The sequence below is a fragment of the Eulemur rufifrons genome, chromosome 3 (genome assembly GCF_041146395.1).
Source record: "Eulemur rufifrons isolate Redbay chromosome 3, OSU_ERuf_1, whole genome shotgun sequence".
NCBI classification, from domain to species: Eukaryota; Metazoa; Chordata; class Mammalia; order Primates; family Lemuridae; genus Eulemur; species Eulemur rufifrons.
The window spans coordinates 92819115-92963293 of record NC_090985.1 but is presented as its reverse complement, the minus strand read 5'-3'; the positions used below and the strand labels follow the sequence as shown (position 1 = coordinate 92963293).

The 144179-nt window shown below is 38.6% G+C and overlaps 1 protein-coding gene across 2 annotated transcripts; it reads right to left on the bottom strand.

Moving 5' to 3' along the window:
• Nucleotides 1-61715: 61715 nt before the first annotated feature.
• On the bottom strand, nucleotides 61716-132090 carry CA8 (carbonic anhydrase 8). Of its 2 annotated transcripts, XM_069466466.1 has the most exons (8): nucleotides 131768-132090; nucleotides 130396-130587; nucleotides 112405-112529; nucleotides 80653-80748; nucleotides 73352-73414; nucleotides 71166-71214; nucleotides 69743-69855; nucleotides 61716-62075 (listed from the first exon to the last, which is right to left on the bottom strand). In XM_069466466.1, exons 1-8 carry the CDS (start codon nucleotides 131865-131867, stop codon nucleotides 61941-61943), a joined length of 873 nt encoding a protein of 290 aa, XP_069322567.1. In that variant the 5' UTR covers nucleotides 131868-132090; the 3' UTR covers nucleotides 61716-61940. The 2 variants fall into 2 exon arrangements, with proteins under 2 accessions (XP_069322567.1, XP_069322568.1); XM_069466467.1 differs by lacking the exon at nucleotides 80653-80748.
• Between the last annotated feature and the right edge of the window lie 12089 nt (nucleotides 132091-144179).

Here is a 144179-nt window from a genome sequence, read left to right as displayed (position 1 = left end):
GGATAGTTCATCATGATAAAATAGACAATTCATCAGAAAAACCTAATAATCATAAATGTGTGACCCTCAAAATACATGTAACAAAAATTAGCAGACACAAAGGAAGAAATACATAATTCCACAAGCACTATAGGAGATTTTAACATTGGTAGAACAACTAAACTAAATTCAGTAAAGACATGGTGGATCTGAATAACACTATTAAGCACCTTAATTCATATTTATAGAACCCTCTAGTGAGCAAGTACATAACACATATTCTTAAAACATATTAACTTATAGATCAATGGAACAAATAGAGTCCAGAATAAGCCTATACATGTATGGTCAATGCAAACGTGTCAAGGAAATTCAATGGAGAAAGGAAAGTCTTCTCAATAAATGGTGACAGAACAAATGGATGTCCAGATTTTGAGGTGGGGGTGGGAATTAATATCTACCCTTATACTACATTATACACAAATGGTTTTCTAAAAATTGATCATAGACTTAAATGTAAAATCTAAAACTACAAAATTCTTACATTTCAATAAGACAACCCAATAAAATTATTATCAAAAATATTTGAACAAATGCTTCACAAAAGAATATGTACAGGTAGCCAATAAGCATGAAGACAGGCTAAACATCATCAGTCAGCAGGTAAATGCTAATTAAAACTATGATATACCACCAAACACCAGTTCAAATGGCTAAAAGTTAAAAGACTAACAGTATCAAGTGGTAGCACAAATATGGAGCAACTCAACTCATACACCTACAGGAATGTAAAATGATGCAACCTCTCTGGAAAACCGTTTGGCATTATTTTTAAAAGTTAAAAATAATCTTCCATACCACCTAGCCATTCCTCTTTTAAACATTTACCCAAGAGAAATGAAAACCTACATTTATACAAAGACTTATACATAGTTGTTCACAGCAGTTTAATTCACAATAGCCTCAAACTGGAAACAACCCAAATGTCTATCAATAGGTTAATGGATAAGCAACTCGTGATACTGACTCAGCAATTCATAAGTAAAATAAGACAAAAATGGAAAGTGTCATATTGTGAGATTCTATTTATATAAAATGTAAACTAATATGATGATGAAAAACAGATCTGTAGTTGTCTGAGATCAAGGGTGGTCAGAAAGATGGACTGCAAAGGAGCCTAGAGAACATACTGGGGGTGATACTCTATAGCTTCTTCACTGTGGGTTTTAAGGTCTATACAGCTGTCAAGGTTTGCCTAATTTTATACTTAAATGGATGTAGTTTATTGCATATAATCATTTCTCAAGAGAGTTGACAGGAGAAATACTCAATAAAAGTGTTGGCAGACAAATTGTAGAAATTTCCTAGGAAGTAGGAAAAAAAAAGACAAAGAGATGAACAATTAGAAGGAAAAACGGTAAGAAAAATAGAAGATTGGTCTAGGAACTTGAGCATCTGACTCAGAAATTTCACAAAGACAGACTGTAGGAAACAAAGGAAGGCGTTATCCAGAACATCCCTCAACATGAAAGACAAGGATGTCTAGCAGAAAGGGTCCACCAACGCCTAGCACAAGGGATGAAAAGAAATTCACACCAAATCACATCAACATGAAATTTCAAACCCAAGGCTTAAGGACAAGATCTTATAAGCTTCCAGAGAAAGAGAAAAAAAAGTCATGGGGGTGTGGGGAGGCATGGGCAATATACATAACCTAAACTTTTGTACCCCCATAATAAGCTGAAATTAAAAAAAAAAAAATCAGAATGGCATTAGACTTCTCAAAAGCAACACTGGAGGCTGCAAAACATGGAACATTGTCTTCAAATTTCTTCTTTTTAGAATATAATTATTTTTTACCTAGAATTTGACATATAGCCCGAAGTACTGATCAGATTCGAAGGTATAATACAGATGTTTTCAGATAAGCAAGGCTTAAGCATTATACTTCTCATAAAGCCTTTCTCAGGACAGTCCTGGTGAATATGGTCCTCCAAAAAGGGGAAGTAAAGCAAGAGAAAGATAAACGTGGAGTGCAAGAAACAGGGGATCTAACATAGCAACGGGGTCAAGGGAAAGTCTAGGATGACCAGCAAGAGGGGCGGTCAGACCTGATGAGAGTATAGCAGAAGGTTTCTGAAGATTCTTCTTGAGGAAGATGACAATAATAAAGTTCTTGTTGAGTAAAGGTTAAGGTTTTTGGATAACTTATAAAGAATTTGAGGTTGAATTAGTGATAAGCACATAGAAAATTAAGCAAACAAAACAAAAGCCAACAATTCTCTCCTTGAGGTGAGGGGATTGCACAGGAAGGGATAGTAATATTGGTACAATATAAGACTCGATTGCTATTAGCCTTGACATATTTGAAGTACTAGAAACAGTGAACATTGACATAACTGAAATTACAATATAGCAGTACTGGGAGGATGAGAAGAGTATTGCTGGCTGGTGGCAAATTGTGGAAACAGAGAGCTAAATCCTTATCAATTAGAGGGGGCAACTGATTCCTATTAATTATTTTTTAATTTAATTAATTTTTTTAAGCATCAACACACAGACAGACATAGAGGTAAATACCAAATGAAAGTGGCAGCGACCTCAGAAATGGATGAGAAATGATGTAGGAGACCAGTATTACTAGATGCTTATATAACTTTTTTAGTAGTAAAAAACAAAATAGTGTTTTTTACCATATCACAATATATTACTTAATCACAATAAAAATGATTAAGCCATAAATAATTATAAAGTTTCTGAACCATAACTTGTAAGCTTTTGAATATGTCCTTACCCTAATTTTTAAAATTAAGATAATTATTTTATTTAACATTTTTAAAACATGCAGGTGAAAATATTAATATATTGTCATTATATATGCATAGCTGGTACAAGTAAATGAAGTTATTGAGATTTGTTCCTACGGCTACCTTTTGTTAAGGTAGACATTCGGTGGTGAAAGATAAATGACAGAAATTGAAAGATTTAATTAAAATATATTCAGCTCCTCTTATTACTTTTTCAGCACTTTTAGGTAGTACTAAAAATGCAAATAATAATTTATCTGTATATACGGGACACTTGACCTATTCATTCTTCTACTGTCTTGTATGTCCTGCTCCCTAATATGTAGCGATGGTATAAATAAATGGCAAATAATGGTTTAAAACAAAAAACAACGAGAGTCTGAGAACATGTCTCCATTGAGGGGAGCCTAAGGAGACTTAGTGCCTAAATGTAATGTGATCAAAAGTTCTCCAAAAAGGAATTTGGAGGAAAATTTTATTCTCTTTGTCCTGTGGACAAATTACAAACTGTGGAGACTCAGCAGTGAAAGGAAGAACGTTCATTCTGGAGACCAAAGGAAGGGTTCGAGTGAAAGTTCCCACCCAGATTCCCAATCAGGTCCATTTATGCAAATGAAGGATTCAAACTCTCTTAGTTTGGATTGATACAGCGGAGCCCTATTGGCCAAGGCAGGTGAGCCTTGGTTGGTTCATGTGTGCTCTGAAAGTCCCAAACTTGAGCAGAGGTGTGGGCTTTTGGGGATCTCAGAGTACATATGTGACCCCCTAGGGGGTAAATGGCTGCTTGGCCCTATTTTTTTATATTAATTTATTTTATTTTAACATATTTTGATAGGTTTAGGGGTATAAGTTTTTGTTACATTAATGAATTGTGTAGTGATGATGCCTGGGTTTTTAGTGTATCCATCACCCAAATACTCTACATTGCACCCAGTAAGTAGTTTTACTTCCCTCACTCCCACCCCACCACTTTCTGAAGCGCCAATGTCCAATGTACCAGTCTGTGTGCCCCTGCGTACCCATAGCTTTGCTCCCAATTATAAATGGGAACCAAACCAAAACATGCAGTTGGTTTTCCATTCCACTTGGCTCTATTTTAAATTTAGGGCCAGTTAGCTACTCAGGATGCATCTTGAAGGATTGACTCTTTCAGGTTCACATTTGTACACAGTAACTTGATATCTTGAGTAGAATCTTGGAACAAAAAAGGATGCTAGGAAAAAATAATAAAATATGAATTAAGTGTTGGCTTTCATTAATAATAATGTAGCACCAAAATTGGTTCATTCATTGTGATAAATGTACCACAGTAATATACAATGTTAACAGTAGGAAAAACTGGGTGAAGTGTGCATAGGAACTCTCTGTACTACTTTTGCAACTTTTCTGTAAATGGAACACTATTCTAAAATAAAGGCTTGGCATGGTGGCTCACACCTGTAATTCCAGTACTTTGGGAAGCCAAGTGGGGGGTTCATTCAAGGCCAGGAACTCAAGACCAGCCTGGGCAACATAGTGAGACCCTGTCTCTACAAAAAATTTTCAAAAGTAGCCAGGCATGGTGACACACACCTGCAGTCTTAGCTACCCAAGAGGCTGAGGCAGAAAGATCGCTTGAGCTCAGGAGTTCGAGGTTACAGTGAGCTATGATCTTGCCACTGCTTTCCAGCTTGGGCAACAGAGTGAGACCTGTCTCTAAAAATATTAATAATAATAGTATAATAAAATAAAATAAAAAGATTATTTCAAGTTGGGGAAAGGAAAACAATATGAAGAGATAATCTGGGAGAAAATATTTACAACATAATAGGCAAATGATTAGAATTCAGAAAGTAGCCTACAAATTGATTAGAAAAAAAAAACAAAAATAGAAAACTGGGGAAAGCACCAGGACGAGCTGAAACATATACAAATATCCAATAAACATGAAGTTATGTTAAGCTTCAGTAGTGGTCAAAGAAAAACAATTAAAATGACTACTTTTTATCCATCATGTCAGCAAATACAAATTGACTACATTGAGGTCAAAATTAGAGAAACTGTATTGCCATGCACTGCTGGTAGAGTTGTGAATTATTAAATATTACAACCTCTTCAGAAAGCAATTTGACAGTATATATGAAAATTATAAATGCTTACACCCTTAGACCCAGAAATTCAAAATATCATTATTTACCCATGATGCACAGTGGCCAGAAAGCAAGTACAAGGACATCCACTGCTGCATTGTTCAAAGTGGCAAAAAATTTAAAATTATGCACATATCCATAAACATAGCAAATGCCACACAATTAAATATGTGATCATATATGTATACTACATATTTATGATATATGGAATATTACAGCTTGAAATTATTATAGTTCATTATAGTTTTAAAAACGAGGCAGATCCATATGAGCTAACATGGACAGATCTCCAAGATTTTGCTGATAAAAAAAAAGTAAGCTATAGAATGATAAGTTTATCATGACATTTAAAAAATAAAGGGAAAAAATGCTAAGAAAACTGTATGTTTTATCTGGGAACCCAGAAATATATGTAAATCCATAGAAAGTAATCTGGGAGATGCACACCACCTGGATAGTGTGGGGAAATCTTGGGGGTGGGGGTGAGACAAGCGTTCTTGTCCAAGAGGCCCCTAGCTGGAGTGTGCTGATAAAGCTTAGCAACTGCTCTCCCTTTGTTGTGTCTGCTGATTTCTGGGAAGTAAATATATCCACTGTGGATGATTTCATGGCTCATAAAATGCCTAAAATTTTAACAGCTGTCTCTTCAAGCCAGCACAAGAAGATTCTGGCACCTCACAGACTCTAGTCTTACCTCTGTTTTTTAAACATGTGTAGTTAAAAATTACTTTTTTTTTTTTTTGAAAGCTAGTCAACAAGTAAAAAATTTTTATTACATAAATATTAAATTACAGTTTGTGTTGGTAAGAAACACTTTTTTTTTAAACATGGCAGATATTAGAATATATATATTTTTTTGTTTTGTTTTGTTTTGTTTTTTTATTTCTGCTCATTATGGGGGTACAAAAGTTCAGGTTATATATATTGCCCATCCCCCCCATCCCCCCGAGTCTGAGCTTCAAGCGTGTCCATTCCCTAGACAGTGCACATTGCATTCATCATGAGTGCATACCTACTTGAAAAATTACTTTTAAATAAAAAAAAAATACTATGTCTGAATGATTGTGGGACACTTCAGAGGCAGAACTTTCCTGAATTGTATTAAAACCTGTAATTGCCACAAAGTGCTCCTGATGTCACTTAAAATGTCTATGTCAGCAATTGCAGTTTCAGGATGCTGGATGGTAGATGCTGTCTTTCTGATCACAGGTATAAATGAACACAAAATAATTTTAAACAAATGCCATATTGGCATTTGTCATCCTTGGTTTCATGATCCAGCTGAATGAAGGGTGAGATAATTTAAAATGTTGTTTGCATTAGTTTTCTATTCCTACTGCAACAAATTGCCACAAACTTTTATCTTATAGTTCTATAATTTACAGGTCTGGAATCGGTCCCACTGGGCTAAAACCAAGGTGCCAGCTGGGCTGTATTCCTTTCTGGAAGCACAAGGGCATAATCTGCTACCTTACCTCTTCCAGCTGCTAGATGCCACCCACATTCCTTGGTTGTGGCCCCTTCCCCCATCCTCAAAGTGGGGGCAGCAAATGGAGCACAATGGCCCTTTGCATCTCTGTTGTGCTGACTCGAACTAGGATTGGTCAATGGAAGTCTTGAACCAACAAAGTATTGAAACCTGTTCATCCCCTGCTTATTAACTATTCTCTAACAAAATAAAGGGAAGAAATGTTTTGTTCAAATGTAAGTACCAAAGGCAATACAAAGACATTAACAATGGACTCTGCAAAGATAAAAATTATACAACAAAAGCTCTAACAACACTAAATGAGAAATTAGTGTTGTATTTTTGAAAGAACTAAGGGAACAAGATATAATTAAAGATTTCCAAATTCTTTCAGTACCAATATGATGAATACAACATTGATTTGTATAGATAATATGTAGGATACAGTAAGCTTAATCAAGTAAAAAGAAAAAAAGGACTAATATTATTCCTTCCACATAGAGAAAGAATTGGGCCCTTTAAAAATACTAAATTGTGTTATTAATAGTTTACTGATATATACATCGTAATAAAATCCAAGCTTATTGATGAGTGTCTTTTGTAGCTAATTTAGTCCTATAATAGTTTGGTTAAAGTGCTCATAGAGTTTCAGGTTTGTTAGTTATTGAATCTGCAGTGATGACCAGATCACAAACTCAAGAATTAGGTCTCACCCTGGCATCTGGGCTCCTGACCTAAGGCTGCAGGTCAGGCTCTACTTCAAACCTTCAATTGTTCCAAAGAATGAACAGGCACACCAAAAGCAAGGAAAGCATGAAATGAATTTTATTGAGGAAGGACAAGATGGATTTACAGAGCAAGAGCAAGATACAGATTCACAGAGTAAGAGCAAGATAAGTTCACCACAGACAACGAATAGACCCTCTGTGGTAACAAAAAGGACTTGGTTATGGTCTGGGGTCTTGTTTTGTAGTGTCTGGATTGGGCCCTCCTCAAGGTTGAGATGTCACTATGGACCCACTTTGATGGACAATTGGAAGTTATATGACCTGAGTCTTACTGCATATGTGGATCTCTCACGAGCCTCTCTGAAAGCCCATTTTGGGGGGTGAACCACAATGTAGACTCAAGTTAATGACATAATAATTAGCCCTAGGTTGTTCTAGGTCACCTTTCAGACCTATTGTACCTCAGCATTCTTTTGCAGTTGGCCCCCTAAATTCTGACTGGCAGACTGGTAGTGTTTCCTCCTCCCCTAGGGGTGGCAGTGGCTCAGAATGTCTGACTTTCCCCAGGAGGGGCCAGAGGTCCTCAATGTCTACCTAACACTTACAGAAGACAAAAAGCTCTTTAAATTTTTGAGAACACTAATAAGAAAATGACTATCTCTTTTTTCAAAAAAAGACCAAAAACACTCAAGTGAGAAATTACTACTCTAGTCTATCAAGAAGACTATACAAAGAAAAGCTAAATTTCTTTCTCCCCAATGTAGGCCAAAATACAGGGTTTTTTGATGTATGAATAAAGAAAAAACCCATTTCTGCATCTACTATATTTATTTTGTTTTGTTTCATTTTGTTCCAATATAGAGTCTCTATGAAGAGAAGATAATATGATGAAGAGGTATGGGGTAGAAAGGAAAATAGTAGATTCAAAACAATTTTAATTCTTTCATGTGTATTTTGCTCTTATATTTAAAGCTTGTGTATGATTTTTTTCCCTTTAGAAGAAGAGAAATATATGCGATGATCCAGTTATAAAGACACAATATTTATTCCTGTGTTTCAAAATAAATAAATTTTATGTAAAACTTATTTGAATAAAACTATATTTCAAATTCTGGAAGCACTTGGAAAAATAGTATAATTCAAAGCCACATTTTCCCCAAAGGAATAATGTTATAATAAGAAGGATAACTGTAAAATGTTCATGGTTTGATGAAATAAAGCTGAAAAAAAGACTTAGAATAAAATAGGGTGATAGTCTGGCAAGAAATGGGAGTGAGCTCATATACAAAAATTAACTCAAGATGGATTAAAGACTTAAACGTAAGACCTGAAACCATAAAAATTCTAGAAGAAAATGTATGAAAAACTCTTTGGACATTGGCCTAGGTAAAAAATTTATGACTGAGACCTGAAAAGCAAATACAGCAACAACAAAAATAAGTAAATGAGACTTAATTAAGCTATAAATTTCTTTACAGCAAAGGAAATAATCAATGGAGTAAATAGACAACTTGCAAAATGGGAGAAAATATTCACAAACTATACATCTGACAAAGGACTCATATCCAGAATCTACAAAGAACTCAAACAAATCAGCAAGAAAAAATCAAATAACCCTATCACAAAGTGGGCAAAAGACATGAGCAGATTTTTTTCAAAAGAAGATGGACAAATGGCCAAAAAATATAGAAAAATATGCTCAACATTACGAATCATCAGGGAAATGCAAATTAAAACCACAATAAGATACCACCTTATACCTGTCAGAATGACCATTACTAAAAAGTCAAAAAACAATAGACATTGGCACAGATGCAGTGAAAAGGGAATGCTTATACACTTTTGGTGGAAATGTAAACTAGAACAACCACTATGGAAAACAGTATGGAGAGTCCTCAAAGCACTAAAAGTAGACCTATCATTTGATCCAGCAATCCTGCTACTGGTTATCTACCCAAAGGAAAATAAGTTATTTCATGAAAAAGACACCAGCACTCAAATACTTATTGCAGCACAATTCACAACTTAACTACCATCAACTGATGAGTAGATAAAGCAAATGTGACATCTATATACCACGGAGTACTACTCAGCCGTAAAAAGGAATAAAATAGTGTCTTATGCAGCAATGTGGATGGAATAGGAGACCATTATCCTAAGTGCAGTATCTCAGGAATGGAAAAACAAATACCACATGTTCCCACTTACAAGTGGAAGCTAAATGAGGGGTATATATGGTCATAAAGTGGTGTGATAGACATTGAAAACTAAGAATTGGGGTGGTTGAAAAGGGATAAAAATCTACTTATCAAATACAGTGTGTATTTTTTTGGTGATGGGTACATTGAAGGTTCTGACTTCAGCATTATACAATTCATTCTTGTAACGAAAAACAGTTTTACTCCCTAAATCTACTGAAATTTAAAAGAGAAAGAAATTAAGAGAGAGAAGAAAAAAAGAATTAATATGACTTACTGCCACTTGGCTTTATCTTTTTATTGAAATGAATATTGAATTCAAAAAGGCATAATTATCAGCAGCTCTTAGAAAAGATATGAGTTCAATGCTTGATGACTAATAAACTTAAATATTTCAAAGTAACTTCTAAAACTTATTTCTTTTATCTATAGCATTCTATGGTATCAAGCAGGCAGTTATTGTAGAGGTTATCTAGAGGACCATGTTCAAAATCTCTCTGATTCTATAAGATACCATCAGGATTATCAGGACCAATTACAGGGTAATATCTGTATGGCTGTGCTTTTGCAAAAGTATTATCACTGTCCCATTAATTTCACTCCCAATTATCTTCTCAAATAATAGGAACAAATCATTTATACAAATTTTTTAAAAAGTCATAGTTTTAAAACTCAGGCATATAGATACATTTATTAATTAATTAAGATTCTCAAAGTCATGTGACTCCAAATGTTAAGTCTAGAATTTTTTAAAAATGTTTGCATTGTATAGCAAGTAGCTTAGAAGAGAAATTGGAACATCAATTAAATTAGTTTTAATCAAATAGGCAAAAAAGGAATATGAATATCTGGTCCTAAGTTAGCTTCCCCAAATTAAGGGATTTAATAATATGAATAGATATAATAAAACATATCTACATATACATTACTCAATGATAGTACAATGGGATCTCATTAATTTGTAGCTCGTTAATCAACTCAGACAGATTCTACAGTATTTTATAGTTTATAGAGGACATAAAGCTATTCAATGTCCAACAGGGTCAGAAATAACCAAGCATACAAGGAAACAAGATCCTATGAACAAGGATCAGGAGAAATATTAGAAAACAGAAATAAATATGCAAGAACCCTAAATGGTAAAATTATCAGACAATAGAGTATGGAATAACTATTATTATTATGGTGAGGGAAAAAAGCAAGTTTAAAATTATGAGCAGTGGGATGGAAACTATTAAAAAGTGATATAGATGATTTGAAGATCCAAATGGAAGTTAGAAAACTAAAAACTACCATAACTAAAATTAAGAACTCATTGGAAAGGTTTAGCAGATTACATCCAGCTGAAGAGCAAATTAGTGAACCAGAAGATAGGTTAGAAGAAATTAGATGAATAAACCACGGAGAACCAAAAAGACAGAAAATATGACAGAAAAAGTATAGGACATATAACATAAACAGTAAGAAAGTCTATCATATGCTTAATTGGAAACCCAGAAGGAGAAAACAAAGAGAATGAAACAGAAGCAATATTAGAATAAACCATGACTAAACATTTTCCAGAAATGATGAAGGATATCAATCCATATATTTGTGAAATGTAATGAATACCAAGCAGGAAAATATAAAAACAGATACACACCTATACTTATTATAGTGAAACTGCAGACAATCAAAACCAAATGTACAATTTTAAAAAGAATCCAGAGAATAAAGTATAGATTTACTTTAAATGAGACAATGAAATGACACATACAAAGAAACAAAGAATGACTCTCAGCTTTTGTTAGTCTGAAAAAGTTTTTATTTTGCCATTATTTTTGAAAAATATGCTGAAAATTTGCTGAATACAGGATTTCAGCACCAGCTCTCAAGGGGAAAATGTCCCCATCAGGGGACACAGCAATGGTGTCACTGAAATTTCTACCTAGCCATTCAGGACTCCTTATGCCACGGAAGCAATAAATTAAAAAAAAAAAAAAAAAGTCTTAGTCTACTGGTTAGAATGATTGATCCCAATTTCCAAAGAAAATTGGGTTGCTAGTATAAAATGGAGATGAAGAAGACTCTAGAACCCAGGCAATTCATGAGAATGCCCTTTAGCACTTCCATGTCCAAAAGTGAAAGTTATTTAAAAATTACAGTAAAAAGCAGAATGATTGAGCTCTCACACCATTCAGAAATGAATGTTTCTGTTACTTTCCTAGGTGAAAAGTCTAGAGTAACTAAAGTTTTGACTGAGATTAAGAAAAATATAAAGAATGGGCAGTTGGAGAAGGAAGATATAGATATTAACTACAACCTTATTATAAATTACAGAAATGAAGACTGTAATAGCTTTGCATGTTGTCTCTTTGTTATGTGTGCATATGTTTGTTTGTATACTCTAGCTGCTTTCTTCTTCTCATTTTATTTCATATGCTAATGATTAGAAGTTAGCTTTAAATTATGGTCTTTGGTAACAAAATATGCGATGGGTCTGTGCCTAGATTTGAGGAGGAATTAATATGGTCAACTGTTTTGTTCCTTTTGGGGAAAGCGTGAGAACTTTTACTTGTCAGATAGGTGTATCTTATTAGGTGCAAATGTAGAGTTGTCTTGTTGCTGTCTGCACAGAAGCTCAACCGTGTTTAACAGAATGCATTGAGAAGCTGAGTAACAGATAGGTGGACTGTGCCAGTTATCAATTTATTGCCTCTCAGTTCCAAATTCATACTTCGGTGTCTGCTTTGCAAAAATGGATCTTGGCCTTTTAACTATTTTTTCCTCTGCCAGCTGGCTACAATGTTGTCAATACAGGGTACTGAAGGGACACTGAAGAAGGAAGATTTCCATCCCGATTCTGGTGTGCTGACTTGTCAGGATCATGCAGCGCATGGAGCTTCTCAGTGCCCAGCTCCTGCAGCACACAGAGGACAGCAGTACTCCATGCCAGCAGCCTCCCCTGGCACCACCACCTCCTCAGGTGGTTTTGTAGCAGAGTGCCTTCAATGAAACACCTCCCTGGGAGCAGCTTTCTCCATGCCCTAGAGTATGAATTTTAGCAAGTTCCAGAGGGCACATTTTCCAGTAGGTTCCACTGGCACCACAGTGACTTCTCTGCCATCAGTGAGCCACAGTTGTGCCCTCTCCAATGAGTTCTCTTGCTCTATCTCAGCCCTAGGGGTAGTGACTGCTCCTTACAGTTGCCATTCCTGTCTTCTTTAGAGGTCTCCTTGTCCTTTGCCAGCCAATTCTCACATTACAGTTAATAATTCCTTATATTAAACTTTCCTGTTCAAATTACTGTGGGGTTTCTCTCTTCTAGATGGACCCTGACTGAAATTTTATGTTTTTCTTTCTTTCTTTTTTTTAACTTCTTTTGAGGTTTGTTGGTTTTCTTGGATTTTAAAATATTTTTTTCTGTACCATACACTCTTCTCTTATTTTGAAACTCTAATGAAACATATATAAAACTGCTTAATATTGTACCATAGGTCAGAGAAATTTTGTATATTTTTTTCTGTCTTTTTTTCTCTCTGCACGTCATTTGGAATCATTTCTATTGTTTTGTCTTCAAGTTCATTGCTCTTTTCTTCTGCAGTATCTAATCTGCTGCTAATCAATTTTTCTTTGGGGATGCTTTATTTTTTATCTCTCAATGTTTTATTTGTTTCTTTATCAGGACTAGCATTTCTCTCTTCCTCTTGTTCATATTTTCTTTTATGCCATTGAGCATATTTAATTGTTGTTTTAAGATCCTTGTCTCCTAATTTTTTCATCTCTGACATTTCTGGTTCTTTTGTAATGATTGATTTTCACCCTGGTTATCTGACATATTTTCCTGCTTATTTGCAAGCAGAGTTCTTTTTTATCACTTATTGGCCATTTCATGTCATTGAGTGTTAAATTTTGTTTTCCTTTAATGGGAATTCAGCTTTGTTATAGCATTTTTACTAGCACAGCCTATTGACACTTTCAAGGCTTGCTGTCAAGATTTATTAGGGTGGGTCCAGAGCAGACTTCATTCTAGGGCTAATTTAGTCCTGCAACTGTCCCTCACGACACAAGATTTCTTCACTCAGGCTGGTGAGAATGTGAACTATGCCCAGTCCTATCTGAGTTCTGGGAACTGTTTAGTCCACTGCTTTCTGGCAGCTCTTCTCCTGGCTTATGAAGGTTTACCCCCTGCACTGCAGATTAGTATTAGCCAAAGACTCAAAGGGGACCATCTGCAGATCTCTACAGCTCTCTGTATGTCCCTTCTCTCTGGTACTCTGCCCACAAATTGTGACTTATTTCTGCCTCTCCAAACTACAAACTCTGTCTACTCAAGTTGTTAAACCACTGACTCCATTTGGGTTCTCCCTGCCTATGCAGCAGCCTGAAAAATGCCTCTTGACAGTAAACTGAAGCTACTGTAAGGCCTGCTCCATTGTTTCCCTTCTCTCAGGGACCACAGTCCAGTTTTCCAGGTTTTACAGAAGGAAAGCAATTCCTAAAGCATTTTAGCCTTAATGGGCAGAAGCGGAAGTCCTCCAATGTCTTTGTTTTTTACTGCTGTCTTAGTAATTAATAGTGCAAATACACTTTATGTTTAAACCTATTTAAACAGCATACACTAACAGGTATTTATTTCCAAGATTAATAACCACAAATGATTATTTTCATCTTAGCAAACCATCTCTAAAAGAGATATTAGCAGTACTTTATTATTTGTGCAAATGTATTCTTTGGATTTAATATGTCTGATTTTCTTTTGAAATAGCCTCTAAGGCTTTTTGTTCATTCACCAGCACACTGCCTTTCTAAATAGCATGAATTTTTATGTCTGAAACTTCCATCAGTATATTTGCTATTTGTTGGAGTTCTGAAAGGAAAAAAAGATAAAAGAAAGGAAATGGATATTTGACTATAGTGAAATGTGAGGATTCCCCTATAGATTTCATGTGTGTATAATAATAGCTAACTTTACTGATAGGGATGGAGGGGCACTTGCCCAAGTTTCCACAGCTAATGGGAGGCCATTGTGATTCTGATCTCAAATTCAAATTCCTTCAAGCTGTTGCACTGTCTATACTGGCCTCCCTGCTCACTGCAATGACATTTAGCACTTACAGCATGTATAGATAAGTGAAGTATTTATTTTCATTGCTTCAGCTGCTTCATTGACTGATGACCAACCTTCAAAGTCACACAATGGAGAGTGCACTGAAATCAGAGCAGCTGACATGCACTCAAATACCACTTTGCACTGGTAAGGTCTGTGTGTCCTCATGCAAATCTTGGTTTCCTTTTCATACATCATACATAAACAGAGTGGTGAGATTTAAAAGTTTTGTCTGTGTAAAAATACAAATACTTTGTCTATTTGTGTCTGCGAGTTTTTAATCCAATCAAATTCGTTGACAAAAACTGTGTCATCCAAGTCTTCTTCCTCCCTACCCTGTTACTTGTCCCTATCACCCCTTTTGGCTTCTTCAAATATTTGCTTAATTATCTGACTACCATCATAAAATATTCGATGATGAGGTCTGACACACGGTGGAATGGATGTGCATTGTATGCAGTAGGCTGCCTGCTGCCCCCACTTAGAAAGTAATTAGGAAATCTTATCTGCACGTCTGGATGGATGGTCAGGGGTTAAAGATTAGCAATCTCTGTTTCCAAATGACAATACATTACTTGTCACTTCCTGAATCTAAGTCATTCACATCAGCCTGATAGTTGGCATTTTAAAGAATGGATCTGTCTCTGTGATTTTTTTCCATCAGATTTATTTTTGCTATTTCTGAAGAAAGTGTCATAGGAAAGCAATACGTATGTACATCCTCTGAGTAACCATTCTGGTTAAGGCATTCATGGAATGTGATGTTGGCTCTTAATAGACCCATGGGTGGGTCGGGGGCACATGGAAGGGTGGGGATAATTGAGGGGAAAGATGGAGAAAGAAACTTTGAAAACTTAGCAAAACAAACACCATCCATGCTACTATTAGCAATAAAAAAGAAGAAAATTTTAGCATCAACATAACCCTACCACAGAAGGAATTCTAAGGTTTTAACATTATATCATAATCTTTCCTAGGTGAATATCTATGTGGAAAAGTTCTGGCACAGAGACAAAGATGACATCTTGGGATGGAGGCAATCTAAATGACCAGCAAGTAGGGAATAAATAAACAAAATGTAGCCATAAAATAAAAATTGTATTACATAAATAGATATCAAAAAAATTGAGTGTCAAAAGCAAGATCAAATGATACTTACATAATAATAAATGAGTAAAAACATGCAAAGCAATAACATGTAGTCACATGTATGCATTTAAATGAATTTGGAAAGCTGCATACTATTTACAGGGGTTGCCTCTGAAAAATGGGTTGGGGAATGCAATTGGTAATGGTGGTTAAAAGGAACTTTAGATTTTTGGTACATTTTATACCTTTAATAAGTAGGTTAAGCAAATATGACAATTTTTTTTACAGTTGTTAACTCTTGGTGGTTAGAAAATAGGTGTTCTTAATTTTATTATCTTAGCTTTCTGTAAATTTTAAATTTACAAAATGTAATGTTCAAAATTAAGATGAAATAAAAACATACTCACAGACTGAGAGCTTAGCATCAACTTTCAGTAGTTTGTTTGGAGCGGTGACAGAGAGAGGGTATCGGGATCATGATTGGATTAGAATTGAGTAAATGTGCCTTTATATGATCTACCTCTCAAGCTGTGGCCAGGAGGATTTCAGTGTGTTAGGTACCCTGGAACTTGTGCAGGTGAAGCTGTTATACATCCAGATATATGCATAACAAAACTAGAATGCTGAGATGTACACTGTGAACCCCCAAGGCAAACCTTAGCTGAGGGGATAAAAAAACATTTAAAAAAAGATATTTCTGTAGCATGGCATGGCCATGTTCATACAATTTATATGTCTGAACAGGACTCTGAAAGGAAGAAGCAATGGCTAACTTTTCTTTCCAGTCTTTTTTTTAGTATTAACTAACAGAGACTTTGGACACAGAAAATAGGGAACTTTTCTTAGAAAGAAAGTAGGAAGGAAAAGAGAAGAGAAACTAGGAACTTAGAAGGAGGTCAAAATAATCAGAGCAAAATAAATAGGGAAAAAATCTTTTAAAAATGTTAATAGCTTTTTAGAGATCTCTTTTTGAAGTTTAAAGAAAATCCAATAAGTCACACATGATATTATTTATACATGTATCACCTGTTGATTAATAAATAAATAATTACAAAAACAATGAGATATATTTCAAAATGAGTTTCATTTTATTATTCAAGATTATCTTTACATATTTGAAAAATAGTAGCATACAAGGTAAATATATGAGGCATTATTTATTTGGCTTATAGGCAATATTTGAAGTATCTCAATCTTAAAATTTGAAGAACCTAGGGTTCTGTGGACCCCATATAATAGTTTGTGGGCTCTCATCCCCTTCCCATCAGATTACAGCAAAAGGTAGAACTTTTGACTTTGAGTATAAGATGACTAGAAATTGGAAAACAATAACTCTACAGAAATCTGTCACATAAGATCAGGAGAGCCTTCAGTAGACCTAGAAATAGATAAAGCCTATTTTCCAAATGCTAATTGGCAGAGCCAGGACTCAAACTAATCTGTTTGATTCCGAAGTGTGTACTCGTTCCACTGAACATGCCATATTGCTTTTTGAACAGTACATTTTCTCCACAATGCTAAAATGAGTAAAACACAGTTAAAGCCAAACAACACAAGCTCTAAAATGAAGACATAAACTTTGAATAAATCAGTTGATGTATTATATTGGTAGAGAGTTATATTTTTATTATTCCAAGCAAGATCATATCTGGTAGTTTGAGGGTAATCAAATAAACCTGGTACATTTAATGTGGCATTCTAGCAGTGTGGGTGGGCAATGCTGAATGGGCAATATTCATATCTGTCTTACTGCATTGGTAGATGCCTCATTCATGTATCCTGAGACCATCTGTCAATCTGCCTTTCCATCATGCCAAATTTATTTCGATGTTTTAACCACTCCTAGCCAATAATTCACCTAGTTTTCATGCCTACCTTCTATGAAGTGTTTATTTCTTAATAACATATTAAATTGACTCATACATTTTTAGAGGAGTGTTCAATTGAGGTACACAATATTTTTACAGCTCCCATCATTTTGAAGAATGTACATCCAGGAAGGGAAAGATACAGAAATAGAAAACCAGGAAACAGTAGTTTCCCTACAGTTTTAGGAATTTCCTTCTCACTCTTAGTATTCTTCAATTCTTGCCAACTATACAGTTTGTTAAAGTCCTGAAGATATAAATTCTTTCAGATACAGCCATAACTTTGAATGCATACGTGTTACTGAGAAGATCATTTATGTTTGTATATGTATATATGTATGTATTATATTTGTTCTTGCTCCCCTTTTGTATTATTCTATTTTCTCAAAACATAATATAAAATTGGAGATCCCATTCATATTCAAATATGCACAGTTTAAAATGTGCGATGCAGTAAATTATGATACTCATGGATTTTATTTTCCTAGGGACAAGTGAACTAATGGAACTGGGTTGAGTTAAATATATGTGGACGTGACCACCGTAACAGAAGAAAAAACTGGAGATATAGATATAAGTTGATATATTATACTGGTAGAGGGTTGTTTATCACTATTCCAAGAAAGATCCTTCCTGATAGTATGAGAATAAGCAAATATATAAATTTGGCAAAATGGAAAGATGTATATACACTTACATATATATATATGTAAATTTAATGAAAAGAAGGATTAGGACAGTTCTGAATCAAACGTACATGTATGTAATTGAAGAAACAAATCAAATAACCTGGTTCTTAACCTCCCAGTGTCCCCTACCATGAACATAAGCTGCTAAGCAAATAAACTGAAATTCTTATTCATATTTCCAGGACAATAAATGCTGACCCAAAATCCACTTGGAGTATGTTTCTGCAGAAGGCGTTGCATTTATATCAAAATGTAAGCAGCACGAGAGCAGAAGTCAATCCACCATATTCACAGCTGTATCTCCAGCACCTTGAACAGTGCCTGATACATAGAGGTACTCATAGATATTTGTTGAATGAATTAATACTGGGGTTTGTGGGGGTTTATCCATTGCCTGGTGGTATAAACTATAAACATAATTCACTTGGAATATTGATACTTTAGAGCAGATGGCCAAGTTTAATCTTAAAAACTTAGAACCACCCTAGAGCATATGAGACCTTTAGCACAGTGCTCACTCTTCAACTCAAGGTCAGTGGGACCATTCCCAGTCCCTCAACTGTACTCAACAATGCATACCACAGGTAATGTGTGTATTTCACTTTCAACCTCTTATCTCGATCAACCATTGCAAAAAATCTTCAAGGTAAAAGCCATTATTATTCCAACTTTATCAATGAGGACCCAAAGTACTATTGCCAGGACTCAAACTAGTCTAAACATCAATCTACCAGACTTCAAGCTATACTGCAAGGATATAGAGACCAAAACAGCATGGTACTGGCACAAGAACAGAAACATAGACCAATGGAATAGGACTGAGAACCCAGATATAAAACCATCCTCATATAGCCATCTAATCTTTGACAAAGCAGAAAAAATATACACTGGGGAAAAGAATCCCTACTCAATAAATGGTGCTGGGAAAACTGGATAGCCACATGTAGAAGACTGAAACAGAATCTGTACCTTTCACCTCTCACAAAAATCAACTCACAGCAGATAACAGACTTAAACCTAAGGCATGAAACTATAAGAATTCTAGAAGAAAATATTGGGAAAACTCTTACAGACATTGGTCTAGGCAAAGAATTTATTAAGAGGACCCCAAAGCAATCACAGCAACAACAAAAATAAATAAATGGACCTGATCAAATTAAAAATCTTCTGCACAGCCAAGGAAATTATCATTAGAACAAGGAGACAACCTACAGAATGGGAGAAAATATTCACATGTTATACAGCCCATAAAGGGCTAATAACTAGAATCTACATAGAACTCAGGAAAATCAGCAAGAAAAAATCAAACTCCATTAAAAAGTGGGCAAAGGACATAAACAGAAACTTTTCAAAAGAAGATAGACTAATAGCCAACAAACGTGAAAAAAAAATGCTCAACATCTCTAATCATCAGGGAAACGCAAATCAAAACCACTATGAGATATCACTTAACTTCAGTGAGATTGACTTTAACAAAAAGTGCCAAAAGAACAAATGTTGGCATGGATGCAGAAAGATAGAAGCACTCATACACTGCTGGTAGTACCGCAAATTAGTATAACATCTATGGAAAGTAATATGGAGATATCTCAAACAACTAAAAGTATAACTACCATTTGATCCAGCAATCCCACTGCTGGGTATTTACTCAAAGGAAAAAAAGACATTCTATAAAAAAGATATCTCCACTAAAAGTTTATAGCAGTACAATTCACAACTGCAAAGATGTGGAAACAATCCAAGTGCCCATCAATACATGAGTGGATTAATAAAATGTGGTATATGTGTACCATGGAGTACTACTATTCAGCCACAAAATACAATGGTGAACTACCTGTTGTATCATCCTGGATGGAGCTGGAGCCAATTCTTCAAAGTGAAGTATCACAAGAACAGAAAAACAAGCACCACATGTACTCACCATTAAATTGGTACTAGTTGATCGACATTTATGTGCACATATGGGACGTAACATCCACAGGGTGTTGGGCAGATGGGAGGGGAAGGAGGGGATGGGTAAATTCACACCTAATGGGTGCAATGCACACTGTCTGGGGGATGGGAACATTTGTAGCTCTGACACGGGCAGTGCAAAGGCAATATATGTAACCAAAGTGTTTGTACCCACAAAATATTCTGATATTAAAAAAAGAAACAAAAAATGTAAAAAAGAAAAAAGTTTGATTCCATACAGCTAAAATATTCAGTGCTGAATCCAAGTAAGTTTAGATGCAGTGACTCAAAACATGTTATCAGAGCTCTCTTGTGGGTTTCCTTTTCTGTGGGTTGAAACTTACTTTTAGGGAAACTCATACCTGGAAACTCTAAGTTAATACCAGGATTACAATACAGCTTGTAATCCTGGAAAACATCCCACTAACTCCTCATTCCAGTAAGCCTCAGCAAAATTCACAGATTGGCCCAGTTCGGGCCATGTGTCCATCCCAAATTAATCACTGAGGTCATGAGGGTTGAATATTTTAATTGCTTTGTCTGAGTCATATTATGATGGAGGTATGTTATGGTTTGAATATCCTCTCCAAAACTCATGTTGAAATTTAACTGCCATTGTGATGGTATTAGAGGTGGGACTGTAAGAGGTGATTAGGCCATAAAGTCTTTGCCTTCATGACTGGATTAATGTGTTTTTCTTGGGAGTACATTAGTTATCTCAAAAGTGGGCTTGTCATTAATATAAAAGTGAGTTTGGCCCCCTCTCTGGCTCTCCTGCTCTCTTGCCCTTCTGCCTTCTGCTATGGGATAACACAGCACAAATGCCCTTGCCAGATGCTGGCACCTTGATACTGGACTTCCAAGTCTCCAGAACTGTGAGAAATAAATTTCTCTTCTTTAAAAATTACTCAGATTGTGGCATTCTGTTATAGCAACACAACGCAGACTAAGACAAGGTAAGATATTGACAATCTTGTTAGATAGAAGAGGTTGTTCCTAAAAGAAGATTATTGGGCAGACTGAATCTGATAGATGTATACAGTACCAACACTCATAAAAACTAAGTTTCATATGCAAAATTCCACAGCCACTAGGAGGCTGAGCACTTGAGTGCATAGCACATAAATATTTGCTGCCTAAATGAACTTGAGCTTGTGTTCTAAAGCCCAAAACCCATGTCCTTTACACTACATGTGTAGTCTCCCCATTTTTTTAGCAAAATGCTTAACTACCCCCAAATTCTCAAAATAAATAGGATTCACCATGTGGACTGACATAAAAAATTAAAACATAAAAAAAGGTAATTCTTGCAAGAACAATGCTCCATGATACTGCCCTATTGTCAGACGTTTTCTATTAGTCTTGGTTGTAAGAATTTGGTAATTGATCTTGCTAATTCTTTGAAAATGAAGCACTTTCAGTGCACTCAGCCCACCAACATCAGAGGCAGTTTAACTCAATAAAAATGATGGAATATGCTCCCTTAAGAGATGAGGAACAGGACCATTATGCTGCTGCTATTTCTATCTGTGTCTTTCATCTATTGTGTTTCATCTCCTCTCCTTTTCTCAGGTTCCATCCTGTAAGGACTCTTGAATTAGTGAGAAAATAAGTGGCTAGTGTATATAAAAATTTTCATGTGTTTTATCTTTTAAAAATCAAAGTGATATTTACTTTCCCTTCAATGTGAAAAAGAGAGAGACAAATCTGAAAAGTATCAAGCACAGATGAAGACATTTGCATTATGCTTCGACACTAAGGCATTTTTCTAGTGTCAACAAACAGAGAGCTTTATTTTAAATGTTGCCAGGTTCTCCGCAGCACCATTATTCCAGCCCACTCTACCACAAAAGGAAAAGAAGGACAGACTTTTTTTTTTAATAATGTAGGATTCCTGGGGAAAGACTGAGGCATTCTTTCTGGCTATGTGGTAAGTGTGTCACTTTCATTAACATTAATGGGAGTGCTTCCCACTGAAAGAACAGACTCCATGTTTTTAAATGCTTGAGTGAAGATTCACACAAAGCTGAAAAAAGCATTTTTGTTTTATGCAGCTAAGCCCACTATTGCAGTATTAGGATTACGAATCACAGTAGGCTGTCCTTTTAAGACAGTTCATCCATCCAGTCATTTCAGAATGCTTGTGCAAAAGAAGATGTCATGGCAAAGCGTGCAATACACCAGGCATGGTTTATCACTCCAGCGTGAACGGTAAAGGCTTTCAGGCAACCCTCTTGTTACAACCTTAATTGTAAAAAGACTAAGCTAATTGAAAAACTACTTGGGGCTCTATCTTTTCCCTGGTAGGTTCAAAGGAAAAGAAAAATAATAGTATTGCTATTGTATTTACAAAGGCTTAAGAAAACCTACTGAACCGTGTGGACATAACAAACTAATCCTGTTTTATTTTATTTTATTTTATTTTATGATATGTAACAGAATGACACTTGTTTTTATGTTCACTTCTAAATAACAAAAAATATAACTTCATAATTTTAAATAAAATAATTATGAAGTAGGAAGAAATATTAATGGTTTTTTAAAGATCCAGTGAATCATGTAAAACTAGTCTTTCGAAGTTATGTTTGAGTTGCTAAAGATATCAAGAGAAGAAATGACTGAAATTAATTCTGAAGACAAATCCCCTTCAAAATGAGAAATAGTGCACTAGTCCACATTAAATGAAAAATCACTCGTGTGGCATGAAGCAGACAGAATAGACCAATATTTTTAAAAAAGGAATACAAATATTCCAAAGGAGAGCTGTTTAAAACAAAAGGAAAAAGAACATTTGAAGACAGCCTACGAGGCAGGAGGAGGGCGGGGCTGGCGCACTAGGCTGGCTTGCCAGCTCTCGCAGGCTTGTCTGAGTCTCGCGAGAGGGAGCATCTGTCAGAGCGGGGACAGGCTCCTGTTTTCCCAGCGTCTTGTTACCTGGCTGTTCAACCAGCTGCTGCTACAGGCTCATCCCAGGCGGCAGAGTGACACCCAGCATCCACCTCCTCACCTTTGCCATATAGATCCCCATCTCCGAAGCCCTTTCAGATTTGTCTCATACTGCACAGATAAGCCTTTGTGGGCCTGGAGAAAATGGCGACCCACAGGGTTGCAGGATGCTCAGGAAGAGCTGAGGAGGGCACCAGCTGGGCTAGAGCTGACCCACGTGTCCCCTTAGAGAACACTTAGAGACTAGAAACGAGGTCAGAAGCTAACAGGACAACCACATATCCATTAGTCGTTATCAAGAAGACACTCCCATCCTGAGTGTGTGACCCCAAACAACTGTGTTGTCAGCAAGTTGAAAAAGGGGGTAATACGGCTTTAGGATAATATTAAAGGCCATAAAGCTGCTGGGTATTTTCCAGATTGCAACTATTTTTACCATGAAATCATAGATTCTGCAGTGATTGCTGAGGAAAGATGGGAAAATGTATACACACACACACACACACACACACGTCGTATTTTATATTTTCAAAAGATAAGTAAATTTGTGTTTAGTTGTCCCTGGGGTTTGTTTGTGTCTGGTAATAAGCTCAGTATCTTTTATCTCATTGGGAAATCTGTCAGACAGCAAAGGTGTATGGGGAAACAATATGCTGTGGAAACTAAAAGATTAGAAACACAGTCCTTGCTTACCTTTGAGGTCCTTAAACACTACCTGGGAGAATCAGACATGGACATAGAGTATTTTAAGGACAATTTACAAGCAAGATATTTAAAGATAGAAAGAAAGATATGTTTTACTTATTGGAGCCTGCGGAGAAATGTAAAAAAAATTGCAAATAACTACCCCCAAAAAGTAAGCTGAGAGTGAGAAGCTCACTCACATCTGACTCCTGTATTTGTTAGAAGAATGACTTACAAAGAGGAAAGCCTCAGGTGTGGGAAGGGAGGCAGCCTCAGACACCAGCTCTGAGGCCTGGAGGTGGACCAGGCACCTGTCCTACCTTGTCTTTTTCTCCATTTTGCCTCCTAGCCCTGATATCTTTCCACCTGCCCACAACTCTGAAAGACAGGATTCCGCCCCCAGTTTTTCTCCATTCCAGTACACCATGAATAATGTGTGGGGCTAATCTCCAGAAAACATCAATCCCATGTTCAAAATTCTTCCAGGCCTTGGAAGAGGTTACGTGCCTGTGTCTTACTTATTCTCCAATATCTCCAGTGTCTATTACAGTGTCTGCTACTTGAGTGCTCAATAAATTAACTTGTAAAACAGATCCATTATCTCCTATAAATAGGCAAAGTTCTGATTCATAGTCTAGTTCTCAAAGTATTCGGTCTGATTTCTTCGTTCTGCCTTTTATTGTAACCTCTTTCCACTTTCTTCTATATATTTAGAGTTGGCTAAAATGGTCCATTCATCAGCTCTGTAGTAGTTCTGTCTCAACTTTCCTCCTGCTAATCTACACAACTGGACCCTTCTCCTCACCTGCTTCTCCAACTTTCCTCGCCAACTTTCAAGTCATATGTCACCTCCTCCATGAAACCTTCCCTGATCACCTCAGAATATTCTTTCTCATATTTTGAACCTATAATTTATGCCATCCACAGGGATTTTTAAAAATACTCTGATTATAATTAGATGTGTTCAGGGCAAGGATTGCATTTTCCTCAGCACCAGCACAGTAATTACACACAGTAAGAATTCAGTAAGCATTTGTTGAATAAATAAATGCATTACATCTTGTCCCCCTCACTGCCAAGGAAAAAATGTCAAAATGTTAGCAATCATATTTAACTGACAGCAACAGAAGAGGAAGAAAAGAAGCAACTCATACAGGGGAGCTTAATGACTACACTTGGCTTTGCCCACCTTTCTCCCACCAAGCACAGCCATCCTCCATACAGCCTTCCTCCAGCCCAACAGCCCCTGCACTGGTGGATACAGACAAAACAAAATGTGTATCAGGATGCGCATCATATTAAAGACAACAACAAAGTACACGGCAAGTGCTAGGTAAAATCATCCTAGTGGGCTTTTCTGATCCCAAGCAACATGCAAATACAATTTGATTCTATTTTCTGTTCCAAAGTGAGCCCATTGTCCAGGAAGCATCTCAGTAAGCAACAATGCTTACCCCCTTTCACTTAGGGACCCCTGTTAGCGACACTATTCTTCAGAAACCTCTACCTCTCTAAAAAAGAACAGTGCATCAAGTACATGGATTGATAAAGATACTTTCTTCAAGAATAGTTTTGATTATTATACAAGGACATTTGTCAAGTATTTCTTATGGGTTGAAATTGAAAGGTATATAATAATATATTGCTACAAAAAAAATTCACTGATCCTTACTGGAGTGTGAGTGTGGAAATAAATGGGAAGATGTCCATTGAGAAAACACATCAATGGTGACTAAACTGGAGCTTTGTAGTATAAATTTATAAAGGAATATAAAGTAAACCAGTGGTTGAATAGGGTGGGATTCATTAGGAATATGGGGGAATAGAATTAAAGGGACTACTGTTAAGTCACGCTTACGTTCTGGATCACGTTCTGGATCACCTCCCACAGACCGACATCCTTTCCAAAAAAAGACTTGTCCATTGTGTAAGTGAATGAGAGTTTTAGTCCCTGAGTGACCCTCAAGTCTCCTTGTCACTTAATTCTGTACTCAATGTGCTGCTACAAAAAGAAAAACCCTACCCATTTCCTAATTATGTAATTAAATCATTCAGTAATTGTTGGGATATTTTTAAAAGCAGTGAAAGAACCTTGTTTAAAATCCAGTTTAAACAAAGCTATTACAATTTTAATGTCCTAGAACTAGATCAAATTTAGTAGACTACAGTTCAAGTCAATCAAAAGAACATCTATTTATCTGCGGTAGATTCTCTAACGAGCACATTAAGTAGCTTTGAAATGATCCCAAACACTAACATAGTTTGCTAAGTGAATGATGGATGTTTTGCTATAATAAGAACTTGAAATGTATTCTCTCCTCCTTTTGAGAATGTGACGTCTTCTCAGACACCATATGTGACAACTTGGAGTGAACTTCCTCCTTTGTTTAGGAATACAACTTCAGATCTTAGTTCCCACATGTGAGTTATTGACCTTTAATCTTTAATTTGACTTTACTTTCCACAGAGACCTGCTTCCATCCTAATCAAGCAACTAGGCTTTAATAATTTTGGAACTATGTGTTAATGTACCTCATCTATTGCGTGCATTTCCTATGAGGTTTGCTCACATTACTCCCTCTTATTTTAGCATTGTGAACCTAAGGAAAGAGGTTATCTTAGTATGGCAATAAACCATGTGATTAATGAAATCATACATTGATCATATCCTTATTTTCGTCACACAGAACAAGAATTTTGGAAAGTTCTGTTAGTGTTGTATGTTTGCTTGATGGCTGAAGGGCAAATAAAAATCCACCCATGTGTTTAAGAGGCTTTTTGCACACACCAACAGAAGCAAATAGTCCATGCATTGCCTTGGTTTGCCTTCGCAGCTCTGTTATTGTGAAACAGTCTGATCTATCAAGGTAAATGGGCAATTGAAGAGCTTGTCCTCATTCACCCATCTGTCCCTAAGACATGCCTCATTGCACAGTAGGCAATGGATAAGCCACAGAGGAGGTCAAAAGCTGACTCTCCACTGGAAGCAAAAGCAACAAGTGTTGCTATTTGGAGAACATAGGAAATCCTCAATAGCAACAAGTCCACTTACCTTCACTGTTTTCAATTCTTTCTTACCTAAGTGTCTCCTGGAAACTAAATATTCTTTCTAGTCCTATTAAAGATAAGAAAAGCTGGGAATTCTTTTTTTATTTTTTTAAATTTATTTTTTTTATATTTCAGAATATTACAGGGGTACAAATGTTTTATTTACATGAATTACTTTTGTACCGTTGGAATCAAAGTTGTAAGTCTGTCCATTATGCAGATAGTGGTCATTGTACCCATTAGGTGTGAGTTTACCCATCCCCTCCTCCAACCTCCCACCTGCTTGATTTCCGCTGAATTTTACAACCATATGTACACATGAGTGTTGATCATTTAGTTTCAATTTAATAGTGAGTACATGTGGTGGTTGTATTTCCATTCTTGTGATACTTCACTTAGGAGGATGGCCTCTAGTTCCATCCAGGTTGTTACAAAAAGTATTTGTGAACCATTTTTTTTATAGCTTGAGTAGTACTGCATTATATACATACACCACATTTTATTAATCCACTCATGTATTGATGGGCCCTTGGATTGTTTCCACATCTTTGCAATTGTGAATTGTATTGCTATAAACATTTGAGTGCAGATGTCTTTTTTATAAAATGTCTTTTTTTCCTTTGGGTAAACACCCAGTAGTGGAATTGCTGGATCAAATGGTAGGTCTACTTTTAATTCTTTGAGGTATCTCCATACCACTTTCCATGGAAGTTGAACTAGTTTACAATACCTCCAAAAGTGTATAAGTGTTCCTTTCTCTCTGCATCCATGCCAACATCTGTTGTTTGGGGACTTCTTGATAAAAGCCATTCTCACTGGAGTTAAATGGTATCTCATTGTGGTTTTGATTTGCATTTCCCTGATGATTAGAGATGTGGAGCATTTTTTATATGTTTATTGGCCATTAGTCTATCTTCTTTTGAAAACCTTCTGTTCATGTCTTTTGCCTACTTTTAATGGGGTTGTTTGATGTTTACTTGCTGATTTTCTTGAGTTCTTGGTAGATTCTGGTTATTAGAGTTTTTATCAGATATTTAGCATGCAAATATTTTCTCCCATTCTGTGGGTTGTCTGTTCTCTCAGTTGATTGTTTCTTTGGCTGTGCAGAAGCTTTTTAATTTAATCAACTCCTGTTTGTTTGTTTGTTTATTTTTGTTGGTGCTGGATTGCTTTTGGGGTCATCTTCATAAATTCTTTGCCTAGGCCAATGTCTACAAGAGTTTTTTCAAACTCTTTTTCTAAAATTCTTATAGTTTCATGCCTTAGGTTTAAGTCTGTTATGCATCATGAATTAATTTTGTGAGTAATTTTGAAACAGTTACAGATCTTGTTTCAATCTTCTACATGGCTATCCAATTTTCAAAGGATCATTTGTTGAATGATTCTTTTCCCCATTGTATGTTTTCGTCTGCTTTGTCAAAGATCAGATGACAAAATAAGGATGGTGTTTTTATCTGGGTTCTTAGTTCTGTTCCATTGGTCTATGTCTCTGTTCTTGTGCCAGTACCATGCTGTTTGGTTATGATAGCCTTATACTATAGCTTGAAGTCTGGTAAAGTGATGCTTCTCAATTTGTTCTTTTTGCTTAAGGTTGCTTTGGCTATTCAGGATCTTTTCTGATTCCATACAAAGTGTAGAATTATTTTTTGTAGATGTGCAAAAAAATGATATTGGTTAGTGGGGATTGCATTGACTCTGTAAATCACTTTGGGTAATATGGACACTTTAACAATGTTGATTCTGCCCATCCAAGAGCATGATATGTTTTCCATTCATTTACATCCTCTGTGATTTCCTTCCTCAGTGTTTCATAGTTCTCCTTGTAGAGGTCCTTCTCCTCCTTGGTTAAATATATTCCTAGGTATTTTATTTTCTTCATTGCTGTTGTGAAACGTATTGAGTCATTAATTTGATTCTAAGCTTGACTGTTGTTGGTGTATAGGAATGCTACTGATTTGTGCACATTGATTTTGTAACTTGAGACTTTGCTGAATTTATTTATCAATTCCAGGAGTCTCTTGGCAGAAACTTTGGCATTTTCCAGATATAAGGTTGTATTGTCAGCAAAGAACTATAGTTTGACTTCTTGTTTCCTCATTTGGATACCCTTGATTTCCTTCTCTTGCCTAATTGCTTTGGCTAGGACTTCTAGCATTATGTTAAACAGAGTGCTGACAGTGGGCAACCTTGTCTGGTTCCAGTTCTAAGCAGGAATACTTTCAATTTTTCCCCATTCAGTATGATGTTGGCTGTTGGTTTGTCATATATGGCTTCTATAATATAGAGTTATGTTCTGTCTATGCCTATTTTGTTAAGAGTTCTTATCACAAAAAGGTGCTGAATTTTGTCAAATGCTTTCTCTGCATCTATTGAGAGGATCATATGGTCTTTATTTTTGCTTCTACTTATATGTTGAATCACATTTATAGATTTGCATATGTTGAACCATCCTTGCATCTCTGGGATGAAGCCCACTTGATCATGGTGGATTATTTTTTTGATGTGCAGCTGAATATGGTTTGCTAGGATTTTATTGAGAATTTTTACATCTATAATCATAAGGGATATTGGCCTGTAGTTTTCTTTTTTTGTTATGTCCTTTCCTGGCTTTGACATCAAAGTGATGTTGGCTTTGTAGAATGAGTTGGGGAGGATTCCTTCCTTCTCTATGTTACTAAATAATTTCTGCAGTATAGGTGCAGTTCCTCTTTGTAGGTCTGGTAAATTGGGCTGTGAAACTATCTAGTCCGGGACTTTTTTGGTTGGGGGATTTTTTATTGCTGCTTCAATTTTGTTACTTGTTATTGGTCTGTTTGGGAGTTCTATTTCTTTCTGATTGAACCTAGGGAGGTTGTGTGTTTCCAAGAATTTGTCCATTTCCTCAACGTTTTCAAGTTTATGGGCATAGAGACTTTTATAGTATTCAGAAATTATGTTTTGTATTTCTGTGGCATCAATTGTAATATCTCCTTTTTCATTTCTGATTTAGCTTATTAGAGTCCTTTCTTTTCTGTATCTGGTTAACCTAGCAAGAGGCCTGTTTATTTTGTTCACCTTTCAAAGAACCAACTTTTGGTTTCATTAATCTTCTGTATAATTCTTTTGTCATTGATTTCATTTAGTTCTTCTCTGACCTTAGTTATTTCTTTTCTTCTGTTGGGTTTGGGGTTGGTTTGCTCTTCCTGTTCCAATTCCTTGAGATGATGCATTAGACTGTGGATTTATGATCTTTCTTTCTTTTGAATGTAGGCATTTATAGCTGTGGATTTTCCTCTTAGGACTTATTTTGCTGTATCCCACATATCTTGATAACTTGTGTCCCCTTTGTGAGTTAATTCAAAGAATCTTTTCATTTCCATCTTAATTTCCTCCTTGATCTAGTAATTATTCAGCAATAGGTTGTTTAATTTCCATGACTTTGTGTAGAGTTGAGTGTTTCTGTTAGAATTGAATTCTAATTTTATTCCACTGTGGTATGAGAGGAAGCATGGTATAATTTCTATTTTTTAAAATTTGTTGACACATGTTTTTTGGCCTAGAATGTGATCAATCTTAGAGAATGTTCCATGAGCTGATGAGAAGAACATATATTCAGTGGTTTTTGATAGAATGTTCTACAAATGTCTATTAGGCCCATATGTTCTAGAGTTCCATTTAAGTCCATTGATTCTTTGTTTATTTTCTGCTTGGAAGATCTGTCCCATTCTGGGGGTGGAGTGTTGAAATCCCCAGCTATTATCATGCTGGTGTTTATCATTTTGTTTAGATCAAGTAGGGTTTGCTTTATGAATCTGAGGGTACCTGTGTTAGGTGCATAAATGTTTAGTATTGTTATGTCTTCTTGTTGAATTGTTCCCTTTATCATTATATAATGACTATCTTTGTCTTTCTTAATTTTTGATGATTTGAGGTCTATGTTATCTGATATGAGAATGGCTATATCAGCTTTTTTTTGGTTTCCATTTTCATGGAATATTGCTTTCCATCCCCTCACCTTGCATCTGAATGGGTCTTTGTGGGTTAGATGTGTTTCTTGGAGACAGTAGATATTTGGCTTATATTTTTTTATCCATTCAGCCAGCCTATGTCTCTTGAGTGGGAAGTTCAAGCCATTCACATTCACTGAAATAATTGATAAGTGGGGCAGATTTCTGCTCATCCTATTGAGTTGAAATTTGTTGCTTTATTTTCTCTCTTGAGCCATCATGGTATCTGGCCTTTGACCTTTAGCTTTTTGGTGATTTTATGCTGGTTGGTTTCTATTGTGCTGATCTGTGTATAATGCAGTTCTGAGTACTTCCTGCAGGGCAGGTCTGGTCTTGACAAATTCCCACAGTGTTTGCTTGTCTGAAAAAGTATTTGTCCCTCATATAAAAAGCTTAGTTTTTCTGGATACAAAATAGAAAACCTAGGAATTCTTAACCTAATAATTACTGAGCACACATAAAATTGGTAATTAATTATTGATTAAAAGATAATACCCAGATTTCCTATATTCCATGTTACTGCACAGGAAGTCTGGCGTGTTGAGAGGGAATGTGGGGGATTGTTCCAGTCAGATCCATGCAGAAAGTGACTCTGACCAGATACATGATAAGCGTGCCATCATCCATCATTAAATTGTGGAGAATGCTGATGTCCCCTGAGTGAAGGAAGCTGCTATCAAGAACACCAATGCAGCCTGCAGGACAGGGAGAGGCAGAGAGCTGGGGCCTGCTGAAACCACTTTCATTAACAAGTCTGTGAGGCACCATCATCTCACAGAACATTGTGGAGGAAAGATGTCTCTGGAAAAATCTGTTGAAAAAGACTCAGGATTTCAGCACTGTACTTTGAGCAATCACATGAGCAAAACACTAAGAATTATCTGTGATGAGGAAAAACATATCATTAGGTAAAAAGTAGAAGTGCCAGAACAGTTGGCTTTGGAGGAGAACAATGTACAGTACAGGGAAGGGATACAGAGGGAACCATGTGTGTTCTGTTTGCCATGTCGCTGAAGGGCTAATGACACTTCCTTAGCATGAAAGAGCTACAGATTTGTATGCAAGTCCACATTATCTTCTCTGTAGTTTGTTGTATATAAATAATGAGTAAGACTTCCTTTACTAGCTTGTGCGTCAAAAATAGTCACACAGCTCTGATTTTTTCAAATGAAGCACTTGTACATCCACATATCCTTATTAGTAGGAAGTCTAAGCACCCTCTATGGGGAGCGGGGACAGGGGAGGTCTCTCTCCCTGGAGCCAGCTGTCCAAGCCTCTATGGGTTTAGCTCAAAGGGAACCAGGCCAGTCACTCCAGCAATATTGCTCCCAGAGCCTTCAGCATTCATACTCAGCACTGTCATCCAAAGTGGTAAGGGGTGAGAAACCCTGACAAGCCCCCAAAATATTGGATCCAGTCCTACACCACAGGGTCTCTAAACCCCTTCCTGTTCTGTAAGGTCTGACCCCAACCCCATGTGGTATATGGTGAACTCCAACAGGTTTTCCTAACTTTAAAACTTGGTTAAGACTCTTCTTAGCTCCCTCTTCACAGAAGGACTCTAGCTTCTTATACAAACAGTGTCAACTCTTCCCCAGCCTTTCCTTACCAGAGAAGAGGTAGCCTTTTGTTCTGCTGAGCTCTCCCCCCAAGCAATGAGTGCCTAGTTGCCTACATTTGCATCATTCAGAGAAGGTCCCTCAGTGACTCTGAAGCACAAGAAAGTTTTACCCTTGAATGACTGTTTCTGCCTCATATGGAAAAATCAGGCATAGCTAACTTTTAAAATTATTTGTCTGCATCAACAGACAATAGCATACAAAATTACATATAATGAGTTGTATTTATTCCTCATTTCAAAGTATGGTTTCACTCCTCCTCTATGAATCATTTCACCATCTTCCTTCAAGAATTCTGATATTCAAGCACCTATTCTAGGTTGACCCTTCTAAGCAATACAGCTGCTTTTGGTGCCTGGTATGTGGGAAGAAAAAAGAGTGAGAAGCACCTTAGGTGATTCCACCCTGGGAGTGACAATACTCTCTTGGGACCTGGGATATACTAATACAGGCAGAAACTGCAGAGTGACCCATGACTGACTGCAGAGGGCTCTCGGTGGAGCAGATGGGCCCTGGAATGGTCATCTTAACAAAAAGAAAAAGTGAGTGAGAAAGAAAAGAAGCAAGATAACAGGTGTGTCCGTGGGACCTTGGACAGTCCTGCTCCAGCAGCCCCAGGCTCTTGGCCACTGCCCCATGGGAGCACCTCCTTCATCCATGAACACACAGGCCTGCTGCCCTTCATAAGGAGGGCACAGAACCACAAGGCTGGTCCTACCTATTCTCATGACAGAATTAATACAGGTCATATAAGGTGAGGCAATGAAATCACCACACAGTTCTTCAGTCTTTATTATCTCAGTAATGTCATGAGAGTTTTTCACGTTTGCTATTTTACCATATTGCCATTGCAGGTTCAGGAAACCCTCCTCTCAGTGACCTAAGGAATGAGAAGCTATGGCAGGATGTCATCCCTGTCAGTCACCTTGGACAAGAAATGAGACCTGGGAAGATAAAAGGGATCAGGGCCTTTTGTGCAGTGGAGCCTGGGATGCTGAGAGGCGGAACGCAGAAGTGCTTACACTGTCAAGTCTCCAGGAAGAGAGGGGAAGGGAGTGGCCAGCTGAGGTCACCCAGGGAGCCAACCCACTACCCACTCAGTGTCCGCCGACCCCACAAGCGCAGGGATTTTGTCTGCCTTATTCACCCCTATGTTACTATCAGCTAGCACAGTGCCTGGAACTTTCAATCGTGCTCAGTAACCAGTTGTTGAATAAGTGCTTTTGAAAACTATTAAGTATAACTGTATGGGAAAAGGGCTTCTCTAGTAGTTTAGATATTCCTATGAGTGATGGAGTAATAATAGTAAACACTTATTCAGATATTCCTATGAGTACTAAAATAAAAACAAACATCTTAGGAGTCACACCTTGAGGTTAAAGATAAAGAAACTGAGGCCCAATGAGATTAAGCACATTGCCTAAAGTCACACATCACCAGTAGGACTCAGAGCCAAGATTCAAATCAAGGAGTCTGGCTCTAGTCTATGCCTTGACTCTCTATATTGCCCACCCATCTGACTGTATGACAGGATGTGACCGTATTACCTGGAGTTAGTCACAAAATTGTGTCCAGAGAACAGTATTACGAATACCACCTTGATTCATCTAAGGTACTAACCCCTATCTTCCCCAGTCATTTCTCCACTGGGGGCTGCCTGCACAGAAATCCGCTGCTCCCCTTGTGAAGCTTCCACGGCTCCTTGATTTTCTGTACCTACGCTGGGAGCATCCTCTTGTTATATACACCACCTTCTGCTTAGAGGCACTTTTGTCCTCCACTTGTTTGTGCTGAGGTGTCCCTTGCACATTTCAGCAGGAGGAGATGTGTCATGGTTTCCTGTTCCTTATTATCCTGCCTCGCAAGGTGACGACGGAAACTAATGGTGTTGGGGAAAGTTTGTTTTGTTAACAATATTGTGCAAGATCCTTAATGAATTCAAAATATAAACAACTGTTCTTTGGCCACACACATATTTAACACATATTTCTTTCTGGTCAAAAACAGAAGGAGGTTTCCCTTGGCTAAATTAGAGGGAGGACAGAATTAAGAAATCCCAGATTTCAAATATGTCATCCTATTTGGCCAGTTTTTAAGAGGTGATTTAGAAAGAAAGAAAAAGAAACTGTTAGGTCAAATATTGTCTACTTTCTTTGAACTAATTTCCATAATATAGCGGTTATGATAATAAAGTATAGTTGATAAATACAAATGCATGCAATGGTAAAAATAAGTAAAACAGGTCTCCAAATACAGTACTAAAAATATGGAAATATGTGTTCTTGATGAAGATGTGTTTAAGTTAGCAATAATGGGCTTTATACTCTTCTCAGGGAAAGTCTGAGAGCAGAGGAATGCCAGGCTGGAGCCCAAGGGTCAGAACCGCATTGAGAAATAACAGGCATAATCAGTGTCCATAAAATGTTTCAAATACATAGCTTTGGGTACGTACTAGCAGTAATAATGGTCCTAACCTATGAGATGGTCCTAACTCCTGTTCCTCAGAGTTAACTGCTCACCTACTACTCGTCTCTCACAACAAAGTGCCATTTAGGACATTTTCTCATACAAGGAGAGAATCATCTCCTCCTGCTCTAGAAGCATTAACTCCTTCCTAGGAAGACCAGTTTACCTACACAAACTGTGTTCGCATTTCCTTCCTGTGGACTCAGAAAATAAAACTCTGTAGAACGACAGACTTTTCTGACTTGGTCACTCCCTGTTTTTCCCAAATGGCTTCATGTTTCAGAGCATATGTAAGGGTGAGCTTGGCCCTCATGACTACTGAGCCTAAAAGTAGAGGCAGTTCCCTTTCTGCAAAACCACGATTAAAGACACTTCACTGGACTTGAGTGTGATTTTTTTTTTTTTTTGGAATAGAGTTCCATATGTATTTCTTGACTATTTAGAACTACTTCATATGAAGATAATTGCTATAAGTGAGAGAGGAGAGGCAAAAGAAATCATGTTTTTTATAGGGGTTTTATATTAAGATTATTTCATTCAAATGAGATTTGTTTAAAAAGTATTTGCAGAGAAATTTATTTAATATGACTGAAATTGCAAAGGGTCAATTTTCATCCCAGTCTTGTGCTATAAAAATACTGTAAATTGCCTGTATGTGATAAAGAAGTATCTTCATGTTATAACAGATAAAACTTTTTCATGCAATATATAGACTTTCATCTGCATTTGTGAAAAAAATCCCTTTGGACAAGATTCTAATATATTAATTTCACAGGAAAATTCCTATTGAGGCTGACTGAGTTCCAATATAATTTGAAAGCAATTAAATTTTATCAAAGGAATTCCACAGTAGAGTTATTCTGAAAATGAATCAGATCCAAAGAGAGTAAAATAAGCAGGCCTAGGTCTCTGGAGCGGCTCTGAGAATTTTCTTGAGTGCTGCTGACTCATTCTAACCATAGTGCTCCAGCGAGGGGTTAAGTATCACAGGCTCCACAAGTTTCAGAAATGGAAAGGTTTCTTCAAACTCAAGAGTATCATATCCAAATGGGCATTCCTGAGTAACCTGCAGTGTAAGGTCTCTAGTATTGTTCCTGGAAGCGTAATCTAAATGTAATACAGCACAAGATGTCAGATTTTAAAACTTCTGTGTTAAAATCTTCTGTGTTGTGTCTCTGTTTCCAAAAAATGTTTGAAGGATCCATCATGTCTCACCACCTCACATTCTCAGTGAGTGCCGGGTAAGAGTTTTATACAAAAGTACCACAGGAAACAACTGTACACAAAAGAAGGAAACATAAAAAAAGGAAAGGCCATTTCCTTGTACATATCGTTAATGTTGCATTACATCATTGGTGGATAACACCTCATCTTCTTCATAATACTCTATGCTATGACCCAAGATTATAAAGTGCATTTAATGAATAGCTTTCCTTTCACTGTGTCAGTATTTGCTACCTTAATATATTTTAATAGAAGAGGATATTATTCTAAAGAAAATGAGGTTTATGTGGATGTCTCTTTATGTATTTGACATCTTGGGGTTTTCTGTGAACTTAAGACTTAAAAATCATTAATCAGCACATACTAATTAATCACTTTAGTTAATTAATTAAAATAGAGAAATAAAACAAAGAAATAAAATTTCAGGGTAATTAACTCAATAAAAGTTAATGACTAACATTATGTTATGTCATCTGCATTTTCATTTTAGGAAACATTCCCTTTTAAACTTTAAGCCATCAAAAAGCATGAGCCTATCCTTAATCCTGATGATGATATCTGACACAACATTTTGAGAAATATACTTATTCAAGTGAAAATTCCAAAAAACAACTGAGAGCCTAACATTCTAAGTAATAGATTATCTTAAATGACAGAGAGTTATGTCCAGGATGGCAGCCTGAGGACCTCCACAGACTTGCTCCCCAGTGAACAACCATAACGGGTGGAAATTATAAAATAAAATGTCTGAAAATTGTCCTAAGAGCATACAGCAATTGGAGAAACATTTATTCAAGAAAATCTACTAAATCTCAGTAAGAACAGTGAGAGTATTTAATTTGAAATTTGAGCCACAAATCCACTTCTACCTTTCCCCTACCCCAGCTTAGCATGATTAGAACTCCACTCATTGGAGGATGTGACTAAGAAGATAGAGCACTCTCTTTCCTCAGCTCCCAGTCAAGGAATTCTCAAAGGGTTGCAAAGCTGGGAACTGTGACCAAGAGGTCAAGAGCCCCCATCTTTCATCCAGCCTCCACTAATACAGCAGAAGTTCTATGCCAGGCACAGCAGGCTGAGAATACTGGGGCCTTGATCACCTCTACTCGGACTCACTCATATGGTGGAGGTTTCATTCTGGGAGAGGCAAACCACAAAGACCAGAGGCAGTAGTCCCCACTCAGTGTCCCATTTGCAAAGATGAATGTCACTCCATCAGAAGTAAGCCACTATCCCTAACCACAGCACTGAAGCTGTAGCTCAAAGATTTTTTTCCAGGGCATGAGGCAGTCAATAAGAAGAAAGAGCACCAAAGCTCTATCCAAAAGAACTGACTTTATTAGTAACAGAGTATTGGAAGTTCAAGCCTATGGGTGCTCTGGAAAACAATGGAAAATTTTATGGCAAGTAATTAAGAGGAGGCTATCAGCTATATAAGGGCAACAAATTAAATTATAGGCTAGGTAATTTATCAGAGAGAACAAAGGAAAATGACAACCAAGAAGAACCCTCCTGGGATCAGAACAAACCTTAAAGACTGGCCTCAAAAGTACCCCTGCAAAAGGGCCCAAATATAATTGAGTCAAATGTGGAGCAATTTATGCCCCAAGGCATTGCCAAAAAGAGTAGAACAACCAGCCAGAAATTAGTGGAACCTAACAGCTAGGTGTAATAGCAATGGAAGCAAAAAGCTTAGCAGAGAAATCAAGGAAAGAGACAAAGAGAGCCCTGCTAAATTACTGTCACCTCAAGGTGACTGCACACATGCCCAGGGCTGTGATCTCTGAGGAACCACAGTATAGACTTCACACTACAGAAGTCATAGACTCAATTAAACTGGTACAGTCAAGTCATTGAACAAATAAACAAGCAAATAACAAGAACAAAAAGCCCCAGATGAGTGGTGAGGGAATAGGTCAAAAATGAACACAGACAGTCAGGGAAATATGGGACTCCATTAAGTGCATTAATATATGCATAATGAGTGTACCAGAAGGAGAGGAGCCAGAGAAAGACGTGGAAAAATATTTAAAGAAATAATGGCTCAAAGATCCCAAACTTGATTTAAAAAAATTCATCTTAAGAAGCTCAACAAACTCCAAGCAGTATAAACACAGATTCATACCCAGATATATCATAGTGCACATGCTGGGGACAAAAGGAAAATTTTGAAAGCAGTAAAAGAAAAATGGTATGTCATGTAGAAGAGAACCCCATTAATAGCTGACATCTCATCAGAAACAATGGATGCCAGAAGGCAATGGGATATAATATTCAAAAGGCTGAAAGAAGAAAAAAACACACAACTGATGACCAAAAATTTTATATCCAGCAAAACTATCTTTCTAAAATAAAGGTGAACTAAAAATATTCCATATTAACAAATACTAAGAGGATTTGTTGGTAGCAGACTTGCCTTATAAAAAAATCACCAAATAAAAAAGATTTCTAGCCTAAAACCAAGTGGCCCCAGACGCTAATTTGAATCCACACCAAAAACCAGAGAGCACTAGTAAATGTAATTATGTAATTATAAAAGACAGTATAAATGCATATTTCTTCCTTCTCTTATTTAAAAAGCAATTATATAAGACAATATTATATAATTGTACTTTAGGCCTAGAATAAGTGTGACAATGACAACATAGAGAAGGTAGATGAGGACAAAGTACTGGAGTAAGAAAATGACACCAGATGGTAACTCAAATCCACAAGACAAAGTGAAAATAGAAACAGTAAATAAGAAGGTTATTAGAAGAAATTTTATAAATATAATTTGTTCTCCTTTCTCTGCTCAGCTTCTTTAATATACTACACTTATATAAAGTAAAAATTATAACAATGTATTTTTGGGTTTATAGTATGTATAGATGTAATATATACAATAATAATAGCACAAAAGGGGGGAGATGGGAATAAGGCTATTTAGGAGTAACTAAAGAAATCACCATAATCCAGTTAGCATAAATATGAAGTAGATTCTGATAAATTAACATATGTATGATAAGCCCTACAACTACCACTAAGAAGTTAAACTCAACAAAACTGAAAATAAAAACATTGAAACAATTTAAATATTATACTAGAAAATATTCACTTAATGCAAAATAAAGCAATAGAGTAGGAATAGAGGAACAACAAAAAGACACAAGACGTGTTAAAAACAAAAAGCAAAATGGCAGACATAAAATCTAACTATGTCAACAATAATATTAAATGTGAATAGGTTAAATTAAAAGGTGGAAAGATTTTCAGGTTGTATTGAAACACAAGAGCCAACTATAAACTATAAACTGTCTACAGGAGATACACTTTAGATTCAAAAATATAAATAAGTTCCAAGTGAAAGGATAGAAAAAGATATATCATGCAAATAGTAACTATGAGAAAGCCGTAGTGGCTACACTAACACATGACAAAAAGCATGCATATACTACAACAAAAAATGTTACTAGAGATAAAGAGGGACATTTTATAATAATAAAAGGATAATTCCATCAGAAAGATATAACAATTATAAACATATAGACACCTAACAAGAGTACCAAAACGCATGAAGAAAAAACTGATAAAATTGAAGAAAGATACAATTCAACAACAATAGTCAGACTTCAGTGCCCTACTTTCAATAATGGATGAAAATGGGCAGAAGATCAACAAGGAAACAGAAGACCTGAACAGCACTATAAGTCAAGGAGACCTAACAGACATCTACAGAACACATCGCCCAACAACAGCACACAACACACATTCTTCTTAAGTGCACATGGAACATTCTTCAGGATAAACCATATGCTAGGCCATAAAGCAAGCCTCAATAAATTTAAAAAGATTGAGATTATATAGAGTATGTTCTCTGACCACAATGGAGGGAAATCATAAACCAACCACAGATCTGGGAATTCATAAATATGTGGGAATTAAACAAACTCCTAAGTTTGACATTGGGTCAAAAAAAAAAAAGGCAAATTAGAAAATACTTTGAGAGGAATAAAAATAAAAACATAGCATACTCAAACTTATGGGATGCAGCTAAAGCAACGCTTAGAGAAAAATTTTAACTGTAAATACTTTCCTTAAAAAAAGAAAATCTCAAATCAATAACCTAAATTCCACCTTAAGATACTAGACAAAGTACAACTAAATACAAAGCAAGCAGAGGGTAGGAAATAATAAAGATTAGAGAAGAGATTAATGAAATAGAGAATAGAAACACAATAGAGAAAACCTACAAAAGCAAATTTTCGTTCTTTGAAAAGGTCAACAAAATTGGGAGGCCTTTACCTATGCTGTTGAACAAAAAAGAGAAGACTCAAATTATTTTAATTGGCAAAACTTTTGCCAACAGTATTTCTGTGCACACCATCAGTACGTTAACTACCAAATTGGAGGCACTTACGTGTTTATAAGCCACGTGAAAAGGCATATCAGTGTATTGCTTTCTTAAATTGTGTTTCGTAAACAAAAATCTACCCTAAATTTCAAGATCTATGAAATTTGTCATTAATCCCTTCCCATATTTCTCTGGGAGGCTCCTTCCCCAATTTCAGGGCTCATCACATGGGTTTTACTTTCCTTTCCCATCTCACCATCAAAACAGGATAGATCTGAGGTCAGTTCTTTGCACTTTTGTTGATTGACAAATCACCCTTTCAAATTCCTTTCAACAAAAGCATATTATAAACAGCATTCATATTCTGGGTCTGAGGTACCTAATTGTGGGATGAAAGCATTTTCCATATTAAAGAATATTAAGCCTCCATACAATCTCACAATTTTAACTCAGAAAATATATAGTAAAGCAATGTGATTGCTTCAGTACACACACGCACACACACAGAATTTTGAAAGGGTAGAATATTAAAAAAAACTAGATATTACCCTGAAAGCCATTTGAATTAGAGTTTGCTTTATTTATTTTGTATATTTCAAGGAAATATGGTAGGAGACTGCAGGAAGCATCAGAAGTTCAGTCCAAGAACAGTCTCTAGCTGCTCAGTATCAACCTGGTCAGGAGTGGAGAGGCTGATATCCATGCACTGTTTCGTTCCAGGGCCCAAACAGAGGGTCTACCAAAGGAGTGCCAGGAGCACCACCTGTAGCCAACATCTGGCATGTGAAGGGTAGCAGTGCTGGTCTGCACAATGCAAATGTCTATGTCACAGTTTTGTCATCATGCTTTGCCATTTTCTCATTGTTGAACACTAGGAACTACAAAAAGTATGCTTCAGAGGTTCTGCCTAATGTCGCCCCAATGTGGCGCAGAGCTGCTGGCTGCTCCCACTTTTCTTCACTTTGCCACAGCTCTACGCCTTTCTCTCCCTGTCCAAGACTCCATGAAGAACCTTCTCTGCTTCCATTTTCAGGGATATCTGGGTGATTTTTATTTGCATTTAATGCTTCCATTATAACAACCTCTACTCAACACATCTAAAACCTTTGAACACATATTTATTCCACCTATTTTCTATTTCTAACTTAGATATTTTACATCACAAAATCCCTCCAAATTGGGACTGTTATTGACATCATTACTTCTACAACAATTATAACAATAATAATATTTATTGTTTGCTTTAGTGCCAGGTAATCTACTAATTTACATAAATTATCTCATTCTGTCATATCTAACTGTAACAAAGTATGTGCTTAAATTTGCTAATAGCACTTAAAATGAGGATATTCTTAGTCATCTTTGAAAGAAATGTCTTAACATACTAAAGAAGTGGAATCCATGCAATAAAATATTTTAAGGTCTTACAAAGTGTGCAACACTGAATTAATATAGGATACTATTAAGTTTATACTTCTATTGGTGGAAAATAAAGGTACTCCTGGTACATCGTACCCACCTTCATTTTATCCCATTTTTTATACCTTTCTCAAATTCCTAGAAACCACAGCTTTAAATATGTCAAACATCATTAGATTCATATACTCACTTAAATACTTTAACTAAGAAAGTAATATATAAAGTGGATATTGTGTTGTTGCATTAACTCCCAAAATGTTTTCCATCACAAACCAGCCTGACATTAATTGTGGTATGGGTACTGGAAAATAACGAGACTTAATTTTTACTAATCCTTCACATTGCATTGTGAAGCTCTGTGATGTTCTTGATCAAAAGTTTTATTTCATTAAGAAGAATTACACTAGTCTCTGAATGCATGAATTTTCTGTTGGAGACAAGAAGTGATGAATTAATAACACCAGGAATGTATTTTTCCTGTTCTCAATAATAACACATGATATATATTCATATTAATAACAATTCTGGAAACTAGTGTCATTCCTTCTACACAAAAACAATAAAGAGTATGTGCAAAAGTATGGATCCTAGCAGTAGTGATGCAGATATATAATATGGGGTTTCTTTGGAATATGCAGCCATTTCTAATATTTCATTACAGCATGTGTACAGGAGACTGTCTCAGATGTCCATCAAAGCTGGATTAGATGAAGACAAACAATGCAGGCTTTGAGGATAAAATGAAGCTGCAGCTCAAAAGTTTCTGTTTCTCATCCAATTGCACTATGGGACCATTGTCTTCCTCCTTTAGTCAAAAAAGAATGAATTAAACAATTATGTTACTGACATTCTTCCACAGCAGACTGAAAAGTCTTTTTATGCTGCAAAAAGATAGTAAAAACTAAAAATTTCATGATAAGAAAATGTGGAAATTCAAAAATATCCCCATGTACAAGTTTGTTATTTCTGAAATTTTTCCACAAAGTTTACCATAATTTTATTTCTATGGCAAAATCCATGAATGCAAAATTTCACAGAAACAAATACATTTCAACCAAAATAAATACATTTTATATTTACATTATATAAAACATTTATATTTTATAACACATTGTTTAAACTATCTTATAAACAATAAATTTGTATATCATGTCTAATAGTAAATAAAAGTGAAATTTTAAGTTATTGTCATTACTTTCCTGTGTAATAATCACAGAGGGATGGTAACTCAAGAGCACACAGACCAGTTATTTCTAGTTCCCAAACAACTTTACAATTCTATTAAATAAGTGGTTAAATAATAAAGTAAAATAATACATGAGACAATAGCACTTTTCTAAGGTAAAAAATAACATGCTTCTCATATAGGAAAATGACATCAGCTAAGATTTTAGTTCAATGACACTGAATTAGCTGATGTTGAACTGGCATTGCCAGCAACGGCAATGGGAAATTGGCACTCATCAGTTGCCTAAGGTAAGCTGGTCCAATCTTGTAGGCAATAAATACCTATAAAAATTAAGAATGCATATACTTTTGGACTCAGAATTACAATTCCAGGAACTTATAATACAGATATAATCATCCAATCATACAAAGATCTTATGTGCAAGGATATTCACTGCAACAAAAAACTGGAAACTAAAAATGGCCTCCTTTCCGTAATAAATTATAATATAATACTTCAGAATTATCCATATATGGTGTATAGGTATCTATCTGTGTATGTGCCCGTGTACACATATATACAGATACATGTCCATACATGGATACATATATACATACAAATATATAGAATTTCTAGAACAATTTATTAGAAAATATTTATAATTCTGGGTTATATATTTCCAAACTATATTTCAAATAAGATAGTCACAATTAAATCTTTTTTAAAATTTTTACTTTTTGTATTTTAAATTGACAGATAAAATTGCATATATTTATGATGCACATGATGTTTTGAAATATATATACATTGTGGAATGCCTAACTCAAGCTAATTAACATATGCATTGCCTCACATAGTTGTCCTTTTTGTGGTGAGAACACTTAAAATCTACTCTTTTGGCACTTTTCAAGAATACAATATATTGTTAATTACAGTCACCATTTTATACAATAGATCTTTTATTGTTCCTACCTAACTGAAATTTTGTAACCTTTCACCAACATCTCCCCAACTACCTCACCCATTAAATCTTTAAGATTACGCCTCAAAATAGGATTTCAAAGGTAAAACAGGAAATTGTTTATGTATATATCTGACAATTATAAATCCACAAATTATAAATCAAAATTACATGAAACTGACTGATGACAAATGATAAAATCACAGCATTTCAGAGCTAATGGGGCCTAAAGATCATAATGTATGAATTTTCTCAAAAGGAAATAACCTGGCGTCCAGTGGTTGAAAAAAAATGAATCCATGTTTAAAAAAATCATAGAGACTTATAAAATGGTCCTTTAATTTAAAACCATCTCAGAGTCTTTAACATGTTAATGTGCATTGTGACTCTCCATATGGAGGACATTACATCCAGGATGCTCCAGACATATATGGACAGTCACCTCTTCATTTGTCAAACATTTTGGAGGGCCAGTGTGCTATAGAGTTCATTTGGGAAAGGCTGGTTCAGAGGAATATATTCTAAGTTTATGAAATGGAATTTCATTTTAAGAATATATCCAACCCTTTAAAATTTAAGCTACCATGGTCCAAAACATCCATTAAACAAAAGATGGGTAGGTAAACATACAGTCACTGTACTCGTACAAGGCCAAGTCTTAACCCAAAGCAGAATAATTCTAAAATTTAGAATTATCCACAGTGCAACAGACGCCCATGCTCGTTGGCATCCCATTCATTTGTGAAGCGCTTGGGGCATGATTCAGGCGGTTCCCAGTAAATGCTAAGTGAATTCCAATTTACCTGGGTGTGAAATCTGCAGGTCAACGCAGGTACTCACTCAGCTAAAATCTCCCTCACAGAGGAAACTAAAAGTAATACCCTATGGTTATTGAGCTTTCCCTACCCCAACCCCCGCCCAGATATTTTTCTAACAAAAAAAAAGATACCTTCCAATGCCAAGGCTCTCTGAAGATGGTCTTTCTATTACCCTCCACAATGTATACTTGATCTTTACTACAGATACCAGATTAATAGATTAACTGGAAAAATGTTTCAATCTATCACAATCCGGGCTATGGATGTGGAATCAGAGAGACCCAAGTTTAAATCCCAGCTCTTCCATCCAATTGCTGTAAGATTTTAGGCAATTTACTTGCCCCTTCTGAGCCTGAGAAACAATATCTACTTCCTGGGGAGTGTGTGAGGATGTAATATGACCAGGAATAGAAGATGCGGAGCATAGTACCTCCCAGGCACATAAATGAGCTGCTAGTAATGATTTCAGTTGATTTTAAAGACATCTCACTAGCTAAAAATTAAACTGCAATATTTTGCATCAACATAAATGTGAAGTATGGCCCATCACTTTCCATACATCTTTGAAATTTACTTTCTAGTGTTTCAGAGAAAGTTTTCATAGGATGGAATCATGTTTGCTCTCATCTGCACTGTATTCCCAAGGTCCAGACCAATTAATACCTAGCCCAAAGCAAACTTGCAGAAAATGTGTGTATGTTCATGCATTAAAAAGTTTAACAAAAAGCCAGGCATGGTGGCTCACACCTGTAGTTCCAGCCACTCAGGACATTGAGGCAGGAAGATCACTTAAGCCCAGGAGTTCAAGACCAGCTTGGGCAACACAGCGAGACCCCATCTCTTAAAAATTTTTTTAAATTAGCTAGGCATGGTGGCACACACCAGTAGTCCCAGCTACTCGGGAAGCTGATGTGGGAGAATCACTTGAGCCCAGGAGCTCAAGGCTACAGTGAACTATGATGATGCCACTACATTCCAGCCTAGAGTAAGACCCCACCTCTTAGAAAAAAAGTGTAACAAAATGAGAGTAGCAATTGCTCCTATTTTAACATTTTTATTTGTATCCAAGTTTAAAATGGCTTAAAGAGTTAAACAGTTCTAAAATGTTTCTTATGAAAACTATCAGTCTCCTGTCCTATGTGTCACCAATTTCCTCCTTTTCAATTCTTTTAGCCAATTATTTTAACACCATAGAGCTAAGAGCTAAGTGGCATGATTGTATTGCTAACTTTCAATTTTCTATTTTAGTATATCAATTTTCCCTATGGAGAATGAAGTGTTGACCCTCTTTCCTCCTGTCAGAATCACACACACACACACACACACACGCACACACACGCACACACACGCACACACACACACGCACCCCATCCCATATGCACATCAACCCTTCCCACCACCCCATTCAACAAATATGGTTATACGTGATAGTAATTTTGGTTGGATCAATATTCACTATTATTGTAATGATGTAAATATTATTCATAGCTGAACTACACATATTAAATTAATTTTACTTTCCTGCACAATGTTTTGTTTTCTCTGGAGTGAATAAGCCCCTTGGTTTTTTTCCATCTGGGTACTCTATGTACTCATAACTAATTCAATCCAAAACTATATACCAATTTCCTTACTTTTTTTCTCAGATAGTTAACATAGCATGCATTGTATCAACTTCACCTTCCTGGAGAATGCTTGTCTAGAACCTTCTCACCTGCCCACATCTGCACGGACCACCAGCTATGCTTATGATCTGACCCCACCATCATTCTGGGCATCCCTGTTGCCTCTCTCCTTTGCTGAACCTCCTGTTTCCTGGATCCCACATCTTTTTTCTTGGCTTACTCCATTTTGGTGAGGCATATCTACTAGCTTCCTGGGAAATAAATTTTTGAGGACCTTGATATCTAAAACTGACTGTTCTACTGACACATTTGATTGAAAGTTTGAACGAGTAAGGAATTCTAAGTGGGTTATAATGTTTCCTCAGAATTCTGAAGGTCATGCTCATTGACTTGTAGCTTCCAGTATCGCTGCTGAGAAGTCTGAGGCTCAAATTCCAGGTTCTGGCCAGGCGTGGTGGCTCACACCTGTAATCCTAGCACTCTGGGAGGTCGTGGCGGGAGGATCGCTTGAGGTCAGGAGTTCAAGACCAGCCTGAGCAAGAGTAAGATCCTGTCTCTACTCAAAATAGAAAAAATTAGCTGGGCATGGTGGCATGCGCCTGTAGTCCCGCTACTTAGGAGGCTGAGGCAGGAGGATCACTTGAGCCTAGGAGTTTGAGGCTGCAGTGAGCTGTGATGACAGCACTACACTCTAGCCTGGACGACAGAGTGAGACTCTGTCTCAAAAACAAACAACAAACAAACAGCAGCTTCCTTGATTTTGACCTGCTTGTTATTTTGGTTTTTGCCTATCTATAATTTCTCCCTTAGTGTTCTGAAGTTTCACAATGACCGTTCCTCGGTGTAGATATATTTTAGTCTACTATGCTGGGAATTCGGTGGGTCCTTTCAATCTGTACATTTACGCTCCTGAGTTCTGGGAAAATGTTTTGAACGATTTTGTTACTGGGTTCCTTTCCCCCATTTTCCCTCTTCTCTCTCTAGCTTTTTTATTATGTGCATAATGGACCTCCTAGACTGGTCCTCTAATTTTCTTCCCTTATTCTATTTTGCATCTTTTTGCCTTTTGCTCTATTCTGAGAAGTTTCTTCAATTCTGCCTTCTGAGTCTTCCACAGAATTTTTCACTTCCGCTATCCTGTTTTCAATCTCCAAAAGCTCTTTGTTTTCTGTATATTCCTTTTCTTAATAACGTCATGTTCTTGTTTCACAGTTGCAATTTCTTTCCTTACCTCTCCAAAGATAGGATTGATGACTTCTTTATCATTTTTTTCTTCTTGCCATTTATTTATTTTAACTCAGATTATTCTGTTTGTTTTGGGCTCTTTCATACTACAGGCTTTTTAAGAATATCCAAAATGACTCACACCTCAGAGTAGGAAACAACTGCTGCAACAAAACCACAGTGGAGGTTGAGGGTACAGGGGAGGCCTGGCTGTCACACCCTCACCAGGATGAGCCATTGGCCCACTTCTGCAGAGAAGTCCCTTGGCTTAGTCAGATCCTCCAGAGAAGACCCTTCCAGAGCCCTGTCTGGAGAGTGGGGCCTTTCTGCCAGTATACTGGAAGGGGGACATGAAGTATAGGAATGTCACTTATTCACTCAGTTGTGTGTACATCTCCTACTACAGACACTCTCTGTCATCTCCAGACATCCATTAAGGCTTGGGAGGAGACTAGGAGATGTAACTGCTTCCCAAACATCTCTCAACCAATACAGATAATTTTAGCCTCCTTTCACTCCAGCTTTCAGAAATATGTTACCACCGGTTCCTGGGACTTTGAGAAATACTGTCACGTCCACAGGCTTGTTCCTCACATCTGCTAAATCTATTACCGCATAACCATCTGCTTCCAGCTTCCAAAATATTGTTGCTGTTGTCTCCACTCTTGCTTTCTATATCCTTGTGGGTTAATGCACTTTTTTAAAAAAAAAAAAATCTCTTTCCTGTTATTTTAATGCAATCTGTGGTAGAAACAAAATCAAGTGCCTATCTTGAATCCATGACCATTATTTGAAACAGAAGTTCCTTTTTATGCATTTGTGCATTTTTCTAAGGTTTCTACAATAACTGTATCACTTGGTAATCAGAATATAAATATATTTGGTAAAACAATCTAATGAAATGACATCGTGAATATACAAAGGTAATAAGGCTGACTTTCTCCCCTTTAGGATTGCCTCCGAATACCCATTTATCTATATCTAAATAATAAGAAAGCTGAAATATAAAGGGAAATTTTCTATTGTACAATGACCATTGTTCATAATAATAACCTTGAAACATGGCCACAGCCTAAGGAGTCTTCTAAATCATTCTCTTTCAATATAATTATAACCAGATGCTATCTTTCATATGACTATTTCTGTACCTTAAATTATCTTCTATGAAGAGACCCTGGGGAATGAGAGCAAATCAAATCACTACTGGAGAATTTCCTGAAAAGCTACCAAAAATAAATAAGCACATGTGCACACACATCCTGCTCCTCAGAGGCCACTGCCCAGCAAAGGGCTGATGTAAGTTCCAGCGAGTTTGGCTCAGCTAACTGATAACCCACTAAAGCATCCCTCTGTAAGTATAATAATTCATTGTAAAAATCTCCAAAATAAGAATCTTTTAAGAAATAGCGATATGCTAGAAATGAGAACTCGACTTCAGAGTGGGTCCTTTCTCCCATACACTAGTGCAACACCACCTTGGGCAGTCGGCCCAGGCTGCTCTGACCGGGAAACAGCTGTGGACCTGAGTTACTGCCCACTCCAGGCCGTGAGCCTGCTTCTTCAGGGGAGAGTCAACGTCTGGTTATGTTTATATTTTCACATTCCCCTACAGTACCGCCCTACACAAAACAGGGTAAAATTAAATGCCCTTCCATTTCATGTAAAGGAATATAGCCACCTTCTTTTTCAATATGCACTAATAACAGCATCAGGTCATGAGGAAGGAAAATACAAAGAGAAAGGAGAAAAAGGAAGGAAGAGGTCAAGAGTGTCAAAGGCTTTTGAAGATTCAAAGGGAGGGAGTGGGAGACGTGTCACTGGATTTGGAAATAGAGACCCAAGCACATCAGAGATAAAAAAAAAAAAAAAAAAAAAAGGGTGCCAGAGGTCGTTATTAATTATTTAACATTACTCTGGAATTACTAGATGGTTCAATGAAATAAGAAGTATCAAAATTATAAAGAAGGAAATAAAATTGTCATTATTTACAGATGTCATCATGGTCTCTCTAGATAACTCAAAATAATCAGCTAAAATCTTACTGGGAACTACATAAATGGTTAGTAAGAAAGCCAGAGGCAAATCTAATCAATTATGTTTTCGATGAAAAAATGGTAGCCAATGTAAAAATATAATGGAAAAAGATACTGGGCAAATCAATGACAATGATAATAATAATAATAAAATAATTGCTCACATTCAATGAATGCTAACACTCCCTTATGCACTGTGCTGTGCATTTTACCCTATCTCATTTAATCCTCACAGTATCTCTAGGAGGTTGTGACTCTCAATACCTCCACTTCATAAATGAGGAAACTAAGGCTGAAAGAATATCAATGATTTGCCCAAGTTGCGGAGCAGCAGGTGAAGGTGCTGTGTGCCCCGGTGAGCCACACCCCAACTGACTCCAGAACCCAAATGCACAACTCGGGGTAAATTTAGTGAGAAGAGAAAATTATAAAGTTTTGCAAAAAGGACATTTAAAAAAACTTTAATAAACATAGATCTATTGTTCCTTGATAGAAAGATTTAATATTATAAAGATATCAATTCTCCTTAAATTATAAATTCAATGCAAATAAAAAAATTCTAGCACCATCCTTTTTCCTTTTTTTTTCTTATTTTTCTCTCTTCTTTTTCTCACTCCTTTTTCTTTTGTTCTTTATTTCTATCCTTCTGATAAAATAGTTTATCTGAAACTAGCCAGGAAAAGTATGCAGAAGAGATTAGCTAAGGGGTCTTGTCCTACCAAACACTGAAACCTACACTAATGTCACAAACATTGCAACTGATGCACATGAATACACAGATTAATGGAACAGAACAGGAAAATCAAAAATAGTACCAAGTATTCACAGGACTTCCTATTAAATATAATGTAAAGGAGCCATTTTTAATGAGACTGGCAAGGATAAAAAATTCAAAACACTCGATGTTGGAGAAGGTGGAAAGCATTGTTTGACACACAGTTAGTAAGAGCATAAACTCCTACTCCTACCTGTTGGGGTGAGCAATGTGCATACATATTATAGTAACACTCTCTGACCCGGTAATCTCATTACTAAGAATTTTTTAAGGAAACAAGTCGTTAACCACAGTATTGTTGATTATAGCAAAACACTGGAAATTAGCTAAATGTACAATAATAGAGGCACAGCTCAATAAATTTTGGTACATACTTAAAAGCAACTTATGTACAACCATTTAAAACTATGAAGCATATAAACGACAAGAAAAGATATATCATCAAGCTGATAGAATAACAGCATGCACAGTATTATCTTGTAATGAACATCATATATCTACATATCCATATGCGATACCTATGTAAAGAGAGAAAAATAATAATAAAGATAACATTTATCGAATACTCACACTGTGGACCAGAAACATGTTAAACACTTTAATATCATTATCTCATTGTTATCTTCACAACCACTCCTATGAGGTGGATACTATTAATATCAGGGCCTTCTTTTAAATGACGAAGAGACTTAGAGATATTGGTAACTTTTTCAAGGTCACACAGCTAATTAGTGGTGGAGCCGGAATGGAACCCGGGCCATTCCCCACCGTGCTCAGGGCCCCCAGGTGCACTGGTTCTGGGGATGCTGTCACTGACAGGAGGGCTTGAGAGAGGTTTGCTCCTGCTTCATTTTGTTCTGTATTGTTTGAATATTCTACCACGAATACGTGTTATATTTGGAGACAAGGGAACAAAAAGCAAAAAGCAAGCAAGCAAAGGTGACCTTTGCCATGGCAATTTCAACGGGCAGATGGAGATGAACACATCTCAGTAAGCTGAAGAGTAAAGAGAAGATGAGAAAAAGGTGGAAAGTATACTGAATGATTGACAAAAAATGACAAAAATACCTTCTATAAAATATTCAATCAATGGTACAAAAGCACAAATTAGTATAACCCTCCTAGAGGGTATTTTAGCAATATGTTACAAGAAAATGAAAACAGGCATGTTCTTTTTTTCCCAGAAATCTCATTCCCAGGAACTTATCTAAATGAGATAAGAGGCAAAGATATACAAGAAAATTCACAATGGTCTGCCCTTTGTTACTGTGAAGGGTAATACAGTGAAGAGCTGGCGTTTGCAGTTGAATCCTACCTGGGTCTGAATCCTTGCTTTGTGCTTTACTGGCTGTGACCTTGAGCAAGTTATCTAACCCCCTTCAGCCTCAGTTTCTTTATCTCTAAAATGAAAATAACAATACATGCCTCACAGGATTGTTGTGAGGATTAAATGAGATAAAATACAGCATAGTGTCCAAGTTATAAAAATGCACTGGTTCCTTTCCTTCCCATCTCTAATATGTAAAACTTAGAATGAATATATAAACTTTGATCAAAACTCCAGGATAAATCATCTAACTTGGTAATTTCTACATAATTTTGCACTAAAGCATTATGAAACATTAAACTTAGCTTTAAAGTTATTCAGAAGTAAACCTATGTTATAATACTTTGACACTTTCTCAATCTCAATTAGCACTAAACTAATTAACAAAACTGTTTTACACACTACAGTGAGTCACATTTTTCTTCCTTCTTCTCTAATCCCTGGTGTGTTGTAAGAGTGATTGAGTATCTAATTACTTCTTAATTGAATGCACATATTATACATTTTTCAGTAGTTCAAGCTTAATGCTTTTAGTCCAGAAATCAAAGTCAATGAAATTAAGTTGAATTGGGATTTGGGTAAGTATTATAATGAGAGAAGTTTTGTATTATGTCTAATTATAAGTAAATGTGTGTTTTAGCCTTATTTTCTATGGAAATATTTCAGGTACAGGAATGTGCTATAAATGACTAATTTAGATGATTAATAACATTGTTATTCTTATTTACAATCTTTTATTCCTCATTACAGTGATTTTATTGCTGGGACCTACTAAATATAATCAGTCTTAAAAAAAAATACCATTAGAGAACCATTGATTGTACCCATACTAAGAACAAACATTCATATCTGCAAAAAAATGACATGAGTTTTTCTGCAACATAAAGGTTGTTGGAATTTTCACATGCTGCTAACAAAAGGAAAACAAAAATTTTGGAATACCTGGAATATAAACAGTTACATTCATCAAAACTATTTATTTACAAAAAGCTATAAAAATAATACCATCAAAACAGCATTCCAACTCAGTTAACACTTTATAGAACTTATTACATGAAGTTATTTTTTTCCTTTTTGCATTATATAGGGGTAAAGAAACACTGAAGTAGGTGTTCTCAGACAACAAAGGTTTATTTGCTTGGTTTTTTTCTAGGTATGGGAAGTAACCATCTGGAATAATTTATTCGAAGACTTCTTCAGGCAAAAGACTAAAGAACTTTTTGAGATCCAATTCAACTCCATGCTTCTAAATATTTTCTGTAGACAAGCCCTAAAGACCTTTATGAGTTTTTAATAAAACTCATAAAAGAATGAGCAATAAGAATTCAAAGCAGTAATAGCAATAAGAATCCAGATATTTTGAAGGGCGTTTAAGAAGCAGCGTAATGGAGAACAGACCCATCTAAAACCAATGTGGTTTTATTGTTTTAACAACTCATTTATTTTGAAATGTTACCTAGTGGCAAATTTCTTGACTGGAGAAGCCTTCACATTATCTAACAAATATTTCAGATTCTGTCTAAAGTACTGAGCATTATCTATACCATTTCAGCTTTATATGTTATCAAAACAAGTTTTAACTGGAGTGTTTAAGTAAAACTGAAGTAGCCAAAAGAATGAGGCTGACCTACATGTGCCAACATAAAAATATCTCAAAGAACTACGTTAAATGAAAAAGGTTGTGTCTGATATATTTTTGTTAAAAATATTTTAAAATAGATTGTTTTAAATAGATCCTTGTGAGGATCATGTCAGTGTCTACCGTTCTCTTACATGGTTTCTTCTCTAAACTACTGAATGTTTATGTCCCACCAAAATTCATACGTTGAAATCCTAACCCCCAAGGTGATGGAAGTAAGGCTTTGAGAGGTAATTAGCTCATGTGGGCAGGGCCCTCACGATTAGGATTAGTGATCTGGGACAAAAGAGATCCCAGACAACTAGGTAGCCCCTTTCCACTATGTGAGGACACGGTAAGAAGGCGCCATTCTACAAACCAAGAAGTGGACCCTCACCAGTAATGGAATCTGTCAGAGCCTAGATCTTGGACTTCCCAGCCTCCAGAACTGTGAGAAATGGAGTTAAGCTGTTTAGAAACTACCCCATGTACGTTATTTTGTTATAGTAGCCCAAATGGAAGACACATAACCCTTTCTCTTCTTTAGGAGATGGCTTCCATCGCTAACAAAAGGGTCTGGGTAAGTTCTTCCACACTACCATGACATAATCCTTTCCTCACTTTCACGCTATTTCATTTCCATTCTGAGATTTCAGATTCTCTAGGTCTCACCATATGCAAGCAATTTGCTATATATAAGCATCAGGATCATAACTTATACATAAATGAGATGAAAATATTAACAAGAAGATAGATTGTGGGACATCAGTCATTTTATCGTTGTTTCTGTACTTTCTTGATAATTGCTAACACCTACCTACATATTGTAGATCTAACACAGATCAATTTTCTAAAGCCCATTTTCAAAAGACTTCATACATAATAGTTGAGACATTTAAATCAGATGCCAATAATAGAACAGCAATCACAAACCACAATACCCCTCCTCCCCAAGGGCAGATATTGCCAATCGGTTATGTCATTCATTCCCACTGTGCTCAGATGTGAATTCAGAATTCTTCTCAACACTCTCCAGATAGCTAGTATTCAGACAGAGTTAGCATACAAGTTTGAGTGCTATATGTCATCATGCCTTTTATCTTTATCAATCTTGTTTTAACAGTCCTATGTAAAAGAGAAAGGAGATGTTCTTGCAACAGTCTAGAAGAGATGATGCTAACTTTATGGGTTGTGCTGATGAAGATGGAGACATATTGATTGCTTTGGGAGCTACAAGAGGGCAAATCTGCAGAACTGGATAAGAAATTGTGAACAGGGGGTAAGGTAAGGAACCGAGGTGTAATGCAAGATGGGTTTCAAAGAAAATGGAAGAGAGCCAGGTCCGTGAAGGAAGATCATAAACTCAGTCTTGTATATGTTGAGTTTGAGATGCTTTTGACATATCCAAAAGAAAATTTATATGGACAGTTAGGCATTCAACTCTAGAACTCAACTGAGAGACTTGGTCTAGAAACATAAATGAGAGAGCCATGTGCATTTAGTGGTGACAAGCTGTGAGTCACTTACAAGTGGGATGAGCTCACCTACAAAGATAGCAGGTCCCAAATGCTGAGCTGTGAGGACTCCAACATTAAGTGGCCTCCTAAAAGGACATTCATGTATGCAAGGGATGCAGAGGTGGTACAGGTAGAAAGATAGAAGAAAAGTCTGTATTATAGACACCAAAAAAAGGGGGGCAAGAAGGAAGTCAGTGCCAGAGGCTGCTGAGGGATCCAGTAAATAAGTACTGAAAATGCCCCCTTGAAATTTACTGCCCTTAAGAAATTTACCATTTATTGATGAGGAAAAATTATAAACATTTTGTCATGTCCTTAAATGATAAAATATCTAAAATATGTAACAGACAGCAAATGATCACACTGCAACTCACAATTTCCAAATAATTCAAAGTAAAATATAAAGTTCACAGAAGAAAGTAAATACTTTGATTTAGTTGACAAATATTTACTATTTGCAAGGTACTAGATTAGGTCCTAGATTAGTCAGCTAGATTTACTTCACTACTTCCTAAGCTAGAAATTTTAAATTTCATGTTGTACTTCAATGAAACTATAATCACCTTCTTGAAAACTGTTCAGACAGAATCAGAATTGACTGATATAACAAAATAAGTATGTGCATATATTTTTAAGGGCATTATTTTTAAATGACTATTTCCATCAATTGCATCGGTTATATATTTTAGTAGCTGTATATACTTGGGGAAGACAATTAAATTTTCTGGAACTCAGTTTCTTCATTGACGAAGTTTTTAAAAAGCAATGTCCATCTAGAAGAGTTGTTTTGAGGTGAAATGAGACGTATGTGAACCACCTATCATACACATAATCACTACCATTTATTGAAAACGAATTGTTATTACTACTGAAAGGTTTTCACGAAGGGTTTGTTAGCCTTTAACTCACGAGTAAAATAACTAAAAATCCTTTAACTTACTATTACTTCAAGCTGTGTCTCAGGTAGCTCGACCATGTGTCAGGACACATTCAGAATCTGCCCTTCCCTCCCTAAAGGGCAGGTGGGGCAGGCGGAGGGCTGTCAGTGGGCTCTGGCTCCCACCTGTAGGCTCCACCCACCTTTCCCTACATCAGGTCCTCCAAGATCACGATGAATGCTTTGGATGACCACACATTTACCAAAACGTACTCTGCATTCCTGTGTTGCTCTCGGGTTCAATACATTTGTGAAATGCTATATACTATACCATACCCTCTTGGACATTGACATAAGATCCTGGCATATTACAGGGTCTCTGAAGTCTTGCATGAAGAAAACCTATCTGCTTAATGCAGTCTGTTACAAACTTATTTGACTCTCTGACATAGAAATTCATAGTTTGGTGGAGTAAGTGGTACTAACACTTATTGCTAAATGCACTAGAAAACCAAAAATAATTAAAAACTAGACTAACATGGCACCAAACTCAGAGAGCAAAGAGACAAAGATTAATAAGGCCAGTTTACTTGGGAAGGATTTCATGGAGGTAAAACCTGGTCCTTCAATTAACAGTATTTAAATTTAACCCTAAAAAGGCAGACAGCTAAAAAAGTACAGATAATTGTCAAGGTGCTAAGAAATCAGAGAAACAAAAAAGAAAAGTGAGGTGCTTAAAAACAGAAAGTTGAAGTTTAGGTAAAATTGTAGTGAAAGAGAAAATGATGATTTCCTTGACTGTTGCCATTCCTGTGCAACGAAACAGCAGTAGTTTTTGCTTAATCTTTTGTAGCTGAATATGAACTCTTCATATCTGCCTAAAAACAATGTATTTTTTAATAGAGACTCAATTCCTTAATTCCCTCTTTCTACCTAAGTAGATCTCTACGTAATTTTCTGAGTTTTTTCAACTGTAAACAACATTAATCTAAGTACAAATCCTATTTTGATTCTATTTTCCCTCTATTTTTATTTTTAAGATTTTAATCATAATGAAATGCTGACATAAAAGGGTTTTTTTTTATATTGTTGCTTCTATAATACTCTGTTCTAAGAGGTGCAGAAAATATAAAAACAAATTCATTCAATACCTAAAAAAATAAAAAAAAGGATTTCCTTAAACTCCTGATTAAAGTCTATGTTATTTCCAATGATTTCTGCACTTATCTTTTAGCATTTTTGATAATTTCCTCAAATCCATTTTTTAGTTTTATTTTTCCAGTTGGAGACTTACTCAGAAAAACTTACTCCTAAAGAAGCATTTTCATTTTCCTCCTCATTTACCCACTGCCTATTCTCTCTAGCTTCTCTTTTCCATGACAGGGTAACAGAGACTTAAGAAGGCATATTCATCATACAACCAGGGAACTAAAAGCACAGCACTCAACGGACCCCAGAAGGTCTGAGGGGACATGCCCCGGACCAGGCAGGCTCCCACCTAAACCATCCAGAACTGAAGTATATAATGCCTTAGTCCTCCTAGAAAGCCCACTGCAAGGTTTAAACCACCTAACTACAGAAACAGTCTTCCTGGTAGCCTCTACAAATACACTTTTTCCTTAGCTAATCCAAATCCTTTCTGCTGATACTTAAAAACCGTTTTTTATATCAGCACACACTTTTTGAGTATCCCTGTGGTAAAAGGTATAATAGAACATGTTTAAATGATATAAACTGGTCACAGTGGTTTTCTTATGGAAAAATTTATTCTTCAGATTTCAAATCATGAAATCTATATTTAAGGTGTCAAAATATATTAATGTTCAACCTACAAGTTGGCCCATGACTGCAAAATGTTGCCTTGTCTTCTTCCCAGACACAATTTTGTTTGAATTCATGGAGGGAGAAAAAAAAAAATCATTCTGAAATTTTTATCCACAATAAATTATAAACATTTCCAAAACATTAAAAGGAATTATTTTCCTTGTTCAGTAATCTTGAAGAAAGCTCACACAGATTTGATATTTTCATTCCTGGGTTAATAGTAATTTTTATATCACATAATCAGAACATAATAGATAGTTTGAGTGTTTTGGCATTTTACTGAAATTGTTTTGAGATCCTTTAGGAAATTCATTCCATTTTGAGAAAATTCCATATGATACAGTAAATAGAAAACAGCTATATCTACAGAGCTTTCAATTATCACCCTAGTGCTTTGCATCATGTTAAATTATTAGAGTGAGGAGAGTCCAAGTTCTCCTGACTGAAAATATGGCTCTGAGCTTTCCATTTATCCTGGAAGGATAATAGCTTTTACCCGCTTGGTCATTCAGAGTTGACATTCTCACATTCCCCACACAGCCCCCTCCTTTTCTATAATGCCTATCCTTTCCTAAGCTATAACTCTTTTAGGCTATAAAAGAAAACCGATATGAACTTGATGCTACCTATAGTTTTATTAAAGCTAAGAAAATGTCATTAATTGCAAAAGTACAAGTAGGGAAGAGTTCAATACAGTCAAGGATAACTTCAAAGACCCAGAAAGAAAAATAAGGGCAAGCTTGACAAAGAGACCATTCAGAGATGATTGCTGAATAACCCCTCTTTTTCCTTATTCCTTTTCTCTGGTTTTTTATTTTTTCCCTACTCTATTTGGGGCATACTTATTTTTCCACCTTTAAGGGGAGAAAAAAGTAAACTATCTAAAGAGACTTGTGGCAATGGCTTTTATATGAAATAATTATAATTCATTAGTATTACTGTAAATGTGCACAGTTTAACAATATTTGACTTACAGGTGAGATAGTCTTTGAACTGTCAGAATAGCCTTTTAAAAATGGGCTAATACTAAATGAAATAAATAGGCAAATAATCATTTTGTTGGAAGAGTAGTACCAATGTTATAATACCAAGAGCAACAGGGAAACCAGACTGTAATCTTGGTCTTATTATTAGTTTGTTGTTATTAAAATAGATTTTGTTCTTCTGCATCATATAGAAAATTCAATGGGTCAAGGATCATTTACGATCAATCGGCTCCCATGAATCTGAACTAGCACTGCTGAACCAAAGAATTTCCAGCCCCTGGTGAGTTACATGCTAATTCTTTAAACAAGTACAAAACCTTAGTTCACACTTCTTAAATGGTAATATTTTAAAAAATCACAGATTATTCATGGGAATCATAAGTCCTGGTTATCAAAGTCCTCCAGGTGTCCAGACATGACATTCAAAAAAAATCATTTTAAGTCCAAAAACTAAAGTTATTTCAGTAAAATAAATCTGAATTATTTTAAACATTTTTTAGAGAACAACTAACTACCAGGGAATTTTTTTTCCCTTTTTAGTTCCAAGAGCTTAAATGAAACATTCATGCATTAAATTCAAAGTCTGACTGTCAAATCACTTCACTTTAATAAAAATTTGAATGACCTGCCTAAGGGCATTATTAAATATCAAATAAAAAGCACACATCCATAAGTCTGATTTCCCAATATAATTTTTATGTAGAACTATGACTAGATTTGTATTACATATTTCAAGATAAAAGGATCAAAAATGTATTCACAAAAGAATGAAATCAGAATTGGAGTCACCTTAGAAAGAATTCCTGTACCATTCTTAGTAATTTTGAGGAAAATTACCCCCTTTAAAGTAATCTCAGCCACCAAGAACACAAATCCATCCTCCTTTTTAAAAGAGTGTCTAAATTGTAATTTAAAACTTTGAAAAATTATACATTATTTATCTATCATATAAGAAATATGAAGTATCTGAAATATATTTAATACAAAATCTTATGAACAACATTTCAGTCATTGTGTGTGTGAGAAAGAGAGAGATAAAATAGTGATAGTTATTTTGATATTCAGAGAACAGCAACTCTGGTCTAGGAGCGGATATGGATCAACCATTCCAGGCAATGATCTTCCTCCATTAAAAGTGTCATTTATAGTGGCATTCACGGAGAGTGTACTAACTAGCCCAGACTGGACAACGCACAACTTCCTGCTCTCCTGCCCTCCCCACAGTCACACCGCCTGTCTTCTCTTGGAAGCCCGTCCTTCCTCTCCGCCTGCTCCCAGCCCAGCTTCCCTGGGGCTCTGCCCCTCCTAGCTCCTACTCCATTCTTCATTGAATGATAAAAGCAAATCAAAGACACACTGTGTAACCACCACCTGCTTCTTCCTTCCTGTTATAGCATAGAGAGCGTTCATCTTCTTAACAAAAGTCAGTCACTCTGTGTGCTCAGGATTTCATCCCTTAACTTTTCAGAGAGGTCATGGCTCTATCCCCTCCCAGAAACAGCACCTTAGGTCTCTCTCCACCTACTGCTCCTCCCCCACCCCCAGCATACAGACAAGTTCTAGTATTTCTTTTGTTTAAAGAAAAGGAAGAGGTCTCCTTCAACCCCATGTCCTCTCTGTTGCTGGGGCCTCCTGCCCGCCCCCCAGCCCTGCTCATCCAGAGTGGCCGTGATAGGCCTGCCCTTCCTTGGGCCGCTATAACACACATGCGTCACTCCTATGCCACTCCATGCCACCCGACCACAGTGTGGGGACCCTCATTTACCTCTGTCCGTGAACTGCTTAAGAAAAAGGGCTCTGACAGTTGAGCCACCTGGATCTGACTTCTGGCTCCGCTGCTTAATAACAGCATTACTTTGGGCCATGACCTAACTTCTCTATATCTTGGTTAACTCATTTGTACGGCCTCACACGAGATTTTATGAACACTTTAGTGAGGTAATCCCATTAGATCCGTTTGAACATTATATGTACACAAACATATAAAAATCAGTATGCCAAATACTCGCATATTTCAACCCAGACCTCTTTTCTGGTCTCCACTCTGGAAATTCCAATAATCTTCACCACCAGGAGCCCACTGCTGTGGCTGACGGGCATCTCTTGCCCACTCAACTCTTCATCTTTCCATCCCAAACAGGGCCTCCCTGCAGCTTTCCCACGGCCACTCAGTGGCACTCCAGCCACAGTTTCTAAAGGCCAAACCCATGGAAGTTACCTTTGACACTTCCATCTCCCTCCACCCTCCCCCAATTCATCACTAGATACCCCGTGCAATTTCTATTTCGTATCCATTAACTTCTCTCTGTCTCCACTGCTTCTATTCTAGTGCACAAGGCTCCATGCCTATCACCTTGGCTACTCAGCAGGCTTCTAAAATATCTCTCTACTCCTGCCCTGGCCCACTGTAATCCAATCCATTCCTTCTCCAGCCGGGGTGAGCTATTAAAAATATACATGGGATCAGGTCACTCCCCTGAGTGACTGTCTTTGTAGGTTCACAATGCTTACCAGCAAAATAAGGATGCCTTAATGTGACTACCAAGGCCCTTTAATATCTGGGCCGTGCCTGCCTCTCCCACTTTCAATTTCTATACCCCAGACTCACCAGGCCTTCCTTCAGGTACCTCAACGCATCAAAGTCTTCCCTCCTCCACAGGTAGTAGCCCCTTAGGGCCTTTGCAAAAGATATTCCATCTACCTGAAATCTCCTCCCCGGCATTGCTTCATCTTTCTCATTCATGAATTTATTACAACTTGTAATTATGTATTTTTGGTTTTTCCCATTGTTGTGTTAACAGAAAAAAACACCAAACTCTGTAAAATAATTTAAAGAGGTTTATTCAGAGCTAAATGTGTGTGACCAGCCTGGAGCACATCACCTCAAGAGATCCCGAGAACATGTGCCCACGGTAGCCTGGTTACAGTTTGGTTTCATACATTCATGCAGACAGGAATTACACATGAGCCCCTAAGTCACCATGTGGAGGGCACACATTGGTTTGGTCTGAAAAGGCGAGACATCTCAAAGTGGGGTGGGAGCTTATAGGTGGGTTTAAAGCTTCTTTGATCTGTAATTGGTTACATAAATGAAGCTTTGTCTAAAGGCTTGGAATGTTTTAACTTAAGATAAGGATGTCTGTTAGTCAGAGACAAGCCACTCCACTTGACATTTACTAAAACTCAAGAGATCTGTTGAGCAAACTGATGGCCTGCAGGTGTGGTTTAAGCCTTGTCTTGTATAGCCTGTAGCCTATTAATGCATTACAAACATCTCCAAGAAGGGAGGGGGCATGACAAAGCATAAATTTTGTCAAAATGAAGTGCACATGTTTTATTGCTAAAGTGTCAGGATCATCATGAGAGTAACTTCGGGATGCTACATTTACATAACTGTGCACCTCATTTTCCTTACTTCATCTGCACATACCCTGATGAAGATGAACTTGTTCCTGTTCTCTTTTGCTACTGAAATGCAGCTCTAATGACTCTGTCACTAAGTGGCTGAGTGGGTCGAAAGTTGTCTCCCAAAATCCCGTCACAGCCTTCCACAAGTTCTGCCCCCTTAACGTGTGTCCTCAGCCTTCGAAATTCTTCTATCTGAAAATAAAAGAACAAAATAGATTAATCAATGATCAGACATTAACAAGATTGGAGTTTTATAAATGGCTTAAAATATGTATAAATTACAACAATTAGAAAAGAGAAAGTTAAAATTAAACTTCAAACAGAGAAAAACAGATTTAGTTCTTCTAGACCTAAGACATTAGACAAGACCCTTTCAAGAGATAACAATAGAAGTAGAGACACCCAGGTCTCCAGACAACTCAAGTAGCCACAAACCTGCTGGATTTGTTAATGTGAGAATGATACACGCCGCTCTCAAAAAGGTTTTATGTCTGTCTATAATATACCAAGAAAGAGTGAACAAATGAATTAAGTTCCCGTAAATGTTCCCCAAGTATATTCTTAAAATGAAACATTAGAAGTCAGTTTTCTAACCTGGGTTCTACTCTAACAAACCATTTAATTTCCCCCCAACTCTGTATATGAGTGGATTGAATTAGAATTTTGTGGGATTCAACTCTTAGAGTCAGGGAGCCTCTCCTTAGGAAAACGCACATGTAAAATTTTGCATATCATTCAGGGGTTTCATGGGCCCCCTAAAATCTCTAGGTGTTCTAGACTTTTATTAGAACCCCTGGATTAGTTGACCTCTTGCATTTCATTTCTGTTCACAAATTGCAGAATTCTGTGGCTGTGTCATGAATGATATGCAAAATTTTATTTGCTTTCACCGTAAAGTTGTTCGTAAGTACAGAGTGGAAAGGAACCTGGTCAGTGAGATAATCCAGTACTTTTCCAGACGGAAGAATATGATCGTGCAGACAGGGGGCTCTGCATCCAAGGCCCGGTTCCTATCTGGCTCTACCATCTGAGACCCAAATGACCAACGACTTCACCTCTTTAAGCCTCAGTTTCCACAAGTGCACAACAGACACGATAGTAACAGTATTCACAAGGATGGTCTAAGAAGTAAATAATAAAATTCATAAAAATCACTCAGCACAGTTCCAAGCACACAGAAGTATCTGATAAATAGCAGCATTTCTTTTGCTTGCCTTCTTTTGAAGTCAAACCTTTAGTATTTTGAGATAAACATTTGGCTACAATTTTATATGCATAAAGTAGATAATAAACCAATTCACTGAGAAAATTTAAAGCCACCTCTCCTAGCATTCACTTTACACGTGATCATACATAATACCTGCAACTAGAAACTTGAGAACTGTGGATAGCGTCACTAATGAGCGATGTGGCCTAGGAACGTTACTGCCTAAACATATTTTAAGAAATATGCCATCTTTTATCGACTGTGAAGCTTATTTTAAAGCTGGGTTAATTTTATATTTATGTATTCTGAACTGAAGATAAACCTTTCAAGCCCGAGGCCTTAGCCTGAAGCACATTCTGTGAAAACAACTTCTTCCAGAAGAGACGATCTGAATCAACAGCCAGTCAGTCTCAAATCACAGCACTCTCAGAGAAAACTATTTCATACGAAATCTTTTTCTCTAACACAGCAACACTTTGAGGACTTCAAACATCAACAGAGATCGAGGGGGGAAACGTGGCTTTGTAAAACGCCAATTTTTTTGAAGTAACCACCCCTCACAACCCTTTCGTCACTTCAAAGCGTTTCAAATGCGTACTGAATCAGCCCATGCTGAAAGGAGAGATCGTGATAAATGAACAGAGTAATATTTCAGGATAAAAATCTTCAATGAAATTCAAATGTCAGGGCATTTCAGAGACCATCATTATCACATATATCTTGAATGTATGATTGCAGCGATTTTTCATGCTAGTCTACTTAACCATGATATTTATTTTTAAACAATTTAAGAGAGAACGAGGCAGGGGGCACAGAGAGCCCACACACTTCAGGGAGAAGTCCCTATCTTCTGAAGGTATTAGACTGAACAGCCGCTGTTCTCTGAACCAGAGATGCACTCCAATTGGTCTAAGACATTTATTCCAAACTTCACTGACCCACAAACCAAATTATTCGCTAAAAGTTCAGTTTAAAATCATTTTTAAAGCTGATTCTTTTATGAGTGCATTCAAAAGGCTAATTTCTAGAGTTTGTGGCTTGGTGCTACTTAACTTTCAGGAGTTCCCAAGTTCCTTTGCCCATCTTCTAGTAGTAGACTTACTCTTTCATTTTGTGTGTCATCACGTCAAAAGAGAAATATACATATTTTGTGATACATAAAAGTCAGTGTGCTCGAGCCGTTCATTCCATTCATTCGTCTACGGACATCTACACGGTTCCCATGTCCTGGCTGCGATGAACACGGGAGCACAGAAATCTCTTCAAGATACTGACTTCAATTCCTTTGGATCCACACCCAGAAGTGGAAATAAGCCAGGCACAGAAAGACAAATACTGCATGATCTCACTTATATGTGAAAGCTAAAATAGTCAAATTTATAGAAGCAGAGAGTAGAATTGTGGCTGCCAGGAGCTGGCTACAGGCAGAAATGGGGAGGTGAAGGTTGAAGGGTACAAAGTTATACAAGATAAATCTGGAGATCCACTACACAGCACAGTGCCCATAGCTAACAATGCTCTATTGTACACTTAAAATTGCTAAGATGGTATGTCTTATGTCAAGTGTTCTTACAAAAAAATTATAACAATAATAATAAAAATAACAAAGGATATGGGATGAAATTTTGGGAGGTAATAGATATGTTTATGGCCTAGATAAAATGGTTTTTTAAAACAGTGTTCTCACTTTCTTTTATCATCAATAATAATACATGAGTTAGAGAACTATAATTCAGTACATACTAATTAAATAAAAAAGCAAAGTGTGCTTAAACAGTCCATAAATGTGTAAATCGTGAAACAGATACAAATAGAGCTATAGAGAGAGGACTCTCCACCCTGCACATACTGCAGCCTGGTTTTTGTTTGGCTTGTTTCATTTTCTTCTACCCCACTGTCCAACCTTCCCTCTAAAATCATTGCTCCCTCTTCTTTACTGAGCTCTCATTCATAAACCAACTCTCACTCTGTCACTGACTCCTTATTCTGATCTTTTTAATTTTTTTGAGGGAGACTAGGAAAGAGAACATCTGCGCCCCCAGTAACACTGACATCAACGTTCCTCTGATTCCAACCCCAGCCTGAAGGAGCCCCAGCCCTGGCCATTGGACAGTAAAGTAATGCTGAACTAATGTGACTGCAGACAGTCAGCTCTTCTACCTCATTTTCAGGTCTATAACCTCTCCTTGTAGCTAAATCCAATTAATACTTTTCAGTCCTTAATTGAATGTGTGTGCAAAACCTGACACTCATGATCTCTCTGCTCCCTCCTTGAAACTCACCTCTCCCTCGGCTTCTGGATATTACATGAGCCTCCTGACTTTTCCCATATCTCAAGCCATTCCCCGGGGACACCTCTTGCCACGCACACCCCTGGCTAGCTGCCCCTCCCCAGTTCTCTGGATCCCTTCTTTTCTCTCCTTCAAGGATCTCCTCTTCTAAACTTCTGGCTTCACCCACCACCTAGACACTATACCCTCTTCTGGGATGTCTTAAAGGCATCTCAGACTCAATATTTACAACCATAAACTCATAATCTTCTCCATAAACCTGTTCTTCCTCCTTGACTTCTTGTCCTGGTCAAAGGCAACATCTTACATCTGCCAGTCACCCAAGTCAAATACAGGTGGTCTTTCCTCCCCCAAATCCCTCCTGTGTCATCAGCCACCAAGTGCTGATTCTACTTCCTTATCATTTCTAAAATCATTCCCTTCCCTTTATCCCACTGTCACGGCCTTAACTCAAACCCACATCTTCATACTGCAGCAACAGAGACAGTTCTTGAATTCAAACTTGGTCATGTCTCTCTCCTCCTTATGACATTCCAATGATTCTTTGCCACCTTTAGGAAGAAGCCCAACATCCACAGCCGAGCATGGAGAATCACTGATGAAGGTTGGGCTCCTCCTCCCCTCTCCAACCTCACCTCACGCCACAGGCCCTTCACACCAACCGCATGCATCCTCCGGTGCACTCTGCTTTCTCTTACCTCCTTGCAAGACACAAGCATGCAGGTGCTTTTGCCCTGTTGGCAGTACCTGCTAACACCCACGCAACACTCCTTCAGCTGGCATAGGCAAGGTCTTCTAGATAACTAAGTCTCACCCAGGTGCCTTTCCTACGTGCTACCATAAGACCATGTTCATTCCATACTATGGCACCAGACACATGAGATTACTGGTTTTTTAATGTAAAGCTAATTACTTGGTCTTTTCCCCTGGATGGTGAATTCCTTGAGGACAGGGCCTTGTCTTATTGGTCTTCCATTGTCAGTGCCAGTTACAGTGTGTGGCACATAGCAAATGTCAACTAATTTCCAAATAAATGCATGAATTAATGTATGAGTTCTCCACATCTGTCTCAAAGAAATAATTTCACATGCTAACATTTGCCTATGATAAGGACAAATAAAATGAAGATAGGACTATGACATATATCACCTTACTATGTCAGTAAATCACTTGTATTAACAGGGTCAGTGACATGTAAAGGCCAGTGAATGCATCCCAGTATCACAAAACATACTGTATGTTAAGCCTGAGGGCTTTGAAATGGGCATCTAAGATCCTAGGCTCTCTGCGGCAACAACAAGGAAATGTCCTAGCGTCAAACTGTAGGAAAAGTAAGTGCAGAGGATGTTTGATCTCTCACATTTGTCATTCACAGAACAACGGCAACTGTATCACCCACAGCCCTGGCTCAGGACAGCTCGGGGTGCAGTCTCTTAGCGTGACCTGGATGGAGCAGCTGGCAGCACGCGTGGCCTTCACGTGCCTGCGGGATAATCCCAGAACTCATTCCCTGCTTCAGGAACACAGTGTCAGCAGGAGAAGAGACCTGGAGTGACCAGATGGCAAATGTAAAGTGGGGTCCCATGGGGTCCTACCAGTTTAGAATAGTCTTCTTATAAAAAGAGGGTCACCCCCAGAAAGGTGTCCCCAGGGACCGCCTCTTCCTATCTTCTTCACTCTACTGCTCTCTGACCACACGCTTTTCCTGGGCATTTCATTTGTTTTGTCCTTTGGCTCCTTCTTCAACACTAACTACCCCTAAATCTGTACATCAGGCCTGAGCCTCTGAAGCTCTTGCTTTGCGTTTCCAACTGTCTGAAAGAAACAAAACTCTTCCAACACGGGACACAAAACTCATGAAAAGACAGAAATCTTCTCTAACACTGTTTAGGTCTTCCTGACGAGGTCTCATGTTGAGAGAGGGTCTCAAAGAAACTGCAGTGATGATAAAGCAGGAGCTGAAAAGGGGCAAAGTTAAGCACCCAGCACTGACATCACACAGGACTGACTGGACCCAAAAACCTACCCCCACTGTCTGCGTGGCCGAGGCAAAGGTTCCTTAATCTCCCTAAGCCTCAGTCACCTCCTCTAAAAACTGGGAATGGTAACAGCAGTCGCTATATCATGGGATTGACTGTTCTATTCACTGCTTTTTTTCCAATATGCCTACAAAGCTTCTAGTGATACCTAAATCTTAATTTTAAAAAATTTAAAAAAACACTTTTCTATTCTCCAACTTGTCCTTAAATTTCTCCTTGCCTTTCCCATAAAACTTCTAGAAAGAGAGTCTGTGGTCTGTATTCAGCTTGGTCCCTCCACGTTCAGCTCCACATCCTACAGAAATTTCTCCCTTGGGTTAACAATGGTCTAATTGGCAATTAGAGTTCTTGTCCGAGCATCATGTTTGCAATGAGGAGGCAAATCTGAAAAAAAAATGAAGGCTTCCTCCACAGTAAGAGCCTCAGGGCAAACTGGCTGGATGGGCTACAGGGTTTACCTGGAGGACAGCATGATGAATGGAAGAGGTGGGGGAGGAATGGAATTGGAAAAGGAAAGCTACAGGTCAGCAACGCAGGAACGCTAATGCCAGAATCAAGCTGCAAATATGCCAGGCCAAGAAAAACGTTAGGTACCAAAAGGATCAAGTCAAAAGCCAGACTTTAAGCCAGATGAAAGCCAATAGTTCAGAGTGAAGGAACCCTAGGCATCTGGGCCCATTTTTACACGGTGTACTTATTTGATGCGTGGGTGGGCTGCACTCATCCTGCTTAAATTCTCCATAGGACTTGTCACTATGAACCTCTCTTCCTCCACATCTTGGAAACACTTTTGCATGCAGGACATCACTCCCTCCTGGTTCTCTGCAAGCATCTTGGTCTTTCTGAGTTTCCAGGCACTGCGGCGCCTGCACTCGGCTGGGGCTCTCTTGTCTTCCTACTCCACTTGATCTATGGTGGCAGTGACTGCTAGCTCATCTAATCACCCAGTTCATTCTTCTTCTTCTTGGGCATGAAGCTCGAAGGACTTCCCACCTTCCCCTGCAGTTAGGTATGGTCATGTGACCAGTACTAGCTAACAGTGTGCGTAAGTGAGCTCACTATTTCTAGGACTGATCCTTAAAACAAAAATCCCCCTTGAGATGCTTCACACTCTTCCCTTTCCTCCTCACTACATGTCCCCACCTAGGGCGGCCTTGGAAAGAAGGCAGAGTTCTTTCAACCTGGTTGTCTGAATGACTGCACAAAGTCTTCACTGTGAATCAGAAATGCATATGTTGGATTTTATGTGAGTATGAAATAAATTTCTAGTATGTTAAGTCATTGAATTTTTGAGGTTTATTTGTTACAGCAGCTACTACATTTGTCATACAAAAAATACAAAGGCCCAAACGCCATGTGATCAAAGTTTATAAAATAATGCAAGGTGTGGAAAGGAGAGGCTGAATGGGGAACTTTTAAAGTTAATCCCTAGATAAACAGAAATAAAGAGAAACTTACATTCTGAAAGAAAGATTTTTACAGATTTAAATATAAACAAAAGAAAGCTTTACAGAGAAGGTAGTAAACTTGAGTTTTTTAACTTCAAGAAATAATGGAGTATATTAAAAAATTTGTAAAAAGTTACTAAAGAAAACTTGGTTTGCTGAGAGTATTGCCCAAGCCATTTGAGGTTGATCATGAAGGGACAACAGCTTTCCAGAACACATCCCTTTCACAGATCCCCCAGGAGACATTTAAAGCATCTCTTTGCAATAATATCAAAATCATTGTTTAAGAGCACTGTAGTGATGGTGCCTAATGTTTCACTAGCTAACAGCCCAATTCTCTCACGTCCTCCCAACACGGGGCAATGGCATTTAGAGCACCCATGCAAAGCCCAAGGCTGGGGGTAGGTGATTAAAAGTGGAGCTAGAGAACAATGCAGAACTTTCCAGGGCATTCCTTTTATCTCCTTCACCCCTCCACATACAGAATTTTCCTGTACTTGCCAAGGAAAAGCTATCACAAAGCTGATGTGTGACTTACAGGAACCACCAGCATTCCCACTTTACTTCCAGACCTTTTTCTTCATACCTGGGAAGATCCACATAAAGGAATGACTAGACTCATCAAAAGTTTGGCTCTTTCAGGGACTTCTATTTACTCTCTAAAAACTAACTTTTAAAAATACAGATCATAAATGAGTACTGGGTTTTGTTCATCCTTGACCTTTCACAATTGCTTTCACTGGCTCAAGACATTGAACTTTCATCTGAAAAGGCACGGCTGATCTAAAGGGAGCTAAATCATAAAACAGACATTTTCCTTTCACAGAAACAGTATTTAACCTTTAACTCAGAACTTCACAGGTAGCGCACTCACCTGTAGCTGGGATATAGTTAAGGGGTATCGGAATAATATCCAGGTAACACCTTCACTGCAAGGGGGGATCGTAAGAGAGCCTTCGTACACCCAGTAATCCCGCAGCAGAGGATCTGTGCAACCGTGTGGACATGTCACAAAAAGGCAAGTTAATTTATAGTAATCCTAAGGCTGCAGCAATAATTTTCCAAATTACAAACTGTCCAAATGACACTTCTCAGATGGATGTCATTTTTAAACTAGAGCCTTATATATATATATGTATTCTTAAACTAATCATCATGGAGAAAATAATGAAAACCATGAATCCTTTCTATTATTTACAGTTATTTCTATCAATGGATTACTGTATATATCTGTTAAGTTTAATCACTTTAAAAGAAGTATATCCATGTTTTTGATTTTTTCACTTTATTAGAGGATTTACCTGACTGAATGATACCTAATATTCATTGAATACTTACTACATGCGAGGCACTATTCTACCTAAGCGTTTTACATTAATTCATTAACCTCCACAACAAATCAGTGAGATTAAGTACAATTATTAGCCCCATATTTTAGATGGAGAAACTAAATCACAGAAGGTTAGTCATTTGCCAAAGTCACTCAGCTAACAACAGACAGAACCAGGATTTGAACCCATGCGGTCTGGCTTCTAAGCCTGTATTTTTAACCATTTAGTTCTAGCTACCTCTATATTGCTTCTTCAACAGCAAAATATTAAAATCATATTATGATGAAATAAATCACTTATGAAATCATTTAGCTCTGTATTAAAGGAATGTATAATTAAGCATGATGAGTAAATGTTTTAACATGTATAGAAATTGCCTTGTTTTAGAGCAATTAAATGTAGCAAGTAGAGGATACAATGCATCAACTTACTTGGTTTTGTCTGAAAGACTAAGAAACAGCACATAACTTAGACAGACATCAAAATTTTATATAAGCCAAGCTTTAACTCCAAATAATTTTCTAAGTATTTTATGCATAATTATACCTGTACATAAACAAAATTTAGAGTAATATCTAAATAATAATATTCCTGCAAATAGGTAACCTAATAAAATTAGACAAAGTTTTTTTCACTCCAAAGATTAATAAGAACTTCACTGATCAATCTTAAAAGTAGATCAAGGTTATTTTATTATGCTGGTGCTTTACATAGAGGTAGCAATTTTTACAAATAATCCTAAGAAAGCTCTTTTTGGATTAATGGAACTAGTGGCAAAGTATCTCCATTATTTCAAAAGGTTTACTTCTGTATTTAGAATAATCTGGAAATAGTACCTGCTGTAGAGAATATAAATTGTAAAGAAACTTTATTAGCTAATAATATGTAGTTAAGTATATTCTGAGGAAAACAATGTAGTCACAGCCACAGATAAAATTCATTTTATCTAATCGGATAAATACTTACCTGGTAATAAAGTGTTAGGATTAAAGCAGGGTATTGTTTTGGATTTCCCCTGAAAAAGAAAAAATATTTACCCCACGTTATTGTAAAATTTTTAAGTTTTAGAATAAGAAATGTATTAGAACTAAAAATCTAGAATGAAGTCTTTTCTGAATGGCTTCACTGGGTCCCACAGATTTGTGGGTGTTTCCTTCTGTCTCCCACCAGAGCAACATTGGCTGGTTCCAACAAGATACTCCTGCTCTCGTTCTATGGCTATTTTCTTTGCCACCACAGTTCAATTTTCCCTATAAAGCCTGGCATGGAACTTACAGCTGGTGTCCATTTGCCCCACACCAGCGACTTTCCCTGCTCCTAGCACTTTCATACCAGAGACTTGGGCTGAATGCCTGGGTGCAAAACGCCTGAACCCTGGCTGGGGGAATTCTTTCGAGGTGACTTTCTTCCTGCTTTCATCTCAGCTCCTAAGCTTCTTGGCATTACAGCCTGGCTCCCAACGTCTCATCTGTCCCATTTCGATTTGGTACTTCAGCTCTAGGATGGATTCTAGATGCTCTCCGCATCCAGAAAGGGAGATCCAAAACTCAGATGAAAATGTTCTATTCTCATCAACTTTTATCAAAGCTAGATTTAAATTTCAAGGGACATATCTGTCCCCTTATTCAACAATTTACATTAAGATCTTTATTTTAAATCATGTCATTCAAATTGCTTAAAGCCTTAGAAGCAGACAGACCTGTCATGTGAATCGGATTTCCCTTGATTATTCTATTGACACAGATGCAACAGGGAAAGTTGACGTGTAACCTCTAAGTCTCTTCCTTCCTTCCTGGGACTATTTTATACATTAAAGAATCCACATTACTCACCTCCCCCCATCCTCCTGTATTACACAATGATTGATGTCCTATCAGCCAAAGAATGAAGAGAAATTTTCTCAGCTCACTTCTATTGAACAAATGTCAATCAAAATGTGTCCCCACCCGCTTTTTACCAGCTTCGTCCCCAGGCTGGGCTTCCCTTGGAAGCTGGGTTCACTCAGAGTCTGGCCAGATCTTCACTGGAGGCGCTGCCTGGTTCAAGATGCCTCGGGCCGTGCTAGTGTAGAGCTAATTGGACTTAATTCCCAGAGTGATCTTTCTTAGACCTGGCCGTGGGTCTCTGGATGCCTTTCAGTTAAGCAAGTTCAATCCTGCTCTGCATCTGCTGCAGCCACACGGGACTGAATTACTCCCTTCCCCAAGCCACTCAGATTCAGCCCACTCAGGGCGAGCCTAGAAGGCACTGTCTGTAATAGAACTTGGCTTCCTAGCAATGCCGGGCTGTATCGCTGCAGGGCCAGACTGATCTAAGTCACCCTCTCTGGAATATTATCTTACGGCATACGTGTACTTGTCTTCCTTTTTTAAAAAATTTATTTCACATAAATACTTTGAAATATGGTTCCCCAAATTTTTATTTGTTTCATTTACACAACTTTCTATAATGAGTGGACAGAGAAAGGGTTAACTCAGCAGGCCTGGGTTCCCCAAACCCTGCACACCCTATATAAAGGCCTGTCTTCAGGACTGACTCTTGGCTGGCTCCTGGGATATAACGTCTGAGGTTGGAATATTCTACCTGATAGGAGTGTTTCTATATGCCTGAGGCCTTGGGCCATGCTGTACTTACGGTGAACTCCTGTTGTGCCCCTGAGGCCTCGGCACATTCTGTCCCAGTATGACCAGATAAGTTTATCCTGACAGTGTGATTTATGGTGAAGGCCTGGTTGTGCCCGTCGGGTGGAGGATGTTGCCGCTGGAGTTTGAGCAGCTAAGGTCATTTATGATGCAGGCATTTTGTGCTTGCATGACTAACCCCTGATATTAATAAAAACCCTGGACACCAAGGCTAGGGTGAGCTTCTCTGGTTGGCAGCACTTCACACGTGTTTTGATACATCACTGCTGGGAGAATCATGTGACTTCACTGTGACGGACTCCTGGAGGCTGCTGCCTGGTGTCCCCTGGACTTCACTCCATGTGCCCTTTCCCTCTGCTGATTTTCGATCCATCTCTTCCCACCATAATAAACCACATCATAAGGACAGCAGCTTTTCTGAGTCCTTCTAGGAAATCACCAAGCCCACAGGTGGTCATGGGGACCATTCATACAAGCAGTGTTTTTATTTTATTTTAAATAATGATTTACCTTATACTGAATATCCTGCAGTATTTCAGTCACAGCCTTCAGGCCAACATGTTCTTTTCCTATCTGAAATATATAAAGCATAAACCACAACCGCAACATGTTTAAATGTTCAGCTTTAATTCAAAATAACTAACAGAACCAAGTCCATCTGCATGTTCTCCTTGGGGAATAATTAAGTGACCTTTTTTTTAATAACTAGGTCAACATCTACTAAAGGTAATCAAAGTTGTCACAGAAGCTAGTATGATAAAGTATTAGATATGCAATGTCTAAAAATCCATTCTAAATTCTTGCTGTGTACAGGTGTCACTCACTGTGCTATGTATATAAAATATATCAAATCATGAAATAACATTATAAAAATGTAAGGGACATTTTTTAATTAAAACTACTCAGTACATTTCAAACCCTTCCATTTTACCTTTGGCATTTATAGATCACTGTTATAAAGATTTTATCAATGTTGAAAAATTATATTCACTCCGAAAAGTGGGTATGTGAACATTTCTTTATTACCATAGAACATAATTCTATAACCACTTTCTGTTCTTAAATATTAATAAATTAATAATAAATATTAATAAATAAGAATTTGCCTTTTCCATAGCCTTCTATTTCAAAACATTACATATCACTACACATATTTTTAGTGTATAAAATGCTCCAAAGAAATGTGAGACTCAAAAAAATCTAATATTTAGTATTCTTAACTTTAACATTAAAAATTATAAGTGCAATCTGACCTACTTTCTATGCTCCATGATAACGGAGGAGAGTAATAGCAGAGATAATTTATAACCTCAGATAAACAATCACTGTTAGCGTTAGCTTTTTCCTTCCACATAAATATTTGGAGAACGACTTAAAAGAAATTAGAGTAGCTGTCAACATGTTCATGTTCTCTGTTTCTCTCAACACTAACCGACTGTGAAATACGCGAGGTGAAAGGGTATCCAGAAGGAAAAGAGAGAGACAAGAAACACTTAAACTAAGATAGGCCAATCAGTTCAAAACAACCAAGACTTTATTTTCCAAATGTCTGCAATTCCTGAGATAGGCTCTAAAAACAGAAAATAAATTCTCTAAAGTTAAAAAAAACACCTAGTGCACATGTCCCTGTGAGCGCAAGAACTTGGATTTTCAGGCACTACCCAATCTTCAGGAGAAATGGGCCGCTCTCTGACTTCCTGGTGTACCCATGCTGTAGCACTTGGATGCCCACACCTGCAGCCGGGGTCTGTTTTCCTTTCACGCAGCTCCTGCCAGACTATAAACAACTTTGGAGAGTGCACATCTGAGCACTGTGGGGCCACATGACGCAGCGGTCCAGGAGCGAGCTCACTTGGAGTCAGGCTGCCGGGTTCTCAGCCCAAGGCTGCCACTTCTGAGCTATGTCTGACCTTGAGCAACTGTATTTAACTTCTGTGTCCTTCGCTTCCTCACCTATTTACTGGGGAGGATAAAAATGATAGGGTTGAAGATGAGACTAAACCAAAGAATTTAGAACAGGGCTTGAATCATCGTAATCCAATTAATATTATACATTATTATTCTTAATCTGAATGACTCACAGCATCAAATATAGTTTTTGCACATAGTAGCACTTAATAACTATCGCTGGCTCCTCCTGTCTATAAAGACTCTTTATGTGCAAAACTTTATATCCCACAACAAACTCTGGCTATTACTCCATCTCTTCCCTTTCCTCATTCCCAATATTTTGTATGAAGACATTATAACTAATGAAAAGCAAGTACCAGTGGCAATCTCCGTACCCCGACTGTTGAAATCCTGCAACAGTTCAGGTAACATAACCCGGTACCAAGAGTCCACCAGGAACCGCGAGACCAGTTAATTGCTTCCCTCTCACCTTTGCCATCCTTCACCACCACTGAAAATGCAAACTGCTCTGGTCAGCTCTCCTCTCCTGGAATCTCAGCCCTGTGCCACCTGTGTTTTTTCACTCCTAACTCAATCTCTCCTTATTTTCCACTGCACTCTCTCATACAAGACAACTCCACATCTGCGACAAGCTCTCCATCCTCCTCCAGGTGTGTGTGAACACCCCGAGACCTGCCCAAGGCCACAGCTCCTGCACAGGCCTTCTGAGTGGACACCGTGCGGTCTCCCAGGGAGACTGGGAGCTGCGGTCCGTGCTCTGCTGTCCCATCCAGCTTGGTACTCTCTGACTCGCATTCAGAAGCCGTCCTCCTGAGCAGACTGTCCTCCGGCACTGTCAAGCCCTCCTTATCCCTCACTGACCCACTGGACACTCTCCCTCAGGTACCGCCTCCTGCTGCCACCCTGGACGTCTCCCACATCCAGGTGGGGACCAAGGCCCCCCTGGCCTAAGTCTCTTCACCCCCCAGGCCGTGCTTTCTGCCCCATTCCACCTCAGCAAACTAACCCTGAGAAGCTGCCTGCATCAGCTTTCGTTCTGAAACTTCAACTGCAGAAGACCGTCCTCTCCGACCAGACACCCTCACCCACCAGCTCTCCAGCCCTTTCCTCTCTCCCCTCACTGACCGCCAGGAGCCAGGGCTCTCAGACCTCGTGGCTTCGCCTCCACTCGCTCCTGGCCAGATGGGTGACATCTCTTCACTCCCTCTCCATTCTTTAATCCTTCTATCCTCCCAAGTCATCTGCTCTATGATGGATGAACACTCAATTTACTACAATCCTCTGCTCCTTTACCTGGATGAAGAACAACCTGCCATCCCCTGTACAGGATGTCCAATCTCAAGTGGCTCCCCCACTGACCGTCAAGTCTATTGTTACTCCCTCCTGGGCTATTTCAAGACCCAATCCCACACCCATTTCCTTTGCTCTATAAATCCTTCACTTTTTATGTCTCAGAGATAATAAAGGTCATTGGGCATGAATTCCCCTAATTTCCTGCCTTTCTCCACCTATAAATCGGCCCCCATTTGTGCCTGCCCTTTCCCCCCGGCCCTCTATTTCGGAGAAAGAGTGGGTCCCCTCCTAGCCAAGGTTGGTTCATTCACATAAGCTCTCATCCCATGCCCTCCTGCCTCCTCCAGGACTTTTCTACATCAGTGACGCCCTCTCTTTCCAGTATTTTTGAACTCCGTGTCTGCACTAGCTCTTTTTGCTCAGAATAAAAACACAGGCAGATCTCAGATCTCAGAATTATGTTCTGTACATCACTACTAGCTATTTCTCATCTGTCCTTCCTTCCTTCGGTTGAGCTTCTTGGAAGGGAAGTCTACATTTGCTGCCTCCTTGGAAGGGAAGTCTACACTCATTGCCTCCAACATCGCTCTCCTGTCTTCCCTCCTCCAGCCCAAGTGCCAGACCCCGATGGATCTCAGCCCCTCTCCTTGGTCATTCCTTCCTCCCTTTGTGAAATTTTGCTCTCAGTTTCTACAATTCCACTCTCTCCTGAGAAAAGCATTTTCACATAGATAACCTGAATTCTTCCTCACAGAAACGTATGGAAAGTTAGAACAAGTGTGCCTGCTCTCAAGGCTTTCCCTTGCCTGCAACGACGCAGCTGGTCCCTTGAAACACTGATGCTAGTTCTGGGAGACTGGGCTTTCAGTCCAGGGCCCTAAGAGTCCAGGGCAGCTGCTATAGGCTAAGAGTCAGTAACTGAAAATACTAACTTATCATATCTGATTCCATCCACACATATTTATTGTGGATTTTTCTTATGTAAATAAATAAATGTTATTTATTTCTCCAAAGATGAAACTAACATGCTCCCTTCCCTTCTATATCTGACTATGTGGTTATTTGTATTCTTATTTTTATTTTACTATTTTTATTCTTATTTTCAATAATGAGATACTGCCTTCTACTGCTTCAACTTCTCAGATTTGGACGTTTTATTAACTTTTCCAGGTTATAAGAACAGTCTTTAATAATTATTACAGCAATATACAAAATATTATCAAATGTAGTTGTATAACTAAAACACTTTTCATCAATATTTCATGATGCCTGTCTATTTATGTAATACAGCTATAAAGCAGAGGGAATATAGGGCTCTGCCTGTGAAAAAGCCATGAAACAAACAGTGAGAAGAGGGTTCATTTAAAAATGTAAAGATTTACTTTTAAATTCTATGATATGTGTTATACTTTTAAGATGCTGATTTGAAAACATTAAGAGACTAGGCCAGGCAGGTGGCTCATGCCTGTAATCCTAGCACTCTGGGAGGCTAAGGAAGGAGGATCACTTGAGGTCAGGAGTTTGACACCAGTCTGAGCAAGAGCGAGACTCCATCTCTACTAAAAATACAAAAATTAGCAGGCATGGTGACACACGCCAGTAGTCCCAGTTACTCGGGAGGCTGAGGCAGGAGGAACTTGAGCCTGGGAGTTTGAGGTTGCTGTGGGCTAGGCTGATGCCACAGCACTCTAGCCTGGGCAACAGAGTGAGACTCTGTCTCAAAAAAAAAAAAAACAAAAAAAAAACAAAAAAAAAAAAAAACAAAGAAAGAAAGAAAAAAAAAAAACCAGTAAGTGGCTAAAAACTGGATGGCTACTTTCAAACATCAATAAAGAAATACCTTAGAGATACGTACAACTGAGAACCACATCAAAGATTCAATAACCTTCACAAAAGCAACAAAGAAAATAAAGTACCTAGGAATATACTTAACTGAGGAAGTAAAAGAGCTCTACAGGGAGAACTACAAAAACACTGAGGAAGAAAATAGCAGAGTACGTAAACAGGTGGAAAACCATACCATGCTCATGGGTCAGCAGAAACAACATTGTTAAAATGTCTATACTATCCAAACTCATTTAAAGATGCAATGCAATCCCTATTAAAATACCAACACCATTTTTCACAGACATAGAAAAAATAATTCTATGCTTCGTATAGAAACAGAAAAGACCCTATATAGCAAAAGCAATCTTAAGCAAAAAGAACAAATTAGGAGGCATCAAAGTACCAGACTTCAAGCTATACTACAAGGCTATAGTAACTAAAACAGAATGGTACTAGCACAAGAACAGAGATATAAACCAATGGAACAGAACTGAGAACCCAGATATAAAACTATCCTCATATAGCCATCTCATGTTTCACAAAGTGGACAAAAACATACATTGGGGGAAAGAATCCTTATTCAATAAATGGTGCTGGGAAAACTGGATAGCCACATGTAGAAGACCGAAACAGGATCCGTACCTCTCACCTCTCACAAAAATCAACTCACAATGGATAACAGACTTAAACCGACAGTGTTAAACTATAAGAATTCTAGAAGAAAATGTTGGAAAAATTCTTACAGACATTGGCCTAGGGAAAGAATTTATGAAGAAGACCCCAGAGACAATCACAGTAACAACACAAATAAATAAATGGGACCTGATCAAATTAAAAAGCTTCTGCACAGCCAAGGAAACTATCGCAAGAGCAAACAGACAACCTACAGAATGGGAGAAAATATTTGCATGCTACACATCTAATAAAGGGCTGATAACTAGAATCTATATACAACTCAGGAAAATCAGCAAGAAAAAATCAAACAACCCTATCAAAAAGTGGGCAAAGGACATGAACAGAAACTTTTCAAAAGAACATAGACTAATGGCTAACAAACATATGAAAAAATGTTCAACATCTCTAATCATCAGGGAAATGCAAACCAAAACCACAATGAGATATCACTTATCTCCAGCAAGAATGGCCTTTATCAAAACAATAAATGTTGGCATGGTTGCTGAGAGATAGGAACACTCATACATTGCTGGTGGGACTGCAAACTAGTGCAACCTCTATGGAAAGCAATATGGAGATACCTCAAAAAGATACAAGTAGATCTACCATTTGATCCAGTAATCCCATTACTGGGTATCTACCCAAAAGAATAAAAGACATTCTATAAAAAAGACATCTGCACTAGAATGTTTATAGCAGCACAATTCACAATTGCAAAGACGTGGAAACAACCCAAGTGCCCATGAATACATGAGTGGATCAATAAAATGTGGTATATGTATACCATGAAGTTCTACTGAGCCACAAAAAACAATGGTGATATGGCACCTCTTGTATTATCCTGAATAGAGCTGGAACCCATTCTACTAAGTGAAGTATCCCAAGAATGGAAAAACAAGCACCATATGTACTCACCATCAAATTGGTATTAACTGATCAACACTTAAGAGCATATATACTAATAACATTCATCGGGTGTCGGGCAGATGGGAGGGGAGAAGGAGGGTATGGGTATATTCACACCTAATAAGTGCAGTATGCATTGTCTGGGGGATCAACACACTTCAAGCTCTGACTCAGGTGGGGGAAGCATATTATGTACTCCCATAATATGCTGAAATAAAAAAAATTAAAAGTAAAAATAAAAAAATATTGCAATCAATAATAGTCTTGATATATATGCCACAAAGAACAAGTTTAAAACAGCCCATTACTCAATTCTCTTTGGAAAATTAAGTTACTGAAGAACACTGTGCTAACATTAGTGCTCTAATCCCAGGTCATTTAAAAGGCAGCCTGGAACCATGCAGAGCTGAAACTCTGGTTTCTGGTACCAACTGGAAGCATTAAATTCCTGAGAAATAAACTGCTGTGTGAGTATAAACAATTTCTTGACCTCTCTGGGCCTTGGTTTCTATTCTGTAACGGGGAGGGGGTTGGAGGAGACTAAAATTTCCAGGGTCTTTTTCACCTCTAAATCTTTTATTATGTCAAATAGATAAAAAGACAAAATTTAAAAGATTCACCTTAAAAAATGAATTAAATTTTTACCTTTGAAAGAATGTTTGGCTAAATTTGTATAATATCCTTTGCCTATCACAGAGCACAAACCTAAATCTTATACTGATTGTATCTGCTGACATCTCTGCCAGTCTTATTTTATCAGCATTTTCTATAAGGCACTTCAAATCATCTTCAAGTGAAAATTATCAATTACAAAGAGCTAAAGTAATCCACTACATAATTGTATTATGGTTTTTTCTTAGATTTTGCTATAAGCCAGGTTCTAAAAACATTTTCTGAAATTCTTTTTCATATATAAAATGAACTCTGCCTTCAGGAGACATTTTCTAAATCATTTCTCCAAAGACCCTGAATGCCACTATGAAGAAAATTTCTAATAAATAAATGAACTATTTTCTACCAATGAATATGGCTGAAGGCTCACAAAGATCAAGTTTTCTATCCTTAAATTTTCAGTGTTGTCTGTTTATATATTTAATTTCACCTCTAAGTAATAAAATTGAGAGAATAAAAAGTATTTTCAAAAATGATTTAGAAATAAGCATCTCTAAATGATACAATAATCATAGCAGATCATTTACCTGAACAAACAAAGCAATGATGGCGATTCCATGCGGCTTCCCCACAGCCTCATCAATGCTGCCAAACAGAGTGGAGTTCCAGTGGATCAGATGGAGCTGGGTGGGCAGCAAGAGACAGATCACTCATTTTTAATGTACTACTTCTATTCAGAAAATAAAAGACATCAATTTTTTCTCTGTATCTACATGGTGTCAAATGCACAAACAGACACAAATAGACTACTGCCTTCATATGAGTTCTCTGCGTGAATTGCTTCCTTCTTATTTCTGAACAGAACCAATGTTTAGTGGATCACCCTCTCGAGTTCAGGTTAGTCCTGATCAGGAGGAACACATCTAGGGGCACTCATGGTTTTCACATGGATTTAGTTGTCTTTCCTTAAATGTTGTCCCCTCTGGATCTCAATAAAACAAAACTCCAGGTCTGGGCACAAACACTAGAACTCATTCAAAGGATTAGTACCTGCATAATCAAATACTGCGTCACCCAGTATTTCCATCAGGAAATGTACCAAGCCAGTCTCTAGTTCCGGTAAATTATTTCAACTTTCCAAGAATATCTAGAGATAACACCCTATAAAAAATGCTGCATTTTTTTAAAGCCATAGTAAAATAATGAATGCTGATGTGAGTCTCTAAAAGATGGCTATTTCCTGCACTGGAGATAAAATTTTATCTGCAAAGAAATGACAAACAATGCTCAGAGGATTCCCTCACTCCTAGCCTCATAAAGCTTTGCAACTTTTAAGTTTATCTAGAATATGCACTTGCTCCTACAGCACTGATAAAACACTTGCAAGAAGCCAAATTCAATTCCCTGGTTAAAAATCAAATGGCCATTGAGGTTCTTAGTACAATAGTAGCTAGATAAACCTTCTGCCTAGAATACTACCTTTATCACTAAAGCTTTTAATCAAGTTATAATTACTTACTACCTTAAAAAACCTCATTTAAAATTATCTAATTAAAAATTATTAAAATTATCCAAAAAGACATAGCTAAAATTCAACCACTATGTACTTTTATCATCTATACTAAAATATTGAGGAAAATTATCATGAGGATTGCCACAAATCTGATTTTACCACTGCTGAATTTGTCCAAGTAGAATTTGAGATTATAAAACTGACCACTAGAGGGAGGTAATAAAGTTCTCTGCCAATAATAGAAGCAGGAATTTAGGAAAAAATTATAACCAAGGCTCAGCCAAGTCAGGCTGTGAAAAACTCACAGACTGTAACTGCCCAGTAAATGTAACTGTCAAGGCACTGCCTTTAAGAAAAGCATGTTCTATAACCTCTCAATTAACCATACAACACAGAGTAATTTTAATCTTTCCTTCTCTGTCCGCAACAATAGCATAGCAGTCCTAGCAGTAAAGATAAGAACTGATTGCCTTAATTAAACCCACAAAGAAGGCCCAAAGTTCAAACTGACATTTTTCTTACTTCTCATAGAAACATCATGGGGCATTTTTTGGAGGAAACAAAACGTGAATAAACCAGAAAAGCATGGGTTTTTCTTTCTCCCACTCCTCATAACTCAAAAACATCATCACTCACCCGGGCTCTTCAAAAATGGCTTCACATTTTTTTGTGTTTAAAAAAAACTGAGGGTCCTTACATGTGGATTGTGCATGGTGACTGCTTCAAAGAGCACAGTACAGAAAGGGGGTAAAAATAGTGACTTTACAGTGGAGAAACCTAACAAATACTGTCTGATCAAGGTCAACATCAACAGTGGTTTGTCACGTCGATAGTATGTATCCTTGCTAGGTGACAAAAATGGCACTGTGCTGCTGTGCTCTTTTGCCCAGCAACCCACAATTCAATCCAGTCATAAGAAAGACATCTGACAAATCTCAGTAAGGGACATTACAAAATACCTGAGTAGTACTCCCTAAAATTGTCAAGGTCATCAAAAACAAGGAAAACCCTAGAAAATGTCACAGTCAAGAGGGGCCTAGGGAAACATGGGAACTGAATGTAACATGGTGTCATAGGTGAGATCCTGGAACAGGGCTTTAAGGAAAAACTAAGGAAATATGAATAAAATATAGACTCAATAATGTATCCATTAATTGTAACAAATGTGCCATGCTAATATAAAATGTTAATATTAATAATAGGAGAAACTGGCTATGGGGCATATGAGAATTTTCTGTACTGTCTTCATAATTTTTCTATAAATTTAAAACTGCTCTAAAAATTAGTCCATTTTTAAAAAAGAAAGAAAAGAAAAGTTAAAGAAAATGCTAGAATTTCAGCCAATCCAAATTAAAAAGGCTAATGGAAATAACAGCAAAGTAACACAGATGAAAGTAGCAAGAGAACCTCTACCTGTCCTCCCTTCTACTGTACGGGTCGCCAGTCATCACCTGAGACTTCGCGGCTCAGGCAGGAGAGACTCCTTCCCTCACAGTCAACAAGTGACCCGAGCTTTAAAACACAAAGTTCCGTCCTGGTACTGTGAAACCCTCTTCTCTTGAAGGTGCTTTATCTCATTTTAAGACCAAAGAAAACATCAGAGACCCTCTTTTCACACCATTAGAGGATGGTTCATTCAAGTACCAGGCAAATTTCCAATACATTTCGAAACGGGCCAAACTTCAGCTGTAACCTAGTGTGGTACCCCAGGCACCAGACCCACAGGCACAGTGCACTCTGCGTTGCTCTGCCCTCCGATGTCGCTTGTTCTGCTCCTGACAGCTTTCCCAATCCATCTGTATCAGTCTGCTCTGGCTGTGGGAACAAAGTTCCACAGACCAAGGGGCTTAAACAACAGAAACTTATTTCCTCGCTGTTCTGGAGGCTGGAAGTCCAAGATAAAGGCTTCCTTTTGACTCCTGTCTCCTTGTCTTGCAGATGGCCACCTTCTCCCTTTGTCTTCACACAGTCTTGCCTCTGCAGGAGTCTGTGTCCAAATTTTCTCTTCTTATAAGGATGCCAGCCATACTGGATTAGGGCCCACACTACTGACCTCATTTTAACCCAATTACATTTGTAAAGACTCTATCTGATGTACCGGGAGTTAGAACTTCAACATATTAACTGGGGGGGGGGGGGGAAACAATTCAGCCCGTAACACCATCTATCCCACCCTTTCCTCCCTTGCTACCATAATGCAGTTTTCTCGTATCTCATGAATTGAATTATTCACATCAACCTCTGTTCTGCCATAGCCCCTTCTTTATTCCTATAATCATATCATATTTTGCTTTATATTAATTAGTTCTGGTTCTGTTCAATACAGCAAAGCTATAGAGGCAGGAGAGTTATTAGTGTATGTGAAGAACGAAGAGTAACTCTGTGGGTAGCGAGAGGGTATCTGAGTTTGGCAACGACAAGAGGTGAGGCTGGAAAGGTAGAGGGGTCAGTCCACACAGAGCTTTAAATGTATCATAACTATACTTTAGGAAATGCTAAAGCAATATATTATTGCAATGAAAATTATTAATTATGCTGCCTAGAATCACTCAAACTCCCCATAATACCCTCTTTCCTTCAAAGGTCCTTTTGACAGTATAGCAGATGGATGGGAAGTAGTAGATATTGGAGGCCAGGAATATAAACTGGGAGGCTACTACTGAAGTTCCAGCTGAAAAATTATGATAGGGATGCGGATGGTTAATTTTATGTGTCAACTTGGCTAAGCTAGGGTACCCGAAAGTTTGGTCAAACACCCGTATAGATGCTGCTGTGAAGGTGTTTTTAGATACAATTAACATTTAAACCAATAGACTTAGAGCAAAGCTGATTACCCTCCATAATGTGGGTGGGCTTCATGCAATCAGTTGAAGGGCTCAGGAGCAAAGGCTGAGGTCCCCCAAAGGAGAAGGAATTCTGCCTCCAGAGTGCAGGATAAAAATTCTGCCTGAGTTTCTAGTCTTCAAACTTGAGCTTCAACTCTTGCATGAATTTCCAGCCTTCAGCCTGTCGTGCAGATTTCAGACCTACTGACTCCCACAATCACATGATCCAATTCCTTAAATTAAATCCCAAACTCTTCTCTCCCTCTCTCTCCCCCCTCCCCTTCTCCCTCTCCCTTTATTTATATAAATAAAAAAGTGTACAGACCAATAGAAATTTAAATCTAAAGAAGACTAGTAGCAACGGGTATAAAAAGAAAAAAGACCCTAAAAATTAAAGTGACAACATTTGGGATTTATTCTTCTAAGATTAAATACGTTTCCTTTGGGGAGGAGGGATAGGGGGACAGAACAATCCTCTGATGATCAGAAGGAACATATTAGAACTTTGACTTATATTGATTTTTATCTAATGTCTTTCTATGTCAATTTTTCAATCACAAGATATAAAATATAAATATTAATATATCTTAGTACATGAATATAATTTATTAACAAATATCCACATATTAAGGACATGTGCTCCAAAGTTTGTTCTAATGCAGATGGTTACACAAATTCACGCAGACACCCGTGGGTCTGCATGGACAACCATATGCTGGAAAGGATATGGGTTAGAAAGTGATGAAGCGGCCCTCTGAGTCCAAGGGAGGGGAAGCAGTCTTTCCCAACCATCTTATGAACTGGCTTAAAAGAGGCCCAAGCAGACAGCTATTATCCGCTGAGGGGACTCAGAAGATGCACTTCAAAGCCTAACGGTACAGACATGCCCTGGGGTGTGTCTGGTCTACGGAGAGGGCAGAATGGAGAGGCGGCAACACTGCGCACTTCTGCAACTCCATTGATAAATTCTTTAGCGGCAATGTGCTCTCATAAAAGACCTCTGAGCTGGAATCACAAGTCTTATATTCTTGTTTCAGTTCCACAACTCTGTAGCTGTGTGAACTTCACAAGTCACTAACTTCTTTGAGCTTCGGTCTCTCTGTAACATAGAGCTGTATCTCAAAAGCTTAGATTATTCACGCCTCGCCTCTCTCTGTCTTCTCATGGTATTCTCTTTATTTCTACATTCTTACCACATTTTGCGGTCATTAGCATCAGTTATGGACAGCCAGCAAAGGCACAGAGGCAGGGGGATGGATCTGGAGAATGGAGAGCGGCTTGCCAGTTTACAGTGAAGACCACATATATAAATGCTGCTCACCGTTTCTAAGGAGCACAGGGATTGAGTGGCATTAGCCCTGTATCTGCAGCCTAGACGCAGGCGGCCCATACACAGGGTCACCTAACCCCTTCGGCATCCACTGGACTGAAGATGGCCCCAGGCAGGACCCGGATGAAGCCTTCAGGAGCCAAGACATTCTTGGCCTTGTAAACACACTGCACAGCCGGTGGCTGAGGGGCTGCCTCTTGCAGTTTGAACTCCAACTCCTACTATGGCTACCAACAACAGTGCTTGAAAACAGGGACCGAGAATCCCTCCTCGGCTGAAAATACAGGCGGTTTCCAAGCGCCCGTCAGTGACTCTCCCTCAACAGGCAAAAGGCTTTGGCTTCCTCCCAGCTTGGGCATGTCAGAGTAGGAGAAAGTGGTTTTCTGCAACAATTAAAGCTGAGTCTTTCCTCACCCCTTACCACTCTTCTCCCCACCCCACCACTCCCCGACCACCAGGCAGCAACAGGCGGCAAGTGTGACAAAGACAGAGAAGCAAAGATCATTATTACTCTAGCAGCACAATGACTCTCGTGCCTTGATTGAAAACTCTGACAACAGGAAAACAACTGTGAGGCATCCTTTTACAGTTTTAGAGAAAACCTTTGGCTGAGCTTTCGCTAAGGGCTCACAAATTCACATTTCCTGCAATTGATTACGCTGCTTTACCACCAGTACCTGCGAAACGTTAATCTTAATGTACTTAACTCACAGCAATAGATAAATTTGTCCAAAGTTATGAAACTTTGACAAGCCATAGCCTTATGATAATTTATTTGTCACCAAGAAAAATAAGTTTGAAGATTTCATGGCAGCTTAACAGAAAGCTATCTTCAAGATAAATGAGGTTTATTGTTAACATAAATAACATGACAGCATTAAAGTACCAAAAAATGAATCACGCGGAATGGAAAAAGTAGTAAAAACTGAAAAGGCAATTATGACTGACAAATTTGTTTCCCCAGCCCTGGGCGCTTACACAAGTTCTGCAGCCTCCTATCTGTAAATGCTTAATGGACATTTCCTCTCAGATGTCTTATTGTCACCTCAAGATGAATATTTCTAGAAATAACATCAAATCCCTTCAAATGAGCCCCCTTGCTGACTCTCAGTAGCACCCCAGCCTCCCAGGCTTGAGACCTTGGGCCTCCATCCTCTGTCTGCAACTCACCAAGGCCTCTCCTGGCCCCTAGCATTTACATTACAAAGCCCAACTAATCTCTCCTGAATTCGACTTTCACCATATTTCCTCTGTTCAAAAATCCCTAATTTCCTCTATTTTCTAGCCACATCAGGCTTACATGTCTCTAACCCCATCCTTCCCCACCCTGACTATCCCCCAAATGCTCCAACCAAGTGCGACTCCCACCTCCTCACAACAACCTCCCTGTTGTGTTTATGTTCCACTCACCTGGAATGCCTTTCCCCACCCTGTCTGGACACACATCCAGATCCTACTTCTCCTCCTCAGCCTTGACAGGCATTTGATAGAAAGACAGACAGACTGGAGATGGAGACTGAAGATGACAGGGATGAGAGGTGGGGGCTGGGGGATGCAGGATGATGGGAGATGGAGACAGAGAGAGAGAACTTGAACCAACAGATATGAAGGAACAGGAAGAGGAAGAAAGGAAGGATAACCGGGATTTCCACTGAAACCACTGATCAACAGTAAGATGAGTTCGGTTTCAGATAGAAGCGTAAACCTACACCAGAACAGTCACACTAGCGTCCCAGTCATGAGAGATGCAGAATCAGAGCTGCCTTGGGGAGGGGCCAAAGCTGCAGGCAGCAGATGCCCCTGGAGAGATGCCGCCGTATGGAGTCAGTTCACCACTGGATCGTCTTGAAAGAAATTGACAGAGGGCCAAGGACTGAGCTTTGGAAAATGGTGAGATGAGGAAAAGGAAAATATCACATCTGCAGGAGAAAGCACAGAAAATTCCAGAGTGCTGTTAAGATAAAAGAGAAAAGACGTTCTAGAATAAGGCGTGGTCATCAATAATGTCAAGGCTATACCAGCAACAAAGCTGCAATGGCTGCAAAGAAACAAAGGAAAATGAGGACAGAAAGAGACTTTGGACCTATTGTTTTTAAGATTACTCTGTTGGCAGTTTCAATACCACGAAAGGCACAGGGGCAGAACGTAGAGGCATCAGGATAAAACAAGGAACAAGGCCAATCATCCTGTAAAGTGGGCAAGATTGTCAGGAAACAGAAATTAGAAGGTAGCTGAAATCAGTATGCTTGACTGTGAGCAAAGTTCACCTTTGACATTTCATATTCTTTTCATCTATCCTTTAATGGTCAAAAGTGAAACCTGAAGGAATCACAGGCTATTGCAAACTTTGATAAACCACAAGTATTCAACATAACCTATGAACTCAGATGTCACTGAACCTGAAAACTATTTTTCTTCTGATCTATAGTCATTAAGAACTTTCCCTTGAGTTGGGCCATTATATAGCACAGATTCACAGAAGAAAAGGCAATATCAAGAACAGGTCCTGACTTCTGTGTCCTGGTTTTGCTGAATTGCTGTCCTCAGCCCCAAAGAAATCCAACTATAGAAAGTTGTGGCAGGTCTCAACAAATTTTGAGTTTCCAAGGACAAACATCTCACTACCCATGCTCTACTATAGCCAAACATCCATTCACAGAACACTCAGCACTATGACATTAGAGAAAGAAAAAATAATAATTATGTCTCCACTACCCTCGTGATACTAGGGGGATTGAAAAAAGAAGATACTAAGCATTGAAATAAAAAGGAAAAAAGAGGAAGCTGGAAGTGAAACATTTGAGTAACAAAATGGGTCATTAAACAACTGAAAAACAGTTAACAGGGAAAGCACCATCTCTCTCCAGATTCTCTCTTAATTACAAGCAGCAGCCCATTCATCTGCAGATAAACCGAGATTTAGTCTGTGTTATTGACAGGTGCTGCTGCACTTTCAGATGTCACTGGCAATATATTATGCAGCTCCTATTCAGGGAAGGACATTCAAGGTGTAGACAGATATAATAGCGACAAAGCGCTGTAAAGCATGGAATGGAAAATAAATTATTTGAAATTCTAACTCTAGCTGTCACCTACTGTTATGTTTGCCTAGACTTAATTATGTATCATCTTATATAAGTAACAGAGAAACAAGAGAGAATATGTTAGAGTGTTTCAGAGCAACTTTGTCCATTAATACATTAATACCAAAAGGTATTTATGGTGTTCTTAGGGTTCAGAATCTTCAATTAAAAAGGCACTAGTTCTATGTAATTTATGAAAGGATTTTCTTTCAAAGCAGAATGATCTCTTTAAATGCTGATTAATTTCCTGCTGTTTACTTTAATATTGCTGTCTTCTTGAGAACCAAGCATCATAACCCTATTGGGCTCTTTTCCCAAAAATGAAGCTCCCTTTAGGAATTCACTCTGAAAGGTTGCGAGAGGCTTGTTAGAGCTGTCATGTGAGTCAAAGAAAGGAAAAAGTGTATCATTTTTATATATTTTATATTTACTGTAAGATCAGAAGCAATTAAAACCGATTCTTTGACACTGAGTTTTTGGTTTTCCAGAAAACATCCTACCTCTCACTTTCTTAAAAAAAAAAAAATCTGAATTGTGGGTTATGGCTGCAATTAAGTTGCTGTAACTTAAATTCCTTATACTTCATTTATTATTTTGTAAAAGAAGGCAAAGTAAAGAGATTGTCAAAGAGTCTTGGTGTTATAGAAGGTAAGTCATTTATAGATTGGATCTGTTCATTCTATACAATGACTCCATGAATAATAGCTGTAATCCTCCCCCCTGATGCCCAAATGAGAGCCGCAACTGACAAAAGAGTTCAGAAATAAAGGCAGCATTCATCTCAACATTTATTGAGCACCAACAGTGTCTAGAGTTTCAGCGTCCACTGCTTCTGACGTTGGAAATACAAAGACTTCAAATCTTGTTCCAAAAGAATCCAGGCTGTAAATACATAAAAATATGAAACATGGAGCCCAATAGAAGAAAAAGATGAGTGAAAAGGGTTAGTGCACAATTAAAATGACAGAGGATGCTGTGGGTATTTTTATTGATTTAATAAGCACTGATGTTATTAATACATTATCTACATAGCACTCTGCTTTACAAATATTACTTCATTCAGTCCTCATTAATATCTTCATAATGGTAGATTCTATGCCTATCAACAATACTCCATGTTGACAAGAAGTAAATGGAGGCTCAAAAGGTGAAGTAACCTGCCCCGGATCATGAAGCTAACAAGTGACAGGGCCAGGATGTGGACCCAGGTGGTGTGGCTCCACCACCCCACACCACCTCCACTCCACAAGGGAGAGTTAAGGAAGACAGAGCAGGCTAGAATTCACAGTGTGAATGCTCACACAAAGCACGGAGGAACTGCAAAGTTCTCTGTAGAGAGCAGAAAAGCCGGGGAAAGGAACAGAGAGTGTGCAACGCAAGACACGACTGGTGAGGCAAAGGCTGGTCCACGGCACACCGGGTGCTGATGAACAGTCTCCCTCCAGCTCCTGGGAAAACCCTCTGAGCCTCAGCTGTAAGAGAGAGATGAACTATGGCTTGTGTAAAGCCATTACAAGGGCAAGGAATATTCTCCGGAAAGCTCCTAGCACATATGAAGCAGGTGTGTGCTGGCTAGAGAGGAGTCAGAGCAGGGAGAAGCTGAAGCTGGCAAGAGAGGGGTAGGCAGGGCTGGATGGTCCAGCTCCCTGTCCTGGAAATCACAGGTGTGCTCACTTGTCTCAGGTGGTGGCATTTCTCATTATGCTGTCTGAACTCACCTATTTATTTTCTTAAAATTTAAAGATAACTAATAATGCTTTCCACTAGAAACCCAGATCACCTCCATCACAGTCATAACTTCAAAGGTCTCCGCGAAGCGGGAACAGGAAGCACGGACAGGGAGTGCTGCGCCCTGCCCCCGGGTGTTTAAATCCCACAGTTTACAAAACAGGGTGCCAGCTGGAGCCATCTGTAAATCCAGCCCCAAAGGCCCGCCAGTTAGCAACCCCTCATGCATATCATTAACACTCTAACACTAAGGTCACCTGCCTCCCAGAGAAAATGAAGCCATCCACGGAACGGTCCCTGCTTCCTGCCAGGACCTCCAGCCAGTCATTCCTCCCTCCTCCTGACAAGGTCGTACACCCTCTTTCCTGGGAGAAACCGCCTACCCCTGCTCTGCTCCGTTCGGCCCCCCAGCCACTCACCGGTGTTTGGTCCACCAGTTCTTTTCTCTTCTGAGCCTTTGACCTGACATCTCCCTCTCCGTTACTTCCTTCTCACTATTATTTACAGATATGTAGATATTTCTTATCTTAAAAAAAGTGCTTTCCTGACTTCACATGCCCTCCTACTACTTTTTCTTCACAGCAAACTCTTTTAAAAACTCACCTACATTCCTCATCAGCACCTCCTCCCCGCCCATTTCCTCTGCAACCCACTGAAATCTGTCTCTCATCGCTATCACTTTAGGGAAACTGCTCACCACGTTCACCGGGGAACTTCTTCTGCTAAATCACCCGTGTCTGGCCTGGGTGTAACTGCCTGTTCTGCAGCATGTGACATCCCCGCCTGTCTGTGCCATCGCTCTCTCCTGGTTTCCCCCTTCTAAGACAGCTGTTAGATCTCAGGCTCCTTTACTGGCTCGCTCCCCTCGACACCCTCAAAAGGTGGTTCTATCGGGGTTCCACCTCACTCTTCTCACTGAGCATATTCTTGTTGGCTGATCCCACCTACTCCCGTGTTTTCAATCGTCACCTGGAGGTCCATGACTCCAAAATCAACACCTTTAAACAAAATCTCTGTCCTGAGGCTAGATCCCTTTATTATACTCCCCAAGGAGATATCTCCAGTGAGTTATTTATTTATTTATGAATAAATGAATGAATGAATGTCAGAGTCTCACTCTGTTGCCCGGGCTAGAGTGCAGTGGCATCATCATAGCTCACTGCAACCTCAAACTCCTAGCCTCAAGCGATGCCCCTGCCTCAGCCTCCCAAAGTGCTGGGATTTCAGGCATGAGCCACCTCACCCAGACTCCAGTGGGATATTTTAAAGTTAGCATTTCACAGCTGAATTCCCTGCACCGCCTCTCAGGCTGTGTCTCCCTATTCGCTTCCCAGCTCTGGTGATGGAATCCCAGCCAGAAATCTCTTCCATCATCCTGTTCCCTCACAAACAACCAAGAGCTATGTCCTGTTATTTCTATCTCCATGAAATCTCCCAAATTCATCCACTTGGCTGATTCCCATCCCCAATTCCTTAGTTCAGAGATCCATAATCTATTGCTAAACCTTCTGCCCAAGTCTCTTAACTAGTGTCCATGCCTCCCAAAGTTGGCAGCCCAAGTTCATTCTCTCTCTTGCAGTTGCACACTGCACGCCGGCTCCCTGGATGCTCCCTCCTGTCCACGGGCACCATCCAAACTCCTTACCACGCAATGCACTAAAAGAATATGTCTTTCTATTAATACAGTCTTTGTAACTGTGAAAAATGTGGTTCATTATGTATTAACTGTTTCAGGTATGTTGGTGATAGCAATTATAGAAATAAGCTCTTTTAAGTAATAAGAATGCATATAAAGCAATTTTAACTGGATTTAAAATTCAGCACTACTTCACTTCTCTCTGAAATACCACTGTCAATTTTTACACTCCAACTTTATATACCTAATACATTGCCTAATAACTTAGTTTTCAGGAACAATATTTTTTAAATCCAATTATAATATTCAAAACATAACAATTTATAATAAAATGTATTTATCTGAAAATGCTTTTTAAAAACACTCCATTTTAATTCTCACTACACCTGAAAAGGTAGCTGTCTGTTAACACCACATCCTCGAATGCTTTCAATTTTTGAACTGCAGTTATGTAAAGCAAAAATCACAATCATTTTATTAGCAATATGGGAAGGCATAGAATACAGAGGGAAGAGAATGGTACTTGATCCAAGTCTCAGGAACCTTGGGCAACTTATTTGATGTTTCTTGACCTGATTAATCAGCTGAAAAACAGACATAACAGTATCTACCTCTAAGGGATATTTTAATGATTAAATAAGGCAAGGCATGTGTCTGGCACAGAGACAGTCTTCATAAGCATTCCCACCACTCCCTGGTAAAATGCATCTTGCAGCAACTCCATGGCCATGAGATAATGCAAGGGCTACAAAACTTTCCAACAATATAAACACACTATATCTTCAAAATATTGTGAGAAGAGTGAACTTTGACAGGCTAAAGAAATAAATATATACATATATAACAGAATTCTACTAAAAACATTCCCTGAAATAGAGGATTGTTTCTCCCTGTACAACTAAATGAAACTGCCCTAATCTGGAAGACAAAAAGCTCTGTAAAAATCTACACCTATGCTTTCCCCATAAAGTACTTCCTTATTTATATAAGTTTTGTAATTTACTTTAAAATCATAACAAACTAATCCAACTCACTTGTTGCTCAAGAGAGTTGCACAAAGAACCATTCTTTAGCAAACTCATCACAAACCACATTACTTCTAGTGCTAATTAAAGGGGACCAGGCTTCCCTGAGATTTGTGTAAGACTCTCTTGCTAATACCACAACAGTGCTACAGACAACCAAATGGTATTTTAAAGGACATTCTAGAAAACTGGATTTTAACACACTAGTGACCTAAAGGATAGCACCCAAGTTCCTTCTCAATCCTGTGACAAGGTAAAGTATCACTTTCCCTGAGTGAGGTGGAACATGTACAAAAACAGCTTGGGTAAAAAAAAAAGGTCAACTAGGAACAGGAAAGGCATCAATGGGTGTGAACCAGAAAAAGCATAACAATTCAGAGAGGAAACTTTACCTACATTTACATGGTAATACACTTCAATTCTGCACAGTGCATATCGACACATTTCTAAACAGGGGGAAACATTTCTAAAACAAGATTATTGTATTTTGTACATAATCCAGATAAATAATCATCAATGACAAAAGTGCTTTAAATGTTCAGAGGGCAGATATGCAAGTACCAGCTAGGAAACGAGGACTGCACTTACACCCAATCTTGCCTGCCTCTCCAGGACTGGCCAGGGTCCCTACTCCCCAGCGATGCTCACTGCCCTGGTCTGCGTAGTCCCAGCTGCACAACTAGTACATAGACTACGATACTCAATCCCTTTATCACCTTAGCCCTCCAAAGCATTCTCAAAAATCCTATGGAAATCAAATAACAGAAACAAAATTATTATTATCTAAAAGTTTTTATTATGGATAACATTTGTTTTATACAGAAAGAATATATCAATGATAAAACCGTATTTTTATGTGTATACATACTCACTGAAATGGGCCCTGTGGAAAAGCAAGGGCCTTCCTTCCTGTACAGTAATGTAACTCAGAAGATAATTTTGCTACCTAAAACGATTACAGAGGTACACTTATTTTATTATCTTTGCTTTTATATAATAGCATTAAATATTTTTAATTAATTTCCTTTAATTAATTAATTTAAGGAAATTAATTCATTTCCTTTTAATTTAATTTCCTTTAAAGCCTTTAATAGGAACAAAAGATTAATAAAAACATTGTTTATGTGGGGAAAATACTAACCACCTTACAGTGACCACTTCAAAGCACATTTTCAATAAGGCACGGGAAGGAAGATAAAAGTGAGGACAGCCATAAACATCTGACCACAAAGGCAGACATTCAATTTATACTGGCAGGCCTAAGAAAAATATAATGCTAGAAAAATGCAAATTAAAATGAGAAAAATATGATTACTACCTAAAATATTTATTAAGCATTTACTACATTTAGCTACCCTGAAACTAAAAGGCCAGGTAATTTGCAAAGTAATAACCGAAGAGATACTTCATGGAGTAAAATGTCACCTTTTCAGATAGGCATCTAATTGGTTTAACTGGATGTTCCCTCGTTCGGCACACACAGCTGACGTCCACCCACCATCCGTTCCCCTTCCCTATCCGCAATTCTAACAGAACCCCAACTGCATTTATACATGAGGAGGCCACAGGCGTACGGAATCTCAGACCCCTCCTCGCCCCACAGGGTGCATCTTGATTAGAACAGACAGTTGCAGCCTTGTCATTTCCCTTGAAATGACTGTTTTAGGAACCTGCAAGTACAGAAATTCTGGCCAATTATACATAAGGAGAATTCTGATGCAGGGTAGGGGTAAAAAGGGTGAAGTAAGGGGGGAATGTTTCCTAATTCTTAAAAAGAGACTCATAAAACTGGCAGCAACATGGACTGGTGCAACCACTTGTGTATCCACTACAACTGAACTGTGCCTACGATATAACATGGGCTCCAATTCTAGGTGTATGATCATCAAAATGTCAGAGTATTCAAAGAAGCTCTATTTTAACAGACTGGACTTGAATGCAATCTAAATTTATGTCAACAGCAAAATAAATATGCTGCAAAAATTTCACATAATGGAATACTATACCATGAAAATTAACAAATGAAAAGTGTATACCACAATGTAGATGAATCTCTAAACGTAAGTTGAATGAAAAAAAGCCAGACACTAACACATACTGTATGATTCAATTTATATAAAATCCCCAAACAGACAAAACTTGTCTATGATGCTAGAAGTCAAGATTGTACTTAACCTTGGAGAAGCCATGCAGGGAGCTTCCGAGAGATTTGGTTATGTTCTGTTTATTAATCTGAAATGCTTTGTTCACTTCGTGAAAATGCAACAAATTGTACACTTATGATTTGGGCACTTTTCTGTATGTATGTTATTTCTCTATAAAAGCACAACCAATAAGAGAAAAAAATGATTAATTTGACTTCATCTTTTACATTTCAAACAGTCAAGAAAGTGAAAAGATAACCCACAAAATAAGAGAAAATATTTGCAAATCATATGTCTGATAAAGTACTTGTATCCAGAATAAAGAATTCTTACAATTCAATAACAAGACAAATAACCCAGGTTTTTAAATGGGCAAAGAATTTGAATAGAAAGATATATGAATGACCAATAACCACATGAAAAATCATTATAGAAATGAAAATCAAAACCACAATGAGATAACACTTCACTCCAATTAGAACAACTATAATCAAAACGACAGACAATAACAAGTATTGGCTAGGATATGGAGAATTTGGGACCCTTATACATTTCTGGTGGTATTGTAAAATGGTACAGTCTTTGGAAAACAGATTATCGATTTCTAAAATGTTAAACACAGGGTTACCATATGACCCAGCAATTCCACTCCTAGGAATATACCCAAGAGAAATAAAAACATGTATTCACTTAAAAATTTGTACACCAATGTGCATAGCACATTATTGATAATAGCCAAAAAGTGAAAACAAACCAAATATCCAACAACTGATGAATATTAAACAAAACGTGGCATATAACAGAATACTCTTCAGCAATAATATGGAATGCAGTATGTACTGATACATGTTACAATAGGAATGAACTATAAAAATGTTATTCTAAGTAAAAGAATGCAGCCAGAAAAGACCACATATTGCATGATTCCACTTATAGGAAGTGTCTAAAACAGGCAAATCTATAGAGACAAAAAACAGATTAGTGGTTGCCCAGAGCTGGAGGGAGTGGGGATTGGTAGTGACTGTTTCTACTTGGAGTAAAGAAAGTATTCTACAGTGATAGTAGCACAACACTATAAATATAATAAAACCATTGAATTGTACACTCTAAATTGATAAATTTTATGGTACATAAATTAGATCTCAACAAAGTTATTAATATTTTTTTAATGCAAGAAAATTAAGTCCCTCCTCTTACAACCTTTAACCATTAATTTGCCAGGATTTGATGCTTAGAGGTGAAGCAGCCACTATCTCACAGCCAGCAGTGAACAAAGCAAAGAGGAAAAGCCAAAATGCTGAAATGGCTTAGCAGAAAAACAGAAAGAAACTGGTCCTTGGAAATGTGGCTGAGCAGCTAGCTGAATCAACCAACCCTGGAACTGCCCTTTGAGAGTTCTTGTAATGTAGAAGGAAATATTTCCTACTATTTCTTAGTTGTCTCTTCCATTACTTACCTGAAACCAATGCATTCCTGCAATAGAAATATAGGATGTTGAGCAAAAATACTCCATTAGTTACTTACATCAAATCGTTTATTAATGCATAGCATAAATAACTTAATAAATAAAATTTTCATTACAATCCAAATGTGGGCTTCCAATAGACAAAAAGCAATATTTCTTGAAAATAAAATTGTGTCTAAGAGAAGACAAGTGGATTGAGCTTTTTGCTCTGATTTAAAGCTTTTTACAAAATAATATTCTAAAAGACATTTTCTATATCATTTTATAATGTCCTAAAAAATAAAGACACGAAGAATGTAAACCAATGATCAATGGCCATAAAATGTATCATCAGCTAAAGTGATTTTTAAGAGTATAAACCTAATCCCAAATGTCTTATATTCACATCAATATTTTCTAACAATCAAGCAGATTTTATTAGTAATTTATTAATGTGAGTAGCTTAATAACTTTCCAGAAAGGGTTGATTATTGATGTGGACAAGGACAACATGTGCTACTATCATAGCTACAATCATAATATGTAAACTAGAGGCATAAAATAGCTGTTACCTAAGATCAACAACATAATTTCCCTTTGGTAAAGTACTGCATGATTAGGCTTACTCAGGAACATTATATATTCCTGTGATACTGATAAGCATTGGTGACAGGATACCAAATTAAAATTGCAACTGTTACCATCCCCATGACATTGGATGAATAAAAGATACTCTGTGTTCTTATATTAACTCATTTACCTAGGGCCAGATTTAAATAGATACATAAGTAAATACCAGCTGCAGTAATAATTCCTGGTCTCTGACCTCTCTTCTGAATTACATATGCACATTTCTAGCCCCTTTCTGGGCATTTCCACAAGATGAATGGCAACAGTCAAATTCAAAGCATATCCAACTATATACCACAATTTCCCACCAAAACAGTCCCACATTCTCACATTTCCTAAAAGCGCCACCATTCTTCCAGTTACCAAGGCTCAAATCTTTTAGAGGAATCAAAAGCTCCTCTTTTCTCCTGATCTGCAAACAAACTTTCAAAGCCTTGGTAGGCTCTGAATGTTCCTCTCTCCTGACATTGCTTCTGTTATAACATGCCATTCTTTTCCTTTGTCAAGGTCACCATACCATCTCAGTTCAACTGAACATCACACTTGGTCTTCAGAAATGAGCCTCACGCTCAAAATCTCAATTCATGCATAACACTATGTACGTGTTCACTAAATGTCAATCTAAAAAAAGACACAGTATTTGGTCAGCTCAATTTTACATCTACTGTCTTCTTCCAGACTCCCAAAAAGAAGGTTTGAAAAGAAGGGCAAAGCCATCTGCTCTTCTCTCTAATCCCCCTGCCCCATTGGACTCAGTATTTATTCAATACGAAACAATCTAAATGCTTCTGAAATTACACTCAGGCAACCAAGTATATTTCCTCCTAAAAGGAGAGCTCAAATTTAAACAGAATCAAGAAGCAAAAGTCTAGTTCTCCACAGGCTTTTAGCTTATCCCAGATCAGTAATGCCAGTAGAACAAATTCTAGTAATCTCAAATAAAATTCTGTATTGCTTGTATAAATGTGATTGTTTTCACATAAAAGTCAAAATTAGGTCTCCATTAAAATTTAGATAGATGTAAATGTAAAATATGCATGCAGTTTGATGCATTTTCATTTGTTGATTTCACAGTCAATATTATCTTTATTTTCTGCCATTTTTTTAATTTATAAAAACACAAAGTTATGAGAGCCCCCATGTGCACTGACAGGGTCTGGACATCTATGCTGAAAAATAACACAGGCAACAGGATGGGTATGACAGAGAAAGGGAGAGATTCTAGGAACAGCATTGACAACAGCAAGCTGTAGCAATTCCAAGGAGCAGATATCAGGAGAAAGTCCTGGAAAACCACCACCAGAAAGGAGCTGTTCCACTCGGTGTTGCTTAGGAAACTCAGGCAGAAACACATATTACCCCATGAAGATCAATAAATTAAGACCATTAGACTAAAAAAGGGGATAGAAATTCCAAAGCTGAATTTTTTTCCCTTGAGAATACAAACCAACTCCAATTAGCAATAAATAAAAACTAAAATCTGCTAATCCTTAGTTTAATTCACTTTTATGTTGTTTGGAGAAAGATCACACTTTTCTAAGTAAGACTCAAATTATATAAGGGTTAGTAAAATGTTAAACACTTAATCTCTTCACCCGACCTAAGCTAAGGACATCTTTATAACTTTCCAAGGAACTGCGACTCCAACTACTACAGGTTGAACATCCCAAATCCAAAAATGTACAATCTGAAATGCTCCAAAATCTGAAAGTTGTTGAGTGCCAACGTGATGCTCCAAAGAAATGCTCACTAGAGTATTTCAGATTTCGGATTTTGGGATTTGAGATGCTGAACCATTTAATATATAACACAAATATTCTAAACCCTGAAAAAATCCAAAATCTAAAAACACGTCTGGTCCCAAGCATTCTGGATAAAGAATACTCAATCTTTACTGTTCTTTTCCTAATTTGGAAGTGGCTAGGATTAAAAGCAATATGGATAGAAACAGGGCAAAGTGACACTATTTGTTAAAATTGTATCAACCCAAATTCATCAGTTTCCCCTCACTATGGTACCTCACTTTCTGATTCCTTTTTTTCCCTATGAATTGTACCATCATTATTCCAATTTTATTCCAGTAATATTTCATTTCTCAAGTCCATTTCTCAGCACCTATCTGATTGGCCTTTTCCAATCACTCATCAAACCCTATCCATTGTCCTCAACTACATCTCTTACACCCACCTCTTCCTGTTCCATCTGTGTCTTCTTTTCCCCGTTCCCATTCCACCACCCTAATCCAGCCCCTGACACCATCTACTTGCTTAATCGTACTAGTGGTTCCCTGCTGCCTCTGGAAGGTGGAGTCTAATTCTCAGGCAGGCATTAGGCTCGCCCCAACTTGACTCTGGACCCCTCCAGGGTTACCTCCAGTGCCCTTTCCCACACACGTGAGGAGCCCGGGATTTCTGTGCTGGCTCATGCCATTTCTCCACCCCAGAATGGGCTCCCCATCTTGTTTATCCATCAAACTCCTACTTAAGTGTCAAGACCCAGCTCCAATATCCATTCCTTTCTACAGTTTTCTTTGAGCCTGGCAGAAATATGCTATTCTATGATCTGTAATGCCCTTCATATCCCATCCCCTAAAGCTTTTTTTCAGACACAATAGCCTTTTTTTAATAGGTCTGCCACCCTGTGGAAAGGTGAACAACTTCTGGGCCTAAATTAGTTCTCATTCACTGTCATACCCTCAGCACCAACCACAGCAGCAAATACACAGCAGTTGCTCCCTGAGTGTGTTTTGAATTGATCTACAATTGTCATTCAACCCTTCAAGCATTATCTTTTCACACGTTTCTCTCTCACTTCCCCCTCTCCTAACCAGACTGCAGAATCATTAGAAACAAATGCCATTTCCTTACATTTTATATTTCTCACAAGGTTTGGCTTTAAACACAGACACTTAACAAACGTCTGTTAACTGAATGGGGTATACCACTCTGCCATCTTGCCTCCCTAACAGACTGAAAACTCTGGAATATCATTCTTCTCATTTGCTCATGGGGAAAATAGTCTGTGAAAGAGAAAGAGCTATAAAGGAGAAGCCCAGTGGAGCTCAGTGGAGAAGAAGGCAGCAGACCATTGCTCCTGGTATAGCCTCGATCCTGCTATGACCCACACCAATGCCCGTCTGCAGATGCCTTTAATATAGTCGAGCTCTAGATCAGCAAGATTAGAAAACAGCAAGATTGGGAACACAGTTAAACAAAGAAGGTCAGGGCTGATAAGCTAATTAGGAACAACACCTACTGATAAAAATCTGTAATATTTGTTCTCCATAACAAGGTGGATAAGTGATATTGTTTTTCAAAATTATTGCAAAGTATTTCCAGTGCCATACAACCCAAATTTGGAAGAAGATTAGTGATTTAAATCCTGGACCAAGGTCACTGTTTTTGAAAAGTGAATCTTCCATACATTAACCTTAGTTATATCCAAGGTTCCAACAGTGATTGGCCCAGGCCGAGACGGTGAATTGGGCAAAAACCCACCCGAAGAAAGAAAGAAAGAAAAGCTAAGCCCTGGGATGATTGAAAATCCCTGCTCACCCCACCCAACCCCAAATCCTTTTACAAAGTGGAAAACTGTGTGACTATCTTAGGTTCAATATAGCAAGCAAAAAGGGATGTGCATGGTCCCAAGTGGTTAAAATCAACAAACCTGCAATAAAAGGAAACGGATTTCCTTTACTGATTCCCAGATGTGCTTGTCCTCTTGCTAGTGTCTAGTGCCATAGAATTGCAAAAGGTAAGTGGCAGAATGTTGAAGAGTTAGTCTTACTAACAGGAAATGCTTCTTCCCTATTCCTGGTTTCTATAAAGAGGGATTTTCCCTACACGAAGCTGGCTTTCCTCTCCACTCCTTCAACTAACTCCTCCCTCTTTTTTGTTTTTAAACTCTTGTGAAATCTGAACTGCTCGTAGGGAGCAGACTAATAAATTCTAGCTGGAACACCACTCCCTCCACTCCCCCCACCATTGCCCGTAACTACGTGGGCACATCTGCCTAATTCTGGGCACTCTCCTCTCACACTGAGCTGTCTCCAATGTTGTTCTGTCCACAATAGAGATGATATTTTGTTCTCCATCTGATACTCTAAGAATGCTTTATGTCCCAATTTGTTCAGAATTCAGGCTGGGGATAAGGGATCTCTTTATTGAGTCTCCTCAGAGAACTCACCAATTTATAGTTCCCAAGGAATATTCATGGGAAGTACATTAACTCTGGAGCCAAATAAATTGGTTCCACTGAATAAACTCACTCATCCAGAGGTTTAAGTGATTCATTAAGCTGGGTTTAGAGCATTTACTTGCCTTTGGGTCCCCGAGTGAAGACAGTAATTGATGAAAAGAGGCCTAACTTTCATTTGTCAGACCTTAGAATAAATGTCTTCCTTCTACACTTAATGTTTACATTCAACAATTTAAAATCTTGATTTCTTTTTTCTATTTATCTCAAGCCTTCTTAAAAAAGACTATATTACTATAATTATTAGTTATTATAACTAAGTTACAACATTTACATCCAATACATCTAATTATGCCCTTACAATGCTTCTAGAAAGCACTTTTAAATAAATACCAGATTTTGTTTAATAACATCATTTTCTATCACCATATGAGCAATTCAGTGTATGATGCTTCCAACATTGCACTATTAAATTTTACAGCCTCTTTCTAAGTTTATAAGGGTAGCTACCATTTTATTACCCTTATGTGTCAATGAAGAAATTAAGGTTAAACAACTACACAGATGTCAGACAGCATATACCACGGTGAACTGAAATCAAAATGTAGCTCTCCCTGACTAATAATCTACGTCACCAGAGCAAGCTGCCTCCTACAGAACCATGTCACAAAAAAGTCCAGCTTCTCATATGACTCCAGGTACGTGGTTCTAGGATTCTACAATGAGTTCCTGTCGTGTGGAGCCCAACAATGCTACAAGAGAAAATGTATTCAAGCACAGCAAAGCAGTTGCAAGGACACAATTATCTTACTAACATCCCTGTGCCATTTTAAGCTGTCATGCTTAAATACCAGAAAACAAAAACAAAAATATATAGCTTTTTCACACAGGTTAAGAACTTATGGAGTTAAAATCTCTTAACCTCCTTTGAATCCACTACAAGTTTTATTACACTGTTACCCAATTATCTTTCTCAAGGCAATAATTACTTCATTTTCATTATAAAATAAGCTGATAACATAAATTAAATTTTGCCGCATGTGCATGCACAATAATCATAATAAAATGACCAGGAAATGTCATATTGATTAGACTTACAAAAGACAACATATTCAACTAAAGGAAGCAGGAGTTTAAAAAGGAAAAAAAAAAAACAAGACTTCCAATTATTTCCTCCATCCATACTCTCTGCATTTCTTATTTGTAGTAACAAAAAGTTTTTTGTTTCACCCTCAAGATATTTTCAACATATTTTTATCATCGCAACCCCAGTAATGCCTTTGATGTCCCCCAATCTCTCCCTAATAACAGGAAATACAGAAGGATTTGTTCTTTGCCAATCTCTGAGCTAATTTCTAACCTTTGTTTATAGATAAGAACATTGAAGTTGGAAGAGGTTTACTAACTTACCCAAGATTGCAGAGCTTGGACTTAAATCCAGGTTTTTCTGACTTAGAACCTGAACTCTTACCAACTACACCATCCTGAGTCCCTCCCACACTGCCACACTGTTCTCAGGGAGGAAGCCACAGCCCAGGTCCCACGTTCTCCAGCAGCTTTCCAGAACTGACACCTCTTTTAACTCCTCTCCATCATGAAAACTTTCCTTTCCTGTGTCTCACTGATTCTAATTTTGTCAGGTTACTGAAGTTAATCTAGCCTACAATGACCTATGACTTGGCTATACCTAGTACAAGGCCTTTCACATACTCATTGATAAACATTTTGTGTGGGTGACAATTATTTATACCCCAAATGACATATCTGCATTCTAATATATGGCTTCACAATCTTCCCCTAGTTAGCTCCTAATAGTCTGAATTTGCATACTGCACAGACTCGTTAGAGAGGCTCAGGTCCTTTCAATGCCACAGAAACACTCAAGTACAACCGTACCCCTTATCTGAGGTTAACCTTGGTCCAAAAATATTAAATGGAAAATTTCAGAAATAAACAATTCATAAGTTTTAAATTCTGAGTAGTATGATGGAATCTTACACCATCCCGCTGTGCCCCACCAGAGATGTAAATCATCCCTTCGTCCAGCATCTCCACATTGTACACACTCCCCACACATTGGTCACTTAGCAGCCAGCTCAGTTATCAGATCCACTGTCATGGTACTGCAATGCTTATGTTCAAGGAATCCTTATTTTACTTAATAATAGTCCCAAAGCACAAGAGCACTGATGCTGGCATATTGTTATAATTGTTCTGTTTTATTATTAGTTATTATAGTTAATCTCTTACTGTGCCTAATTTATAAATTAAACCTTATCATAGGTTTCTATACACCTATATGAAAAAACATTGTATAGAATTTGGCACTATCCACATTTTTAGGCATCTACTGGGTGTCTTGAAACATATCCCTATGTTGTCCCCTCTTATAAGACAGAGTATATATACCTGGGTCCTGGGGATTGCTCAAACCAATCCATTACCCTGGGTGCCTGATTACTCCCCCATCACGACCTGAGATTGGGCCTAAACTCCGAGCCACTACCATCTCAGCTAGCACCTACCTGCAAGCACCACCTGTAGGCCTAGAAACTGGCCCACTCAGCCCATCACACCCATGGCCAACATCAACGTGCACCACTTGGGCTCCAGAGAATCATCCTGCCACTGATACGCTGCCATTGCCCATGCCATGCCAGCTTCCTAGGGACCAGAGAACCTTCCCAACCACCCAGTCCACCACTGCCACTACTGGCATCTGAGCAAGCCACATGGAGGCCCAAGAATTGTCCCACCAGTCATAACCAAAAGAGGTGCCAGTGTGCACCACCCTGGGGCACAAAGATAGGCATGCTCAGTACACCACTGCCACTGCTAGGGCCTGAAGACTGCCCCTCCACCTGGTAGCCCAGTCCCCAGTGCAATTTCACCACAGCCTCTACTAATAACCCTAACCCACACAGAAAATCACAGATACCACTAATGCTGTCTGCAATCAAAGAAATCATATAGGGACTACACTACTGCATGCACCCAAAATCAAAGTCAAAATACCCTACAACCAACCAAATCATAGATACATCTTCAGGAGAAAGTCCTCTCCTATGAAAGTAAATTCAAAAATAGGAAGAAAAGTGACTGTTACACCAGATGTGCAGACATCAACATAAGGACACAGGAAACATGAAAAAGCAAGGAAATATGACACCTCCAAAGGAACACAATAATCCTCCAGCAACAGATCTTAATCAAAAAGACATTTCAAAATCCCAAATAAAGAATTCAAAGTACTGGTTTTAAAGAAGCTCAGGGAGATACAAAAGACTTCTCAAAAACAATACAAAGAAATCAGAAAAACAATTCAGGATAAAAATGAGAAATTTACCAAAGAGATAGGTATTTTTTAAAAGAATCAAATAAAAATTCTGGAACTGAGAAATTCACTAAAGGAAATACAAAATACATTTGAAAGATTCAAAAATAGACTAGATCAGGGAGAAGAAAGAATCTCAGAACTTGAAGACAAGTCTTTTGAAATACTCCAGTCAGACAAAAATACAGAAAAAAGAATTTAAAAAATGAGCAAAATCTTCATGACATTTGGGACAACATAAAGTAACCAAACTTATGAATTATTGGTATCCCCAAGGGTAAAGAGACAAAGAAAAGATTAGAAAACCTAGTTAACAAAAATTATCCTTCATAAATGAAAGAGAAATAAAGTCTTTCCCAGACAAGGAAATGCTGAGGGAATTGGTTACCACTAGACTGGCTCTACAAGAAATGCTCAGGGGAGTCCCAGACCCAGAAGTGAAAGGACAACATTTATCATCATGAAAACACACAAAAATATAAAACTCACTGGGGTAAAGCAATCACACAAAGAAGGCAGAGAAAGGACTGTATACATCCATCAAACCCCAACAACAAACAATTAGAGAAAAAGAAAGAAAGAATATACAAAACCACCAAAAAACAATTAACAATATGTCAGGAACAAAGGCTCACATATCAATAACCACCTTGAATGTAAACAGATTAAATTCTCCACTTAAAAGATACAGAATGGTTGAAGATTAAAAAACACGATCCAACTATATGCTGTTTACAAGAAACTCATCATACCAGTAAAAACACATGAAAGTAAAGGGTTGGAAAAAGATATTCCACACAAATGAAAACCAAAAGCAAGCAAGTTTTAACTTATATCAGTTAAAACAGAGATTAAATCAAAACAGTACAAAAAGACAAAGAATGTCATTATATAATGATAAAGGAATTAATCAAGCCAGAGTATATAACAATTCTAAATATATATGTACCCAATTCTGGAGCATCCAATTTATAAAGCAAATATTACTATATACTAAAAAGAAAGACAGACTGAAATGTATCCCCCGTGGTTAAGGGGGGACTACTTTATATCTTCTAAAGACTAACCTATTTAGAAAAAAAGCAGGGAGGAGAAAAATCATACACATTGCATTTGGACTCCCCCTATGTACAAAAACTACCTGAGTTGTCTCTTGTACTCACTGCTGTCTCCTTAGCATTTAGTCAAGGGCCTGAACAGCAGATTCTCATGAAATACCTTCTGATGGATGCATGAATAGATGGAAAGATGAAAAAAAAAAGGATGAATGGATGGATAAGAGTTATTTAGAGATGGCTACCCTGTTAAAAGGCTATGTATTCAAATCAGAGACTAGTTATTATCTGAAGATATATTGAGACAAAATGCATTTTACTATAGAATTTAGATCTGTTAGAACCCAGTTTAAAATATTTTCATGGGCCATTTCGAAAGCTAAACCTGCAGCAAGTCTAGAACCTCCCATACACTAATTATATATCATACTCATTTATAGGAACTAATTTTTAATGTTTCCAAAAATTTGCCTTATATCATAAAGTCAGCTATAATATAAATGCTTCTTTCAAATTTAGTTGACCAAAACAAACTTTTGTACATCTTCAAACAAAGACAAAGAATGATCTACTAAAAGAAATACTTACATAATCACAGGTAGGCTCAGTGACTTCTCAAAGGTCAAATTGGCCTTATACACTTCTATTTCTAAGTTGGAATGGCACATTGCCCCATCCTGTGGTACAGCTAAAAGAACATTCCTATTTGTTTAACATTATAATTTATTTTCTAGTCAGTAAACTGTGAAGTTTCTGCACTAGATAGATTTTAACAAATGAAAAAATAAACATGCTGAATCAAAGAAGAAACCAAGATTTTTATGGAGTAAAAATGCATGTGTTCATTAGAATTCAGGAAACATAAAATTTGTCTTGTTTGGCTTTTATTGCCAGGACATGAGAGGGAGTTTCCACAATTATGGGCACTGGAGAGGCCACTATACAAGGTTATAATTCCTTCACCTGTTTACCCACGAGGGTCTATCTGCTATCCCTGCAGGAGATTCCAGGGTACCAAATAATAATAATCATAGTAATCATTATATTTAGAAACAAGATATTCCTTTTTCTGGTCAAAATAATAAAACTTCCCAGAGAAGCTGAACATGCAAATTTCAAATCATTTCCTTTAACACCAGTGCTGACTCCTTTTCATGGAAATCTTTCTTTTTACCTACTAAGCAACCTCAATCCAAAGTATTAACTACAGTTGCAAATAAAATCTCAAATTAGAGTTGATTTTCCTAGTAAAAATTGGCTTTGAAAGGTGAAAAAAGCACTGCCTGGAGCAGAAATCAGTTCACGGGCCATTTCTGAGGCATCTGGCCCTGAGCTGGGCGCCTTCCTCTCCAGACCTCGTGAGTGCCTCCCTTAAAGTCAGTCCCACCAGTTCTCAGGGAGCGCAAGGATTCCACCTTCACAACATCCATTCCTTTCCCATTTCTTTACCTTCACAACGCCTCTCTGATTTTTGGATTCATAAGCCTGTAAGGTCAGAGCAGGGTGCTACGGTCTCACGACAACCCTCCTGTGCAAGGCTAAACCATGCCTCCCTCTGAACATGGAGTGCTTGCGATATAAACTGCCCTCACAGGGCCGGGGGCCACAAGGACAAAACCCATCGTGTTCTTTCTTTCCATCTAAACCATAGCAAAAAGAGCACTAGTAGAGGAAAAGTTCTTTCCTAAACAGAATATTTAACCAAACTATACTCTTCTTCATCCAGGCCATACATGTGGTTTTCTATAAGTTACCCTGAGACCCTTAACCTTTTGGACCCTCAGATTTCTTCTACGTTAGATAAGAGTCTGCACTGGATAATCTCAAAAGTTCTTTTTAAATCTAAATTTCTTTAACTACATATCTTATACAGTAATCTTCATAAGATTCAGTCTCACAGGGTCATCCGATTACATTTTCTTGGAGAGTCAGTGGAAGTGCCTATTTCAGAAGAGATTCACAAAGATGAAGCTCTACTTGAGATGTTCCCGGAAGTAAAATAACTTGAAAAGGTCATCATTTCACCAGTAACCAGGCAAACCCTTCCTGGGATCTCCTCCTAGCAGTAAAACAAGTGAATAAAAATAAATGTCTTCCTGTCAGGTGAATATACAAATGACTTGGGAGGCAGCAACCCTGAAGACCAAGACCAGTTCATTTTTACTAAGAAAACACTCAACTGGCAGACACCACCATTTGCCTGAAAAGAAAAGAACTGTAGGATATCTGGAGACCCAGTAAACTTTTGAGGGGGACTAAGCGGACAAATGTAACATTCAGGATTAGCACTATATTATAAGATATGTCTGCAAAATATTTTTGTTGGCCTATTTTGCAACCAAGGCTTGGACTCCTCACGACTAAGGAATTCTGCTCTGCACAATGAACATTTTTCTTTCTATTTACTTAATATGCTCAACTTTCCATAAACAGCTGGTGTGTGGCTCAATTATCACTGAGCCCTTTCAGCATTTACAGAACCAATAGCTGCTCTTGAAATACAGTCTAAAGAAAAATAAGGTTCTGGCCCACAATACTGATGGATCTCTTCCTTGGCAATGTACTCGTAAATTGCAGACCCTTAGGCCCAAAGGGCAAGAAAGTCAGACTCACCATACATGATCTCCAGCTAGTCTGTGGGCAGTACCAGTGCCTACCCCTGACAAAACTATCATTCATCTGTAGTGAAGTGAGAAAAACAGAAATTATGTAAGTTTTTAAAAAGCTAAATCGAATCAAGTTGTGGGTCCAAGCTTCACTCTGAGGTCCTATCTTCTTACATTTGGCTGTTAAGGAGTCTCTCTTTATAAAATGACGGGGACAGCAGAGAGTTAGTAATGTTCTTGTTTGGAAAAATTAAAACTTGGCTACACTGTTGGTCTCCTCATCACTTATGTTGTTTTTTTTTAATTTTATGGACCCAGCATAAAATCTAAATGCCTAGGAAGTACTCTCCCTGGAATTATGAAACCAGCTTTTCATGTGCAAAGATTAATCACAATTTACCAAGTATTATACAGACCACAGAGTTAGGCTACTTTGAAGGAGCAAAGATGGCAGTGTCACAGACAAATTACAAAAAAAAGAATATATAGTCTGAAAGTAGAATGTGGACCTGTGAGCCTAAATACCCAGAAGCCTCAGATTTGTAACAAAAATTAATGTGAATGGATTAAACAATTCCAGTGGAATGGTGGGTGCACGGAGTATACCAGTGCTAGCAAAATGATAAAAAATTCATGTAGCATTAAAGTTGGACTTCACAAGCTACCTAATGATGTCCAAAGAAAATAAGAAGATTCCACAGCTACCAGAAGAAAAAACATACAACCATTAATGTTAGTGGATCTCAAACTTGTCTTAAATTAACAATCTTCTCCTCATGTTAATGCTCTGATTGAATATTACAATGCAAACATCCCCACACATTAAGTAAAAGAATTCCAGCCTGCAAATATGAGTGGGACATTTGTAAGAATGTATTAATATACGTACAGCCATTACGTTTTGGGGTAACAGGAGGAAAAATGAAGCACAGTTATTTTTTCTCTGTTACAGCACTGTTCTTTAAGCATAAACCTGGAGAATTCATAACAGAATTCAGGTTTACATGATGAAAGTGTGGTGAGCGTCACATGGCTGTGGAAGCATGTGTGTTTCTGAAAACTAAAAATCCCAAGAAGAAAAAATACAAAGGCATGCTTTATCCACCTTGATCAGTGAAAGAGCTGTAGTTTAAATTGTTTAAAATCATAAATTGTGTTAATTTTTGAAACAGTGTTGGTACTATTATTAGTATCAAAATTATATTCAGGGTTGTTATAATTTTAAAAAGGTGAGAAAAGTTGATGAATTTTTGTTAAAAGCTGATCCTGTGTGTTACATGTAACAGAAACGGTAAATATTTATTTATTAATGTTTGTTTCACAAACCATCCATTTAATTTTAAGTGAAATCAACAAAAGGAATTAGGTGCATGGACATGTGATTTTGAGATTAAAGTTAGTCTTAAAATGTAAACAAAATATGTGCTCAGAAAAAAAAAAAAATCATTTACCCAAATGGGTACCTGGTCTCACTCTCTACTGCCTTACTGGGCATGCCCTTGTGTCTGAGGTGGCCCCTGGTGGCAGTTCCTATCTCTGCATTACCCAACTCATTCCCACTCCCAGAATGTTCTTCCTCATGGAGACTCTGTCTCCTCTCTTTCACCACATCACAAGAGCCCTCTCATCCTCAAAACCCTGCTCAGTATTCACAGTCTCCTTACAAAAATAAAAAATAAAAAACAACAAACAAAAAAATCCTGGCTTGCAGAGCTCTCTAACTCTGCACACACATAGCATTTGTGAGCCTTAAACAAACGTCGGACGATTTTCTCTGGATTGCATCGGGGATAATCTGGGATAACAAAGAATATTATTCATCACCTATTTTGGAAAAAATATAGTCAGCAATTTCATTATCCTAAATATAAATATTTCTGCAGAAACAAAGCCTGGCTACCAGAATTTAATCTTCACTCAAAACAAACCATCACCTGTGCTTAATGGACCAGAGCAGTTAAAAGGCCACCAAGTAGCCAGACCAGTCTGGACATTTGGTCCAGAATACTATTTGACTGCAGAGCAAAGAGCACAGATCCCTGAATCCCTGACCTAATTAAACTTTCCAAGGCTGTAAATTCTGTGTGTCACAAGCAAAGCCATGGAATTCTCAGCCAGAGTTCTTGCCTACACGTGTGATTATGCCCAGCTGTCCCTAAAACTCTGGATTACTAGGGTCTATCTTTGAGGACTGATTGAGATGAAATGACGAAACAGCCTTTCAGACCCCAAGAAGAGGACAGGTTGGAGGCCTTGACCGTCCAGGCTGGTCCTGCCCCTCCTTTCCCCCCCACCATCCACCAGGGTTCATTGTTTTCCATTCTTTTGTGTCCTCTCTCCTCTTTGATGCAGTCTGGTGTGAACTTTTCTTTCTCAGGCTGGCTGAGGATGGGGCAGAAGTCGGAGGTGACACAGAATTATCACAAGACAGGAAAAAAGAACACCTACAGGCATCAAGAAAACGCTCCTCGAAAGGTCCCAACTGAAGGCCTTCCCAACAAGGCCTTTAAGAAGCTGCCTCCTCTTACTGGCCTCACCATCCCACACCTCATACGCTCTTCAACATACCTCAGTTTTGTGTTTTTCTCTCCAACCTTAAAATTGGTAACATCTTACATTTAAGGATTGGGTCTTTTTGAAAGAGAGGGATATCTTGAACTTTCAAATAGTGTTTTTTTTTTAATTATAATTAAAGTAATGCTGAGAAACACTTCAACTTAATCCTCCAAAGTACATGTATCACTTATATAAAATTAAACAGTAGTGATTTCCAGGCACTGAGGTGGTACAGGATGTGGTATCTGGCCATGAGCAATTCTATATTTAATATTAAGCATATGTGCAGTTGGGAATGACGGAGCAAGCACGCTGGCATTCCAGCAGCCCCCAAAACATACTCTTTCCTGCCAACAAAGGGCTATCTCCTGGGGTGAACTGAGGTTCCTTGTGGAAAGAAATAGCAACAAGGCCTGGAGCAACAGGGGCATCCCTGCAATTTCACCAACATGGACCGCTTGTCTACAACGTGCCTGGCAGTGAAGAGAGGGGTGACAGGGAGCCCCTGTCTTCAGGAGCCCACAGTCAGTGAGAAAGACATGCTGAACACTAATTGTTACAGTCCATGGAGTCAATGCCACAGCAGTGACCAAACGAGTGAGAGCACCAAGAGGGACAAACAAATTCTGCCTAGGGAAGGAACTCAGAAAAACTCCCATGGCAGACATCATACTTCAACTGGATATTGAAGAGAGAGCAGAGATGACAAAAAAGGTAAGTGGGGAAGGAAATTCTTCATACAAAAGAGTCACTCTGAAAATCTCTCCTTCTTCCCCATCCTTTCTCCCTCCCTTCCCCTAATGGCACAGGGTGAAAAAAAAACCAAACTACCAATTTTAAACTAACTAAACTAGACTTTTAATTACTCTGGAGGTTTTTCCAACAGTTACTTGTTTTCGGCTCATCACCCATTCATAACACCTACAAAAGTCACCCACTGACTTTGCAGAGGCAGCGGAATTTTTACAATAATAATAATAACACAAGGATGAAACTTAATGCTGTAGATTACCTTTTGGCCAAGTGCTCATGCGCACACTCCAAGCCCATTAAAGTAGACGGGAAGCGTCACTGGCTGCCCCAGGCTTACACTGTATTAAGCACTTGTTTATTTGAGTATAAATTGATAAAAATTCAACAGCTACACATCAGCTTTTAAACTAAATCATTTTCAGTAAATCACTGAACACTTTATTTGAACGACGAGATTTTTACAAGATGATGTGTTATTCTTACCTCCATGGGAAAAGCTTTGAAATTAACCGTGTGCTCAGAACCACGCTGGTTTTCTCTTCCCCAATGAAATCTAACTTCATACAGTTCAAACTCATGCCCTTGAGGCAACGGTCCTCCCGACAGAACTGAAAAAGAAAAACCTTATTGAATTATATCACAAATTTATTAGAACATCATAAACATTAGAGCCTTTTTTCGAGCTAAAAACCTCTCATGAGCTCTATAAATTAAATTCACGAAGCCAAAATGAGAAATATATCATGACTGGGGGGTAAATGTAAACTGAGATTGGCTAAAATTCTTCTACTGGCCATTCAGATACAGCAGAAATTTAAAAACTGAAAAACTTGGTAATGATATGTATACTTTAACTTCCTGTGTGTTTTCAGTTCAGGAGTAGACAAGGAAAATAAATTCCTCCCTGAGATTTAAGCTGAGCACTGACCAAGAGACAAGAATTTGGTTTAAGTCTCAGACTGACCAATAATTTGTTACAGACCTATCAATCAATAAATTAAACCGTGTTTACAGATCATCCGTTTGTACCAGTACGCTTTCAATTTAGAGAACAGGTGTGTAGACTAACAACATTATCCATGAAGAAGATTGATTAACATTAAGTCAATCGACTAGGAAATGACACTTGAAAAGCAGATGACCGAGAGAGAGGCAAGAAGGCGGACGAGAAACACCTCCCGCCAGAGTGTCTCTGCAGGAAGGAAAGATTTTTGATGAACTTAAAAAACACAAACAGGCAGACAAACATAGATCGGGTGAGGGTCGGAAGGAAGGGTGCCTAAACCTACAAGAGACTTCACGGGAGGTCATAGAGCAGAACCGGAAGGAGAAAGACATTGGCAGGATCAAAGCCCCGAGAGGCTTGGAGACCAGCAACAAGGGTAGGCAGAGCGGTTAAAATTCCCCTCCCTTGCATCTTGGACTGCTGGTGGGCTCCCAAGCTGCTGGAGAGACCTGCCGACACCAGCCCACAGACTGCTGCTGCCAGTGAGCAGAGAGCCTCTTGCAGACAAGGCCCCAGGCTCCCAGCTCCTTCAGGACACCTCCCACCCCACAGACCTTAGGGCAGGTACCATATTGCCTCATCCTCCCCTTCCCCTCCCCTACCCGCAGCTGCCCAGAGAGACAATTTAGCCACCACCCAGAGACATCCATGAGGAACAGGACCTTTCCTTTTGAGGCCCTGAAGCATACTGAGGGGTACTCTGTGAGCTGCCTACACTCCGGCCCTCCATGGTGCTGGTTGCCTGCTGACTCCAGTAGAGTGGGGCAAACCCTAAGGCAGAGAGACATTGATCCAGCTTGGCCACCTCGTGGGGGACTTGGGCCCAGCATTCTTCTCCCTGGCAGGGTCAGGGATTGATCTCCGGGGCCCAGGGGACAGGCCTGCAGGCCAGACCCCGTAAACCTAGGTCTCGATAGCATTACCCAGGGGCAGAGAAGGGATATTTGTGAACTAGTCTACTGAGGTGTGTGTGCCTTCAGGGGCAGATCAAAGTGGGTCCTAGCTGCAGCATGCTCGAGGGGCACCCCTCCTCCAATGGGAGGGCCAAGCTCTCAGGTCAGGCTGTGATCCTGGGCAGGGAACCTCCCAGCTACCATCACAGTCAGAGGAAGCTCAGCTGGCTTGAGGTCCTCCCTGCCGGAAGAGGCCCGGGAGAAACTGTGCAATAGAGGAGGGTGGAAAGGAGCAAGGCCTGCTCCAGTCTGCAGGTCTCAGACAGCCCCACCTCCATACCCATATTTTCTTGTTGAGTGGGGCCATTTCAGCCCCTCCCTGGCAGCTTTGCCCAGAGGCAGGGAACAGACTTTTGACCTCTGCTAAAAGCATTTGGGGAGCTTGAGGGCAGGCTCACCCAACTCAGCCCTGCCCAGCCTCACTCCCCCACCCACCCCTGCTGCGGTGGAGAATAAGGACACACCTGGAAGTCCCAGGGCACCATCCACCACCTGAGGCACTAGAGTGACTCTCCAAAGGAATGAGAGCTGGTTACAGGACTTAAAAACAACACTGCAGCTTGCTCCTCCCAGTAAGCGCCACCTACTGACAGGGAGGTCATTCTGCACACCCTTTTACTGCTTCTACTGACTCATGATACAGGGTGTGGTCAATTCTCACCCAAAAGCACCACCTACTGGCTCAGAGACTAAACAGTGCGTGTCATTACCTAAACGAAAATCCAAAGGTAAGAAGCAACAACTGTTTCAGATAGGAAGAAATCAGTGAAAGAACTCTGGAAGCATGAAGAATCAAACGGAAAGCACACCCCCAAAGGGGAACACCAGATCTCTGGCAATAGATACAACCAAAATCAGAACACTGAAATGACAGAAGAAGAATTTCAAACATGGATGATAAGAAAACTCAATGAAATGCAAGAGAAAATGGATACCCAACACAAAGAAACCACAAAAAAAATCCAGGACGTGGAAGAAAAATTCACTAAAGAAATTGAAATAATAGAGAAAAATCAAACAGAACTTCTAGAAACAAAGAATTTATTCAAAGAATTATGAAACACAGTGTAAAGTCTTAAGAATAGAGTAGATCAAACATAAGAAAGAATCTCAGGGATTGAAAATAACACCTTTCAATTAAACGAGTCAGTTGCAGAGATAGAGTATAGAAAGAAAAGAGGGAAGTCTATAAGAAATGTGGGATTATGTGAAGAGGCCTAACATGAGAATCATAGGAATCCCTGAGAGTGAAGTAGAAAATACACAAGGGTTGGATAAACCATTTGAGGATATAATGGAGGAAATTTCCCTGGCCTTTCTAGAAATCTAGACATCCAGGTACAAGAAGCTCAAAGGACTCATGGAAGATTCATTGCAAATAGGAAGACACCATGACACACAGTCATCGGACTGGTCAAAATAAACACAAAAGAGGCCCTCCTATGAACTGTAAGGTGAAAGAAGCAGGTAACCTACAAAGGAAAACCCATCAGACTACCTGCAGACTTCTCAACTGAGACCTTACAAGCAAGAGGAGACTGAGGACCCATTCTGAGTCTTCTCAAACAAAATAATACCCAGCCTAGAATTTTGTATCCTAAAAAACTAAGTTTCTTATACAAAGGAGAAATAAAGACCTTCTCAGACAAGCAAAGACTGAGGGAATTCATCACGACAAGAACTGCCCTCCAGGAAATACTCAGAACAGTGTTACACATGAATCAGCACAATAGACACTCAGCAGTGTAAAATCATCCAAAGCTAAAGGTCAAAGGCCAGACACCACAATGGCTCGAGAGAGAAAATAAAGCAACAAAGTACAACTCAACAGGATGAACAGAAATCTGCCCCACTTATCAATTCTTTCAATAAATGTGAATGGCTTGAACTGCCCACTCAAGAGACATAGGCTGGCTGAATGGATAAAAAAACACAAGCCAATCTGCTGTCTCCAGGAAACACATCTAACCCACCAGGACTCATTCAGACTCAAGGTGAAGGGATGGAAAACAATATTCCATACAAATGGAAACCTAGAGAAAGCTGGCATAGCAGTTCTGATTTCAGATAACTTAGTCTTCAAATCAACAAAAGTAATGACAGACAAAGATGGTCACTATATAATGATGAAGGGTACAATTCAACAAGAATACATAACAATTCTAAATATTTATGCACCTGACTCAGGTGACCCAGATTCATAAAGTAAATCCTACTTGATCTAAACAAAATGATAAACAGCAACATCATAATGGCCAGCGACCTCAACACCCCTTTGAGAGAACAGGACAGATACTCCAAACAGAAAATAAACAAAGAAACAATGGACTTAAACAGAACTGTAGAACAAATGGGACTGACAGATATTTATAGAATATTCTACCCAAAACCCACTGAATATACGTTCTCATCAGCTCATGAGACATTCTCTAAGACTGACCATATTCTAGGCCACAAAACATGTCTCAACAAACTTAAAAAATAGAAATTATACCATGCATCTTCTCAGACCACAGTGGAAGAAAATTAGAAATCAACTCCAACAGAAACTCTCATCTCTACACAAAGTCATGAAAACTAAACAACATTCTGCTGAACGATTATCACATGAAGGAGGAAATTCATCTGGAAATCAAAAGATTCTTTGAACTAAATGATAAAGGAGACATGAGTTATCAAAATCTATGGGACACAGCTAAAGCAGTCCTCAGAGGAAAATTTATATCCACAAATGCCTATATCCAAAATACAGAAAGATCACAAATCAACAATCTAATGAATCATCTCAAAGAACTAGAAAAGGATGAGCAAACCAGCCCTAAACCCAGCAGAAGAAAAGAAATAACAAAGATCAGAGCAGAACTAAATGAAATTGGTAACACAAAAACTATACGGAAGATTAATAAAACAAAAAGTTGGTTCTTTGAAAAAAATAAACAAAATTGACACACCTCTTGCTAGGTTAATGAGAAGCAGAAAAGAAAGGACTCTAATAAGCTCCATCAGGAATGAAAAAGGAGAAATTACAACTGATACCACAGAAATACAAAATATCATCTATGAATACTATAAAAACCTCTATGCACATAAACTTGAAAACGTGGAGGAAATGGACAAATTCTTAGAAACACATAGCCTCCCTAGGCTCAATCAGGAAGAAATAGAATTCCTGAACAGACCAATAGCAAGTAGTGAAATTGATGCAGCAATAAAAAACCTTCCTAGAAAGAAAAGTCCCAGGCCAGATGGTTTCACACCCCAATTTTACCAGATCTACAAAGAACAACTGGTGCCTATCCTGTAGAAATTATTCTATAACATCAAGAAGGAGGGGTCCTCCCCAACAGGTTTTATGAAGCTAACATCACCCTGATACCAAAATCAGGAAAGGACACAACAGACCAATATCCCTTACAAATATAGATACAAAAATTCTCAACAAAATCCTACCAAATTCAGGTGCTTATCAAAAAAATAATCCATCACAACCAAGTAGGCTTCATCCCAGAGATGCAGGTATGGTTCAACATACGCAAATCTATAAATGTAATTTACCACATAAATAGAAGTAAAAACAAAGACCATTTGATCTTCTCAATACATGCAGAAAAAGCATTCAACAAAATTCAGCACCCTTTTATGATAAGAACCCTAAACAAAATAGGCATAGATGGGACTTACCTAAAAATGATAAAAGCCATATATAACAAACCCACAGCCACCATCATACTGAACAGGGAAAACTGAAAGCATTTATGTTTAGAACTGGAACCAGACAGGATTACCCTCTATCATCACTTCTATTCAACATAGTGCTGGAAGTCCTGGCCAGAACAATCAGACAAGAGGAGAAAATCAAGGGCATCCAAATGGGGGCAGAAGAGGTCAAACTATTGCTCTTTGCTGATGATATGATATGATATCTCAAAAACCCCAAAGATTCTGCCATGTGACTACTCGAATTGATAAACAAATTCAGCAAAGTCACAGTTTACAAAATGAATGTACACAAATCAGTAGCATTCCTATGCACCAATAACAGTCAAACTGAGAACCAAATCAAAGACTCAATAACCTTCAAAATAACAACAAAGAAAATAAAATACTTAGGAATATATTTAACTAAGGAGGTAAAAGATCTCTACAGGGAGAATTATGAAACACTGAGGAACTAAATAGCAGACGATGTACAGAGGTGGAAAACCATACCATGCTCATGAGTCGGCAGAATCCACATTGTTAAAATATCTATACTACCCAAAGTGATCTACAGATTCAATGCAATTGCTATTAAAACACCAACATCATTTTGTGCAGGTCTAGAAAAAATAATTCTACACTTCATATGGAACCAGAGAAGACCCCATAAAGCAAAAGCAATCTTAAGGAAAAAGAACAAATTGGGATGCATCAATTTACCAGACTTCAAGGTCTACTACAAAGCTATGATAAATAAAACAGCATGGTACTGGCACAAGAACAGAGACATAGACTAACGGAACAGAACTAAGAACCCAGATATAAAACCATCCTCATATAGCCATATAATCTTTGACAAAGCAGACAAGAACATATACTGAGGAAAAGAATCCTTATTCAATAAAGGGTGCTTGGAAAATCAGAAAGGCACATGTAGAAGATTGAAACAGGATCCACAACTCTCACCTCTTACCAAAATCAACTCATGGTGGATAACAGACTTAAACCTAAGTCATGAAACTATAAGAATTCTAGAAGAAAATGTTAGAAAAATTCTTAGAGACATTGACCTAGGGAAAGAATTTATGAACAAGACCCCAAAGACCTTCACAGCAACAACAAAAATAAATAAATCGGACCTGAACAAATTAAAAAGCTTTTGCACAGCCAAGGAAACTATCGCAAGAGCAAACAGACAACCTACAGAATGGGAGAAAATATTTGCATGCTACACATCCGATAAATGGCTGATAACTAGAATCTACATAGAACTCAGGAAAATCAGCAAGAAAAAATCAAACAACCTCATTAAAAAGTGGGCAAAGGACAGAAACAGAAACTTTTCAAAAGAAGGCAGACCAAGAAACATTAAAAATTGCTCAAGATCTCTAATAATCAGAGAAATACAAATCAAAACCACAATGAGATATCGCTTAACTCCAGTGAGAATGGCTTTTATCAAAAAGTCCCAAAACAATAAATATTGGTGTGGATGTGGAGAGACAGAACACTCATACCTGCTGGTGGGACTGCAAATTAGTACAACCTCTGTGGAAAGTAGTATGGAGATACCTCAAAGAGCTACAAGTAGAACTACCATTTGATCCAGCAATCCCATTACTGGACATCTACCCAAAGGAAAAAAAGACATTCTATAAAAAAGACATCTGCACTCGAATGTTTATAGCAGCACAATTCACAATTGCAAAGATGTGGAAACAACCCAAATGCCCATGAATCCATGAGTGGATTAATAAAATGTGGTATACATACCCCATGGAGTTCTACTCAGCCACTAAAAACAATGGTGATCTAGCACCTCTTGTATTATCCTGGATAGAGCTGGAGCCCATTCTACTAAGTGAAGTATCACAAGAATGGAAAAACAAGCACTATATACACTCACCATCAAATTGGTATTAACTGACTTAACTGAGTAACACTTAAGTGCACATACAATAGTAACATTCACTGGGTGTTGAGCAGGTGGGAGGGAGCAGAAGAGGATGGGTATATTCATACCTAATGGGTGTGGTGCACACTGTCTGGGGGATAGACATGCCTGAAGCTCTGACATAGGTGGGGCAAGGGCAATATATGTAACCTAAACAATTGTACCCCCATAATATGCTGAAATAAAAAAAAGCAGATGACCCATTCAGCATTACAAACAATGCAAACAAAATAAAATTGTGATAAAATAATAACAATACTCAAAATAGTAACATCAGTCCCATGGGGCCCTGTCTCTTTTTCTCACTTGTGGGTAAGATCCAGAACTTTGTCCCGAATAAGGGTACATTAAAGGATGATGAAAATTCCATTTGCACAAGAACCTCTTAAAGCAGTAAGACACTTTCTTTAGCTAAAACCTTCCTGATAGCATACGTACAAACTTGAAATAAAGCTTACTACAAACAAATGGCCAATTTCAACACAAATAAAGGTTTAGTTCAGCACATTTTTTCTCTAGCAACTCCCAATTCTAAACAGTATCAGCTAAGAATTTTAGATTATTTAGTTAACAAAATTCACCTCCACCACTCCCTAAAATCTTTGAAACAGATTATCATTCACACTTGGGTTTCCTTTGAGGAGAATATAAAAGAGTCCAAACCTCTCTGGAGGAAGAGTTCTATCGTTCATCCTTACCCTAAAACTTAAAGGAGAAGAAAGCAAATTGGTGCAGCAATATTTATGTGTTTGGTTGATTCTTCACCTAATAACTTGTTCCAAAAAGTATTTAAGGCTGCTATGTCATGGTACATATAATATACAGCTAGACAGCACAAATTAGGAAGAAGAACAAACGGGATCAGAGAAACAGGCAGAAAACAGATGGAGAAACAAGGCTATCACACAAAACTGAGGTCATGAAGTCCTTGCTAAAGATGCCTATAAATCTGGTTCTAAGCTTTCCACCAGCTCAATCAAAAAAGAAAAGGGCATCTGCAGCAAAAAGCAATTTTTACTTTTCCAAGTGGATAAATTTCACATTGAGGGGAAAGAGAGGTGAGATGCACATCCTTTAAGATAAGACTGTCACACGATTTTAGTGTCCTTTCTCACACTTGTTCTGATTTAGGTCACACAACAAATCTGATAGATCAGTGTCATCCCCACCAATAGGAGATAAAGTCAGATGACAGGGGCTGGGCATGATCTGCCGCAGTCACCTTGCTTGCAAGCTCCAGGACAGTGCTTGGAACTCAAATCTTCTAACCCACGTCCCAGGGGTACAGGGAAACCCAAATTTCATATCTGCGAGCATGAACTAAAAAACAATGAATTCTCTAAGCCTATATTTCTAAGCTGCAGTTTCTCCTGGGAGAACTACAATCAAAAAAAATTTTTTTAGTACATGGATCAAAAAGGTTTAGAGATGATATTCAGAACTGTGGCGCAAGCTCACTTCTTCTTCCTTTTCAATAAACATCCATTCTGGGGATTTAAGAGTGTAGGAAATGTTTTTGTTTCAACCAGAGTGCCACAGTTTCTGAAGAACCTCACAACTCACTCATTCCCTTGGCTGTCCAAGTTTGGTCTTAAGAAAAACCAGGAAGGAGACTGGGAGTCTACCCACTATGTACCTCATCTCCCAAACCAGAGAGGAAAAAGAGGGGAAAGATTCTTCTAAGCCTCACCCTGCACCCCAGCCTGCGTCATCTGACCTAGAAAATACACACGTCACCAGGCACAGCAAGAGCCTAACCCAAGGCTTCAGTGGGTGAGTCCCCTAACACTCTACTTTTAAAACGGTGATAAAATTGACTTAGAGAAGGCTCAGCACCACATTGCTAGGAAAAAAGAAAGAGTATTGTGAAATGAAGCACATGTGAAATGGGAAAGAGGATTTAAAAAATCTTTCCCCCAAACGCCTTCATCACATACACTTAGAACACACATACACACACACAGGGTTTCTGAAACTGTTACAGAGCACGTCTACCAGTGTGTTCTTATGGAAATAGATGACACAGCTGGTCCTGACGGTGATTTCAGGGGACCAAAACCATTCATGCTTCAAAAATATACTTCCCTCATGATCAATGCCCAGTATTTCTTTAACAGCAATGAAGCCTTTCCTTGAAAACTTGGAGATAGAGCTTATATTGTAAAGACCTCGGAAATTCAAACTGTACAGATCCATGTTTTGAGAGGGAGAAGTTCAAGGCCCAGGAGAGTCCATTTACTCATGCTATCAACAGATATTTTCTGATCATGTACTACATTGCACCAGGCACTGTAGTAAGTGCTTAGGATTCATTGATTTTGACAAAACAGGCAAAATTCCCTGGCCTTGTGGATCTCACATTCTATTAGGCTGAAATGTAAACTTATACATTTATGAAGATCAGATTTTTCTGAGTGATACGTGGTCACGACATGGCAGGTTTATGAGCTGTGACATCATTAGGTTCCATAAAATGGCAATGAAACAAGAAGATCCTCGTGGATCTCACATTCTGAGGTTGAAAGGAACACAGAAAGAGAGGCGTTCTGCCCAGGCCTGGTCCTCTGGAGAGAGAATACAAAGAGGCAGCTTCCAGCCAGGAATCAGGCTCTGGGTACCTTTCAGTTCTGCTGCAGATGAATAACACAAAGTTAAACCACACTAAAATCACGTGGCCATACAAAGCCATAAAAAATGACTAAATACTGAATTAAGAGTTTTATGAAAAGCCAGGTAAAAGCATTACCTGTTCATCCCCCAAGAATGGTTCTGTTTATAGACTAAAAATAAATAATTGCTCTATTTTATCCATTTGGCAACATCCTCTTAAAGCATTATTCTCCCTTTTTACAGCTTACATATTTTTTATAAGGAAACCATTCATCCTAAAAGGGGCAGATTTTCCTGCATTTACGAAGATCAAATTTTGCTGAGTGATATTTGGTCATTATATGGCAGGTTTATTAGTTGTGATGTCATTAGGTTCAATAAAATCACAATGAAACAACGTGAAACTTGTACTGATGACATGCTGAATTTCCTTAGAATAACAAATCTGTGCAAAGAATATAAAATAAGCTGATGCCATTGCTAAAAGCATTTCTTTAATACTATTTAATAGGCATGGCTTTTGCACTCATGAGATATAAATAGAGCTCCCTGAGGAAGCCTCTGCGAGATCTGAGAACCCCGTAAAGACTTGAGGTATGTATGTTTATCTAAGTCTACCTAAGCTTCCACAGTCCTGTGCTGAAAACAAATTTACCACACAATTCTAAGGCAGGTAAATCTGTGCAAGGCTTATTTCCTCTCTTTGCATTTGAACTCAACACACCCATTTTGCAGCTGACTCAATGCCTGGTTCTGTGCTGACCACTGAATGTACAAAGCGAGAAGAATCCAGTCTTGGAGCTGGCTAGCCATTCTCGGTTCTTAAGAAACTAAACTCAGTGTCTAAATAGAGTGCCTCAGGAGCAGTAAAGGGAAGCGTACAGGTACTAAGAGGGCACCCGGCAAGGGACAAGCCAGACACAAGCGGGGGTCACAAAGTCAGGGAGGACTTCCCCGAGAAGATGATAGCTGAGTCTCGAGGAACAAGCTGAGAGAAGAAAAGGAAAAGTGCATTCAGAGCAGAGAAAAGAGCCTGAGAAAGGCTCAGAGATATGAAACAGCTTAAGTGTGTTCCAAGAGAAAAAAATTAGAAGTTACCAACGGTCAAAGGCAGGTTCACGGTGGGCATCAGGAGACATGCAGCCTCCACTTAGGAGCTGGAGTTTATCCTGCAGGGAACTTGCATGGACAACAGAGTAACGAAGGGCAAGCCTAACCAGTCAGAAAGCTGCTGTCCCAGCCCAGGCAAAGACAGGCGAGGCCAACCTGCCGGAGACACGCCTCCACCACGGAGGGAGCCCAGCACCATGGGTCCCTGATACGTCCTGCAAAGCATCCAAAGCCCCAAACAGTTCATTCTTAATATGGTTAAAGATGTTTTGATTAACTTTTAAGGAATCCCAAATACATGTGTAAAATTTTCCCAAAAAAGTATTAATTAGTTCTTCTTTGACATTAAAAGACTTAAAATTAAAAGCAAAAAATTTTCAATTATTTTTTACTGTCTTTGGCTTTTAACCTACAGCTTTATTTCATATTAAAGAATAAATGTCTTCAACTCTTAAGGGTAAAGATCACAGCAACAGCACGGAGAATAGGCCAGTTAAACTGGGCAGAGTGGCGCATGAGCAAAGTGAAGCAGATCTCAGCAACAGTCCGGGTAATTCAGGGTCCCCAAAGTTAGCCAATAATAAATATAATCATAAAGAAATTCAGCCCTGACATTTCATGTAAATAAAAAATATAGAGACTCTTCTTTAATGAAAATAATTTTAAATATTTTTGATAATGTCATCTTTAAATCAGCAAGGTTGCTAAGAAACACTATAAAGAGTTGTCACATTTTGGGGGGAAAAAGTATGATTAATTACAATAATCATCTAGTCTAAAATTAGTATTGAGAATTATAAGAGACCCAGAAGTAAAATTTCCTAATTAACTTTTCTATAATAAGTTATAGCGAAGGGCACAAATGACCTATCTTGATTAGCAATTTCTCCAGTAATGATGGTCCATTAAAAATGCCATTACTTTTAAAACATTGCTTGTAGTCAGATGAAATGAAGTTCTATTGCACAAGCTTGCACAGTCTCCCACTTTCTCACTCCTTAAGTATCAAACCACTCAGGCTAGAAATATATAATTATATTTTTACACTTATACTTTATATTTCATACTTATACTCTGTATACCATTGTAAAAATGTTCAATTTTCATTTGCCTATGTACCATAAATGTTAAGATTCCTAAGGTACAGTAATCCATTTGTCCTTGTAAGAAAATAAATGATCTATATGGCAGCCTTAATAAATTCTCCATAGTCAGGATAATAAGACCAATAGTCTGGTCAGGTCACACCTGGAATGCAATGCTTGGTTCAATTCCATATTAGGAGGGATTCTTCCACCCTGAAATACACCCAGAGCAGAGGCAGAATACTGATAGGACCCAAGCCATGGTCCAGTCATGAGGACCCCACCCCTGAGCATCCCTCCAACAGCTCCCTCCTTTCCCCAGCTCCACATAACTGCCCACTGGAGTTCTGTGGATTACATCTGAGAGACCTCTCTTGTGTCACCCCTCCTTTTCCAATGACACTGCAATGGCTGTGGTCTTGGTCAACGGAGTCTGTTGCACTAATCTTCTCACTGGCTCCCAATCTCTCTCAGATCCCATCTCATTCAGGGCCAGATTAATTTTCCTAAAACAACATGCTAATTATGACTTTAAAAAGTTATATTGTTTAGACTCTGTTCAGGGTCTCTCATGAATTTGCTCCAAAAAAGCCTATTATATTAATATTTCCCATTAACACCCTTTATCATGAATGAGCCTTCCCTTCCAGCTATAGTGAAGGATTTGCCTTTCCTCTTATGATCTCTAGAACTTTCCATAAACATGTCTTTTTGCTTCCTGTACCCCTTTCCCACCCATCCCAGGCTCCCCATATCCAAACGCTATTCACCCTTCAAAGATCATTCCCAATGCTACTCCCTCCATAAATCCTTCCCTAATGATTTCTACCAAAAATAATCTCTCCTTATATACCTACCGTCTATGACCTACCATTGTAACCTCCTTGAGGGCAGGCCTTGGGTCTGATTTATATTTACCTTATCCAAAGCATGTTACCTTGCATAAAGTGAAGCAAAGATTGCCAACTATACCCCGTAGGCTAAATGAAACCAGTGGGCATGTATGTTTGGTTCATAGGTGCACATCTCCAGCTTCTCACATATTAAACATCGGGCAAACTAGGCATGCTCTCTGCAGTTTGCCAGTTCCCCACAGTCACCACCAGGCCCTACTGACCCCCAACACTGCAAATGAAGCAGAGGGTCAGTAGCTATGTACCATGTTTTGCTCTCCTGGTTGCTTTCACTGATAGTATCTGCCTGGCTCTCAGAGATGAGTTAAGTCCTAAGAGTAAATGACTCCTGTAGTAAATGATCAATAAGGACTATCACATGAGCAACAGCTGAAAGAACTAAATATGCCTGAAAGGGAAAATGGCAACTGCATGATATGATGACGGTAGCCAGTATTTTAAAGGATCTCAAGTAGAAGTACAATATTTGTTTGATATTTGTTCAATGTAAATAGAAACAATGGGGGAGAACACAGAACTTTCTGACTTTTGGAATTAGTCAAAAGCAAAATGGATTTCCTCATGAGGAATGAAGTCCTTCCCTGAGCTGTTAAAGCCAAGGCTGCCCAACCACGTGCCAGAGGGTCTGAGAAGGGAGGCTGACCGGCCGCCCCCAGAGGCCCATTCCACTCAGAGGACCTACCGCAGTTGTCCCTTTCCTAAGCTCATTTGCTGCCTCATGGGAAAGCGGAACCCTGGACAGAGTAGCACCCAGTCTGTATGGACGCACTGCTCATGGGGTGCATGCAGTATGGGAAGAGGGTCCGGGAGGAAACCTTGAGAGGCCCCATTATTTAAGGATAGTGGAACACGAAGAACTGGCAGAGAAAAGGCAGCCAGAATTAGAAAGAAATGTCAGGAGACTGTGTGGCACAGACACCAACAGGAGACAGAGTTTCCAAAAATTCCACTTCAAATGCAGCAGAGTTAAGGAATTGTAAGAATTCTAAGGTGCCTGTTGGATTTAGGAAATGAGGAGATCAGCCTGAGAAGTTCCAGCAGAGTTGCAGGACTAGCAGGATGGGGACAGGGGGCTCACTCATGCTCACAAAGAGCCCCAACTTCAAGGCAGTATCTCCAGATGGGATATTATATACAGGGATAATTTCATTAAGATTACAAAATGGACACGCTTGAAGCCCAGACTCGGGAGGATGAGGGGGCATGGGCAATATATATAACCTGAACTTTTGTACCCCCATAATGAGCTGAAAAAAAAAAAAAAGATTACATTAAAAGCTTTAGTTTGATACGTCTAACCATTTAAATTATACTTCAACTGTTGTAACCCTTTTTGGAAATTCCTTATGATTCTTTAATATACATCGAGCAAAAGAAAATCGAAAAAGGAAGACACTAAGTAACCCAGGCCATTGACAGTCTCAGGGAGGCCTGAGTTTCAGCACAGTGGATGGTATGAAGTCAACTTCCATTTCTAGAAAAATTGTGCTTATCACAAGAATTTTTTTTTATTTACAAAGACAGCATGCTGTATTTGAGCACCTCCAGTTAGACGAGGAGGACAGCACTCACACTTTGATCTCTCCCCCCTCCTCAATCCTCACTAAATAAAAAGGGCACAAATTTGTCAGGGCAAAATAAACAAGAATGGAGATAACTGCACAAGAGAAATGCCAAATAAAAAAAAAACTGACGGGGAGGGGGAGGAGGCTGGAAAGAAGATGAAAAGGTAGTTAGTAATTTAGCTATAAAGAGAAAGCTAAAAGCTATGTAACTACAGGAACAGGAAGTCCACAAAAAGCAGGCAATTCCTGCCACAGAACCCAGGTGCTATGCACTGAATGCTTGTGCATAGCCCCCCAAAATTCATGTTGAAACTTAACCCCTAATGCAACAGTGTTAAGAGGTGGGGCCTTTAGGAGGTGACCAGGTGAAAGCGATGAGGGCTCTGCTCCACGAATGGGATTGGGTCCCTTATAAAAGAGCTAGAGGAAGCCTGTTTGGCCCTTCTGCCTTCCGTCATGTGAGGACACGGCAACAAGGCTTCACCCATGGAGCAGAGAGCAGCCCTCACCAGACACGGAATCTGCTGTTGCCTTGATCTTGGACTTCCCAGCTTCCAGAACTGTAGGAAATAAATTTCTATTATTTATAAATTACCCAGTCCAAGGTATTTTGTTACAGCAGCCTGAATGGATGAAGCCACCAGGAAGGACTCGGGGGTGGAATGTGGAGGCACAGAGTAGGAAATGAAAACAGGAAAATAGATTTAAAGTCTTTAAAAGCAGCAGTTAAATCTCCTGATCCCATCCCCCATGGACAGGCAGCCACCTTTTACCCTCCCTGGCAGAAGATGAAGGGAATGTGGACATGCCAAATGATGGCACTCTCCTGTCTGTGGCCAACAGGCAGAAAACTGGCAGCCAGCTATGAGCCACCCTTACCCCAGCCCCAAAACAAAAATGAAAATACAAATAGGGGATGGGAAAATTCCAGAGAAATTGATAAAACCTGCAAAGACGGCTCCAACAACATGGCCAGGCCCCTGCCTAATCACACGACTCGGAGGCCCACCAGGCTTCAATCACTGCCCAGTGCACAGAGATTCTAATCCACATCTTAGACCCATTCCTAAGACGAACAAGGAACCAGCAATCACTGGACATCTGAAGAGAACCTCCAAAAGAAAAGAAAGAGACAAAAACAAAGAGAAGAAGGAACCCAGAATAAACAGAGACAGGCAGGGAACAGGAAAAAAACAATACAAAAAGGAATGAAGAAAGATCCTACATCCATGAAATAAATACTGGATGCTGTGTTTTTTATTTTTTTTTTAATTCATAGAATAAACATGATTTTTTAGAAATTAAAAATATGACAGCAGAAATTAAGAGTCTAACAGAAAGACTGAAAGATGATAATCTGAGGGACTCTAACAGAAAGTAGAAGAAAAAGGCAATGGGAAAGTAGGAATTATTGAAAGAGGAGGAAAAAAACAGAAAATTTATCAATGAACCAATACAAGAAATATAAGAACATTTCTAATAAATAAAAGGCAGAATTATCCTGATTGAAAGAACCCACCAGGTGCCCAGCACATAATGAAAAAAGAGCCCCCCACCAAAGCATATGGCTATAAAATTTCAAAACAGCTATAAAGAGAAAAGTGTAAAAGATGCCAGAGAGGGAAAAAGAAAAAAGACACAGAATGGCACTAGATCTTTCAGTCGCAACACTGGAAGCCAGCAGGCAACACAGCAATGACATCCAACACCGAATGACACCAAAAAAAAATACTTCCAACCTAGAACAGGACTGGACACACTGGCCTAGTGGGTACTCTCACTTAGTCATCCCTCTATGCTCCAGTGATTCTGTATAACACTGGCCATATCACACATACACTAGAACTTTAAAGAACTGATTTTTCACTAGACTATGAATCCTCAAGAGCTGTCTTCTCCACTTGTACACAACCAACACTCACCATGCTGCCTGACATGAAATGCCATTTTTGTTGTATGCATGTATAAACATTCATTTCCAGAAGTACAAAGGCACATTAACATATCGATACACATGTACTACCTTAAAATGTTTTTTATATGCCAGAACAGTCAGCATTCAATAAGTTTACAATGTACTTTAATAATTTCCCATCATAGATAAGCTTCCCGCCAAAAAAAATCTGATTTAAGTTGAAATTTACATCTGAAACATCTCTTTGACTAAGTACAAGTACATATAAAACCCATAATCTCTTTTGGGTCATGCCCATACCTTGACTAAACTCGGAATAGCAAGGAAGGCTACATGAATCTATGACTAGCTCACGGATTCTAAATTAAAGCTCAGAAACATCCACAATGAATAAAAAAATCCATAGTTGGAAATCAGTATCTGCCTTACCTAATAAACCTAAAGATTTTATGGTCTAAAATATAAAATTTATTGATTTTGAATTAATTTTAAAACACCCAGTCTCTGTTTATTAAGCACGTCCTGATATTTCAACATACTCTAGTTTTACATTCTTCCCAAGAGGGAAAGATAGTTATTATTCTTATGAAAAGCATGATATTAATGCTAATTTTTTTTTTTTTTTTTGAGACAGAGTCTCACTCTGTTGCCCTGGCTAGAGTGCCGTGGCGTCAGCCTAGCTCACAGCAGCCTCAAACTCCTGGGCTCAAGTGATCCTACTGCCTCAGCCTCTCAAGTAGCTGGGACTATAGGCATGCGCCACCATGCCCGGCTAATTTATTCTATATATATTTTTAGTTGGCCAGATAATTTCTTTCTATTTTTAGTAGAGACGGGGTCTTGCTCTTGCTCAGGCTGGTCTCCAACTCCTGATCTCGAGCGATCCACCTGCCTCGGCCTCCCAGAGTGCTAGGATTACAGGCGTGAGCCACCACGCCCAGCCAATGCTAATTTTTTTTTTTAATCTGCTTTTGTCTTCCCTACGATTGAGCCAAAACCAATTTCCTTGGCAAAATTGGAAATTTCCTTAGAAATTTCCAATACCTTCTCCAAAGACATTTCAGATCCATCTCAAATAGGTTCATAGGGGAGTAGGGAGACTTAAATAAATGTGAAAAAGCAAGAGCTTTGTTTGTCATTTAAATCTGTGACTGAGTCTACAGTATGTTTTTAATTGCTATTAGTTAAAATCCTTCTTGTCATATTGATACGGTAGACAAAATTAACTTGAAAAGTCTGATTTGAATGCCAGATTATGTCAATAACTCATAATCTTTAGTTTCACAAAGTAGTAAAACAGAGAATTATGATTATCTAAATGATTTAAGCTAATCAACAATTTAGGACAAAGTGCAGATCAGTATACCCACATATACCTTTCCTCATATTCCACAAAGTATTATATAAGATGACCAAACCAAGGTTGTTCCAATAACTCATACGAAGCAGAACCAACTGATATCTTCATAATTTCACTCTTTTATCCTTTCAAAATTGTCTTAGAAAATAATTACCAAAAAAGTGCATTTTATAATATATAAAGGGTATCCTGAAAATAGAGCTGTGTTAATTGTATCTTTAAAATCATACTAGTTAAACCAGAGTTCAATAGCTCCATGCTGACTTCTAGTTTACAAGAGCACAAACGTATCTTCTAAAATACCTGATTTTGACTTCAGGATAACCTGAATGGTATGTCCATCATTGGTGACTTCACAGTCTCGGCAGACCACATAATTCGGAGAGAGGCGGATGTCCAGCAGAGAGGGGTCATACCTAGCTTCTCTTGAGTTCAGGTTAATAGGAGACTGGTATTCCCCATTGGCATCAGGAAACACCAAACCCCACTCAACACCTAAGGACAAAATGAAATAAATTAAAAACAGGTTAAAAAAATAAGTTACAGTAAAATTTGACATGTAAAAACTACTATAAACACTTTTATGACCCTTGACATTATGAAGAGGGTTATGACTACCATCACCATAGAGATGAAATCTGGTAAATATGAGTTTTGGCATTCATTATTTGAATGATCTAATATCATCAAATACCATATACAAAACCCTGGACTAACAAGATACTCTATTTGTATTTGTCCACATAGATGTAATAATTTATGACTCTAGGAAATTTAAGTCATCTTTAAGTGATTAGAAAAAATGATACCACAAAAAATTTCCTCTGCTCATTAGTTCAATTATGCTCAGTACCTGGGGAATAGCTGTAACTTTCACCGTGCTTGGTGAGAGCCAAAAACTGTAACTCTGATGCTAGTGAATAAACACCTCTTATCAGAAATGCAAAGACAATATTTTAAAGTGTGCACATGTATATACGTATATACATATATAAATACATAATATTTATTCTTTCCAAATTTTTATAATTAAAATAATACATTCTATATTTGCTTTAACATATGTGGTAAACATCAGTAATGGTTAGCTCTGTTAGGAAGCCCTATGTCTTCAGGGACACATTCAGGAAACTAAGTTTTTAAAAGCCAACTCCTTCTGGCCAACCCCAGTGATCCAGCCTATGATTAAAGACATGTTTCAGAAAGCTGCGCGTCGCCAGTATCTTCCTTCACGAAAAGACTAGATGCAGAAACACTTTCTCTCCACAGAGTCCTCAAAGCAAGCAAAAAACCGTTCGTGTCACCAGCACTGTCCTTCCAAGGTGTTGAGTATAATGTACCGTTGCTCTTCTTGGAGGCAGAAAAGGGACAGGCACGGCTTGCAGGCTTGGCCTCCCCGCGGACGACCCAAGGTGCGAACCGCAGCCCCGCGCAGGCTCCCGGGCGCGAACACAGGCGACGGCGGGCGAACGCGGGCGGCGGGCACGCCTCCCTGGAGTGTCTCCCGCCCCGCAACGCGCCAGGGGAGTGGGAAAGTGACGGAGACGCCCGTGGGAAAGAGGGGACATGGTGGAGCTCGGAACGCGCAACAGCCGCACGACGCAGAGCCCCCAGCTCGGCGGGACAGTGACGCGCCGTCCCGGGACCCCGGACACCCTGACATGCGGCGGGTTACCTTCCTCGTAGCCCCACTCCACTCCCTCCTCCTCTTCCTCCTCATCCTCCTCCTTCTCTGGGAAGGCGACGGAATCTTCGATGAAGCTCAGGTCAGCCATGGGAATGCCGCGGGACCCCCGGGCGCCCTCGCCGGCGGTGCCTGCGCGTCCGCGGGGCGAGCGGGCCGGAGTGGGGCGCGCGCGTGGGCGTGAGCGCGCGGGAGGGAAGGCCGGCGTGAGTGTGGGCGCGCGTGCAAGGGTGGGCGCGCGTGCGAGCGCCCGGCCCCGAGTTGCCGGAGACCAGCGCGGGGAGCGCGTCCCGGGTCCCCGGCGGAGCGAGAGCTCAGCCGCAGTTCCAGGACTGAGCGCCGGGCGAATTATAAACCCGGCCGGGGCGTGTCTGGCACACGAGGATCCGCCCCCTTTGCTCCCCGGCAGGGGGACCGCGGGAGCGGACGGCAGGAAACGGGCCTCGGGGCTGCCGGGCCGAAGCCGCGGAAACGGCAGAAGCACCCCCTGCCCGCCCCTCCCGGGGTCGCCCCCACCACCCCGGCGCTCCCGCACCCCGGCGCCCCCGCTCCGCCTGCCGCCCCCGCAGCCCGGCGCCCCGCCAGTCACCCAAGGTCAACCCTCAGGACCCCGGTGTGCCAGGCCTGGAAATAAATAAGGCTTTCTCCCCTTATTTATTCTCCGTACTCCGGGAAATACCAAAAAGAAACAGGTCTAGAAGAGAGAGGTGGGCTACCGTGGGAAGGAGAAAAGAGAGGGCTGAGAGACCCCCGTCACAAAATTAAAAGGGCTTCCCTAGCTGAATCTTCCTAATACTGAGTATTTACTCTGTGCTTTGTCCTTACAGCAAAATGAAAACGAGTATGGAAAATTTTCCAAGAAACTTGTAATTCCTAAAAACGTTTAAGGAAAAAAAAATTGTTTTCATCTAGAGAGGTAGATATAATTTAGGAAACTTTTTTCATGAAAAAGTAATATTTCAAAGACAAGGGCAGTGAAAGGCAATTTCAGGGAGGGTGTTTGGTTCTGGTTTCAGAGTCTAGTGTGCTGCCCCAGGCTCACTTTGCTGTGTACACAGCTCCCAATCGCCTACTGAGACCGTGTAAATAATGAAATGCACACATTGCATAACGAACAGGAACTTTCCTGATCCAAAGAGGTCGCATTGTTACCTCTTAAACATGCTTCCCAATCCAGTGTTAATGACCTCAGCCCTGTGTTCCCAGGCCTTTGAAAAGCCCTTGTCAATAATCCCTAAGCAGGTTAACTCTACATTTTTAGAAAATATATGTGGATAATAAGCTCAGATTTGGACCTTAAGTACAATTTGTTTTTGGTTTTTTGCGGGGTTTTTTTGTTTGTTTTTTTGTTTTTTGTGGGTTTTTTTTTTTTTTTTTTTTTGGCGCTCTGTGCACACACCAAGATGTCTGTCAGCAGTTTGAATAGCCTGTTCCCAAGTGATACTGTCCTTATGAACGCTCAATTCTTCAAATACGGATGCTATGAAAAGTTTGGGAAGTTTTAGTCTCTGTTCTCCTATTTTTCACTGCCTCCTCAGCATCTCCTCTTTCTTAAAAAGCCACTTCACTCACTGGCTGTTACAGACTTCTCCAGAAAGTGGAGTGGGGCTGAAAGGGGGGTGGGGTCTCAGATCAGCCAATTCTACCACTTTCTGGAAGGTTTAGCAAAATAGGTGAAAACTATTGGCCAGCATTAGTTTTGATGGTAACCTGTGGATTTCAAACAATTGTGTAATTTCTCTTTCTCGTTAACGCAAAGATCAGAAAGTTGGCCATACTGTCCAGAGGACTGAAGTGGTATGGAAAAGTAAATTCATTCTTCACTCACTGCTTTCTGAGTGTCATTTAGCACACACTCTTTCCCCTGCACCTTTGTAAGCCTGGGATTGGCAGAAGCAGAAGCCTACCCTAAAGCCGTGGCTATTAAAAAAACAACAAACACTGCTGAAAAGATGAACCACTTTCCACTGAAGTTCTTCTAAAAAGAACATTTTATTTCTTGAAAACTTTTTCGCAATCTTCAGTTTAAGTTTCTTTTTAAAAGTATGTTCACACATTAGTTAAATAACACAACTAATGAAGTCAGTGCAAAGGCTCTGAAGGAATTCAGTAATAAAATCACTTTGCCACTCTGAGCTTACCAACGATGTCCTTTCTCCTCTGCCCCCAAATGTGCCTAGATGTGACATTGTAGCTACTGTGTGACCACCAATTGCATTTAAAGTATCACATGAATCATAGAAATGTTTAGCAAACCCAAGGACAGCAAAATCACCATGGCAAAAAAAAAGAAAAAAAAAATAAGTTTTCCATGAGTAAATGGTGTGCCATTTTTACAAAAGACAGGCTGAAAGACTGAATTATTGATATTGAATATTGCAGTGAATAGACAATTTTGCACATAACCCACAATGTATCACCACTCTAGCAGTTGACTACTAGACAAACATAAGTTGACCCATATTTGTTCTTTCTCAATTGTTCAACATCATTTGTGTAATGTAACTCCTGTATGCAAGCCCAGGGTTCCCTGGCCAGCTGTGAGCCATTCCACTGTGCATCTACATATTCAATTAACAGCCTTAATTGCTTTGAGACTGTGTGCTTCAGATTTCTGCTAATTAACAGCACCTTAAGACCTTCTCTTCTCAGGTCCCTGTACTATATTACTACCAAAGATGGAAATTCTATTTCTAGTTATTATAAGGTGTCTGTCACTATAAAACTTAAACACACAGATCAAAGATATAGGCCAATTCTTTGATTTACAAAATAGAACAAGCACATCTAAGTCCAATATCAGAGAATCTAAAAATATTCACACTGTGTATTATGAACATAAGTACTCCGCATTTCCTCTATATAATTTTTCATTGCCTGTCAACTTAATATCATATTTGATCCCTTAAATTAGTTTTATATCACTGGCTTTTTTTTTTTTTTTTTTTTATTTCATCTTGTTATGGGGGATACAGAATTTCAGGTTACATACGTTGCTCCTGTTCTGCCCTTCCCCCCAAGCCAGAGCTCCAGACGTGTCTGTTCCCCAGGTCGTGCGCATTGCACCCATCATGTAGGTATATATCCCTCCCTTCCCCACCCCCCCCCTTCCCGAGTCAGCACCTTCAAGTGTTACCACTCCCCAAACGGTGCACAATTCACTCATTGTGTAGGCATACCCCCATCCCCTCCCCCACCCCCCACCTCAGTCTGACATCCAATTGGTGTTGTTCCCAGATGTGTATTTAGGTGATGATCAGGGGAACCAATTTTCTGGTGAGTACATGTGATGCTTGTTTTTCCAATCTTGGGATACTTCACTTAATATAATGGGTTCCAATTCTCTCCAGGAGAACCATAGAGATGTCGTATCTTCATCATTCCTTATAGCTGAGTAATATTCCATGGTATACATATACCACAGCTTACTAATCCAATCATGTATTGATGGGCATTTGGGTTGCTTCCACATCTTTGCTATTGTGAATTGTGCTGCTATAAACATTCGGGTACATGTGTCTTTGTTAAAGAATGACCTTTTTTCCTTTGGGTATATGCCCAGTAATGGGATTGCTGGGTCAAATGGCAGGTCTGCTTGAATCTGTTTAAGATACCTCCATAATGCTTTCCACAGGGGTTGCACTAGTTTGCAGTCCCACCAGCAGTGTATGAGTGTTCCTGTCTCTCCACACCCACGCCAACATGTGTTGTTTTGGGTTTTTTTGATAAAGGCCATTCTCACTGGGGTTAAGTGATATCTCATTGTGGTTTTGATTTGCATTTCTCTGATGATTAGGGATGTTGAGCATTTTTTCATATGTTTGTTAGCCATTCTTATATCTTCTTTCGAGAAGTTTCTATTCATGTCATTTGCCCACTTTTTGATAGGGTTACTTGATTTTTTCTTGCTGATTTTACTGAGTTCTAAATAGATTCTTGTTATCAGTCCTTTATCTGATGTGTAGTATGCAAAAATTTTTTCCCATTCTGTAGGTGGTCTGTTTATTCTCTGGACTGTTTCTTTGGCTGTGCAGAAGCTTTTTAATTTAATCATGTCCCATTCATTAATTTTTGTTGCTGCTGTGATTGCCTTGGGGGTCTTCTTCATAAATTCTTTCCCTAGGCCAATGTCTGTAAGAGTCTTTCCTACATTTTCTTCTAGAATTCTAATTGTATCACGCCTAAGGTTTAAGTCTGTTATCCACCGTGATTTGATTTTTGTGAGAGGTATATCACTGGCTTTTAGTGTTTGCATAACTAAGGCCAAGCCACATCAGAACAGTTTATTAAAACTAAGACCTATATAACTAATTACCATTTGATACTAAGAGAATATAAATAGAAGTACCTAAAAGGGACAAACTAATCTAGATGTCAGAGGAATAGAGGTACTAAGATTGCTTCCCAGCACCCCATACCTACGCTGCCCTCTCCTCCCTACCTTTTCTGTTTTCCTACCTTACCAAGGCTTTCTTATTGTATGGGTGAGTTTGGGCCCTAGAGTAATCACAAACAATCATTACCTTCTCCTCCTTGTGTGTACCTTCTGTTCTGGGGTCACCTTGAGGTAGAGCTGAGGTATGTATGTCAAATGCCTTCTATACAGACTGTGATTCATGAACTTCCACAACAATGAATTGTTGCCTCCCTTCGTATGCACCACTCTGCACCATGCACTGTGGGAGACCCAAGAAGGAATAAAACACTCTTTCCACCCTCAAGGAATTCACAGTTCTCTGGGGGGAGGGGAGAGTGAATAATTAATCATAATACAGGCACTATGAAATATGTCAAATAGAAATGCAAGCACCACTACGTGTAAGGCCAGGTGATTCATACTGATGAGAATGATCTTCAAAAAGGTGGCATTTGAGGCAAACTAAAGCAAATGAGTAGGATTTGGGTGGGCAACACGTGAGCGAATAGCATTCCAGGTATGAACAATGATGCCGAATGATGGCAGCGCTCATTGTGGATCCATTTCTCTCCATTACATACCTTGTGTGACCTGCCAGAACCAATCCAGATACAATAAAAGCATGCACTTCAATAGGCTTACGTTCAAAGTAAGACATTTCTCCTTTGGTTGTTTAGTTCCTTAGGTCTGATTTTTTGTTTGTCAGGAAGGACATCAAAATTTTCCTCATTACGTATATTTTGATTTCTGTAGGTTTCAAGTTTTGTTTCTAAGAAAAGAAGTTTTGATGCTGTTAAATTTCTTTCTTTAACAGATTAATCATATATTTCACTTGCTTAAAGTTAATGTTTATAAACCTTTCATTTGACCTCTTCTTGGTCTTTTGTCTTCAGAACCATCAGCTTTGGGTTTGGTGTAGCTATGGTATTATTGTATTGTTTCTATGTTGGCTGCCCCTTAGCTGCTTGGCCATGTGACTTGCTTTGACCAATGAAATATGAGCAGAAGTGGCATGTGCTATTTTCTAGAGGAAGGTGTTAGGAGTTATCAAAGCTGACTGATACAGTAGCCCATCAGGTAAAAGTGAGTTCAAGGGTAATTTTTATTTGCTCAAATGCTTTTTTTTTTTTTTTTTTGCCTTTATCTTTTTCTTCAAAGTAAAAAAGTACCTCCCTGGCCTGCAAAGAAACTAAACAATCTAAAACAGTGCCCTTATCTTCACCTTGCAAATTTCTTGAAGCCCTGGCCCTAACTAGGGCCCTCACAACTTCATGAGACAGTGAGAAAGTCCTTATCTATAGAAAACCCCCATTTCCTCCATGGGGACACAGGCCACAGTTCTCTCCACTTCTCTGAGACCACATCACTATGCCTGGGGCCCTACACTCACTTCAACACCAAAATGACTTATGCTGAAGGTGGGATGTTTGAAATCATTATATTGGTGACTCCTAAGTCTACTATGACAGCAAGTAAAACCTCCTTCAGAGAGCCTTCTCCCAAGCAAAACTCCCTACCCCATGGTTAAAGTGTTTCTTCCTAGTGCTTCCGTAGTGCCCTATACAGATCTGTAGCCGTGAAATTAAGGTTGTATTTTAAATATGTATGTCATGACATTCTCCTCCAGTAGACAGCGAGTTCCCCAAGTGCAAGGGGTTCATCTTATTCTTCTTTGCATCCCCATGTAGCAGGTGGCAGGCACATAGGGATTATTAATAGTTTCCCTGTGCCACCCGCCGTACACTGACCTGATTAGCCTTTATAAATATATCAGAGCAATAAAAGTTACGGTTACTTAGGTGGAAGCTATCAGGGTGCAGAGGGGCACAAAAAAGGAAGTGATCAAGTTTATCTAGTGGCAGGTGTGTCAATAGGGGCTTCATAAAGGAAGTTACATGGGAGCGAGGTCTTAAAAGATAAATAAGTGCTCCTTTGCCCACAGAAGGGAGAAGGAAGGAAGGGAAGAAGGACATTGCAGTCAAAAAGAAAAAAAAAAACAACAAAAACTTGAACGTAGAAGACAGTGTGGGTTCACTTTTTTGATCAAGTTTATTTTCTTTTTTCTATGGTGTCAATAACAGGGTAAAATGACATATTTAAATAGTACATCTATTTTTTTTTAAGTCTCCAAATAGTACTGACATGAGATAAAATCCAAAGCAGATGCAAAGCTTAAGTGAGTGCACATGGTTGACAGAACAGCAATACTGAAAATGCATTGAGCCCTTGTCAACTTAAAGAGAAGAGGCGCTGGCCTAGTTAGAATGGCCCCTTGCCCACACCCATACTCTAGTTCCCACAGCAGCTATGACACCTCACTCTGCACTACAGCAATGCTGTGGCTGTCAAAGATGCAGCTATGCCTGTTATGCAAGAAGACAAACCAAATCACAGGAAAATAATAACTTGAGCACTGTGGTCTCCTCCAGAGATGGCTGCCACGATTCCTGCCCTCTGGTTGCATGTGATGTTGTTCTTCCCATCAAGAGGGGAGATTATTTCCCCTCCCCTTGAATCAGGGATGGTTTTGTGACTGACTTTGTCCAATAGACCCTGGTAGAGTGACCCTATGCCAGTTTTGAGCTGAGCCTTTAAGAGAGTTGGCCAATTCCTCTTCGTTCTCAGAGACCAGTCATCATGTGAGAAACTCTACTACCTGAGACCACGATGCTGTGAGAGAGCCCAGGCCAGCACGTGGAGAGAGAAGACACGTGGAAGGGTGTGGCGGCACAGACACCTGACTACAGCCCTGTCAGACCTTCCAGCCTGGCTGAGCCACCAGCTGAGTGCAGCCAAGTGAGTGACCCCAGCTGACACTACATGGAGCAGAAAAAGATGCCCATCTGAGTGCTGCCTGAATTCCTGGCCCTCAAGGTCATGAGAAATAATAAATGAGTGTCTTAAGCTACTAAGCTTTGGAGTGGTTTCTTATGCAGCGTAGATAAGCATGCACTGTCCACTTAACTATGCACCAGATACCATGCCAAGCATTTCTCACAGATCACTCTCTTTAAATCTCATAGTAGACTCAACAATATGGTGCTGCATTCAGATGATAAATGAAGGCTCAGACTCGTCCACTACCACAGACATAGACAGTGGGAGATCTGAGATCTGTCTCAGTCTACAACCTGTGCTCTGAGCCGCCAAACCCTCCTGCCTTTGGAGTGGGTGAACTCAGCCAACGCACTCCATCTCCTTCACCAGGACGTGGGTGTTAGGAACACTGTTGGGAACCAGACACCAACTTAAATGCACATGCCAGCCCTAGTGCACCGTTCCTCTGGGCAAATCAGAGAATATGTGGGACCAGTCTTGGCAGCTGGAGTCAGAAGGGTCAAAAGGGAAGAATAAAAGATGCTAAAGTGAAAAAAGTACAACCGAAACTATTTTTAATTAGAAAACTTTTTTGAGCAGTTTCTTGTGGCAGAAAAATTGAGGGGAAAGTACAGAGAGTTCCCATACACCCACTCACCTTACCCCAGTTTCCCCTACTATTAACATTAGTATGGTACATTTGTTACAATTGATGTAACACATATTGATACATTATTATTAACTAAAGTCAGTAGCTTACGTTAGGGTTCACTGTGTTGTACCCTCCATGTATAACTTTAGACTCTGCTTAGGTACAGAATAGGGAATCAATCAGTGGCTGGAATCCTGTAGTGAAGAGATTTGCTCCTAAACCAAGCCTCCTCTGTAAGCATGCCTGTCTCTCTCTGCAGGCTCCAGTCTGCCCCTCCCCTCTCTGTCCTTGTAGCCTCTGTTTGCTCCAGCCCATTCTCTAGCCTGGTTTTTTTTTTTTTTTTTTTTTTTTTTTGAGACAGAGTCTCGCTCTGTTGCCCGGGCTAGAGTGAGTGCCGTGGCGTCAGCCTAGCTCACAGCAACCTCAAACTCCTGGGCTCAAGCGATCCTACTGCCTCAGCCTCCCGAGTAGCTGGGACTACAAGCATGCGCCACCATGCCTGGCTAATTTTTTCTATATATATTTTTAGTTGGCCAGATAATTTCTTTCTATTTTTTGGTAGAGACGGGGGTCTCGCTCTTGCTCAGGCTGGTCTCGAACTCCTGACCTCGATTGATCCACCCGCCTCGGCCTCCCAGAGTGCTAGGATTACAGGCATGAGCCACTGCACCCAGCCGCATTCTCTAGCCTTAATACCTTGCCTCACACAGCTCCCTGTCCACTACTTAGCTCCAACCTCACGCTTGTCCTCCTCAGCCCAACAATCCAGGATTTGGTGTCTTTCAATGGGATATAGAGTCCTCTTGCATTGGCTGATGATTTACTAATTACCTATTATGTATATAACATGGTTTAGCTCATTAATGCATCATAATATAACCAAAGGTACTTTTTTATAGATGAAGACACTGAAATTAAGAGAATTAAATACTTTGCCCATGATCACACAGCTAACAAATGGAAGAGTTAAGATTTGAACCCAGGTCTTCTAACCAGCTCTAAAGCCAGAGCAAATTCCATAGCCGTTTCACACCTCTCACATCAGAGTCCGGTTTTAGTCACTACTGTACCAAAAAGCCTGTTCGTTCAAAGCATCATTAGTTATTCATCTATTCACATTTGCAACCAACTCTCAATGGGATATGAATTGTTAAGTGCCTACTTAGCAATCTAAAATGCTGCTCCTCAAAAACAGAAAGCATTCAAGATGTTTTATGTTAAATATTTCTGTTCCATAAAGAGTTTGTGTAATGAGGAGGAACCAGGGACACTAATGAAATACACAAAGCAATAAACATTTCTAATGCTAATGGAGCACAGCATGTTTACATTACTATTGGAACCCCATTGATTAGGCTTCACTGAATATTACTTTCTGCATAATTATCAATGATGGAAGGGAAAGCCAACCTTGGTGCTGAGTACATGCTGAGCACTAAACAAGACTGACTATGATAGTTTCAACTGGTCCTCAATTATCGAAGCAGCAGTGACATACAACATGATAGCCTGATATTCCCCACCTTGACAGAGGAGATAGCAACAGAAAAATAAACTAAAACTGCCACATCAGAGATTTAAATAAGACAATAATTATCAGATATTAAGAGTTATTTAAAGTAGACCTGTCTAAATCTAACTTCAAAAGTCTAGTGGAAATACTTATTAAATGTATTATCATTAGCATAATATAATATGTTGAAAGGAGATATAGTATAATGGCTTTGTTGCTTAATAACTTTTTCCCATTTTTTATTTTAATAGATTTATGGGGTACAAGTTGAAGTCCTTTACATGTATATGTGGTATAGTGGCGAAGTCTGGGTTTTTAGTGTATCAATCACGCAAATAATGTACATTGTATCCCATAGGTAATTTTTCATCCCTCCCCCCTTCCCTCGTGACTCTCCAGTGTAATCATACCACTCTGTATGACCATGCATACACATAGCTTAGCTCCCACTTATAAGTGAGAACATACAGCATTTATTTTTCTGCTCCTGAGTTGCTTCACTTAGGTTAACGGCCTGTAGTTCCATCCAAGTTGCTGCAAAAAACATTATTTCATTCTTTCATGTTGCCAAATGGTGCTCTGTGGTGTGTGTATGTGTGTATACATACACCGTATTTTCTTTATCCTCTAATCAGTTGATGGGCACTTAGGTTGATTTCATGTCTTTTCGAATGTGAATTGTACTGCAATAAACATAACTAGTGCAGGTGTCTTTTTGATATAATAATTAATTTTCCTTTGGGTAGAGATATCCAATAGTGGGATTGCAGGATCAAATGGTAGATCTACTTTTAGTTCTTTGGGAAATCTCCATATTCATCTCCATAGAGTTTGCACTAATTTACATTCAAACCAAAAGTGTATTAAGTGTCCCCTTTTCACTGCATCCACACTAACATATACTGTTTTTTGACTCTTTAATAATGGTCATTCTATTTGCAGGAAGGTGGTATTTCATTGTGGTTTTAATTTACATATCTTTGATGATTAGTGATGTTGACTATTTTGTCATATGTTTGTTGGCCATTTGTATATCTTCTTTTGATAAATACCTGTTTATGTCATCTTCCCACTTTTTAGTGAGGTTGTTTTTTTCTTGCTGAGTTGTTTGAGTTTCTTGTATGATATTAATAGATTCTGGATATTAGTCCTTTGTCGGACACAAAGTTTGTTTATATTTTCTCCCATTTTGAAGGTTATCTGTTTCCTCATTTGATTATTTCTTTGGCTGTGCAGAAATTTTGTAGTTAAAGTCCCATTTGTCAATTTTTGTTTTGTCTCTTAATGAGTTTTGATCTTGATCAAGTTATTTAACCTCTCTTTGCCTCAATTTCCTCATCTATAAAATGAGGATAATAATATTAATAGTACCAAACCAAAAAGGCTATTGGGAGGAATAAATAAGTTAATGTAGGTAAAGCACTTGAACTAAAAAAGTCAGTTCTACTAGAATGTGTGTTTTGAAAATGCAAATTTGTTCCAATGAAATTGATATACTAGGGGACAGTTTGAGCACAATAAGACTTCCATGCTTGTCTATAATACCTTCATCTGTGGGAAACACAGAAAACTGCACCGAGTTGAACTCAGTCTTGTAGAGAGTACACAAAAAGCACAATGCACACACCTCAAACATCCTCCACCTACCTCAGTTCCCCGTGTGCTGTGAGCCACCCCCACCCTCATCAGGTGTTACAACTTTTCGTCAGATTTTCCATCCTCACCCCTTCATAGTAACCCACAAGGTGCAACCTCTGTGGCACCCACTTCCACAAGCAAGCATCAGGTCTTTTCCAAATTAAAATGTGATGTTTACTGTGGCATTTATTCATTTCTTAACCATTGAACACATGTAACAAACTGCTGTCATTTTATTAGGTTCCTTTGTTGTTGTTTTTTTAATGTGTCACTCATGGGGTTTTTGAGGGTTGTGCCCTTAAATCCATTTTCCCCATAAGGCCTGGGATTGTTATTGCTGATTTTGCATAGCAGAGTGGTTTTTAGGAATGCCTGTGTCACATTATAGCAAAACCGACTGTATCTGGCATGTAATAAGCACTCAAATGACAGAATTATTGTTGTAATTATTATAAGAAACAGTTGGTATATATGACCTGTATATTTTCTTAGGTAATTTTGTGTTTGAGTTAATTTGATTATCATTGTTAGTTTAAATACTGTCCACATTATTATTACTGTATTCGTATTCAGGAATAACCTTATGATTCACACAATTGTGAGATTGCTCAAAGTATATAAAACAATACAAGAATCGTCTGTCACTTGACTATGATTTCAAATATACTGAGTCTACCAGTGACGTGACTGTATATACCTTTGAGACCACAGCTAAAAATAGGACCTGCCAGTAAATCAGCAGGTAACTCTAGGTATTTGACATCTAGGTAGTCTGGTTTTAGACACCACATGTATTCTAGACTAGTTATCCACAAGCCTCCTTAACCTGTGATCACGTAAGTAGAGGATGAATTGAGAGTTCAGGTATGAGGGGAGTAAGAAGCAGGTACATCGAAAAGCTGAGGTCATGGGAAGAAGAAGGCAAGAAGATCTTTTGAGATGTGAGCTTTCTGCACATTCAAGGACAACGATGAGAATACAAATACCCAGGTTCTAGGGTTCTTCCAGGCAATCCGTCAGCACTGCAACTATACTGCGCTACGTAAGTTCTACTGACATGAACCCGCTCATTCATCCATACACCCATTCATCTAGGCAATCCTTATTTATTATGTACTCTAGAACACTCTGTAAGGCTTGGGATACCATGATGAATAGGACTTGTTCTTGTCCTCAAGGAGCTTACAACCTTGAAAATAGTGTACCAACAGTCAGATGCCTCCCGGAGTGACAGTCAGACACAGACTTCAGAAACCATGGATGACCACTGGAAAGGGTCCCAGAGCTGGGAGCTTTTGAGTTTCACACAGAACCATCAACCATCAGGACAGCCTGATGTACAGAAGATCTGATAAAACTTATTAAG

Coding starts and splice junctions, on each gene's coding strand:
- CA8 (XM_069466466.1), bottom strand. CDS start 131,867: ATGGCTGACCTGAGCTTCATCGAAGATTCCGTCGCCTTCCCAGAGAAG. Junction 80,749..112,404: donor TCAAAGCTTTTCCCATGGAG/GTAAGAATAACA, acceptor CTGCCCACCCAG/CTCCATCTGATCCACTGGAA. Junction 71,215..73,351: donor TGCAGGATATTCAGTATAAG/GTAAATCATTAT, acceptor TTTCTTTTTCAG/GGGAAATCCAAAACAATACC.